The following is a 144,179-nucleotide window of genomic DNA, read 5'->3' on the forward strand; positions in this document are numbered from 1 at the left end:
TTATAATACTCTTTTCCGAAGCGTTTAGGTCCGTTAACTTGAGGGAAATTACCAGAGAAAGCGATTTCGGAAATTTGAATGAAAAGGGGGAGTGTGTAAAAATGTATAAAATCCAGAATAATATAGTGATGATGATATGTATCAAACAAGTAATGAACTTTTGAATAATACGAACATCATATATTTGGGTTTCAAGCCGAAAATATCTAAGAAATGAAAAAAAAAAATGAAAATTGGCACCATTTTTATAAAAAAAAATTCCAAAATTGTTACAAAAAGCTTCTTTTTTTTTTTCGCAAAAATTACTTCTTTTATTTTTGAAAAGTATCTTTTTGTGCATTGACATGTTAAACGTACATAATTTTTGCATTGTGACAACAGAAAATAAATCTACATGTTAATTTTTCACTCTTCAATACTGTGGGTCATTTTTCAATTTGGAAATATTTCTCGATTTCAATTCAATTTTTACAAAAATTGCACTGTACGAATTTTTACGACCGACCAAAAAAGGAAGTTCAGATATTATACTATAACATATAAAAAAATCAGCTGTGTGTTAGGTGGGTGCATTAAAGTCACTAACTAAGCGTCTTTTCTGAAAATGTCACTCGCCTATTGTTTTCATTTGATGAGATGGGATATCACTTTGGTGTCTTTCGCCTCTCACTCATCCTGTTTACCAAAAAACAAAGAAATACAAACCATGTTCTAACATGATTCTAACAGTAAAAATAGTAATAGAGCGGCGATCATTAGCCCAGTCAAAAACTGCATCGGAATGGCGGAGTAGTTTTTGCTTCAGTAATGACAGCCATTTCATTATTAAAATATTAACGTTTCATGACAATTTAATAAGACATTACCAGTTATTGGTACAAGTAAAGCTATGAAAGCCGTACACAAAATCATCTTTCCTGCTTTTTGCATGGACAAGCCCTCTACTGATAAATTAAAACAAAACAGACATAAAATAAAAACTAGAAAAAATTAAACACAGAAAATGACATATCCGGAAGATGATAGAAGATTCAAAAGCCGTCCATCGATGAGCAACGCCTAGAACGAGAAGCGAGCTTTAAAAGGTTTCTCATGGTGTATGAAAAAAACGTGGGTTCGAACCCAATCATAACCCATAAATCAAAATGTACATGTAGAGCGCCTCTATAAGGGTTTGGTCCAGTTGTATATTATTAATCTACAGAAGAACAGATGTCTATAATTAGGAAAAAGGGGGATACACAACAGAAGTTACCAAATTTAGAAAGCAGGTATACGTCTTAAAGATCGATTCATAGATAAAGAAACTGGTGAGACCGATTAAATTTATCCGAAATGTTCACTGTAGATAGCGATCTGTACTAGAGTAACAAAAGATATGAACTGTTTTAACACAATCGAATAAATAATGTCAAACTAAAAAAACACGTCCTTCTACATTGGAACAAATTAGTCTTTTCCGACACCAATCAAAATGCTTGATTTCCTAACAACCTGCGTAGATTAAAGGAATTCACTACGGCCTCAATCCATTTGTCATCTGAGTGGAAGTATTACATTCTTCGCTTGCACCTGCGTACTCTCGGGATAACTTAGTTATCAAAGGTACCAGAATTAAAATTTAGTACGCCGGACGCGCGTTTCGTCTACATAAGAATCATCAGTGACGTTCGTATAAAAAAGTTATAAAGTCAAACAAGCTCAAAGTTGAAAAGCATTGAGAATCCAAAATTCCAAAAAGTTGTGCCAAATACGGCTTAGGTAATATATGCCTGGGATACGAACATCCTTAGTTTTTCGAAAAATTCAAAGTTTTGTAAATAGTGACTACTGGGCTGGTGATACCCTCGGGGACGAAACGTCCACCACGCTCATATAAAAAAAAGCTATAACGCCAAACAAGTACAAAGTTGAAGAGTATTGAGGATCCCAAATTCCAAAAAGTTGTTCCAAATACGGCATTAGGTGATATATGCCACCTTCTCCGTTTTTTTACACCGAAAAGCAGACGAAATATATGTTTGTGATGTTTAAAACCGACGAAAACGTAACATTGATGCTGGATTCTGTGAGGATTAGAATTGATCTTCATCATTTTATGTAACTACGAATAATGTTTCAATAATTATCCCAAAATACATCTGGATAGATTAGGTTGTAATGGAACCATTAGTGGCACTTGAAAGCTTTTAAGCACACATAATATTTAATTGGTCTAGACCAGGAAGAAATGGGAATGAATATCACAACAAACTACAATAATTGAAATCACACTTATGATACTTAAAAGTATTGGGTTGCTAATTCTAACTAAAGACCCAGTATTTGCATCTCCATGCGAACTGATATTTTTCTTGATTAAGTTTATCTGTTAACCCCGGTAGATGTAACTGATCGATTTGAATAAATCTAATTTGTACTTAATTCATAATAACCAACCATAATTTAGTTCATCGATTATAAACCACAATAGAAAAACAAAGAAATTTTAATCCTTACAATTATACATCTATAGCTTAAACTGGAAGTCGTTAAAAATTAAATTGAGCTTTTTTTCTTCTCTTTTTTCTCCGGTGCATTGTTGCAATGTTCATGATATTGTCATTCGGAAAAAAAGCGCAGTCATGGATGTTGTTTTTTGTTTGAACATATATATCTAAGCACCTGGTGATTGCTGTCAGCAATAGTTGGAGAGTTCACAATTGTAAAAATGAAAACAGTACGCTTGTCTCAGACCCTTGTTTGAAGTCGTTCTGTAAATAAAGGCAACAGTAGTATACCGATGTTCAAACTCATGAATCCATGGACAAAAAACAAAATCGGGGTAACAAACTAAAACTGAGGGAAACGCATTAAATATAAGAGGAGAACAACGACACAACACTACAATGTAACACACACAGAAACGGACCAAGCAACAGACAAAATCCCACGAGAATAACAAATATAACATCAAAACCAAATACATGAATTTGGGATAGACAAGTACCGTGACACGTCTTATCGCAATGTGAATTTACACTCAAAAATAAGAGAAAACAAACGACGCAACGTTAAAATGTAACACATACAGAAACGAACAATAATATAACAATGGCCATATTCCTGACTTGGTACAGGACATTTTTAAAGAAAAAAATGGCGGGTTGAACCTGGTTTTGTGGCATGCCAAACCTCCCCTTTTATAGCCATGTGAAATATAACATTAAGATGACAACTCAACACTACAGGACTACAATATAAATAAATTGGAGAATACAATTGACAAAGAAACACACGAACAACAGCCAACAAAAGGCAACAAGTTGAAAATTTTAATACGCCAGAAGTGCATTTTATCCACACAAGATCTACTAGTGATGCCCAGATACAAAAGTTTGAAAGCCGAAACAAGCACAAAGACGAACAGCATCGAGGACCAAAAGATCAAAAAAGTTGTGCCAAAAACGGCCAGGGTTTTCTGTTAGTTACCAGAACATCCTTATCATTTAGAATAATTTATACTTTTGCAAACAGTAAATTTATAAAATTAATAAACAAAAGCTGTACATGATAGAACTGAAATATTAACTAATTACAGGAAACAACTGAAATACATTATATAACCAGACATTTGCAACACAATATGTAGACACATCCGAATATGTTTAAACCTCAACGCCAAGTGATGTCATATTTGAAATTGTAAAGAATGACAAAAAATGATGACGTCATTTGAATTTGTAAAACAGATAATCAAAAAATGAAAAATGACGTCATTTGAATGAATAAGATAGAACTAGGACTGACCCAAGATTACATTTGAACTAAATACTGATATTGCACTTAATAACAATGCACATTTCAATATATATTAATAGCAAAGTAAGGCAGCAATTAACTATATTATAAAGCTATGTCCGGTTTGTTTTGAATCTCACTTCAAACGTATCGCACTGATTACGTTGAACAAAATAAAATCTAATAAATGAATGCGGTGATTAATATTATTTACCATAACACATAAATATAATAGAAAAGAAGTCAACACATTTGACAAAATCCGATAAGAACTACAAATAAAACATTAAACATTTAAACTAAATACATGAATTTGGGATAGACAAGTACCATTGTAAGTGTCATTCTGAATAATTCGTATTTCCAATATGATATGGGGGTTATTCTAAATAGTTTTTATAAAGCGAATGTTTTCTTCGAACACTATTCCACTTGTATCAATGAATCTAGAGGCCTATCATCTTGAATGATGAAATATTTTATCAAGTACATCGAAAGACATTTGATCTAGGTATGATAAACAGGAAAATAAGGAACACATTTGAAATTCGTAATAAGATATCACATACTTGAAACACGGTTCGAAAGCGTCCATCTTGTTTATAATAACTGTTTCACTTTACTTCCTGATTTACAGTTATATAATGTATTTGGATTCAGAGAGGAGGCAAACGTAGCCAGCTAGAGATAGTTTCAACAACGTTAACCCTGCTACGTGATATAAGATATTTGTAAATTTATGTTATGTACCAATAATGGTATTAAGATTATTCATGCATGTATGTGATACATCGTAAACTCAAAATATGAAAATGTTAATACATATTTGTTTAGGGGCCATCTGAAGGATGCCTCCAGGTGCGAGAGTTTCTCGCTGCATTGAAGACCCATAGGTGGCATTCAGCTGTTGTCTGCTCTATGGTCAGATTATTATCTCTTTGACACATTCCTCATCTCTATTCTCAATTTTAAGTATTTAATAATGTTTGAATAAGAGTGTAAAGCACTAGCTTTATAACAATAAGAAGATGGGATATTTTTGTCAATGAGATAACTATCCACCAGAGATCAAATTACGTAGCAACAGGTCACTATGAGGCCTTAATAAATGATTATAATCCCTATTGTGTTATAACTTATAAAAGTGTCTAGGCATGACAAAATGTGACACAATTTGAATAAGAAAATTAATAGCCCGATTTATGCCAAATTAATTAACACTAACAAAACAGATATATAAGCTACTATATACATCCACGACTTCTTGATTTGTACAGGCCCATACAAAATGCGACGAGTATGATTTAAGTCCTTTCTGTTTGGTCAGATTGTTCATCATTGTTGAATTATGGTTACTTTTTTTAATGTTTTTAATGAAGCGGGCGGAGTAGCAATGTTATTTCATTTTGATAGTATTTATTGTTTGTTTTGCATAATTTTTATGTTCATATTGTCCATTCTTTGTTTAAATTTCTTGTTCAAACTTGCTCAGGCTCAAGTTGGGACATATGCATTTGGTTAGTCTTTAAATGTCCGATATCATGCTTATAGTCGTATATTACCTTATGTTTCGAAACATTCACACATCCCTTACTTTCAAATGGTCAGGTTTGCATTCCTTATAATGAAAGTAAATCCTTCATAAGAAACGCAAACTGTATATATTATATTCTTGTCCTTTTTGTTATGTTTGATCAAGTAATAGCATATTATATACATACATACTAAAAACCTTCTTTATTTTTTTTTGTAAAAAAACAACCATATATATGCTTTTTAACTAAATTTTTGATACTCACTACAACTATACTTATCTCTTAGATCTGGTCTTAATGTCATTTTGTTTCAGGGGTGAGGGATAAATATTAGCTTTTTTTCCACGTTCTGCATGTGGTTTTTTTCATGTGTTGTTGGGTTTTTTTTTTTTTGTATCGATCTGATGAGTTTAGTCTTTTTCAACTGCTTTTATAGTGAGTATATAAGTTGTGCTGTAACACTACTGTCCCATGTTATTTGAAGAATTGAGCGCTAACAAACATGTCTAGTCCCATAACATTCTGTAAGTGCCTGTCTAAAGTCAGGAGACTGTAGTTAATTGTATGTTGTTGGTTCATTATTTTGTAAATTGTTGCCAACCATACGGAATGGGTATTATTTACATTACTGGAGGCCGTATGGTTCCCTATTATTGTTTATATCCACTTGAGTTTGAACTTTAGATGAAAGTTATTTCATTGGCAGTCATACCACATCTACATTGAATAATATATCGACTTTCTCTTCAGCTATCGATTATGAACAAGATGGCTTTCCTCAGTTTGGTCTATACCATGCTGCTGATAATACCAGGACCGATTTTAGGAAAAGCTTTGACTAAGAAAAATGTTAGAAAAGAAAGGCAAGCAGAAGCAGCTGCGCGTGCATTACTACCATTAGCCTCCTACGCAGGAATGACAGTGTCAGCACCTGTTTTTCTTACATTGGTAGCGACCTATGGGATCTATGCTGTCATAAGTTATGCCATTAGTACGTACACTTATATAATTTAAAGATTCTTGATGTTTGATACTGTGTTTTTGCAATGTACGAAATGGGCAATATTCTGGATTCCAGAAGACCCGACATGGCACCATAGTTGAACAATATGTTTTAAAAATGAAGATGTGATATGTACATGGTCAACGACACATGATGGCAAAATACTATCACAAATACGAGAGCTTTTTGACAAACAGTGTCAGAGAATTACATTCGCATGTCGTACTATAGTGAATAAAAGTTGACAAAACGCCCGCAAAATATTTGAAACATACAGACGGTACAATAGTCAAAAAAACATAATCGTAAGGAATATTATGAAGTATCAGAGGTTTATGTTGAAGCATGGACGGATGAAGTCATTGCGTTTCTAGCTACTGGAAACTATAAACAAATACGTGTTATAATTGAATCTTTGAGTCACTAAGGGACTTTAATAAAGAACTCTTTCACACGTTACAATGTTTTCAAAGTATAATATTGATATTATTTATTCCTTAGATCGTGCTTTTTTCGCCATTTTTTTTCTTTTTACTACATCTTTTATTTTTGTTTTCATTATTGTTCTTATGTGTTCAAATCATTTGTTATCTTTTGTTTGATTTATTTTTGAAAGAATAAAGAATGTTATAGTATACCACAGATATTATTAGTTACACAGTGTGCAATTGTCCTAATACGAGAATTTATCGGGTTAATAAAATTCATATCGGGTGAGGCGAAGCCAAACCCGATATGAATTTTATTGACCCGATAAATTCTGTATTAGGACAATTGAACACTGTGTAACGAATTGATCCTGATTTTGTTCTATTACATATTATAATATTAAAATTCAATATTAGGACAATATCAACCAAATACAGTCTAGATAATTAAAAAAACTGTGAAAAATTAAAAATATTAGGACTTTATAGCAATTCAAATTTCATTTTTTTTATTAGGTCAATGGTATAAGCAAGGATTTGTATAGTAAGACATAAGACATTATACTACAGTCTATGCAAAAGCTCACGAGATTCCAATCCTTCTTACTATACAAATCCTTGGTATAAGGGAGATAATTCCAATTGACGTAATAAAAAATTGTACTGAAATTTATTAGGACAATATCAGCCAATCAAATTGCGAGAAATTACTCTAAATCAGGATAAATGTTCTTGTTGGTGTGGTTTTCAAAAAGAAAAACAATTATTGACGATCAGCCTAAGGCTCTTTTCATTAAATAGTGTTACAACTTAAAAGTATAAACACAATAGAAATATTCACTGTAATGCTTGACAATAGTGTGATTTATAATGATGTTTTACAGGATCAAGAAGGGACAGGGACAGTCATTCCTGTGCCAATAACAGAGGATGGTGTAGACGAAGATGTCAAAGCCACGAGGTGGTAGACTGGTATCATAGTGACATTTGTGGATCGTACAATTGCTGTCGTCCATATTAATGAGATCAAAATGTATTGACTTGTATCGATCTTCTTTTTCGTCATTTTTTTTTTACGTGCATTTTTTTTTTTTATTGAAAACATGAAATTAAAGACTATTTTTATCAAAAATATTGTTTAAACGTGGCTCAAATACTTGTTCTACATAGCATGCTCATTATTTAGTATGAATACATGCATGAATACATATAGGTTAAAAATCAATTGGTCATCCATTTAACACAGTACACTTTAGCCGATACATAAGGGCCACCCTTAACATCATTGACAAGTTCTAAATAACCATTTTCCATTCTCAATTTTATGAGTCTAGGTCAATCATGGAACTTTTGGTCCTAAGTGATCATCTCCTTTGTACTTGTTTTGGCTTTCGAACTTTTTTCATCTGAGCGTCACAGGTTAGTCTTGTGTGGAAGAGGCACACGTCTGGCGTATTAAATTTTGAATTAGGTACCTTTTGTTAGCTATTATTCGTGTGTATCTCTGTCATATATGTTCTCCCATTTATTTGTATTGTAGTTCTGTCATGTAATGTTGTCATTTTAATGTTATATTTAACATTGCCATAAAAGTGGGAGGTTTGATATGCCTCAGAACCAGATTCAACCCACCATTTTTTTCTTAAAATGACCTGTTCCAAGTTAGGAAAATGGCCATTGTTATATTATAGTTTGTTTCTGTGTATGTTACATTTTAATGTTGTGTTTCTGTTGTGTCGTTGTTATCCTCTTATATTTGATGCGTTTCCCTCAGTTTAGTTTGTAACCCGGATTTGTTTTTTTTCTCTATCGATTTATGAGTTTCGAACAGCGGTATACTACTGTTGCCCTTATCTGACACCAAAATAACAAAAACAATTACTGTTTTCTAACTTTTTCAAAGTAAAAGTGATGTATTTTTGTTTTCAGTGTATAATTATTGAGAACAACTGAGAATAAGAATTGAATTAAGGAACTGATGCATAAATATAACTAGATGTTTATAATTGTCCAGAACATATGCTCCACAAAAAAGAAAAGCATTCTGTTTTGATATTTTGATCAAGCAGAGGTTTGTTATTGTACTGAGTTTGAACATATAGTAATTTTATTCAAAATCCACGGCCTTTTACCCTTGTACTAATCATGTGCTTGATATATTGAGGATTATTACATGCAGCACTAGCAATGATTTCCTTAAAACAAGTTAATGAATTATGATATCTTTTATACAAAATATAAGTATGGACAAATTCAAGTACACCATCCAGGGTTTTGCTCGACTTAAGAGTCTCAGCAAGAGTGTTTTTGTTGTTGCAATGAAAGTGTTAGGATAAACACTACCATATCATGGACAAACCAAATGTTGTAACGAAAATCTCTATATCACACTAAGATATAGATTACTTTATTCGCCACAAAATCCCCCTTTTCTCCCAAAAACAATAATTCGATATATAATATTACTTTGAAAGACGTTTCACTTTGGTATATGTCCAAGAGGAGAGAATTATACAAAAGGGACAATTAAACCCATAAGGATGTGCACCTTTTAGGAGCCGAATATTTCAAGAATTATTATTTTTTCTTTAGCTGGTTTTTTGGGTTTATATGACTGTAAACATGCGGAAATCCAGTTGAAATAGAACTAAAGAATCGAAGCTCTTTGTTAGAGAAGGCGATTAAAGTACTTGACGATAGTCTTTTGAGTTGGATAATGAAAATGCTTATCTTCGAAAAAATATATTGTTTGTGTGTGATAACTAGGGTTTATAGTCTTCAACCACTGAAAATTTTTAGTCTGCCCTTCCACGAAATATTTAATTAGAATTTTTTTAAATGTTTTAAGAATTTTCGAAAATTCCACATGACAACCGATCGATCAGACAATAGTTTTAAGTTGAATCAATGCAGGTTTGACGTAAATTTTACATTGAGGTTCTGAAAAAGGAAATCACCAATTCACCAACATTCCAACTGACTCCATTTTCAGAAAACGAAATCTGTAACAAACATAAACTTTTAGCCACCGCTTTACAAGCAGAGCCAAATACAATGAAAGTCCCAACAATGTATTGGCTTCCGAAGCTACACAAAACCCCTTACAAATATAGATTTATTTCGTCTTCAAGCCATTGTTCAACTACTAAATTGTCTATTCTTCTTACCAGCACACTTGGTACAATTAAAAACCTTATAATAAATTGTTCAAATAAGGCCTTCGAAAATAGTGGAATAAATTACTTTTGGAGTGTCAAGAACTCGTTGGAAGTACTTGATAAATTGCATGCTTATATTGGTGATTTTGAATCTATTCAAAGTTTTGATTTTTCTACCCTGTATACCACATTGCCTCACATTCTCATTAAGAAAAAATTCACACACCTAATTAAATGGGCATTCAAAAAATCAGAATGTGAATATATATGTTCAAACTCTTTTAGGTCATTTTTTAGTAGCAATAAACAAAAAAACTATGTTAATTGGACATGCTTTGATACTATATATGCCCTTGAATTTTTACTAGATAACATTTTTGTTCGCTTTGGGGATTCCGTATATCGTCAGATTATCGGAATTCCAATGGGGACTAACTGTGCACCACTTATTGCGGACCTCTTTTTGTATTGTTATGAGTTACAATTTATGACAAAAATAAGCAAAGACCCATCAAAACAACATCTGATAAACAAATTTAATAATACTTTTAGATATTTGGATGATATTTTGGCTCTCAATAATGACGACTTCAGTATGTATATTAATGAAATTTATCCTGCTGAACTTACTTTAAATAAAGCTAATACTAACAATGACCACTGCCCTTTCCTCGATCTTGATATCTATATCACTAACGGAAAGCTGAATACTAAAATTTATGATAAAAGGGATGATTTTTCATTTCCTATCGTTAATTATCCGTTTTTAGATGGTGACGTTCCCTTGTCACCATCTTACGGTGTTTATATATCTCAACTTGTACGATTCGCTCGTGTATGTAACAATGTTTTAGATTTTAACGAGAGAAATTTATGTATTACTGAAAAATTATTACACCAGGGTTTTCGATATCACAAACTAGTCAAAACATTTACTAAATTTTATCATCGGTATAAAGACATCATTCGTAAATATAGCTCAACATGCAGACTTCTTATACATTCAGGTATTTCACATCCAATTTTTTATGGAAATATTCTTTATAAAGCACAAAGGTGTCAGTATTTACCTCAGAAACTTAAAAAACATTTGAATAGACTTATTAAGAAGGGATATAATTACGATACTGTTGTCAAGTCATTAAAGATTGCATATTTTGGCGTTAATATTGAGTCACTGATAAGGTCTTTGCGTCGGAACTAAACACATTTATTCTAAAAACAGTTGTTGGCATGACACGGGTTATGTTCTTCTCATATATGTTATGATGGTATGATACTAAACCCCTAACGGGAAGGATTGTGCCTGATGTACATATGATGAAATCATAATCTTTCAGTCAGTTTAATTGAAGTCTGGAGCTGGCATGTCAGTTAACTGCTAGTAGTCTGTTGTTATTTATGTATTATTGTCATTTTGTTTATTTTCTTTGGTTACATCTTCTGACATCAGACTCGGACTTCTCTTGAACTGAATTTTAATGTGCGTATTGTTATGCGTTTACTTTTCTACATTGGTTAGAGGTATAGGGGGAGGGTTGAGATCTCACAAACATGTTTAACTCCGCCGCATTTTTGCGCCTGTCCCAAGTCAGGAGCCTCTGGCCTTTGTTAGTCTTGTATTATTTTAATTTTAGTTTCTTGTGTACAATTTGGAAATTAGTATGGCGTTCATTATCACTGAACTAGTATATATATTTGTTTAGGGGCCAGCTGAAGGACGCCTCCGGGTGAGGGAATTTCTCGCTACATTGAAGACCTGTTGGTGACCTTCTGCTGTTGTTTTTTATTTGGTCGGGTTGTTGTCTCTTTGACACATTCCCCATTTCCATTCTCAATTTTAAGATCATTAACTGATGCTCATTAGCTAGTAGATACATTTGTCTTTTAAAATACAACTGACATATAAGGCTATGTGGATAAATATATCGGTTCTAAAGAGCAAAATTGGAAGCGCTTCATCCCTACAATGGCTACCATTTCTACGATTGTGAAAATGAACTGGCTTAATTGGAAGATAAATTTGACGAAGTCGAATCCTGACTGTAAACAAATTATTGGTGAAGAAAAACATATAATGGTCCACTTTTTCTTTCTGTCACAGCTAATTGATGATTTCTCTTTTCTTTATACATTTTTGGGGGATATTGTCTTGAAACAAATTATAGTTTCACAATTTGGCTTTCTTTAAACTTTCACTAAAGATGAAATGGACCAATCTGAATAAATTTAACATTAAAAAACTATAGGTATGTTTTAATATAAGACCTTTTATATATTTTTTTGCTTTTTCGTGTTGAATTTACAGTGTTCCACTTGCAAATTTTGTAAATTTGGGATTTTTCTCGTGTTCAAGAACTAAAACATATTATTTCACCTACTTTGTTATTAATGATTGAAAAATACATATCTAAGAAATCATAACAGAAAAAAATTATATGGGATGTACATTTATCTCGTAAAATCATTTCATGTACCCCTCACCCATTTTCTTTACATTTTGACCAATGAAACTGACTTGATTGGTTATAAAATTTGAAAACTTTATTACTGAAATACGACTTATTGCCAATACACAATTCTTTTCACAGAGTTAAGTTTGATAATAACGTTTTTTTAGCTTCATTGATATTTTTCGCTCGTATCATCTGTTTCGGAAATAATTCAAGACAAAGATTTCGAAGAGACTGAAACATTAGACTGAGACCCCGCTATGTTTAATCACCTCTGGCCTTTGTTAGTCTTGTATGACTTTTTCTTTTAGTTTCTTGTGTATATTTCGGAGTTTAGTATGACGCCCATTATCACTGAAATAGTATACATTTTTGTTTAGGGGCCAACTGAAGCACGTCTCTAGGTGCGGGAGTTTCTCGCTGTATTTACGACCCATTGGTGGCCTTCGACTGTTGTCTGCTCTTTGGTTGTTTTTGTTTTTGTGTCTTTGACACATTCCCCATTTCCATTTTCAATTTTATAGATATATGAAATATATAATATGAACTTTTATCTAGACAGGAGAACCAGTCTCACTGAAACGTCAGAAGAATACATCTTTAAGTCGAAAAAAGATGGCAACTCCATGACTAAAAAGGAAAAGACAAACAAAAATACACAAACCACAGCATAGAAAACTAAAGACTGAACAAAATGAACTATTCAAAAAATGGATGATCGCAGGTGCTCTGGAAAGGAAATCAAATCCTGCTACATATGTGAAATGAAAATATGTTGACAAGTTACATTGGGCGATTATACATCATGTTAACAGTGTATTGGTAATTTGACTCTTTTATCACCATTAATTATATTAGTACAAACCCGCTTAAGCTTATTACTCATTCAAGGATAAGGGGACGGGCGTGTAGTTACGAAATTTAACATTCTCCGTCATCTGTGAAACGGATATACCGTAACGGTTAACCAACTTATGACGGCGTCTGTAACGTTTACTGAGGGATTTGTCAACTTCACCAATTGAAACGCTTGGTTTAATAGCTTACTGCAAAGCACAAAAATGTCACTTCTTTACTATCCATGATCTTGTTTTTTGTGTGTTTTTTTGTTTTTAAATAGTATTGCACTTTGAAATTTTATTATACACATCGCAATAAAAACAAGAAACTACATACATTAAGTACTGTTTGTTTTATTTCCATTTACAAAGCAAAACAAAATTAACTGGTTACGTTAAATCATCACCTGATTATAATTGAAAGTTGTCCACTTTCATTTTGAGGCTCAGTTTCTTTTCGACTCATTCTCTTCTTTACGGCACCAATTGCTTGATTGTTAAATAAGACAGTTGATAAAAATATCAAAATGCCTTGAAAGTTAAGTAAAAGTGCAGAAATCTGACGGAAGATATCGCCAAAGAAATGAACCATAAAGAAAATTATCCAGGCCAAACCACATAGTACTGAGAGTTTTCCGTAGAAAATACATTTGAAGCGGTCGCTTTTTCTTTTCTTAATTCTAGTTGAGGTCAGATATGCCGTTTTCGTCCTGTTCGACTCGATACCATAAAGTATTATACCGAAACAAGTACAGTTAAAAACCGAATTAATCACAAATGGTATGCCAATGGTATAAATGGCTACGAAGAAATTAAGAAAACAGTTTCGAGCTCGACCGTATGCAGACTGATTATCATACAGTTTATCAGTCACAAAATATGTAATAGAGGTAACCAGTATTGGTATTCCCCATCCAGCCAAACAATACAATCCAAATCTTCTTCCATGGTGTAATGTTTTTCTGGTTTTCAGTATATTGTACGCATTGAATGTTCTAGCTATGTCATAAGATAGCACTGATGTCCAGGAAAATACAGCTAACCAAAAATACTGCAATATCACAGCTATGCCAATACATGTTTTATGACCCTTCACACCAAAGTCATGAAACATAAACAATTGACAAATAAACAAAGCTCCTGAAAAACTGGTTAAATTCTTTCCATGCAGATTACGCAATTCTGGTAAAGCAACATGGACAAAAATGGTGAAGAATAAACATAGCAAAGACAAAAACAAGGAAATATCTTCAACCAAATGCCACGCATTCTGTCTTTTCCGATTATGATTATGAATTGTTGTACAGTTTTGGAATCTCAGGCTTATTTCAGAACAATTTACATACTCCTCACAAACTTTTCTTATTTCTGATTGTATATCTTTGGTAACTACACTATCATGGTGTATTTGAAGTTGAGTTATTTTGTTTCCTGTACCATTTTCATATAAAATAACGGAGTGACATGGTCTCGATTCTGTTTGAAGCATGCAACCGTCTAAGCAAAAACGACAATAATTATAATTGGCTTTACCGACAAAAGACTCATTATGTATGTCAAACTCATTAAATTTATTTTGTAAATTTGTATCGTCTTTCTTTCCACACAGGTCAAGTTGCCTAAAACTGACGAAAATGTGATAACCGGCTGTGATAGTTTTAAAGTTGTCAATCAATGATGATAGAATGCTGTGTTTGGCAGAGTTTGTTATCATGACATCACACAAAACCAGCATAAGTAGGCAGTCTGAAATATTTAAGTATAAAGTTAAATATACTACAGCAACTATTTATCTTTTTAAGTACAAAAGTGCAAAATTAATGCAAACTTACTATTCATTTCAAATGAGATCAATGCTCAAGTTAACCCCAACGCACACTCTTTGAAAGTGGTACTATATAAAGTTTCACAGTGCAAACATACTTTGGAGAAAACCGTTGAGGGAGTGATTACAATATAACTGTCACCGCTGATAATCTTTTTTGTTATTTTACCTTAAGTTATTTAAATTAAACCATACATTATTAAACATGTTAAATGAATATTGATATTACGAATTTCTTAGATTTTTTTCAGATTAGCTTAATAAAAACAACAACAATAGTATACCGCAACATAGGAGAGGTCAAATCATCCTTCTTTTTTAAGTGTAATAAAGTATAACTAATCATTCTCTATCTCGATTCAACAAAATAACAATGCTTGAAATAAGTATATACAGAAGATAATTAAGATTACTTCTACATCTTTTAATATTAAAAACAAAACAAATTAAGATTAACTACTAGTGTGTTACTTAAATTAAAAATCTAAACTTACGAAATTTCCTCAGCTCTATCATATTTTTCACTCATCAGGATACAGCATATAGTTATTCAAAATAAACATTTCAGATATCATATTGTTAACACTGTATTTTAAACAAGTATTTGTCCATTATATCCAATTAGCTTTTACAACTATATTAGTGTAAACATTGATATTGAATAAAAACCATGATGTAATATTAAATGCATGTTACCATGGCGCCTACAATGTTTAGATAAGGTATTATTGGTGCAGAAAATGAACTTTTGTTGCTCATGATGCAGTTACTCTTTAATCACAGGATAAGTTTAAGATCATGTTTTCGTATCAGATTTTTTCATCCATTTTCTATATCAGATATCAATACAAACACCTCCTTCTTTAAAACACCAAGAATGTCGAAAAGTATTAATAAAAATATTCATACAATAATTGCACTGATATGTTTTACTCTAATCACCCGTCTAATAATTAAGAAATAATTCATGGCAGCCGTAGGATTGTTCCCCCATGCTAACGGTCACTGTAAAATAATCGAATATAAATACCCAAACCATAGTTAAATGAAACAAATCTACGACTGCATTAATTATTTCGATTCTAATAGGACAAATTCGGTAATTTTGTTAACCGGACATACAATACTTTTTTGGCTGTTCCGTTTACCCAATTTTGATAATAATATTAGTAATCTTATGTAATTCAATGATTATTATTTTTAATCGCATTTTTCACTTATATTTTTCCTTCTAATGTAGTTTTATTCGTTCTGTGGCGTACAAGAAGCTTCAAAATGTCCAGTTTTTACATTTGATTTTTTGTTTACGGAAACATACTGATGACGTCACCTTGTTTCGTTGCCATGCCAAGACAATAACATCATTATCAGAATTTCCGTTTTTTTTTTATGAAATTTAACCTGAAAATAAATTGAAATGGACTGATTTGTTTATTTTGCTGTAGAATAGGGATAAATATATTGTTTCTGAATCTTGACCTTCGTAAATAGTTATCAAAAATACCAGGATTACAATTTAATACGTAAACTGGGAATTTTGATCTCGAAAATTGAGAATATCTGGCAGTATAAATTAGTCGGTCGTAACGCGGAACAGTCGTTTTTTGTGTATTACTGCATTTGCAATAAAGGTAGATATATTGTGATTATACTGGTTGACGATTTAAGGTCGTCGTATTAGAATTAAAGATAACTGTATGGAAAGCACAAAATGTAAGACATTTGATATAGTCTGTTTTACAAATTAAATATGTATAAGACAGGGTTTTATTTTGTTTTGGGCCACAATTTAAGCTTTCTACTTGGGATTTCTCGTATATCAGATTTTTTAAATTGAATTTGGAGACATTGTCAAATATGTTTGCTTAGATATTTATATACCAATAAACTTCCATGTTTGTACCCCGAACGTCAATGAACATTTTTATGGCGCGGAATTATGTTCATATTCATATGCTAAATTGAAAAAAGCATACCCTAAAATGATTTAAGCTACATAATAATTTCAATTTAGCATATGGTAAATTAAAGCTAAGCATATCCGTAATTCGATAATTACGACCCTGATTTTGTGTCATACATTTCAAAATTAACAAATATAAAATAAAGCTCGACGATAAGTAGAAGATGCAAAGAGGGTAATGTAAAACAGACAACACAATGACAAAAAAAAGGAAAACGAAGAAAATACAAACAAACAAAGTAAACAAAATTGACGATTGTGCAAAACCATTCCAATCAAACACCGAGGGTAGATGCCATAAAAGGGTGAGTATATCTTGCCCCACAAAATATTGTATATGCCAATACGAGATATAAAGCAGACGTTTCCGAACAAACAATTCATATTTTTTTAATGCTTTTGTTCAAAGATATTAAGAGGGTTTCAATCACAGTCTCATCCAAGTACGATTTTTTGACTCCTAGTAAATTGTTGATTGGAACCTATAGCTAATTAAACCAACAGCAGAAGAACCTAATTTTAGATGATTACAGACAATCGCTAATTTATTATGAACATAGTATAAAATAGAAGTAGTGTTGACTTTTTATAGTCTGTCACTATATATATATGATTGAAACTCATTCAAATAAGATTGAGATGTTGAATCGTAATCATCTGACGGTGTGTGACTGTTTGCTTCGTGCAAACTTATCAAATAAAGTGTCTATCGCGTCGATTATCTCCGCGATAATTGTTTGGTTCAGAATAATTAAACCATTCTTTTTTGTGTGTAATCTGCTTTCTTGCTGGCTAGTTGGTTTTGACGTTATGACGCAAGATATTATTTGACAAGTTTAAATCGTGTCAAAGTAATCTGTAAATGATACCAGAATCCACATCCAATGGATGGCATCAGCAACTTAAATGAATGTTTTCATCAAAATGTAGTAAATTCCCCAAAATAAAAAAGCAATCATTATTCTAAAGAATTTAATTTCGCAAGACATTCACATAGATTGATCCAGATGAACTCCTTACTTTAAATTTGCCTTCAATGGAATGACTATAACGGTAGGAAAACTGTTGAAATACAAGTATACGATTTCGATGTTAATGTTTAGTGTTGTCATTTTAATGTTATATTTAACATTGTCATAACAGCGGGAGGTTTGGCTAGCCACAAAATCAGGTTCAACCCACTAAAGGCATAATCAGTGATACAACTACATATCATTATGTAAGCATCACAAATGTTTAGAACCAATTTGATCTTTAGCAGAATCTGTTAAAAAAAAAGCATACTAACAAAAAATATCGAATTCAAAGGAAAATTTCAGGCGGAAAGTCACATATCAAATAGCAAAACCAAAAGCTCAAACACATCAAAATATTAATAGATGAAATAAATTGATAGAAATGAGGATAGGTTAGTATTTGTTTAAACTAAAAAAAGAATAAATTTAAAAAAATAGGAATTTTGTAATATAGCCTTAACATTTACCTTGATAATTATGAAATTTCGTAAAAAAAATAACACAAAATGATTAAAAATATGATAAATGGTTCTTTTCAAATTATTGTCGAGAAACAATGACTAATTTTGAAATTAATCTGAACGAAGTTCAAAAATGTGTGTGGTAAACGACGTACGAGAGTGTTGTGATTGTAAAAGTCCTTATCTTTCGGTTATTGGTACCCATTTGCACTAAGGTATCATCTATTACGCAGATTCATATTAAAACCTGTCTTTAGAATGTAAAGTGCTTACGCTTATCTTTAAAACTTATTGATTTACATATGTTAAGTCTCATGGTTTTTCTGATTAATGACCATGGCCTTTATTTTGTTGGTATATAAATTATCCGACCTGAACAATACCAAATAAAATTTCAACTATCGTACATACAACAAGTTGAAGGTAAGTCTGTGCAATTATCATTCAAGGTTTTAACACCAAACCTTGAAAAGAAAACATTGTACAATAATGAATCATTTTGTTTTGTTATTATTTTAATTTTGTTCTTTTTAGTGTCGTGTATCTGCTCGTTTGTTTGGCATTTTCAAATAGTATTATATAGATTAGGCTGTTACTTTTCTTAGGTTAACTATTTCACATTTTTTATGCTAGGGATTTCATGTATAGCAGAATATATTGTATTGGTTTTTACTTTTGTTTAAGAAATATAAACAGTTTTTCGGCCTTACCTTTGATCATAAGACTCTAATGAAACGTTGTCTCATTGGCATTCATAATTCTTTTTGTTTTTTTATTTATATTGGACACAAAGTTGAAATCCGATGAAGACTTTAAGGTACTAGCATTTTAGATTACCCTCCATTTTGCATAGTCCAATTCGTGAAGTAATTGGTGTGTATAACTAAAATCAAGACATGTTTTTTTTTAATTTATCAATCCTCTGTCATCAGTTTTTTTTTTTCCCGAAAGTTACCCTTAACACACATGTCCCCAGGTCATACAGAAAAAAATAATAAAATCAGTTAAGAGAGAAACTAATCAGATTACTACGAAACATAAAACAATTACAAATACGAAAAGAAAAGAAGACACTCCGTACCGATAATGAATACTTACTAGTTCCAAGCGAATGACAACTAATAAGTATACCATGTTTATTACTTACTAATAGCATTGTTCTGATATTTTCTTTTTGAGAAGTCGTCAAACTCATTATAAAATATATGAAATATATTTGTCTATTTTCATTATAGAAATCCAAAATGGACAAGATGACATTTCTTTGTTTGCTTTATACCACGTTACTGATAATCCCAGGACCAATTTTAGGATTAGCCTTAGCTAAAACTAAGGTTGAAGATGAAAAGCGTCAGGCGCAAGTATTACTACCACTAGCTTCATACGCAGGATTGTCGGTTACAGGGCCTTTATTTCTTGCATTAGTAGCGGCTTATGGGGTGTATGCTGTTGTCAAATATGGAATAAGTTAGTATAATTACTTTCGTTTTAGTATATACATTTTGGACCTTGTCGACAAAGCAATGGTGAAGTCCGAAATAAAAAATCGAATGGACTACTTCAATTGTACCACTAGGGAACTATTTTATAATATCGTCGACTTACACACCCCTAAAAGCCTGCTAAATATGTTGGCAATAAAAAAAATAAGGACGCCAGTTAGATTTAAAAAATCATTTAAAGCATGTATGTCCCTTTCTGTAGATAAATATCTTTGTTTACAAATAAAGTTAAAGACGTTTTTTAAAGGAGTGGCATAGTCATATATACAGTGTAATAGTAACAAAAGTATCTGCATTTATATCAGTGCACAATGAAAGAGACTTAACTCACATGTACTCCATTTCATTTTAAGAATGCCTGAGTTCCCATATCTGATTCACACCATCCGATATAGAATTTGTTTCATAGTTACCTTAAAACCCGTTTGTTCGGACTTTTAACAATAGTTCTTGTCTTATCTATTCAAAAGAACGATAACTGCGTTCACCATATTTGGCTGAAATTCCAAAGTTACATATTAACCAAGACTGCTTAGAATTTCTTCTAGTTGTAAAAGTGTCGAAGGACGATATATTTGGTTTTCAGATAAAATATCAAAATAGAATTATCTTTGTATGCAGTTTATATAATGTCATTAACAAATGAAACAGTTTTGTTGCTGAGATTCGTATACGAGGACACACATATCCTTGAAAAAAGTATTGACGCATTATCAACATTTATTTTTTAAACCATATCTAGTTATTGAATCTAATATATCGTAATCTACTTTATACTGCACTCTTTCTATATCTGAGCAGTCAAAATGCGTTGATTGTATATTTCTATGTCATATACAGTCACTGAACCTATATCACTTTTCCTCATGAATATTTAAATAGAAGTTGCAGAAATTAAAACTAATTATTCATACGACCTCTTCAACCTTTTCTTGTTTTCCATGTATACAACGATGCGTGGAACGACTCAAACTTGTTTCATTTACAATTTTTGAAAAAAATATTTCACTTGTTAATATTTTTTGTTTGCAACCTATAAATCATAAATTATGTTTTATGCTAAATGCTGATTTTTAGTCCATCTTTTCGTTCACCATCGATTGCAGGTTTCAACAGGAAATGTTCATTTCATCGTGTTGTATATTTTCCCGCCTGCATGATATGAGGCCTTATTACGGGGGATTTTTCGCAATATTTAAATCAAATAAATAACATTAACACATTAAACAACAATTGAAAATTGTTTCTTTAGATTGAAGTATAAAGAAAATAATAGTGCATTGACTTGACATGTCAACAATATAAGGATTCGAATCGGTTCGGGGAAAGGCCCCATTTTAAAGCCTCATCCTTATATCGTTGATATGTCAAGTCAATGCACTATTATTGTCTATATACAAAATTTATATTGTACATGGTTCTATATTTACTAATCCTTTACAGAGTCAGACCATGACAGTCATTCCTGTGCCAATAACAGAGGATGGTGTAGAGCTATATGTTTCGATCACGAAGTGGTAGATCACTATCATAGTGATATTTGTGGCGCATACAAATGCTGTCGCTAAATATTTTAAGAGAGACCCCTATAACAGTGACTATATTTATGCACATTATTCATCATCTTGATTTTTTTTTTTTTGATTTTTTTTTGTCACTTGATTTGATTTGTATTGCTTACTTTCTACTTTAACGGTTATTAAAGGATTATGAACACCTGTCTTACGTATAAGGTTTTCCAAAATGTTGACTTGTTCAATATTGTTTTTATTAATGACAAGAAATTGCATTATTAAACAAGTTTAAGTCTCGGTTATTAATTTGTAAACCTTATCATAAGTTTGTGCTGAATGAACAACACGAATTTCGAATCCGTGAAGGATAGAATCAATAAAGTAGAGTTTTTGGACAAAAGATGTGGTCACGAGTCAATAATGATGTATTGTACATAAAACACAGTAAAAGTTAATTTCTTAACATACAAGAGTTAATAAAAAAGTTACACAAAGTATATTTTGTCCTTCCTCAAAAGCATTGTTCTTTGAAACAAACCTGTCCAGTATTTCAGTTGTTCAGAACAGGTAATATCTAAATAAATGTTTAGAGATATCTTGAAATCTTGATGAAATTGAATCAACGAAACCTACGCAGCTAAGACAGTAATGCATCTGAAGAAAAAAGCACTTAGCCCGGTTCTTAATATCTGTTTGTTGCAACATCATATCCATGTTGAAATGTCCAGTAACAAAATATTTTGGTTATTCGCATATATTTTTTGAAATGTAAATCCGGATGAATAAATCAAAATTAGGAAGAATGTAAAAACAAATGTTAAAAATGTGTTTATGATACGTTGGTTCATAATTTATCATATAAAACATAAAGTTTATGATGTAAAAGACAAACAGGTATGCACAAAAAAATCAAGTTTCAATGAAAAGATATCGTATATAAAGTAAATACAAAACAATGTTATTTGAAACTGATGTTATTTTAAAATTGGTACTGTTAATGGTGTGTCTCTTACTGACTCTGTTTCTCTGCTAGTGGTCCACGAAAGTATCATGATCCAAGTAGTCATTTTCGTCGGCACTATTATGAAATAGGGATATTCTTTTATTGAAATTTGCTGCTTCGCCATAACTCTGATCCCTTGTTTCACTTTACTTGCGGCCATTGGTTTGTTTTTACTCAACACTTTAAAATGAAATAAAAGGTTTTAAATATTCTTAGAATCTGAAGCGCTTTTCTCTATATACCTTCAAAATTTAAATGAGTTCTCACAATATTTGAGTCACAACCGCTAACCAACAAGCCCTTATTAACTAAAATATATTTGATAGAACGATAAGACAAAACGCAATTTCCAAGTTATACGTCTATTGGTCTTCATCCATATGCATGGTAAATTCCCTGATTATTTTCTCATTAATTCATTACAAAGGATTTTAGAGCTTTAGCAAACTACAATTACCTGTGTTGTACTGATCCTAGCATCCACATTGAACACCATGGCTTATATCTGATGTCACGACAACATTAGTCAAATACAACTTTAAAGACTGAAGATGGCGAAACTGCAAACCTTGACTTAAGACAATCTAGATAGAGAGAAAACAATTATCCTGGCCTGTAAGCCATACCTTTCTCGCTAGTGTTCACAGTCATATTCCGCAATTCAGTTAAATTCATCATTAAAGACAATTTTCGCTAAGTTTACCAGACGCATGTTTTGTCTAGTTAAGGTAGCAACAATATTGATGATGTAGTTATTTTTATAAAGTCCAAAATGAAGTAGAATATTTAAAAATACACCTTAAATAGATTTATTTTTCAACAATTGTGGTATTCCCTTGGCCAATTATAATTGTGATTTACTGTCGCTCTTTTCTTTTGTTGTACTCTGTCAACGATAAACTTGCATTGTCGTTGTAAAAAACCCACAAACGACGAATCTTCGTAAACTATCATGAATTGCACACCAAATAAATGTTTGACAAGCCCAAAATATAAGATGTTTGAGAACATGAATTCCCAAGGATCTTAACTTAGCAAAGACTTACAAGGTTTACTTTTCTAGAAAGAGTTGTCAACACTGGTTTTTATGTAACTGCATGTTTTGTTAAATACAGGATTAACAAACAAAAGCATGCATGTTATATCAAATATATATATATATATATATTTTCACAGGTGTAAATACAATGGGATCAGTTTAATCACTGATAAAATAAATAACAAATGTAGCACCACTTAGTTGTCTATGTAAATAGTTTGATTGGCGTTTGATTGAATGTTCAATTAACCAAAAACAATTCTTTTTCAGTTGTTCTATTGATTGATAATGTTTGACGTTGTCAGTAATTATGGAATCTCCTTTTTTGATGTACCCTAGAGCTCGTTATTTTAGTTATATTCATTCATGAACAATGCAGTTCCCTTTTGGTTTTTTTTGTTGTGTTACTCAATTCTGATTATGACATAATGCATCTGGGCAATTTCAACACTTATTATCTTGGGGTGCCGCTGGGGTTCTATTACCCCACCCTTTTCATATAATTTAGATGATCAAAATGTATACCTTTTCATATATTGAGTAGGAAAATATGTAACCTTTTCTCATAATCGATGCAATATCACCTTAATTTGCTCAAAGCTCAGCTATGAAGCTCAGATTCCTTGTGTAATGTTTACTTACAGAGAGACGTTCGGCTGTGTAAAAAAAAACATGCAGAGCTTTTTATGTAACAGATAATTGCAATTTTCATTTGATCTTATCGATTATTTGTCATAGTTGTCCCCACCTATTCCAATATTTTTAAGCTGGAAATGCGACCTTTTCGTTTGATGTGTTTTGTCTTTAAATTTTGCAATTTGACAAGGGACTTTCCCTTTTGTATTTTCCTTAGAGTTCAGTATCTTTGTTATTTTACTTTTCCAGCGGCACGTTCTATCACCTTGTATAGAAATCGGTTCGCCAGAGCCTAATGTTCATTGTATGGAATAATTGGAAAACCCAAAACTTCATAGTAGGAAGATACTTCGATTTATAATTATTTCTTATATTCATGGTATCAAACCCTATGTTTTCAAAGGAAAATCTCAGTTGATGCTTCATGCACCCGCCATACGAATACTACTCGTTCTAAATGTCAAAAACGAAAGAAAGACCACGGGTAAAATTACAGATCAGACGACTGTTCTAGTATTTAAAAATCCGAAAACGAAAACATGTCGACAGTTAGTTAAAACATAGACATAGACTAGACATATGATATCGGCCACCCATTTCGTTATCAAAACCGTAACGCTTATATATGTGGTGTCGATTCGTTCGTTTTTCCTCATTGCTCTATTAAAGCAGTTAATGCATAAGGATCACATGCCTGTTAATGAAATAGTGTGACATTAAGAGCAGATTTAGAGGTATCAAAGGTTGCCCGGGCCGTTATTCTTGTGCATGTTATAATTATTTGTGTACCATGATTTTAGTTGGGTCAGTTCAATTCGAAATTTGAGTTTAAATTTGACTTCAAATGCAAACTTTGAACCTTTATTTTCACATTTTTGTCAAATCAGAGTGGATTCAGATAGTCTTTATATACACAGGAATTTGTAAGTCTTACAGGTAATCAACTGACGATTTGGTCAAAGAGAAAACTTAAAAATGAAAATAAGTTTTCTTGCTTCATCAATGAAATAACCTCATAATTGATCCAAGGGGATGAAAGTGTGATTAAAACCAAATCCATTTTATAAAAGAATGAAAGTCGATTTGGCTTATTCAGCTCATTGCAGATTCAGACATTATTGTGCGCATTCATCGCTGCAATTTTTACCTATCATGACATCGTACTCGGACTTCTTTTAAACTGAGTTTCACTGTGGGTATTGCTGTGTTTTTGTTTTTCTCCATTTGCCAGAGGTATAGGGGAGGGTTGTGATCTCATCTCATTAAACATGATTAACCCTACCGCATTTTTGCGAATGTATAAAGTCAGGAGCCTTTGTTAGTAGTCTTCTATGATTTTTAATTTTAGTTTATTTAAAATTGAAAATAGAATGTGAAGCACGCTTTCGAGTGCGTGATTTTTTCGCTGTGTTAAAACCCCATTGGTGGCCTCCGGTTGTTTTCTACTCTTTGGTCGGGTTGTTGACTCTGTAATCGACACATTCTCCATTTCCATTGTCAATTTAAAAGATTTATTATTATGATTTCGGATAAATCTGCAAACAGTTATATGAATCAGACATCGGAACTCGAGTTCATATTAATTATTGCTATAGTCATTCAATTGAATTGTTCCCATCAATAGAACCCTTGCAAGAATTTCTGAATTAATCAAAAAGTAATATCACAAAAATACTGAACTCCGAGGAAAATTCCAAAAGGAAAGTCCCTTACCAAATGGCAAAATCAAAAGATCATACATATCAAACGAATGGATAACAACTGTCATATTCCTGACTTGGTACAGGCGTTTTCTTATGTAGAAAATGATAGATTAAACCTGGTTTTAAAGCTAGCTAAACCTCTCACTTGTGTGACAGTTGCATCAAATGCATTATATTTATAACGATGTGTGAACAAATCAAACAGACATATATATAAGGTAAAATGTCAAATTAGGGGTACAATAGTCAACATTATGTTATAAACTTAATCACTATAAAAACAAACAAATATGTAAAGCAAGTTTTAACTGAAGTTAGACGCTTCAAAAAAGCAACAGATAACTTTATTTGCATCTTTAATAAGATTCTGCTGACACAACTATAGTGCTTGTAGTTACAACAAACAACCAATACAAATCATGGTCATATCTGAATGGTTTGGTTAGTTTTTGCTAATAGTTGAAACAGAACCCCTTTCGTCTGGCGGTCCAGATTCCTGTCGACTCATCCTTCTCTTCACGGCAATTATCGCACGGCGATTGAATAAGACGGTTGAAAGAAATATCAAAATGCCTTGGAAATTAAGAAGCATGGCGGTCATGTGACGGAACATATCACCAAAGAAATGTACCATAAAGAAAATTATCCATGCGGAACCACACACTATTGAAAGTTTAGCATAGAAAATACATTTAAAGCGTTCTCCTTTCCTTTTCTTTAATCTTAACGTCGTAGCAAATGCTGCCTTCTTTCTGTGGGATTCTATTCCATAAATAATTATGCCAAAACAAACACAATTGAAAACTGAACTTATAAAAAGGGGGATGCCCATGATATAAATAGCAATGAAAAAATCAGGAAAACACCCCGGAACACGGCCATATGCATATTGGTTATTGAATAGTTTATCAGTAACTAAGTAAGACGTAGATGTCAACAATAATGGTAACCCCCATCCTGCAATACAATATATTCCAAATCGTCTACTGTGTTCTATATGGGGTCTTGTTTTCAGTACTCTGTAAGCATTGAATGTTCTGGCTATATCAAATGCCAGCACAGATGTCCAGGCAAAGACAGCCAGCCAGAAATATTGTAAAATTACTGCTATGGCAATGCAAATATCCCGGTCCTCTATGCCAAAGTCGTGGAACATAAACATTTGACTGATGAACATGGCCCCTACAAAGCTACACAAGTTCTTGCCATGCAAATTCCGCAATTCTGGCAACGCAAGATGGATAAACATAGTGAAACACAAACAGAGCAATGATAAAAGTAAAGCAATGTCTTCGACCAAAGGCCATGTGGTTCCTTTAGGTGGACCATGCTTATATCCTCTCGGGCAGTGTTTATCTGACTGGGTAAGTTGCGAACAGTTAATCTGCGCTTGACAAACATTGCTTATTTTTAAATATATATAATCCGTAAGTTCAGGTTCATGGCGTATTTGGAGTTCCATTATTTCGTGTCCAGTGCCATTGGCAGATCTAGATGTAATTATTGAATGACAGATGTTTTGTGCGAGATTTGCACTCGCCAGAACATACACGGCAAGATTTAAAGCTTAGATTGTTGACTTTAGACTCCTTGTGTATGTCAAATTCATGAAACGTATCATATGGTTTCGTATCATTGTTATCCCTACATAACTGAATGTGTCTAAAAGTAAGGAGCAAGTGCGAACCAACAGTTACATTGTTGATGGTGTCCACTAATGTTTGTAAAATACCCGTGTTGGCAGGTTTTGGCATCGAGCTGATAAAACAAGCTAAACATAATAGCACATCTGAAAAATTAAGATATTGGAAATAATTATTGACCATATAATGCATTATATCTTTTACTTAATAAGGAATAATCACAATCACATACTAAGGATTAAACTTCGGAATTATCTTTAAATATATGCTATTATCAAGTTATGCAAACATACTATTTTCATATGTAATGCACCGAATTGGTTCATATTCCTGGGTTGACAGGTTTTGGCATCGAGCTGAAAAAGCAAGCTAAGCATAATAGCAAATCTGAAAATTTAAGATATTAGAAATAATTAATGACCATGTAATGCATTACCTATAATTCGTAAGTATTATTTTACTTAATAATTTCAAGGAATACTCAAAGAGTTAAAGAATACCAAGGTTTAAACTTCGGAATTATCTTTAGATATATGCTATTTTCAATTAAATGCACACGAATTCTTATGATTTTACTTTTTCATATCATTCGCATCAATAGAAAACCTCGCAAGAATTCCTTGATGATTTATACTTATTAAGTAGCAATATCATCATGCATTAAATTCATCAATATAAATAAGGAAGATTTGGCAAGAGTGCCAATGAATTATCAAGATATTAATTTTGTTCGCTAGAAGCACACTTCGACTACAAAACACTCACCAGTGACGCTCGAATCAAAACTAAGGCCAAATAAATTACGAAGTTGAAAAGCATTGATGACCCAAGACGCCGAAAAGTTTTACCAAATACAGCTATAATACGGCAATCTATTCATTGTGTAGAATATTTTTAGATTTTCGATGGAATCAAAGTTAGTGGCAGTTAATTCACTATGTAAATATCAAAATTGAAAGTTAACTTTAACCAGTGTTGTTGGTGTAAAGTTTAGTACAAAGTTTAGTACTTTTAGCTTGTATAAAAAAAAAAAAAAAAAAAAAAAAAAAAAAAAAAAAAACGTCATAAATTGCATGCGTCCGAGGCGCTTTTCTGGATTTATCCTCTTTAGGAACGCTCAAAGCCGTATATTTGAAATTGTCCGAAACGTTATAAATGTTAGATAGTATTTCAAAATATCACCCGCAAAGGCAGTTGATAAAACAAGTGAACTGCTTTTTCTCTAAAGTAAATCTATATACTTACAATTTTTCCATAGTGTATGCATATTTTTTTATCCAACAATAAACCTTACTTGAAGTAGTCTTGCGTCTGTTGAATAATATTTTAGGTATAACTATTATTGTATGGAAACAGATCAAATCTATAATGTTTGTTCCATTCGTCACAACTCGGCCGATTCCGTATCTTCGAGTTGCGCATTCACCCAAGTTTGGCGATTGATGTTTGTTCATTTAAATTGATTGGCATGAACTGCAAACATTCTACGTCAGTCGAATAATGATGTAAATTCCAGAAACGTTTTGTATTTATTGAAATCTAGCAATCATTGTGTCATTCCTGTAACAAGGTCTGCATGTACAAAAAAATGTAGTTTTTAAAAACAAACTTGTTAGAATCAAACTGATCTACGAAAACATTGACTGATCATAAGTAGAAGATTTTCCTGTAGCATATAAATGTGTGTATTTCTTTTTTCTTTCTTTTTTTTTTAAGTTAAGTTCATTTATATGTTTTGGATATTAGTGCGGCGTCCATTTCGCTGAACTAGATACATTATTGTGTATGGGCCAGCTGAAGTCCGTCTCCGGTTGCGGGATTTTATCGCTCCGTTGAAGACCTATTGGTGGCTTTCGTCTGTTTTCTGTTCCTTGGTCGGTCGTCGTTTTACAACTTTCCTATATCTTGCATATCTTGCAAAATATAGAGTTTCGATGTAATGTCGAAACTTCGAGAACTTGAGAATATAATGTTCTGATTTCCACTAACCGTGGTCAAATTCGGACTCGTTGATTGATACTTTGTTTGCTTTGTTTTTAATTATTTTGTTGGTATGTTTTGTGCTTCATGTGTGCCGTTCTGATTTTTTCAAACCCTTTTCATCTGATTTTTAATTATCATTTTCTTATACTGTGGTGGCACACCACTGTCCAGTATCAGAGGAGGACAGATAAGGAGTCGTGAGTATGTTTATTCCCCATTTCCTTTCTCAATTTTATTACGTGCCTGTCGGAAGTAAAAGCCTGGAATTCAGTGGCTGTCGTTGCTTGCTTTCTGTCATATTTGTTTTTCGTTTCTCTTTTAACGCATAATTCAGGCCGTTGGTTATTTCTTTTCAATTATTCACACCGGGGCCTTAAACAATTACTTTACGGTATGGGGTTTGCTTATTTTTGAAGGCTTGATTGTGGGTAGACATATAGGGTTGTCTGATTGGAAATCATGCAATCATATCTCCTGATTGAGATATAAAATACTCAGCTTTTTAAAGTACTGCCTCTCTCCGCTCCTTCAGGTTGACTACTAAATAAAAATATGGTCGTTTTAGTCGTCTTTCAATCGGCAGTATAACTTATGACAAATTGGGAGTCCGTTTGGATGTGAGGAATGTAAAAGTACGCAGCCACGTCCGGTCAGAATGTGAATGTTAAATAAGCTGCCTCGTGTAAAGTGTAAAGGTGTACTTTTAAGAACCCTAGTTTACAACAACTCGATGAATAAACAGGTGAGAACTGGGTGGCCTGTTGGAAGGTTACATTTCTGTTCCTACTGTTCCTACCATATTATGTTGTTTCTTTTCTTGAAATTCTGGCATGGAAAGAAACCAATGATGTTAATCGATTATAATTTAATGTTTCAATTGTCTCCCTCTTTTTACATAAAATAATTCTCGACTGAACATTTTAACAAATTAATACTGTCCCGATAAAACATACAGTTGCAATATATATCAATCTTAGTCGTAAGTTTTTTTTGTGAAATCGACACTGCACTGGCTCCCAACTTAGGACAGGTGACCAGTGCATACGAAATGCAGTCGGGGTTTAAACGTTTTGTCAGACAACCTCTTTGTGTTAAGGGTATTTCAGTTTAACAAATATATTTACGTCATCACCAATTATAGCTGGGTTATCACTTAAGTGGAAGCATACCATCTATTTATTTTTGTGCGTGTATAATGCATCTTATATCATATCAATTCAGAATGATTGTTTGTCAAACCATTGTCCATTTGTAACGAGTGATAGATTTGTAAACACAAACTTGTTAAACTGAAACCATGTACAACGAATAAAGCATTTAACACGTGAACTCTTAATTGGCATTTCAGATTTCATAACTTAAAGATGTAATAAGACAGATGGACGTATAGTTCAAACATAAAGAAGGGTCTGGATGCGGGTCCTTCATTTCTGTATTGTTTATTTTGTTTTAGATCATTTTTCTCTATTCTTTTTTCTTCTTCTCATTATTCAATCCTTTGTCTAATCAATTTGTCTTCTTTTTTTTTTGTCAATCGTTTTTTTTTATTTGTGCACGGTCAACGCTTTTACAACCCTACCTGTATGAAATATTCCAGGTGGAATGTAAACGGAATATAGTAGGAATATCGCTCTGAATTCCTATACCAGAAAAGAGTGTTATTCCAGTCAGACAGTAGTAGGAATCCACACGGAAAATAGCCGAAAAATTTAAATTACCAGGAATTTCTTAGAAGGAATATTGTATATTCCTACCAGGAATATGCAAATTAACAGGAATAATTTGGTAGGAAAATAAAATGCCTACTAGAAAACCTGGTAGGAATTTTTCAAAATTCCACCCAGAATAATATTTTCTGGTAGGAATCTAAAAATATACAAAATGTAAGTGTATATTCACAAATACACAACTGGGTCAATGATTTAAGTTTGAATCTCAACAACAAAGAACAAAGGAAATTCATTTAAAAAACATGGACTTTTGAAATGTATAATGAAACTGTAATATATGCAAGCTAGAAATTGTGTTATACATAAACATGAAGATAACCAACAATATGCCTAGAGTTAACGTTATGAACAAATAATGAGTAAAATTATGCTTATGTTGAATTAATTGATAACTAGTTATTTTTGGCAGGCAGATAAAAAAAATCATTTTGAATGTATAAGAATTACATGCAGTCTTCATAAGCCATATGTTCTTACATTTCTATATTGTAGTTGTGTGACCCTAGCTTGCAGCATTGTGTTCCAACACAACTTTTCATTCTTTTCCCCGCCAACTTTTGAATTTGTGAACTGGAACTTGCTTGCATTTAACACTGCAAAGTTTTTGTTCTTAGCCAACAGGAATCCAGAACAAGATAAGTAAAAACATTCCAGGTAGAAAGATTTTCTGGTAGGAATTTATAACTTGATTGATTCTGGTAGGAATCTTGTACAAGTAGTAGGAACATTAATAATTAAAGCAGATTTTCAAAACAGACCCTAGATAGTAGGATTTTTTTTTATAAAAAATCCAGTCAGAATTTGTTCATTTTCCATGTCCGCCTACTTTCTATATGGAATCTTTGATTCTACATGTTCTAGGTAGATTCCTACTTCATTCCTACTAGTGTCTAGGTTGAATCCTACTACTTATTTCGTACGGGTATAAAGTTACAAAAAGAAGCATTCAATACTTATAATTACATTCTTTAGCTAGGATCATGAAAACAAGAATTTTATCATTTTTTTTATTTAATTAACCTGTGCACTTTATTGTGGGACCTCGTGTCATCATGAATGATTAATTTTATTGTGTAATATGTCATAATTGCTTAAGGAATAAAGCGAGATGTGCAGTTAGCCAATTAGAATAACGTATTATAATGAAACATACATCTAATGTAATTATTGTAATTTGAATAAATCAAATCGTATATTATATTCAGGTCTTTTCTGTCCAGGTTTTAATAGGTTTTTAGTGTAACCTGTTAATTGAAAAACCGGAAGCACCTGCTTGACAAAACCTGTTTCTTCACTTCCTACTGTATTTTCACGTGGCGTCCCTATCACCCAGGTAAATATACAGAATACACATACAAACAAGTTAGTGATAACGAATTGTACTCTTTCTTTTTCATCTGTATGAAATTAAAAAATAAACAGAGAGAAACCGTCAATTTTAAAATTTACAGTTCTGATTAAAATATAAAATTACTGTGTCCCGGCATGTACTTGGACACACTGACACAGGATCTTTCATTTTAATCTGATTGAGGGATAAGTCGGCAACTCAAGATTTACTGTAAAGCATCCTGTTGAATTGTTTACTTTATCCAATGCATAGATTGAATACTTAAACATAACGTCATTGAAGTGGTTATCCCACCATATTAGAATTCTAAATATTTAATTTATTATTTTGGACTTCATGCACATCTCAGTGTCATAATAATCAGACAGTTGAATGTGACTGAAAGTAGAAGAAGAATCACATTTTGGCTTAGTAAGTCTTAAGGTAAAATCTGCACATACACCACTGTCATACACGTACAAAATATATTTTCTGTCACACTATAGGTGGGGTGACACAAATGACCCAATAACACCATTATTATCCATATAACACTTGTAATGACCGAATAACATTTGAAATTTTAATTTTAGAACATATTGGTGACCTTTAAACTGATTATTAAGTAATATCATATTATAAGTGTATTTGATAACTTAGAAATGATTTACAGCAAGCAGGTAAGTTCATAAAAATCGTTATAAATAAAGTGTCAATAAATGTGTACATCCAACATGGCGACCAGGCCAAATGGTATATTTGCGTTATCCTTGGTCACCATGTTGGACATGTTGGAGTAAAACGCTGGAACTGACCTGCTTTTTATGGCCCATTTATGGGCATTATGTTTTCTGGTCTCTGCGTATGTTCCTCCGTCTGTGCCGTTTCATTTTAAAGTTTTTGGTTCAGGTAGTTTTTGATGAAGTTGAAGTCCAATCAACGTGAAACTTAGTACACATGTGCCCTATGATATGATCTTTCTAATTTTAATGCCAAATTTGAGATTTTCCCCCATTTTCACGGTCCACTGAACATAGAAAATGATAGTGCGACTGGAGCATCCGTGTACTGGGGACACATTCTTGTTACATGTATATATCATATTTAAGGATGTTTGCTTGTCATGTTTTGGAATTTTTTTAAGATTTTTGAAATCCGCCGGTTTTATCCATTTGAATGCCTTAAAAATTTTTGCCCATGAACCCCCATTTTTCTTTTTATAAATCTTTTACATGTATGTATTATTATAATTAAGCCATATGTAATAGTTTTATAGAATTTTATTTATTTTTTCATAGTTTTTGAGAACTTTAAGTGGTCAGACACACTGACACAGGATCTTTCATTTTAATCTGATTGAGGGATAAGTCGGCAACTCAAGATTTACTGTAAAGCATCCTGTTGAATTGTTTACTTTATCCAATGCATAGATTTAATACTTAAACATAACGTCATTGAAGTGGTTATCCCACCATATTAGAATTCTAAATATTTAATTTATTATTTTGGACTTCATGCACATCTCAGTGTCATAATAATCAGACAGTTGAATGTGACTGAAAGTAGAAGAAGAATCACATTTTGGCTTAGTAAGTCTTAAGGTAAAATCTGCACATACACCACTGTCATACACGTACAAAATATATTTTCTGTCACACTATAGGTGGGGTGACACAAATGACCCAATAACACCATTATTATCCATATAACACTTGTAATGACCGAATAACATTTGAAATTTTAATTTTAGAACATATTGGTGACCTTTAAACTGATTATTAAGTAATATCATATTATAAGTGTATTTGATAACTTAGAAATGATTTACAGCAAGCAGGTAAGTTCATAAAAATCGTTATAAATAAAGTGTCAATAAATGTGTACATCCAACATGGCGACCAGGCCAAATGGTATATTTGCGTTATCCTTGGTCACCATGTTGGACATGTTGGAGTAAAACGCTGGAACTGACCTGCTTTTTATGGCCCATTTATGGGCATTATGTTTTCTGGTCTCTGCGTATGTTCCTCCGTCTGTGCCGTTTCATTTTAAAGTTTTTGGTTCAGGTAGTTTTTGATGAAGTTGAAGTCCAATCAACGTGAAACTTAGTACACATGTGCCCTATGATATGATCTTTCTAATTTTAATGCCAAATTTGAGATTTTCCCCCATTTTCACGGTCCACTGAACATAGAAAATGATAGTGCGACTGGAGCATCCGTGTACTGGGGACACATTCTTGTTACATGTATATATCATATTTAAGGATGTTTGCTTGTCATGTTTTGGAATTTTTTTAAGATTTTTGAAATCCGCCGGTTTTATCCATTTGAATGCCTTAAAAATTTTTGCCCATGAACCCCCATTTTTCTTTTTATAAATCTTTTACATGTATGTATTATTATAATTAAGCCATATGTAATAGTTGTATAGAATTTTATTTATTTTTTCATAGTTTTTGAGAACTTTAAGTGGTCAAAGATAAAACAATAAAAAATCAAGAGAGAACATTTTCCCGCTAAAATTCCAATGGCTATTATCTCGTAAACAAGCACATTGACCCCTATATATTTTTTTCTTTTTTTATTCCTCAATTAATCCCCTATCAATTTATACTAGTTTTATGGAAAGTTATTTATTTTGAAACTGAGCAACGAACTTCCTTAAGGGCAAACGATACAGTTGCAGGGGAGGTTATGACGTTGCTAACCAAAATTGTTATTTTCGCGACGTCAAACTATGACTTATGGGGAAAAGATTCAGTTTTCGACTGATTTTTATCATTCAAACTTATTTAACTTGAAAACGAGTTCATGGACCCCTCTTTTTTAAAATGCCATTTGGTTTGATTATGTAAGAAGATTATATGTGTGCCAATTTTCATGAAAATGTAAATAGTGCAATTTTTTTTAATTTGATAACTATACAGCAAAAAATTATGTTTTTGTCTACATTCATGAACATTTGATAAATATGAGTTGATTTCTGAAAAAAAAAATGTATAAATTTTTAGGATACTTATTAAATACAGAAATTACAAATTATTTAACAAAAAACAATTTGTGTTTATCTTTTAAAACCAAAAAGTTACGTCTCTCTTTCGAAAGGGAAAATACGGCCACAGATCCGAATTTTGAGCAAATATACAAAATTTCGACCTAATTTTACTCAAAAAACTAGCACATGAAGGTATATTTTTTATTACATATTTGATTTAATCAGGTATTAAACAATAGTCTATATGGAATTTTTTATCAAATTGTAAATACGGGATCAAAACTGTATCGTATGCCCTTAAGTTATAAAAACCTGTATAATATACTTTTATTTAAAAATCAAATGTCTAAAAGTTTCTAATATGTGCTAATATTAAATTTCAAGTGTTATTTGTTCATTACAAGTGTTAATCAGTTATTCGAGGTAACGCTACAGGTGTGTATCTGCAGAACTTTAGCACGTATCATTTTTGACAAATATCATAAAGGCTATGGTTTTACATCTAGGGTAGTTTTTGACCATTTGCCTCCTTTTTTTGTCCCTGTAAAATTAATATGTTTATAACTTATTGGTAATTACCAATAAATTGCTATATATATATAGTACTGAATATCCTGGGTTCCACCCTGAATCAGGACACATCAAATTATTTTGCTCCAGTCTTAACCACAAGACCACCAGCCGAAGCTGTAAAATTGATCTTGGGTTTGTAAAATTCTTCTCTGCAAGCCAACAGAATCCAACTAAAAAAATTTGATAAAAGAGCTGTTGGCTTTTGAAAGCAAAAGTTTATTGTGAAAACTGCAAAAACCAGGCTATACATTAACTAGTTTGCTCATTCTGATTGATGAAATGCAACCTATATGCCTGAGGTGCAAACATTCATGACAGTTGAAGCTTTACACATTTGAAAACATTTGCGATTGATGAAAAATCCATATTATAGCTCTAATTGTTTTCAAACCTCAAAAAAGGTAGATAACTCATGTTTGTTATAATCCTGACAAAACTTTTACTTTATCACTAATTCAAGTAATTCCTTTGTCTGCTTCAAAACCAGGATTATATTACAACATGTATTATAATCGCCAAAGGAAAATGATCAATGGTTTAATTATTAACAAAATAATTTTTCATCATTTATAACTGTGGAATGTGTATTTTAGTAAAATGTTCTTTAAAAAAAATTCTTTTAGATGCCGAAAAGCATGTTCATACATGGTATATTATATTCATGTACATGTACTTGGACTTATTCATTGTTATTCTGGTTTCAAACAATGATAAAATTGATCAGATAAAATATATAAATGTCCCATCATTTTTCTTTTCCAGAAATTAAAAAATGGCAGAAAAGAAAGTTATTATGGTGACTGGTGGTACAGGTTTGGTTGGAAAAGCCATTGAGTTTATAGCCACTGGTGAAGAGAAAAACCCTAATGAGGAATGGCATTTCCTTTCCTCTAAAGACGGAGATTTGTCGTAAGTTTATTTGACGAGAGAGTCCACTAAATTATACTAAGTCATTTAATATAAGTGCACAATTCCAATATGTGAAGTCTTATTTCAATGGTAGGTGTACACAGTACAAGTCATGGTCCTTTTGTAGGTAGAAAGAAAATGTGGATATCCCAAGTGATCAGCAAAATAAATAAGTCATGCAATGCCTGTACATACATTTGTCAATATCATGAATATTATTAATATTATTAGTTGACTGCATATAGTTCTTTCTCTTGATTATGTTGAATGATGAATGGGGTCCCCCTTTTTTCTGTGAACATTTTTGTTGATTATATAGGGAATCACTGAAGCATGACTGGGGCAGCCCCTCCCTTCTTAGGCATTATGAAAATACACAAATGTACTGGAATGTCTAGAATAGACCATCTTCTATTTGTACTGTTGTGCAAATTTTTAGATACAATTTAGGCCACAATTAAAAATATTTCAGTTTGCCCAAACCCGACCCATGATGACTGGGTGTGGGTAGGTAGGTAGGCAAATTCTTTTTTTTTTTTTAGAATTTGCATGAAAATATTAAAAGATCTTAAAACAGTATATCTTTTTTTTCCGTCAAACTTTTGTAGAGAAAACCAAAAGCCATGAATTTAAAACCTCTATAAATAAATTAGTCTACTCAGGAACATGTATATTAGGATATACTGTTCCCAGGTCTACTATATGATTTGTATCCTGAGATGTATATAACACTGACAATTGCTAGCTTTGTGAAAGGGCTGGTGGATTTATGAAGTGATTTTCAATAGTTCCATCAACACGATGTTTGTGTAAAAAAAATATCAGCTGATTATGTAATGATTAAATTTGTTTGCAGTTTTTAAATCCTATTTCTATTAAAATAGATTAAATGTCCTAAAATATTTATATGAATTATTATCTACCATCCTTAGTTTGTGTCTTTTTTATGTTTTGAAAACAAATTTGTATTTACATTATCACACAGGTAAACTAATTTGGCTATAAATAGATCAAAGCATGTTCTGTAGAATCTCCAAACTAAAAACGTATTTGTTATAATTTTATTTCTTTAAATAATCAAGTTTAAATTTTTGAAAATAATCATTATTGATAAAATATAATTGCACAAAGTTAACGTTTTCTGAAGACTATTTATTTTTAGGTCATGGTTCTAGAGGCTTCCTCACAAATTTGTATAAAAATCCAATATGGCGTCCATAACATGTTTTTACTTTTGCACATGTGAAAAAAATATTTCTGTCAAAAGTCAGATTTCTCTTGTCAAAAGGGATATATATTGCAATAAATTATTCAGAGGGAGTTACATTCAGTTAAGATTATATTTCTGATTCTGTGAACAATTATAGTTTTATCAAATTCTCCCAAACAGCAACGTACTGATCTTGTCTAATGAGACTTGTAAATTTCAACTATTTGAATAAAAGGGCATCTAATTTACATGATAAAGAAAGATTATAATTAAAGACAACAATTTATCAAGAAATAATTCCTTTTTATTCAGTAAAAACAAAATCTTCTTGCAAGATTGTAAATTCGCAACTTCCGGATCCATTTCCTGTCAGAATAACATTGAAAATATTCGATTGCACATGGTTTTGAACAAATCTACCTGAATATTCTTATCAGATATTCGATAACACGATGAAATTAACATTGAGCATATAGGTAAGGGTTTGGTAGTACAGACAACTACAGCATAAAAAAAACTGTGCCACTTCACTTGTTTTACTTCTTTACGTTCGTTAAATAAGAAGATAAAAACAGAGAACATCGAATATCGATTCACTGCGTCTTTTATATGCTTTCTTTAAATCTTATTCACAGTTACTTTCAAACGCAAAGACGACAAACATTAAGTATTGTACGATGACGGAGCGGACCCAAAAAAAATCCGAAAAAAAAAATTCTTCAAAAAAAACGTCAAAAAAAGAATTTGAGTCGGCGAGTTTATTTTGGGTCGGTCGCGTTTTGGCAAACATACAATCTTTTTATTTTGGCCTTATACTTTAAGATACATTGTCATTACATTTAAAAAAACATTATTTTGAATTTTCAGTGATAGGGCAGCCACTGAAGCCATATTTAAGAGAATCAAGCCAACACATGTCATACATTTAGCTGCTATGGTCGGAGGATTGTTCAGAAATCTTAAATACAATCTTGACTTTTATGTAAGTTATTTTTACCGGCATGACAAAAATCACTTCATGTAGTGACATGTTGTTCTATAAGGATTGTGAATGGTATTTTCTATTTTCTAAAGTTTAGTTTTACCCATTTACTACTGTAAATTCAGAAACTATTGCATGCATTTACATGTATGATCACGATCATAACAATTTTTGAAGAATGAAAAAAAAAGATGTATTCTTGCGATTTCAAGAAAAGCTGCACAGAGTGCATATATATACAGATATATTTATCCGATATATCAGAATGCAATCTCTTTTTATTGTGATACTCAACCAGTCACGTTATTGCAAAATTGATAAAAACTTCTCAATCATTTCAGAATTTTCAGTAGTTTAATCAAAATATCTCAAATATCTCAACTTTATAAGGTTAAATAATCTCTAATTATGATTGTTAACTGTTGATTTTACTGGTAAACATGAACCACAAATGTTCAATAAAGTATAATATTTTAATGCTTATGTATGCAGACTGGCAAAACCATAACATCAAATTCCACAAAAATACAAATGTCTCTCAATCAGTGAAAATAGATTAATCCACAGTATAATAATAATTGATATCCTCACTAGTTAACATGGTTATGAAATGTTGAATTAAATTTTACCATTTATTCCTCATTTTATGTGGGTTTTTTTATTTCAGAGAATTAATACCTTAATTAATGATAATGTTCTGAACATCAGCCACACCACTGGAGTTAAGAAAGTAGTATCCTGTCTGTCGACGTGTATATTTCCAGATAAGACAACTTATCCTATAGACGAAACAATGGTAGGTAATCAGTATGTCAGGATAAAAGGGAGATTGTTATAGATGAAACAATGGTAGGTAATCAGTATGTCAGGATAAAAGGGAGATTGCTTTAGATGAAACAATGGTAGGTAATCAGTATGTCAGAATAAAAGGGAGATTATATAAAAATAAGGAGATGTTGTATGAGTGCCAATGAAATTACTATCCACCAAATTTTAATGAAGTGGATGTAAGCAATTATAGACCAGGGTATGGTTTTCAACATCGAGAAAAACCTGTATTGTACAGTTGGCTATTAAAGACCCCAACATGAAAAATATGAAACAATTCTATTGAGAAAACTAATGGCCTACTTCATAACAAAACAATTTAAAAAAACTAATTTGACAGACATAAATCAATGACAACCACTGAACTACAGACTCCTGATTTGGAATAGGTACATAATGATAGTGGCAGGGTTATTAGCATTTCTTTTTTCAAATAGTCAATATCAGTATGGATCTTATTGTTGCATACTGATTGTAAAGATCAGCATATTTTGTTAATAATTATAATAGGGAGACTATGGTATTTATTATTTTATAGTCAATATCAGTAGTATATGGATATAAAATAATAAATAAGTTACAATCTAGAAAATAATCTTGATTTTTTTCAGTTAGTATCTGTTTGGGCTTCACTGAAAGTTAAATTTATTTTGTATTTTTAATTTTTCGTGGTGATAAACAGCCATTTATCATTGTAAAGTAACTTCCACCTTTTTATTTAACTCCAGGTACACAATGGTCCCCCACATGACTCTAACTTTGGATATTCCTATTCCAAAAGAATGATAGATGTACAGAATAGGTATGAATCATATATTTATAAATATTAAATATGAATTTTTTGTATGTTTTATAAAATAACAAGATTTCTCTAAATCATAAATATAAGAAGATGTGATATGAGTGCCTACAAGACAATTCTTCATCCAAGTCACAATTTGTTAAAGCAAACCATTACAGGTCAAAGTGCAGTCTTCAAACAACAGCAAGCTATAAAAAATGACTAGTGAAAAACAATGCATTCAAACAGGAAGTCTAATCTATATGAAAGAGAACAAAAACAATTATAAACCACACCAACAATGACAACCACTGAGAACACTATCTAGTTTGATAAGGACTGTTCCTTTCAAACATACATCATATTAAACAGTCATAGGCAAATTCAAATTACCTCCCCTAGGTCCCATGTATGATTAAATTAAATATACATATACAACAGGCTATTATTTAAACTTGGAATTATTTTTAATTATAGAATTTGCAAAATTTTCTGTGCTGGAAATTTTTAATAAATTCCATGATTATTTGGTATCATAATGTTTTGAGTGGTTCAAAACACTTTCCATATAATGTATTTTGTATAGATAGTGTTGTGTGCTGCACAGTACATTCTATTGAAAATGTAATATCTTCTTTGTAAAAGAAAGTGTTGTGCGCAGCACAGACCATTGAAGTACAGAATAAACATGGAATTTATTAGAAATTTCAAGCACGAGAAATTATGAAAATTCCATAATTGATAATAATTCCAAGTTTAAATAATAGCCTGTTATACATGATATATTTCTCAACGCCCTCAAGATTGTTTATTAGATAGGTTCATCAAAGGGATTACAGATAATCAATCTTAATTAGTCATACATGAATAAATCTTTACTACCATGAAGGTCTAAATGAGGTTTACAGAACAGAGAATAATGGGGGGGAAAAAAGTCAAGGGAAAATGGGCACAAATTGATAAAGATTATTGTGGTTCTAAAATATGAATAAAAGAGAATAATGGGCAAAATTTCTAAGGAAAAAAGAAGAAATTAAAGAATATATAATTGACCTTAACTTTCTTCCATGTTTTGTTTTATTTTCAGAGCTTACAACAAGCAGCATGGTTGTCAGTTTACTTCAGTAGTCCCAACCAATGTCTATGGACCACATGACAATTTCAACTTGGAAGATGGTCATGTGCTACCAGGATTGATTCATAAGATTTATATGGCTAAAAGTACGTCTTAGTTGTTCTATTTAGTCATACTTTGATAAATAAAGTTCTCAATTCTATTGACTGCCCTTTTATTGTTGCTTTTCAACTAAAATTTATAGTGTTCCCTTCAAGAGTATATTTGTATGCCCAATTTATTATGCCCCATTTATGGGCATTATATTTTCTGGTCTGTGCGTCCGTTCGTCCATCTGTCCCGCTTCAGGTTAAAGTTTTTGGTCAAGGTAGTTTTTATGAAGTTGAAGTCCAATCAACTTGAAACTGAGTACACATGTTCCCTATGATATGATCTTTCTGATTTTATTGCCAAATCAGAGATCCCCCCCCCCCACCCCCTGTGTACTGGGGACACCTTCTTGTTTACATGTATTTCATTGATAACAAAACATTAATTGTATCAATTTTAATGTACCAGATGCGCATTTTACAGGTATTGGCATCAGTGATGCTCAATGCCAAAAACCTGATACAAATGTTAAAGTTATGCTTTCCCTGGAATTATATATTTTCCCGTAGGACCATTGCTGATACATGTGATATATTATTTCTACTGTAAATTAATACAAGTTTTATTTTATGGGTTATGATCAACCGGTCAATATAGAAATCTTTTGGACTTTTTAGCTGTTTGTATTTAAGCAGGAGGTCTAGATCTATTTACTGTTACACAAGAATGATTTAATAAAATATGTATTTTCTTAAATATAAAATATTGTTTTTGTCTTTCCAGAGAACAACACACCCTTTACTGTCTGGGGGACAGGATCTCCAAGGAGACAGTTTATTTACTCCAGAGATTTAGCAAGACTGATGATCTGGGTTCTTAGAAATTATCAAGAAATAGATCCAATTATTTTATCAGGTAATTAAAAGAACTGTGATAAAGTATAACATGACATCTTTCATGTCTTTGTTGAATATTTACTAATAATAAGTTTATTCTATTATTGTCCAAATATCAAAAGTGTGGGGCATTCATTTATTTATGTTGGTATCAATTTTTGCTAATTTGTTGTTTTCCCCAACATCTAAAATGCTGAATGCACTAAAATTGGTATCCTACAATACTGAATATGGAGTGACCTATACATAAAATAATTAGGCATATAGTGAATCTGGCTTGATTTGATACTATTGTTATTTAATAATGTAAAACCAGAACTTAATGGTAATAATGCTACTCTGTAAGAATTGCAATAATAAGAACTCATTCTGATATCTAACACATATATCTCAATATTGATCTACCTGACATTGTCCATTCTTCAAAAATAGCAATAATAAATTCAACTCACCATTGCATAATCTAAAGACCAATAATGGGGCATTAATATGTCATTTCAATGTTTGTTTGAAAAAATGAAAATAGCATTCTGTCATTATCTGTACTTTCATTAATAGGACGTTGTTAGCCAACCCCGGCCGTTGTTTTTTGTGTCTGTGCAGTATTTCATGATATATATTCCCGGAATTCAACAGTATTTTGAAATGGCAAACTACATTATGTTCCCTAATGTTAAAACCTCTGTTTGGCTAGTCAGATTAGTTAAAGCTTCTACTCCAACACTCCTGGTTCATTTAAGTACTGTCAATTCAGAAATTATTGTGAGGTTTTAATTATTGTGATTATGCTACTGGGAGAGTATCGCAATAATAAGAACTCACATTCTGATAACTAAAACAAAGACCTGAATGGAGATTTTTTCAAAATCGCAATTATTAAATACATACTTTTGTACATGTCCATTCTTGAAAAGTCACAATAATAAATGCACCCAATAATTTCTAAATTTACAATACATATTTTATATAATAATGAAATACTTGTTTACAGTTGGTGAGGAAGATGAAGTCAGTATAAAGGAGGCAGCAGAGGCAGTAATCAAGGCCATGGATTTCAAGGGAGAGGTTGTTTACGACACATCCAAATCTGATGGACAGTTTAAGAAAACGGCTAGCAATGGCAAGCTGAGGAAATACCGACCTGACTTTAATTTTGTTCCATTCGATCAAGGTAATACATTAAATTTGTTTCACTGAAAGTTACTGCTTGCATTTATTGAAATTTAGTATATATATGGCTAAAAAAAATTTATGAAATTATCCTGTTGTTTTACAACCAATACACAGGTGCTGATTTAGATGGCATGCATCTGGTGCCAACCTTGCCATTAAGGATGTTTGCTCCTCCATTTTTTTTATTTTTTGCCAGATTTTCGGAATCCTCTGGTTTTATCCATGTATTGTCATTAAAATAATTTGCCCACTAACCCCTACTTTTCTTTTCATAATTTTATAACATAAAGTTTAAAAAGCCATATTTCAAAATTTTATTAAATTCTTCTTAATTTTTCATAGTTTGTTAAACAAATTAGGTGCCAATGTTAAATATATGAAAAATCTAGAGAGAATTATTTCCCGCCAAATTTTCAATGGCTTATATCTCAAAAACGAGCACACGAACCCTCCATTTTTTTCTACTTTTTTAGTTTTTGACGAGCCTGCAACTTTTGTTGCAGAAAGCTCGACATAGGGATAGTGATCCGGCGGCGGTGTTAGCTCACTTCTTAAAAGCTTTATATTTCAGAAGATGGAAGACCTGGATGCTTCATACTTTGTATATAGATGCTTCATGTTACGAAGTTTCCGTCAGTCACATGTCCAATGTCCTTGACCTCATTTTCATGGTTCAGTGACCACTTGAAAAAAAAGTTCAAATATTTTGTAATGTTGAATTCTCTCTTATTATAAGTAATAGGATAACTATATTTGGTATGTGCGTACCTTGCAAGGTCCTCGCGTCTGTCAGACAGTTTTCACTTGACCTCGACCTCATTTCATGGATCAGTGATCAAGGTTAAGTTTTGGTGGTCAAGTCCATATCTCAGATACTATAAGCAATAGGGCTAGTATATTCGGTGTATGGAAGGACTGTAAGGTGTACATGTCCAACTGGCAGGTGTCATCTGACCTTGACCTCATTTTCATGGTTCAGTGGTTATAGTTAAATTTTTGTGTTTTGGTCTGTTTTTCTCATACTATATGCAATAGGTCTACTATATTTGTTGTATGGAATGATGGTAAGGTGTACATGTCTAGCGGGCAGATGTCATGTGACCTTGACCTCATTTTCATGGTTCAGTGGTCAAAGTTAAGTTTTTGAGTTTTGGTCTTTTTATCTAATACTGTATGCCATAGGTCAACTATATTTGGTGTATGGAAATATTTTATGATCTTTATGTCAGTCGCGCAGGTTTTATTTGACGGTGACCTCATTTTCACGGTTCATTGCACAGTGTTAAGTTTTTGTGTTTGGTCTATTTTTCTTAAACTATAAGTAATGGGTCAACTATATATGTTGTATATAAGCATTGTTAGCTGCACATGTCTGCCTGGCATGGTTCATCTGACCTTGACCTCATTTTCAAGGTTCATTGGTCTTTGTTTAGTTATCTTGGTTAATGTTAAGTTTATGAGACAGTTGTAATAAAACTAAGCTTTATACTTAGGACTATCAACATAATATCAATGATTAGTATAGAAGGCGAGACATTTCAGCGTGTGCACTCTTGTTTTATTTATATACTATCAATTCATAATAGTCTTTAAAAAAGCTTGTTATTTTTTAACAGAGTAGCGAACATCCTTAAAAAATAATAAAATTGCAATTATAAGGTAAAATTGCAGTCATTTTTTGCCAGAATATGGTCCTAAATCTCCTAAATCTCAGGAGCATCTTGATATTTCATGAATAATAATTATGTAATGAATCCACAATACTTGCCAACTTAGAATATTCCCTTACTGAAAAATACTTACAGCGGATTCCATTGAGTGTGTAGCCAAAGGTAATATATTTGGTTAGCTTGCTTGTTAGCTGAACCATGAAGTCATTGTTAGGTAAGGTAAACAACCCTAATTAAGAATAGACTCATCTGACAGAAAATCAATCGATCTGTCTGTTGGACTATGCTACTTCGAAAGGAGGGTGGTATACCTGACCTTATAACGACTTCACGGTTCAGCTAACAAGCAAGCTAACCAACGATATTACCTTTGGCTACACACTCAGTGGAATCTGCTGTAAATCTATCTGAAGGGGTTTTGAGGATGTTCTTAGATTGCACACATCTATTGAATAAGTTGAGAGATCTCAACCCTTTTCCTCTACCTCTAGCCAATGTAGAATAAAGAAACACATAGCAATAGGCACAGTAAAACTCAGTTTAAAAGAAGTTTGAGTCCGATGTCAGAATAGGTAACAAAAGAAACTAAGGAACATGACAATGATACATAAATGAACAAAGGACTATAATTTAATTTTGGATGTAACGCGTCCTCTGATTGGCTGACGTTATTTTGTTATCAGCCCATAGACATAACTAAGTCATGTGACCGTGACGTCATCAACGTTTTTTCATGGTATTCTACGGTTTAAAATGGAATTTAGAATTAAATTATAAGAAATGACTGTAATATTTTTTCTGTCTATTAGAAATGACTGTAATATTTTTTCTGTCTATTAGAAATAACATAAAAAATGTGGTTCACACTGTTAAATAACCCGCTACGCGCATTATTCAGTGTGCACCAAATTTTTTATGTTATTTCTTCATAGACAGAAAAAATATTAGTCATCCTAAAATATCTACTAGCAGTTACTGACATGCCAGCTATAGACCTCAAATAATCTGATTGAAAGGTTATGTTTTCATCATATGAAAACCAAGGACAATCCCTCCAAGGTCATTACTGTACCGAACCTGACAAATTAAACAATGCTTAACTTTCTTTTCTATTCATGCTTGGTGATAAAAAAGCACACAAAAACGTTTTACCAAGATCTTGTGATTTCATGGAATACGAAAACCTTTACGTTACTATTGCCAAATACTTGTTCAGTAAATTGTAGTTCTTTAGTTACATCATTTGTACATAGTTATAAACCCATTCATTCATTTGTGTTCTTTTATATTTTAGCTGTGAAGGAGTCATGTGATTGGTTTATGGAAAACTTTGAAACATGCAGAAAATGAACTTATTAGGAACAAAGTCTAGATAGGGAAATCCATTATTCATGTGGGACAATCAATAGGTTTTTGTAATATATTGCATCTATTTCTCCATTTGTTTAGTATGACTGGCATTTTTATTTATAGATGTGTTCAATCTGTTATACTGACAATTTTATATTTGACTTTTTGTTAAGGATTCTTGTGTTATATTTTTGTACATGCTGTTATTTATGAGTCCAGCATAAAATAAGTGCTTGTGTGAATTTACTTTTTTATATCAGGGTTTGAAAAACCAAGGGTAAATTTTTTTCTTGGCAGATATTAACATTAGCTGAAGTTTCTTCAATCTTTACTAAAATATAAATTGTATAGGCATGACAAAATGTAGTTTATGTTGATTAATGTGGCCAAAAATTCTCGACACTCATTTATAGTACATTCCACCCTTAGATTTTTTATTTCAACATATTTGAATTGAGCTGCTTTCACAATTCATGGACAGACACCAATTTTGATAAACTTATTTTAGATGAACGCAATATTTTCTAACAGGTTTTCATGTCTAGTAATTGGTAAAAAAACTAACATATATTTAAATGCAATAGAACAAGACATTCATTAGGAATAGTGCTTCAATACTTCATATTGTTATTCTGCTTTGGGGAATGCCATAAGATATTTTTTAACAAATGCATAATATATTTATTTGTTGGATTTTTTATTTTGAGTTATTTGTTTCTATGATAACACATGAAGATAGACAATAGAATAGAAACTCTGTTCATATGTTTCAGGTCTTTGATAGTTTCATGTTCATTTATTTCCAGAAAAAAATAATCATGGTTCTTGTTATTTAGTACAAAAATTACTGTGTTATTAACTTATTCCTTGTTTATATCTAAACAAATTTCTGTTTTTTGTTGTTGTGTAAATTGCCAGTTATAGTGGTATTTTCAAAGTTATTAAAACTATTTTTGTCTGCATTTTAAATTTAAAGAAGATATTATTGTCTTTCAAGATGGGTTTTGTCTATACTGTATTTGTATGGGTCATATAATGGTAAAAATTGTGTAAATTATGTAAGAATGTCAGTTATGTGTCATTTATGTCTTCAGTTGACAGAAAATGTTGTTTTCTACTTATATAAAACTTATGTTTGGATAACTTTTTTTTACACTGTCAAGATCGCTTTTTTATTTCATTTAATAAAGAATTAACACTATGGTTAATAATTTTTACTGGACCAGTTGGAAACCCCACATGAGGTAGGTGCCCTCCAGACATGAATCTGAACTAGCATTGTCAGTTTTTCCACAGTATTTTGATAATTCATGGCATTGTTCAAAACTTGTATTAAGATATATACATATTTATTATACTATAAGACAAATATATTGGTATAAATATTCACATAGAAAATCTACTTCATTTCAATCATATTTCTTAGTCTATTTTTTATGAACTAGATTATTTGCATAGGATGATAAAAATTTTGGAGCCGGTGGTGTTTTACTCAGGTCTCTAATCTGTTGTGTACATTCACTATTAAGTTTAGAATGTCTGTCAGAAAACATCTCAGGCATAGGAGGTGTAATGTTGCTGGTTATATCATGTCCTAATCTCTCTGCTAGTGGCTTGAATTCCTTGGGCATTTCATTATCTGTATCAACAATATTCTATAAAAAAACAATAATATAACACTTAAGGTCAAAGTACTATGTCACAAAAATTACTGGTTCTACATTCATTCTTTTCATGTTATTATTCTATCACACTATGGATTGAAAAACAACTGGTAAGAACTTGAATCGTTGATGTAAAAATATGTATAAAGGAAATGTTGTTTTTTGTCTAGGAGACAGAAACCCAATGGCATTTAAAGATTAACATTTAATCTTCAACAATAGGCAAGTTCTACAATTTATGACTAGGCCTTTTTAGTGGAAAAAAAATTGTGCATGAATTTCAAAAGGACCAACAATTATCTAACATTATACAAAATTTGAAGGATAAAACAAAAGACAATCATAAACAAGAATACACACATTTTTGTTGAAAGCATACACGACTCAAAATTTAAAAATGGCTGAAACTGCCCCTATGTGTGGTGCTCACACATAACTACTCATTACTGCAAACAAATTTTTGAGATCGTATAATGGTATGATGTCGTCTGCATCGTCCGAGGACTCGTTGGTTTCTAGACAATAACTTTAGTTTCTATGAATGGATCTTTTTGAAATTTTATAAGAAGGTTCAATACCACAAAAGGAAAGGAGTAGGTCCGGTTCGGACCGATTTTGGCCTCAAATTTCAGGTTCATCTGACGAAAGATTTTGACCACTTTTAAAACACTTAAGTGTCTATTTCATTTGAATCCAGTAGTTTATGTGAAAGATTTTAACTGATTGAGTCATTAAAAACGATCCGATTCAAGCTCAAATATGAAAAATCTTCCAAATATGCCAAAAAATGTCACTTTTCAGATGGTTTTTGTCAAAAATGAAAGTGGTCGCATCCGTGTTTATTCTCAACCTTTATATTATATGTTATGTATTATCATAAAATACAACTTACATTTCAATATTATGGATGAACACGAATGCGGCCACTTTCTTTTACACGAATACCGTCTTCAATTTAACTAAAATGTGAAGATTTCAGTAATTTAGCATGACTTTGTGGTGCTAGTACCCGATATATGTGCATTGTTATGTCAAAAACAACCCATATTTATGTAGCTTAAGCATTCTACTGTCCAATAAATAACTAAAAGTTTACATTTTATCAACTTTGTAAAACTGCTATATTTTGGGGCCAAAAAGGGGTCTTACTGGACCTACTCCTTTAAGAATTAGGGGCCCAAAACAAGCATTTTTCTACTTTCAGGATAGTTACTTGTGTATTTCAATTGCTCTGAAATTGTTCCACAATGTTTAATACCACAAGTAGAAGGTGTGGATTCATTTGGGGGATTATGGTGCCAACAACAAGCATTTTTGTAGTTTCTGGACAATAACTTGTATGTAAGTATGGATCTATCTGACATTGTACCACAAGGTTCCATATCACAAAAGGAAGGCTGGGATTGAGTTTGGGGGTTATTACCCCAATTCATGCAGGAATTAGGGGCCAAAAACGAGCATACATCTAGTTTCCAGATAATAACTTGTGTTTAAGTGTATGGATCTCTCTGAAATTGTACTACAAGGTTCCATACTACAAAAGGAAAGGCAGGGATCAAGTGTGGGGGTAATTGCTCCAAGGGGGATTCAAAAAGTTTTTTTGGGGGGATCCAATTTTTTTTAAGGAGTTCAATTTTTTTATAAAGTTTCAAGAAGAAATCTTTAATTGCACAGTATTGCCCAATAGATTTGTAAGATCTTGATATTTATTTTTGTGTCAGAAACCTATATCATGTCAAAAATCTGATTACAATCCAAATTCAGACAGTATTAAGCTTGAATATTGTGTCCAAATTTGGCCCAACTGTTCAGGTTTCAACCTCTGCAGTCGTAGCTGCGCTCAGCAAAGCATTTTATTAAAAAATACAGACATTCAGTTTAGAAGTTTTTATACGACCGCAAAAATTGAAAATTTTTTGGTCGTATATTGGTATCACGTTGGCGTCGTCGTCCGAAGACATTTGGTTTTCGCATTCTAACTATAGTAAAAGTAAATAGAAATCTATGAAATTTAAACACAAGGTTTATGACCATAAAAGGAAGGTTGGGATTGATTTTGGGTGTTGTGGTCCCAACAGTTTAGGAATTAGGGGCAAAAAGGGCCCAAATAAGCATTTTTCTTGGTTTTTGCACAATAACTTTAGTATAAGTAAACAGAAATCTATGAAATTTTAACATAAGGTCTATGACCACAAAAGGTGGGCTGGAATTGATTTTGGGAGTTTTAGTCCCAACATTTTAGGAATTAGGGGCCAAAAACAGGTCCCAAATAAGCATTTTTCTTGGTTTTTGCACAATAACTTTAGTATAAGTAAATAGAAATCTATGAAATTTTACACAAGGTTTATGACCACAAAAGGAAGGTTTGGATTGATTTTGGGAGTTTTGGTCCCAACGAATTAGGGGCCAAAAGGGTCCAAAATTAAACTTTGTTTGATTTCATAAAAAAATGAATTATTGGGGTTCTTTGATATGCCAAATCTAACCGTGTATTCAGATTCTTAATTTTTGGTCTTGTTTTCAAATTGGTCTACATTAAGGTCCAAAGGGTACAAAATTAAACTTAGCTTGATTTTAACAAAAATTGAATTCTTGGGGTTCTTTGATATGCTGAATCTAAACATGTACTTAGATTTTTGATTATGGGCCCAGTTTTCAAGTTGGTCCAAATCAGTCAGGGATATAACTCTATAGGGTTATTACAGGAAAATAACATACATTTGTTATTGTAGACTAAAAAATCAAAGAACTGTGATAACATACGTATGTTACATGTTTCAAAGGGACAATATACATCATTAGTTTTGTTAAAATTTGTAAAAGTTCTATTGATATTACTTTTGTCTATATGTATACTTAACTATTGAAAGATATAACAGTTCATAGTTTGCCATTTTGCATAATACACCTATATGTTATCACAGAAAAATATGCCTGTAATAACTAAAGGGTGTTATTACAGCTTCTCTATATCACTTCAAAGGATTTGATCAGACATAGATCATGCTTAATTACAATGTATTTTAATTTATTGTAAGAAATAATGACCAGAGCATGTAATGAGGTTCTGCGTAAGTTTCTCAGTAATTCCCAAGTGTCTTATATAATAAGTTACATTCCTTTAATAACTAAGCCTTGTTATTACAGCTAAGTTTATCCCTTAATAGCCTCATCTCATTGATTTACCATGGTTAATCAAAAATGTATTAATCTAATTAAGAAATTAGTTATCAAGGCTATGCATTTAGTTTCCGCGCAAAGTCTAAAGAGTTCCCTAGAGCCCACTATAAATGAAATAATTTTACAAATAACAAACATATGTTATTACAGATTTAGAAAATTTAAGGAAGAAAATCTGTAACAACACACGCAAGTTATTTTCTGTAATAACCCTATAGAGTTATATCTCTGACTGCAAATCCGGGTCCAAAATTATTATATTAAGTATTGTGCAATAGCAAGAAATTTTCAATTGCACAGTATTCCGCAATAGCAAGAAATCTTCAATTGCACAGTATTGTGCAATAGCAAGAAATCTTCAATTGCACAGTATTGTGCAATAGCAAGAAATATCTAATTGCACAATATTGCCCAATAGCAAGAAATTTTCAATTGCACAGTTTTGCGCAATAGCAAGAAATATTCAATTGCACAGTATTGTCCCTCGTTTTCAAATTGGTCTACTTTAAGGTCCAAAGGGTCAAAAATAAAACTTTGTTTGATTTCAACAAAAATTGAATATATGGGGTTCTTCAATATGCTGAATCTAACCATGTATTTAGATTTTTAATATTTGAGCCCTGTTATCAAATTGGTCCACATTGAGGTCTAAATGGTCTAAAATTGAATATTATTTGATTTCATCAAAAATTGAATTCTTGGGGTTCTTTGATATGCTGAATCTAAACATGTACTTAGATTTTTGATAAGGGCCCAGTTTTCAAGTTGGTCCAAATCAGAGTCCAAAATTATTATATTAAGTATTGTGCAATAGCAAGAAATTTTCAATTGCACAGTATTCCTCAATAGCAAGAAATCTTCAATTGCACAGTATTGTGCAATAGCAAGAAATTTTCAATTGCACAATATTGCACAATAGCAAGAAATCTACAATTGCACAGTATTGTGCAATAGCAAGAAATCTTCAATTGCACAGTATTGCGCAATAGCAAGAAATATCTAATTGCACAATATTGCCCAATAGCAAGAAATTTTCAATTGCACAGTTTTGCGCAATAGCAAGAAATATTCAATTGCACAGTATTGTCCCGTTTTCAAATTGGTCTACTTTAAGGTCCAAAGGGTCAAATATTAAACTTTGTTTGATTTCAACAAAAATTGAATATATGGGGTTCTTCAATATGCTGAATCTAACCATGTATTTAGATTTTTAATATTTGGGCCCTGTTATCAAATTGGTCCACATTGAGGTCTAAATGGTCTAAAATTGAATATTATTTGATTTCATCAAAAATTGAATTCTTGGGGTTCTTTGATATGCTGAATCTAAACATGTACTTAGATTTTTGATTATGGGCCCAGTTTTCAAGTTGGTCCAAATCAGAGTCCAAAATTATTATATTAAGTATTGTGCAATAGCAAGAAATTTTCAATTGCACAGTATTCCTCAATAGCAAGAAATCTTCAATTGCACAGTATTGTGCAATAGCAAGAAATCTACAATTGCACAGTATTGTGCAATAGCAAGAAATCTTCAATTGCACAGTATTGCACAATAGCAAGAAATATCTAATTGCACAATATTGCCCAATAGCAAGAAATTTTCAATTGCACAGTTTTGCGCAATAGCAAGAAATATTCAATTGCACAGTATTGTCCCGTTTTCAAATTGGTCTACTTTAAGGTCCAAAGGGTCAAAAATTAAACTTTGTTTGATTTCAACAAAAATTGAATATATGGGGTTCTTCAATATGCTGAATCTAACCATGTATTTAGATTTTTAATATTTGGGCCCTGTTATCAAATTGGTCCACATTGAGGTCTAAATGGTCTAAAATTGAATATTATTTGATTTCATCAAAAATTGAATTCTTGGGGTTCTATGATATGCTGAATCTAACCATGTATTTAGATTTTGGATATTGGACCATAATAGGTAAATGTCCAATTTAAAATTTTTAAGTTTTTAAGTTTAAGTTCTTAGACCACATTCATTCTGTGTCAGAAACCTATGTTGTGTCAACTATTTAATCACAATCCAAATTTTAGATTTGAATAGAATTACTAACTTTTAGGTTTACTGTAAATTCTGGTGTCTGAGGGAGATCATCATACAGTTTTGCTCTACTAGATTTAATTTTAACATCCATTTGAGGTTTACTACTATTCTCCATCAGCTTTCTTGCACTCTCACTTTGAAACACTGGTAACTGAGGACTATTCATCGGTGCTTTATTTAAGTTGTTTATTGTGGAAATGGCCAGCCCTGTCCTTTCAAAATGGTCCTTTTGTCCAAAATGTTTCATTCCAGGTGTCTGAAATACTGGAGCTTCTGGGCTTGCCATATTCATATTGTTATTTAAATTTAATTTAGGAAAATCTGAATCATAAAGTTGTTCTTGTTTTTGTCTTTTGTCTGCAGGTGTGAAGAAATCATGGAATGATGGACTAGCATCTGAAAAAAAATAGTTATCTATACAATTATTGTTTTTTAACAACAGCTCAATATATACCCATTCACCAAGAAACTACATGTGAGGCTGGGATCTGTAAAAAGTTATAAAGCAGATTTCTGAAAAGTGGTGGTCCTAAGTATTTATGCACCAAAATTTTACAAAGGACCAACATTGTCTCCATTCTTAAATCAAAAGGGTGGGTAAAGATTTCTTTTACATGTGTATAACAATCTAGAAAATATTATTTTTCTCAATTTCTTGAAATTCCAGTTTTTGAGTAACAATAACTTCACCAGAGTTTCTCTATTTGCAAATTGTAAATGTACAAAATTAAAATTATTAATGACAAAAATGTTTTTAATCCATTCTCTGTCACATATTTTGTTTAATCAAAAAAGTGGTTAAAATAACTGAAATGTAATGTTATTGAAAAGCCTCTGAAGAAATTCTATTTCCCTTGCTTTTTGTATGGTTTCTTTTTTGGTTGTTCATGTACTGATATCCCATATCCTTTGTTTTTCTATCACAATACATTAATTTCTAATATTGAACTTTACCTTGGTACTTTCCTGGTGTGTTGAAAGGAACATGCCTCCCAAATACACTGGGAGTCAGAGAAACAAAATCATCTGTGTTGAATAAAGAAGGTATTACAGCTTCAGAATGTGGTACAACCCTGAAATAAAAATAAACAAGAGTGCACACACTGAACTGTCGCCTTCTTTACTAATCATTGATATTATGTTGAAAGTCATAAATATAAAACTTTATTACAACTGTCACATAAACTTAACATTAACCAAGAAAACTAAACATTGACCAAGGAACCATGAAAATGAGGTCAAGGTCAGAGGAACCATGCCAGACACACATGTACAGCTAACAATTTTTCCATACAACAAATAAAGTTGACCTAATGCTTATACTTTAACCTGAAGCAGGTCTGACAGACAGACGGAAGAACGAACAAACAGAAGGACGAATAGACCCACAGACCAGAAAACATAATGACCCTCTACTATCGTAGGTGGGGCATAAAAATAATAGCCTTGCACTACAGATTTTGTTTTCAATGACCTTTTTTAACATTATGAAAAATAAAAAAACACACATTTAAAAAAAAAACTGATATTAAACTTACTGGATTAAGACATTGTCTCCTTTTGCATTTTTTTTTTTACAGTGAATTCCTTTTTTTATAAGCCTGGGATATAGGGCTTGTGGTTTATTGTAAAGATTGCATTTTTTATTATAAATTGGAATGTATGAATATGTATGTTTGATTACATTCAAAAAAAATTAAAAGCTTCTTACATGTATTTTGTTTAATATCATAAACTGAACCAAGTGTTATTGCTTATAATTTGGATGCTATGTTTAATATAAAGAGTTGCACCATGAGGGTATCATATGCCTGTCACTTTTTCAATGAATAAAGTTTCATAACTCCTTTAAGGCAAAGTGTACGTAATTAAACTACACAATGGTTTTTTTTTAAATTTCACATATGAATTCTGCTTGTAAAATTACACTAGAAAATAAAATAAACTAGAGGCTCTCAAGAGCCTGTGTCGCTCACCCGTTACTGTATTTACTGATGTCGGCCATCTTGGTTGGTAGGCATGGTCATTAGACACTTTTTAAAAAAAGATACCCTAGTAAGGATTTTGGCCAAATTTGGTCCATAGTTTTAGAAAAGAAGATTTTTGTACAAGTTACAAAAATGACGAAAAGTTGTTCAATATTGATTATAAAGAACAATAACTCCTTAAGGGGTTCTCTGACAATTTTGGTCATGTTGACTTATTTGTAGATCTTACTTTGCTGAACATTATTGCTGTTTACAGTTTATCTCTATCTATAATAGTATTCAAGATAATAACCAAAAACTGCAAAATTTCCTCAAAATTACCAATTTTAGGGCAGCAACCCAACAACGGGTTGTAGGATTCATCTGAAAATTTGTGAGGGGATAGATCTTATTCTGATGGACATTTAAATCTTGAAAGATGACCAAATGTCTTAGTTTCAAAGATATAAAGCAAAAACTGCATTTTACCACTATGTTCTAATTCTAGCCATGTCCACCATTTTGATTGGTAGATGGGGTCATCGGACACATTTTTTAAACTATATACCACAATTATGATAAGTAAGTTTAAATTTGGCCCAGTAGTTTCAGAGAAGAAGATTTTTGTACAAGTTACAAAAAATAACGAAAAAGTTGTTAAAATTGACTATAAAGGGCAATAACTCCTTAAGGGGTCGACTGACAATTTTGGTCATGTTGACTTATTTGTAGGTCTTATTTTGTTGAACATTATTGCTCTTTACAGTTTATCTCTATCTATAATAGTATTCAAGATAATAGCCAAAAACTGCAAAATTTCCTTAAAATTACCAATTCAGGGGCAGCAACCCAACAACAGGTTGTCCGATTCGTCTGAATGTTTCAGCGCAGATAGATCTTGACCTGATCAACAATTTTACCCCTGTCAGATTTGCTCTAAATGCTTTGGTTTTAAAGATATCAGCCAAAATATACATTTTACCCCTGTGTTCTATTTTTAGCCATGGCGGCCATCTTGGTTTAATGGCCAGGTCATCGGACCCAATTTTTAAACTAGATACCCCAAGGATGATTGTGGCCAAGTTTGGTTAAATTTGGCCCAGCAGTTTCAGAGGAGAAGATTTTTGTAAAAGTTTACGGACGACGGACGCATTGTTTTTGAGATACGAGTCGTTGAAATTAATAGCATGACACTCAAAAAATACAAAGGATATATAGGGAAAATCATCAAAATTAGCAGATCTTTTTACATTATCAAGATTTTCTATTTTGTTGGTCAACAGATTTTCTTTTTAAATTGATATACGATTCAAAAATGAAAGACGAATCCATTGGTGCAAAGAAAGTCCCTAGCAACTGTGCTAGTTTTTACGCTACTCCTTGTTGAAGTTTGTTTTTTTGGCCGGAAAATAAGAATTATACGGCGACGTCATTGTCTACAGTAACGTCGCCACAGCTTCTACATCGTAACTCTATTATACCGTATAATGTCGTGCGTGTGTATTACCCATCTTCCTATTTTTACAAATGATCTAGCATTATAGATTGATAAGGAAATAAACTAAATAATTTCAAAGAATATTTCTGTCGCAAAAGAAAATGCAAGTGAAAGAAAGTTACCGTAGATTTTTTTCTTTTCTATATTAGAATGATTTACAAACCTTTCTTAATGCTTGCATAGATTGTTTAATTCTTTTATGAATCAAATATCGAGTATGAATTTGTCCCGGTTAACACAGTGTTGTCAGAATGAATTGATCAGTTTTAATATTAGGATCGGGTATACACCTCGCTTTCAATCTTACTTCTGCATGTTTGTATTTAAAAAAGTAGACCTATTTCCTGCATATTTTCATGTTCGTCATTTCTGCATGTTGTTAATCTGAGGATTTGCACACAATATAGTCTACATTATAAACTTATCTTATTAGTCTTGTTTACACACATGCTCATGACGCATTTCTGCCAAAACATATTTTGTTTTACAAAATTTCCCGTCTCGATCACTTTCCCTTTTCTTTAACTAAATGACAAAGAATGATGTAATTTTTGCTGAATGAAGTTTCACTAACATAAGAAAATTTTTGTTTGTTCCGTGCATTATTTGTTAAAAATCCACATACAAGGATTTATTTTGATTGATTGATTGTTGGTTGCTTAACGTCCAGTGGCAAATATTTCATGCATGTTCAGGACGAGAACAAGTTAACAATAAATACAATTGGAAGTTTTGTTCATAACAGAGGCCATCGGGGATGATGGTCTGGGAAATTTGGAGTGCCACTAGAAAATGAGGGTATATTGGATATGGACAGAAATTTTGCCGTGCAACAGTCCACCTACGCAACCCTCACATTATAGTTGTTGCAATGGTTCTTAACGGGCATAGAGCGTGGCACTCTCTTTACACGAGGCATCGGATTTAAAGTCCCCATTCTGACTGGACATGACTGCGAGCTTAATACATTCCGCACAGCCAAACGGACGCCCCACTTCGGCAAGTGTTTAACTGCCGGTCGGGAGAAGACCAAGTGACCATATTTCGTTTCCCCAGTCACCCTTGGGGTAACACGGATTTAAACAATAAGCATAATGCATACTATGGTTCTTCAACTATTTTAGTTCTTATACATCCGTGGCTTTAAAATGTTCTGCCTTTAGTGTCCCTTATCTAAGTTAATCTAGAAAAGCGCTTCGGACGCTTGAAATTTAAAACGTGTTGATTTCATTTAATCTTCAGAATTTTTTAGACCGCAATGGGGTTAAAAAGAAGGATTCGCTTATGTATACATTTTAACAAAATAGAAAAGATCAGAGTATTTGGTATAACTTCCCGTCGCAGATATTTCAGACATGTTTATTTTAAATGAAAACCTTCACCTTATATGATCCTTTTGAGATCGACGTACCTAGTGCAATAACGGCCGGAACATACCCAGTGTTATGTAATACAATTTGTATAGGGAAATGCTTTAAATAGCAATGTATATAGTGTAATGCCTTAAATTAACTGGTGTAAAATTAATGATATAAGAATGCGACCTTATGAGAATGTATCATGTTAGATGCTATAAAAATTTACCTAATAAAATGTTTTAAGAATGTACTCAGTGTAATGCACGGAGATTATTCATACTGTATTGCTACACGGGTTTACCTAGCGTAGTACAGTACGAATATAGCCTCTGCATAATGCAAATGCATAGCTTTCCTATTTATATTATATAAAACAATAAGGAGATGTGGTATGACATCCAATGAGACAACTACCCGCCACTGGATAAATGAAGTCGATGTAAGGAATAACTATAAACAACCATACTGTTTTCAACAATTAAAGGGACGAAAGCATAATGTGTAGGCCACAAAATACTTCGACATGAAAAATGCCAAAAATTTCAAACGGGAAAATCAACAGCCTTATTCATAAAAATCAAAGCACCAAAGGGTGCTATAGGCAATTAATCAAAAACCCAAAGGCAAACTTGGCCAAGTTCAGATGAATAGTGTTAAGAATTAGTCAAAATATTTATCTCAGGCATTGTTATCAGCTATTTCTAAAGTATAAAATAACATGAATAATGCTTGTACATGGTACAGTAATGTTTATGTTATGCAATCCTACCACTTTCAAAAGTTATTTCCAATTTATATTTATAAAGATTCAATGTCTGAGATTATACACATACACTGTCCTATGTTAGGGGAGAGTTTTGTGCCAGTTAAGATGTTTAAGCCGCCACATTTTGTATGCACCTGTCCATAGTGAGGACCCACTAATGTGGTGATTGTTGCTGTATATCATATTTATTTTTCATAATTGTTTTGTACATTTTTTTTTAATTTTAATTTCTTGTGTATACTTCTGATTTTAGTGTATGTTCTAGTTATTGTAAATGCTCTTTTGTTTCGACGTTGGAAAGTTCCGGGCGGAAAGAACTCACTAGCCAAAAAGTTCCAGAGGAACTTATTATTATGTGTTACTTTGTTCTTCCTTTGATTTAAAAGTTCGACCGGAACAAAGTGACTAGTTGAAATAGTATACATTTTCGTTATTATGTAAAGGGGCCAGCAAAAGCAATCCTTTGGGTGTAGGAGTTTCTCCCTGCACTAAAGATCCATTGGTAATCTTTGACTGTTGTCTGCTCTTAGATCAGGTTATTGTCTATATGACACATTCCCCATTTTCATTCTCAATTTTATTAGACACTGGCTACGGTTACATGGAAATGTAACAACAATAAAAATATTACTGTTACACTGGAGACTAATTGCCGGAATGCAAAGTTGGGCGAGGAACCGATTTATTACGAATGTAACAATAATTATTGAGGCTACGGTTACATTACGCTGAGATTAATAGTAATCTCAGCATTACGTTATTGTTACACGAAAAACAGCAATGTACGCTAGATTTATTAAACTTAAATCTTCTATAGTTGTATTGCTTAATTCTTTCATACATTTTGTATATACTAAACAATACTTGTATAATACTCATTGGCAGATCCAGGGGGGGGGGGGGGGGGGGGGTCCGGGGTTTGCCAATCAATGCATTTGAATGGGAGCATTCAGTTGGAACCCCCCCCCCCCTTTTATCAAATGGCTGGATCCGCCCCTGATACTGATAAAAAATAAATATAATTATTCGACAAATGGTGTATAACTTGAATAGTTTTACGTATTAATGGTTTTGATGTTCTTAAAGATACTACTCAAGATTAGGAGTGCCAAAGGCGAAAAATATAGTTCAATGGTTTCACTTTTTTAAAGTATTTAACTGCACACCTTCTCTTATTACTGTCATTATACTTTGAACCAATTTGTTTAGGGTGAAAAACATTAAAACTTGGGATACATTTTAAACGAAACTAAAACAATATCAAGACATAAATTTCATACAGCTATACAATTTGACGCAAATTGATACATCAAAAGCAAAGTTTGCTAACTGTCACTTAAATACTAAGACTGATTTCTGTATGTACACGTATCAGTGGAGGACGTTATTTCAACGGTTCATCAAAAAATGTGTCAGACTTTAAAAAACACTTACTGGATTTGTAGAAATTGTCATTGTAAATAAAAAATGACAGTAAATAAATTGTATGTAATAAGTGTATGTATTGTAAATATAAAATAAATGTCTTCAACTTTTATTATTAGTACATATCTCTAGTTCCATCGTACATTACTGTTTTTCATGTAACAATAACGCAATGTATAGCCTCAATAATTCTTGTTACATTCGTAATTAAACAGGTCCTTACCCAACCATGCATTCCGGTATTTAGTCTCCAATGTAACAATAATATGTTTATTATTGTTACGTTTCCATGTAACCGTAGCCAGTGCCATTTTATTAACGTCTCAAATTATAACTGAATTACAATATCTTGATTACGGTTTAACTGTCTTCCATTACTAATACTAGTATCATAATAAAAAAAACCATTTATTTAAACTTTAAATAACTGTAATAGTAGGAATTAAGAAAAACTTGTTTGTAACTTCAACTTGATGAAAACATAAACGTTTCTCGAGCCTCGTTAGTCGTATACCTTTTTATCGTATCATGCGATTTCTTTTCACATTATTTTCATGGGGAAATCGTTTACCAGCATAAAGTTGCTGAAGGAACCGCATAGAATTGATTCAAGAACACTTAACGAGTGTTTAAATGTGAAAAATTATAAAAAGAAACATTATAACAAAAAAGTCGTATTTTTCTGTATCGGAAATCAAAAAGTCCTTGTAAATCAAAAACAATTACGGTGTGATACGCGTCACAGATTCGGACTTAATATGTTACAGAATATGCGACTTTGGAAGTTAAATAATGCCGTCCTTTAGAAAACAGTTGTTAAAGTTTTAATCTCAATATTTATTGAAGCACATTGAGGTAAATCAAAGCACGTGTAGCATTATGTTACATTGTACCACCAAAGCAAAACAATCTTAATGACCTTGACATCGACCAATCAGAAAACTACAATAACAACAACTTTATTTGACAAGCATGAAGGAGGTCATTTGTGAGATAACGGAATAATATTAACAAGAATACAAATGAGCATACATTTGAGATTACTGAATTAAGATGATTTGAATAATCTCAATCAGACAAAAAAACGAATAAAATGATTAATAATAAAGTACATATGTATCATCAGAATCCTCCCAATTTAAAAGGTACGTAAATTTCGTCTTCTATGTAATTTAAAATTGGCGCCAACTTATATCAGCTGATTAATAGACTACTGACGTATGTAATACGTATCGATGACAAACAATATTCCTATGACTTTTGCCATTTGGGAAATGTAAACGACTCATCTTTATAGATTTTCGGCGATCAAATATTTCATACAATTGTTCTTTGACATCTTAATCAACAGCACAGGGAATAATAAACTATAGAAGGATTTCTATCGAGCACTACTTCCTATGTGCAACTTCAAAACTTTTGGGAAAATCGACGACCATTTAACATTTTTATGGTAATATTTTTTATATTCCAGAATAAAAAGTATGAAAAAAGTGTCCAATTAGTTATAAATAACATGATAGCCAGCCAGATAATAAAAGTGGCACATATTTCAGCATTTATTGGGTAGAACATAAATCTAGGGTGCTCGCATAAAGCAGCTCAACTGCTTAAAAATAGTTACTAAAAAACAAATACCATGTGGTGAAGTGACAGACTTGAACCAAAGTCAATAACAACTAGTAAACCATTAGTCCAATAATACAAGACTTTGGAGTTTAAAATAAGTTACATTCAACGATTTTTATCGATATTTTTTTTTTGGGAAAAAGGGGGGGTCAACGTTGATAATAATAAAGAAAAGAAATATCCAATAAAAAACGTTGAATATAAATGATATGAAACTCCAAATTCTTATATTATTGGACTAGTACACCACAGGCTTCTCAATTCTTGTATTATCATGAACTAGGTGAAAGCATAGAGCTGACCGAGTGCAAGATCTTCCTGGATAATCATTGAGGTCGATTAATCATCACTTGCAGTAGACTTCGGTTAAATTTTTTTTTAAATCTTCAAAATGCTATCAAAATGTAAAAGTCTGAACTCATTTCACCTCTTATTCCACTAAACATTAAATTGTAGTTTAAAGTGTCACAAACAGACTTTCCTGACCTCTTTTCTTTAACCGTAATAATATATTCTACTCATTCATAATCTTGAATTGAGACTTGAGAAAAAATGTTACTTCAAAATTACATTCTCTAATTGAAATGATCAGTGCACACAGGCACAATAAAAGAAAACAAATTTTGCTATCTCTTCGAAATTGGAATTTGATACAGAAGAAATAACGTGTTATATTTTTAACTTACATGTATGTGTACTTTCAATTTCAATTTGGTTCTAAATTTAGATTTATAGTTTTCCCATAAATTGCTGACAGAATAGAAGACACCTGTTTATTTTCTGCACATGTAGAAAAAGTTGAAAACTTGGAGTTGAATGACATATTTTTTACTTATTCTAACTTTCTAAGATAAATGTTTAGAGTGATCACTTTTTTAGTTTACTGAGTATTTTTTTGTGGCCTAATTTGTTTATTTTCCGTCTTTGTTCTTGTAAGTGTTGCACTAGTGGTCAAATTATATTTTCTTGGTATCATCTTATTTTTTAAAAGGGATATAAATCATGTCCTAAAATTTTCATTTGCACAAAATACGGACATGTCAACGTTTTTTTAATCTAATAATTAATTTCACATCTAAAACTTTTTGTTGAGTACTGTGTGTTTTCGTTCAAAACTACGGCTTTTAAAATGATATTGTTGGGTCAATTCAGGTTTCATTTTAATTAATTTGATATCAATAGAAGTAGAATTGTCACATTTGTATTTGTTTATAATTCTGTTGTGAGGCGTTTTTACAATCTGTTGTTATATAGTTTTAAACGAGATGCCTTCCATATCCAACGCGTCAAAAACAAAAACAGTCAACTGGTTTTAACGTCAGGCTGCACGAAACAATAGAATACTTTGATTTCTAACTGGAGTAATTCAGATAATTTCTCATGATTAGGTTTTAAGATAGCACAGACGTGCTTGTTAAATTCATGATAGACCGCACGAAGTAGTTCTTTCTTCTGACCTTTCTTGGAGTAAGGGAGATAACTTGCGTAACTAACGTAGAACGTTATTAATCCCGTATTCCGCTAGGGGCGTGCAATTACGTACACTTCGCCTTAATACAAAATGTAATAATGTCATATCAGAAATTTATATTTCAATTGATACATTTATAAACCAGTCACTTTAGTTTCAGGAAAACTACTCAAGCATTTTTGAATTATTGTCTGAAAAACAAAAAAAATCCCCCCTTCATGTTTATGAAAAAAATCCCATTAAACAGAAACTACAAATTTGAAATATTTAAAAGCTGAAAGGGAGCTTAAGTCAAAGGATATTTAATTACCGATGTTTCGTGAACAATTTTGTTAAAGTGTCTTGAGTTATACCCCGACATGTTGGGGACAGACAACAATATACCATTATACATCCAATAAAAGGCCTATTAAAATTTGGTGCTTGCATGTACCTACAGTTATCAATTTATCAATTTTAGTGAACCAACTTTCCATTAGATAAGGTACACATAGCATATATAAATATAATTTTGGAAGTCTTGTTCTAAATAAAGGGAGATAACACTGTCAATATACAAATATTTTGAATAGTTCTATGAGCCTGACACAAAAAATTAACTAGTTCATGTCTGGGGAATATCTAATTTTTTTAAATGTCTTTTTAAAACTTAACTATCTGTGAACATTAAATTTCAGTAGTAACACTGTCTTAATGATGAAAAAATTTCTGTATGATGCTGGTTCCATATCAAAGGTTATTTATTCCATTGTATGTGCGAGGGTAGGAAGGGACTTTCAAAATATTCCTTCAACCAAGATCCACTTTTAAGATAATATTGCAGAATGCTTATTAACGACTATCAACGATGACAAAAAAAAAGCATGGCACACTTTCAATTATTAAACTCACTTCCTACCCTCCCACATACATGTGACATACATTTTAATGGAATAGCCCTTATTGTTGGTGGTTCCTGTTAGTTCTTATGTATTCCAAACATTTTAAATTGTCTGTTATGATTAAGACATAACAAACCTTATTTGTGGTTGCTCCTGTTGTATTGTACTAAATCCTCTCTCCATAGCCCTCAGGGTATAGCTGCTAAATCCAAAATCTTCTGCTTTAGGTGTTCTTGTTCTGTCTGGTTTTGTTTCCTGAGGGGGTGTTAATCTGGAAAAAATTGTTGTACATACACATCAAATATTTACAATTCATATTAAATACATTTTGTAAATGGAGATTTTTTAAAATATTAAAATCACAGATGTGTATCTTGAAGATCACAGACAAGGACAGACGCCAAATGATGAAAAATTTTCACTTAGGTCTGTGGGCCAGGTGAGCTACAAATTACCCTGTGTACAAACAAAATGCAGTTGGAAAAGGTTTAAGTGCCAGGATCCACTAGATATATAAAAGTTAAATGCATTTTCATGGGCATTTTTTGTCTATTCTACTTCTATATTTATAAATTGGTGATAGTATAAATCGATGCAATAGAACTGTTTTGTAGAATGGTCATCTCAAAGATGTGGAACAAACTTGTTTTATTTTTACATCATCTGCAGGAACAAAAAAAAATTCTAATTGAAATCCCTTTTTTTTTGTCTTTAACTAAAAGTCAAGCTCTAAATTAAAACAATTTTTCCAAAAAATTTCGAATAAATAACAACAGAAACTATAAAACATGCTTTGTCCTTTCCATAGGAAACTAGGCAGTGCTATTACAGTATAACTGCATTACATACGGTTTTTGATTTTCTTTCATTTCATCATTTTCATCAATATTTTCCACCTGTTTTTCTGCCTTTGGTTCTACAAAAAAACAAACTATATTTATTGTTTTGTGTTGAACATGTTGAATAATTATCTGAATTTTCTTTAAATTAATGTTATCAGGACAATTAAATTATTTTTCCCACCTAGCTGTCTTCTACAAATTCATAATTTTGATACATTTCAATACTGTCACATGACGTCACTTTGATTTCTTTTTTTAAATTAATTTCTGAAAATTAAAAAAGTAAGGATAGATTAAGAGATTTTACTATTCAAACAGATTGTATTCTGTCAACTGTTTTCTTTGTAATGTTTACTATTTTTACAAGTGGTCCTATCAGTTGCACATATATCGAAATAAGTAAAACATGTGGAAAAAAATTATTACTGAAAGTGAAAGTAGTGATTTGGACAAAATGAAAGTAGGGTAGAAATTAGCCTTTGTTATTTATTCAAGATTCAAATCCAACCACTGGCATGATAATAGGTCTCTAAAAAGAAAAGGTTGGATTGTCCTGGGACAAGCATATTTTATTAGAATAATAATGGTCTATAAGCAGTTTAATTTATTTCACTTTTGATGCGGTGCAAAGTTTTTAATTCAAAAAATGCATTGTAGGCAAGGGGAAGAATAATTGTGTTCTGAGGCCACCTGTGGAAAAAATATAAACTCAAGAGTCGAAAGTCGGTATTATGAAAATAGTCTATTGGAACATATCCACTCCTTAACAGTTAACCAACTTGTGATGGTGACCATACATTTTTTTTGAAGAGATAATTTCAACTTTGCCACTATGAACTGAGCCTTAATTTCATTTAAAGAAAATAAATGTACCTTTTAAAGTGTAATCTTTGTAGCCATATTGATTCATAAAAATTTCAATGTTATGAAGTTTATGATTTTGAATATCTAACAAAGAACGACAGCATTCCATCAATTCATTGAACTCCTTTCCTTCTAAATCTAACGTTTGACATTTCTGTCTTCCTTCAATCTGAAATAAACATGATCATCTTAATACATATTTTTGAATTGTTTTACACAGCCTTAGTTAAAAAAATTATTAACAGACTGTTGAGCAGGATCTACATACCCTTCCATAGCACCCTAGATTACACAGTTGTTTGGCTTAAGCTTTGTGTTGCTGATCAGCCTCAAGTTTTCTATGTGAATTGTATACTGATTTATGTGAGCTGTTGTTTGTCTTTTGGTGATTTTTTGCCATGACAATGTCAGTTTTTCATTGACTTACAATGTATGAGTTGGGATATATTCATTTTATATACTGGGGATTCATTAATATTCGTTGGATACTAATTTTTGGTAGATTTTGTGGTACAGAAGAACCACAAATTTCATGAATTTAAATGCTCAACGAATTGTAAATTTTCTACAGGATGAGTGCAGATTTTGCCAAAACCATGAAATTAAATATCCACGAATATGTGCATGATGTAAGTTTTCCCCAAAACACGAAAATTGGTATCCATGAAAATAAATAAATCCACAGTACATGTATGTAACATCATGAACATCTGTGTTGTTTGGTTGTCTTTTTTCATTCATTTTTAATTTGCTGTTGTTTGTTTTTTTTAAAGTTTACAAATGTACATGACGTAATCTATTTACAATTTTAGCAGGATGATTTAGAGTAAGACAAAAAAACAGAATTTTACATCAACTCCTATCTATTGTTGAAGACTTTCAGTCGGGGGTATCACTTATATAATTCATTGTAACTTAAAAGCTTATTTTCTTGAAGATGTAAGTAATATTTACTTGTAATAGTAAATTAGTTACATTTTAAGTTTCTTTTCATGCTTTGAATTATCTCCCCTTAACCATCTCCAACAATTTACCTAGATATATATATATATTTATGTACAAGTAATTTAATTCAACAACCCCCTCAACATGCTCAAGTTAATCAACTTCTTGTTTTGGTACATTGTAGGTCAAATAATGATATTTTGACAACTTCATGCGTTATGTTTGTTTGTATAGTTGGACTGCTGTCCCACATCTTATTCTGACACTTTAAGTAGTCAGCTACATGTACATGTTGTACATATATACTTTTGTCCAAAATTATAACAACTACAAATGTACATGTAAGTAATACCTTCATATCTTGGATTTCCTGTTTAAGACTGGTCAATTTCATTACAGTTTTTCCAGATGATCTACTGGAAGTTTTTGTTTCTACCTCACTTTGAAGCTGACTGATTCCCTGTTCAATATTTTTACACACGGTTTTCAGTTTACTGAAAAATTTGGTATTACTGTCTGCCATAACTTTTTATGTTCTTGACTTCCTTATACTATAACAAACATGTACAAGCTGAAATAAAAAACATTACTGCAACTCATTATACTAATGGTGAAATTCAAGATTAACATCATCAGTCAGGGGACTTACTTAAATGAGTGATTTTCTAAATCACTGATTCAAGTAACATTATTTCCATAAGGTTGGAAGTAAGAGTTGTCTTTCTTTAATAATCACCTATTTAAGTAGTACAAATTAATCACTAGAAGAAGTGATTTGATTTTATTGTAGCTTTAAATATAGAATACATGTACTAATGATCCAGGGACTAATTATGATGCTAAAATTATCAGAACCAACATCTGTGTTGTCTAGGATGACCAGGTCATTTCAGGTGATGATCACCTTGTACTGAATCTAGGATAATGACATAAAAATCACTTGTTTACAGGGCTCACACTACTTCAGAATTATAGGGAGAAGTGACTTCTCTTTTTGAAACTGATAGGGAGAAGTGGTGAGATTTGAAAAAGAAGTGCTCATTCGTGCAGTGCGCTACAATGTTTGGATTTTACAATAGTATAAAGGGCCATATGTAAATAATGTTCTTTTTATATTGTTCAATTCATATCTGAGTAAAAAAAATACAATTAAAGTAACATTTGAAATTAAAAGTTGTTTAAGTTTTACTAAGGTTCTTGTGAGAAACTTATTCCAACTAAATATCTAGCACTAAAAAAAAAAAAAAATATTTTAAAAAATGTAAAGAAATTATAATATATTTAATTAAAAATTATCTTGTGTATGAAATTCAGTGTTTCTCATAAAAAATATAAAAGTTATTAAGCTGGGCCATAATATATTGAAATTAGTATAATAGTCTCAGAGTTAAGCAACTTTAATCAATAGTTTGAAACAATCCATAAAAATATAGGGAATTATATACACCAATCAATTAGATGTAACCAAAAGTCTCTTAATGTGTGTGGAATGCGTAATTTTTCCCTTTTGGATCAATATTCTTCTGTCAGCTGTTCTGTCCGTGCGTCCGTAGTAATTATTGTAAAAGTACGGATTTCGGTCATAGCTGGTTCGGTTCAGATCCGTAGTTTAGAAATCGGTCAATGGCGGACGAATGCAAGAAAATTTACAAAAATAAACGAGGTTTGAAAAGTTATTTGAAAAGGAACATGACGTTTTTAATGCAATAAATAGATTAAACATTTACTGGAGGCAACTTTTATCACGTTTAAATGAAGTAACAAACTTATTTTGCCGCCGAAATTTAGGTTGATGTACGTTTTCGAGTAACAAGCACCGGAACTTGCGAAAATGCATGAAGTGATAAAAAGTTGTATTTTTATCAAATAACCTGCTACACACTGCGAAGAGAATGCTTCAACCTCTTTTCTAAAGATAATGAATCGTTTATGTCTGAATTTCTTTAATTATCAATAAAAAATTGATGTTTCATCAACTTGGTAAAAATTGAAAATGTCCGATGACTGAAAGCGAGTATCGTCAAGAACAGGGCGACTTGATTTCGCTTTTGGGGGTCGGGGAAAGCGAAGTGACGGTCGGGAAGGCGACTTCTTCGCCCAAGTCGCCTGGTAGCGTGAGCCCTGTGTTTAGGTATCATACCTCAATTTCCTTCCCAAAAATCATTTCTTTAAGTATCATTGTTTTAATAACACCCACTAATTTCAACACCCCCGAACAGTGAAATCTTTATCGCAAAGTTTGAAACAGTAGAATTTTATTACATAATCTGAAAGATGAAACCTTTAACTTTACAGGAAAAGTACTGCCCCTGCTGGGAAAAATCTGTTAAGAAAGTATCAGTTCATTATGTAAAGCCATTATTATGAATTTATCATGATTATAGCAATTTTTCAACTAAAATAGAATTTGCAGATAAACATGATAAATGAAATGCTTACTATTTTAAGGTTAAATGTCATCATGATTATTATGTGAAATATTCACGGAAATTATCTGTATTTTGCGGACTTTTGTGAATTCAGTGAACATTGCCATGGTGAACATAGGTGAAGAGAATGGCAAATAATATTTTTAACTTGTATTTATTAGCTTAAAATACATAATAAATATTGCATATTAAATAGATCACACAAAAGGAATAAAACTGTAGTCCCTGTAAAAGAAACCATGATAAAATAAAAAATGTGGATAGTAAAAAATGGTATTGTAATCGACTAGTAATGGATTGTTGAGCCTTGTTATACGTCTATACATTGTAGAAAATTTCCAACTTCCAAGCAAGGAGTAAAGCTCATAAACTCCGCAATCAATCCTTGCCGTCATCGGTATTTCGTATTTTCTGCGTCACTGATCGTTTATGTGGACTTGCTATTTTGTACTGTGACGTCACGATATTGAAACTGTCAGTTTCTTTTGTAATTGACAAGCGTTCAAAGAGACACTACTCTTTAGTGTCGGAACTACTTTTTGTGGTTTACCCAAAAAGAAAAAAAAGGAATCATATGACGCTGAAAATGTACGATTTGATTTATTCAAATTTCAATAACCTTTTTTTACCTTTTTTTTAAAATATGTTTTCTACAATTTTGCATTTTATTAAACGTAGATTGGAGTTAATTGTTTAGTGTCAGAACTACGCAGGATGTTCGGAGGGCCGACAACCTTGCTTCGGTGGTTGAAGGGGCCCATGCCCCAAAATCCTGTGGGATTGTTTTCCTTTTTTTTTCTCCATTTCTATAATTATATACTATTTTAATCATAAAAACTTTTTGCATTTTCTGTGTTTGAATTTAAATCATATGTTTGTAAAAATGCTTCTGATTTGGAACTTACATATCATAAGTTAACAATTGGCAAGTGTAACTTGAGCTTAAATATTTAACTTTGTTTTCAAAATACAAATTCGCCGCCGACCCGGATATGTTGATGAAAAAATAAATTTAGTATCCTGACGGTTTAGGCACATATTTCCGGGAAGGTATAAAAACAGGACAGTTATTTTCGATAAGTTTTCATCTGTAACTATTTAATACCGACCATTGTTGTTAAATGTTTAATTGTATGATAAAGAACAGACTATTTTCTTATATTATTTGTGAAAAACAAATGAAAATAAAAAAATGATATGTTAAAAAAATTCTAAGAAAAAAATGGCTTTTTTTCTCCAAAACAAGTTAACTGTCTGGCATAATATGTTTTGCGGTTATAAATTTGAGGGAATAATCGTTCTAATCGTCATATGAAAGCTTGTATTATATTGACATTCTATAAACTGTTTGCTTTATATGCATGTCCATTATATTATACTATTATTTAATTTTATATTGTATTATGGAGAAGACTTCATAAGTATGATTTACTTGTGTCCAATCCATTTTGCTTTAATTTAGCAAATAAAATACTAATCGTTCTAAAAACTATATTTTTTTTAAGGGAACAAATCTGCCGAGAGTATAGCCTATTACGTTAGATTTTTGCTGAAATTAGCTCAAATCAAAATAATATAACCGGAAGAAAAGTGACACTGGGAACTTTTACCATAATTCGAAAAGTGCTTTGACGTTACGCACGATGTTCGTACATGAAAGCGTAACATAACGTCACGAATATTTCGTAACGTTCAAACCAAAACTTCGACTGAAACGTTGTTTTTAAGCAAGTGTGACATGTTTTAAGACTCCACAAGATCGACGATGCTTTTTAACTACTTATTGAAAATTGATGTATTTTAGATTTTTGAAAAATTAAGAAAAATAACATTTTAAAAAATCATAAAATTCTATCATTATAAGAGCACTGATAAGCAAACAATTGACGTAAATTTGGGTTGAGTTCGTTTTTATGTCAAAAATGGCGGTGCGACAACCTTGTAAGTCTTTGAAAAATCGTCCATAAATTAATTTACCATATATCATTTTCCAGGATATTTGTCTTTAAATTCATAAAATTAAGCAAATTAACATTGATGTAGTAAATACAAATACTAACCTTTTTCCATTTTAGACAAATGTTTTTTGATTCTCAAATCTGTAATCCCATTTTTTCCCCGTGGGACAGATTTGCCCTTGTAGTATGGAACGCTATTTTTTCTATGATGTCATTATAACGTCATAAAAAAATGCATAAAAGACTGAATGAACCTTTCTGTTAAATAATGGAAAAAACGTTTTTCAAAATATTAAATAGTTTAGACGAAAATCATAGTTTAATGGTTACAATAAATGAAATATGTTACGCGGGACAGCCTAAAAATAGTCGTTTTTTTTTAATGAAGCTTGTCGCATGCAGCATAAAACATAGTTTCAACAATTATTTTTTTCGTTTATATTTTAAAAAAACATTATTTTTTAAAATACGTACAATAGCAATGAATATAAGATCACACAATTATATATTTTGGACTTGCATCTTGCCAACTACGCCGATTTTCCAATGAGGTACGAACATCCATGTAACGTCCCTATATGAACTCCCATTTTAGATTGAATATTTATATGAACTCTCGTTTTGATTTGAATACTTACATGAACTCTCGTTTAAAATTGAATATTTTTCATTTTAGTTTTAAGTTGAATATTTCTTGTTTTCAATGTTTCCTTTTCTTCCGGTTATATTATTTTGATTTTGTGCTAATTTCAGCAAAAAACTAACGTAAATTTTGGTTCAATGAAAAGTTAAGAAAATAGGCTTTATGAAAATATGAAATTATATTAACTTTTAATGCATTAACCAAAAAATCTCAGCCAGGGAAGTAGCCTGCTCCGTTAAATATCTTCATAAATGTTGGAAATTAACAACGCAATTTCTAACTATAATTGAAATTGTTTCTTTATTGCGATTGTCTGGCATACTATTTGGATAGACTGGTTCTCTGTCCTTTAACTGTTTGGCTCTGACAGATATAAGGATCAGGTAATGACCAACCATCTTTACTTAATTTGACATCTTGACCCTTAGATTCCCTGTTTTTGACAATCCAAGGTGGCGAAAGACACCCATACTGAGCAATCATTCAACTTCAACTTGGGGGGGGGGGGTATATTTTTTTGAGTCTTAACTCTTTTTTTCGCGCAACAATTTAGTTTCTCAACGCTATTAATCAAATTATTTTTGTTTAACATTGAACACTATACGATATGGGTAAAATATGAATTCAGAATATTGTTTTTGTCCTCTGCTTGAACAGAATATTTATTTACATCAATTTAGGAATCAGAATATTTTTTTGTATGAAAAAAAACTAACCATCCCACTCTCCCTATTGAAGTTAAATGGTCGTTCTCAAATCTTTAAAGTATGCCATATTCTGTCACCGTCCTTTTTACAGATATCGATTGATTACACCAAATGATATTTAAAAAAGTAAATTTTAAAGTATAATGTCTAGACCTCTGGTCAAACTATTGCTTAGTGTTGTATAAGGAGAAGCTATATATACTCTGCGTTTATCATGCATTTACTTTTGAAAGTTTTTGTTGAAATAATTGTCTGTACAGTGAATAATCGATTTTGTCAAATCATCTATATATATCTAGCAACATTGAAGACGGTCTGATGATTTAATGGGCAATATTTCAGTAAGCATATACGTTGTATACTTTATAGAATTAAATATATGGCCTTCATTTATAAAAGGGTTCTTTCGAAGGCTTCAGAAAGTACTTTCGGATTTTTTTCTTTAAATTTATTTTTACTTTTTTCTTGTAAATAATGGCTGTACAAATCATCACACGATACAAATATGAATGCACCAGATGCACATTTCGGCAATTAATGTATCTGCAGTGATGCTCGAGACCGAAATGTTGAAAAAGCCGAAACCTAATAAAACATTGACAAAGCTGATAAAAACATAAATTAAGAATGTGAAATATAGCCAGGCAGATCCCGACACGGAAAAAGAGCATTTCACAGGGGAGATGTATTCCTTAATTTAAAATGCTTACTGATGGACGCTGCAGATAGTTCTTTTTATTTTTCTATATATTTCTCACTATGTTTTGTAAAGTGGTCCTACAATTTAAAGTGTCAGATTATGTTTTACACCCTGGTATCCTATTTCATCTTTCGTTTTTCAAAGGAACATTTGGTTTGCTGCATTCATCTTACACGGAGTTTAGTCTCCTTTCAGTGATGAGTTGAACACAACCAACATTTTAAAGTGTTCAATAAGTGTGAAATTAAACATTGGTGATGCATAAAACGATAAATGGTGTTAAATACTAAAACACACAGATTTCTGGAATAGTTGTTCTTTTGTATTAGTGGTTTATTTTTGCTGTAACATTTTACCCTATTTTGTACAGTGCAGCCGGAAGGTATATATGACTTTTTGTATAATGTATTTGACCAATATCAAATTAAGAAGATGTACATATAGTATGAGTCAATGAGACAACTCTCCACCAAAGACCAAATGATGAAGAAGTTAATAACTATTGGTCACCATACAGCCTTCAACAATGAGACAACTCCCCACCAAAGACCAAATGATGAAGAAGTTTATAACTATTGGTCACCGTACAGCCTTCAACAATGAGAAACACTCACATAACATATAAAGTGAGCTATAAAAGAGCCCGAAATGAACAATAAACGAAACACAAATATGATATACAACAACAAACGACAACAACTGAATTACGGGCCCCTGAGTTGAGACAGATACATACAAAAGACGGCGAGATTAAAATTGCTTGTTAGCGCTAAACCCTCCACTAATCTAGGACAGTGGTGTAACAGTCCAACTTTTAGAATATATTATAAAAATTAGTTGAAAAGGACTTATTTCATCAGATCGATACAATCCACGCTTAAAAAACTACCAGAAACACAAAAGACACACACAACAAAGATTTGATAGTACTCGCAGTTACAAAAAGCTAGTTCAAAGTCTATAACTACTATTATAAAATCATGTATCTAGGACTTAGATCTATATCAATCAGTACATTTCCAACGGATTTAGTGTAAAGACGTCATAATATTACAGTCATAGAAAAACAAGAACTTGTGCAATGCCGAAGTATATGTATCGACAGATTGTAGGACAGAGAATGTACAATTGTGTTTAACCACAGTGTTCATGTGGGTTTTAAATTATTGATAACAAAAGCAATACTTTATGACGATGAAAAAATTGGTCAAAGATCTCATTACAGTGTTAAGTTGGTAGATTATTAGAAAAAAATCTTTAAATTGATAATTTGCAAGGACAGTGTCCATGAGAAAACCCAGATACATAGTTGGAAATCTTGTGTTTTTGGTGTTTTTTTTTTTTTTATCTACATTGTATATCATATCACATATATATAGCTGTTTAGTATTTAGAAAACGTTCTTGCTACATGTTTTATGCCAGAGTTAACCTTTTATGCTTTTCTGATGCTTCTCTCGTTTGTTAGATAACTCTGGAGTTGTGACAAATGTTGATGGAAGTTTACGGTAAAGCATAACTCAATATTGAGGCTAAAGTCAAGGATATATATGAATAAGATCATACTCGCTCTTTCAGTCTGCATACATATTGACGGTGTTATATTCGTGGAATCGGCAGTCTCTTCAAGAAAGACGTACACTTATCGAGAGCATCATACTATAAGAACACGTGGTATCAGCCACATTTTTTCACAATAAATTTATTTAATTAACTTCATTTTTTATATTGTTTTTATATTGCATAACTTCGGTACACCAATTTTGCAACCAAACCGTGTAAAATCGGACCATAAAAAGCTTTCAGTTCCGAAGGAGAAAGTGAAACTATTATAATTATATACTAGAACACACCCGCGAAATCGCGGGCATTCAGAGCGTAGTTGAAAGTATGTAAAGTGTTGTTGGAAGAATTATGTAAAAAAATTTCAGCAAAAGTATCATAAGTCAAAGGTTATTGGGGACAGGAAAATGTGTTTTTTTTTTATCCCTCCTCCTTTATTTCCAAAATTCCCAATTTTGGTTTTCTATCAATTTCAATATGAACATAATACATTTAGTGGGGAATTTCAGCAAAAGTATCATAAGTCATAGGTCATTGGCGACAGGAAAATGTTTTTTTATATCCCTCCTCCTTTATTTCCAAAATTCCCAATTTTTGGTTTTCTATCAATTTCAATATGAACATAATACATTAAGTATGTTCTGAACATTTAAGTAAGGAGCCTGTAATTCAGTGGTTGTCGTTTGTTTATGTGTTACATATTTGTTTTTCGTTCATTTTTTTGTACATGAATAAGGCCGCTAGTTTTCTGGTTTGGATTGTGTTACCTTGTCAGTTCGGGGCCTTTTAAAGCTGAGTATGCGGTATGGGCTTTGCTCGTTGTTGAAGGTCGTACGTTGACCTATAGTTGTTAATTTCTGTGTCATTTTGGTCTCTTGTGGAGAGTTGTCTCAACATGGCTATCATACCACACCTTCTTTTTTTGTAATCAATGAATTTTGTAAAAGATTTAATAACTGGAGAATTTCAAGAAAAGGTACCAAAAGTTCACTTGAATAATTTTAAGGCTTATCTGTATATTATGAACATTCATTACTATATAAATATAGTGTATTTACTTTCAATTTTAAGTTTACTAATCGATCCATGGTGGTCATTGATGTAGTATACAGACCCTCTCTGTTTAATAAACTATGTGACCGCCGTGGATACCATGGTGGTCATTGATATAGTATACAGACCCTCTCTATTTAATAAACTATGTGACCGCCGTGGATAGTAAACTTGAAAATGATAGCAGATAGAATTCTTAAAATACAGTATACAGAAAAACGCAAACCGGAAGTCTAATCAGACTTAAAATTTCGTCCAATGACGGGACAATATCCGGATGCCTTTTTTCTCGTTTTTCTCCCAAAATAACTCAATCTGAATAATCATATGAATGGATGACAAATGCGACTATGCACTGTACCCATAGGACACAGAGGCGTGTTGATTAATTTGTTGTGGAAAGAAAAGAAGCGACACCAAAAATGAGGTCTTCTCGTTTAATAGTATAGATATTTTTTAATCTAAAAACAATACACCGGTCGACATCATAACGAGTTAAGTTTTTACCTTTGTTTTTCTTTTTTAAACAATAATAAGAGAAATCTTACGAGACTTATGTAGTACATGTACATACAATGTAATACTTATATTAACACAGATCAAGTTCGAATTTTGGTTCCGTCATTTTCATCGTTCTTGAGTTATGTTTCTTTTAACGGTATGTGCAAGCGGACTAGCATCTGTGTCCCATGGACCCATTCTTAATGCATTTTTTAATTCTTAGGTTTACCAATGTGATGTGTTAAAGGCAATTATATACTTCTCTTTTAAAGTGGAAATAGCTGCAGTGAAGTGTGTTTGTTATTATTTTATTTAATTATTTACTCAAGTTTTATTTACATCATGTAATTCATTGCTATATTTTCTTACTATTATTACCTTGCATGGCAGCCAAAATACATGTAGTGATCTTCTTTATTTATAAGGATTCATCTGCACAGCATAGCACCATGCAAAATCAGTTTTACAGTACAGCTTTGGAACGTGAAATACCATGAAATACGGAACATGTTAAAATGCTCATTAATTTTTTTATACATACTATGTTAAGGAAGCTGGCTTGTCATGTTTTAGATTTTTTGTCAGATTTTCGGAATCCTCTGGTTTTATCCATTTGAATGCCTTGAAAAAATGTGCCCGGTGACCCTATTTTTCTTTCTGTAAATCTTTAACATGTATAATGATAAGCCATCTGTAAAAGTCTTATAAAATTTTAGTTACTTTTTAACAGTTTTTGAGAACTTCAACTTGTCAAAGATAAAGCTATGAAAAGTCAAGAGAGAATATTTTCCCGCCAAAATTTCAATGGCTAATATCTCGAAAACAAGCACGGTGACCTATATATTTTTTTTGCTCTTTGGATTCCTTTATTAATCCCCTATCTATATAAACTAGTGTTTTGAAAAGTTAATTACTATGAAACTGAGAAGCCAATTCCCTTAAACAGCATCAGCTTCCTTTCGTTCTCGATATTATCAGAATCCTGGTATCTATGGTGGGTTTATTTAAGTGCAAGTCTCACAGAAAACCACGCAAACAAAAAATCGGATGAAAGTGGACGAAACACAGTTAGGATCATATTAACCTCTAGATGCGTTTTTTTGTGTACTATTTGGTTATACTTTCTCATTGGCACATATTCCATTTTACTTATAAAACAAAATGAATTATCAAAATATGGATAAATGACGAAAACATTATGAATTATTATAGTTTACAAAACACTTAAACAAATTATAACTGCGTAACCGAACCTTCACAATTACAAGGAAAGGTTTGGCCTTCCAATTGTTGGATTCAAGCTTAATAATGAGGTTAGGGTGGTACATAACACTACAGGGAGATAACTCTGTAAAAATCAGCTAAACGTTTCAATCATGCATTGTTGTAAAGAACATGTTAAGCTTCTCAATGATCAAATTTAGTGTTTATCAAACTGCTAAATATTTTAAATGAAATTTTTCAGATAAAGTGTTTGGCTCGATTTTTTAAAATATTTTTGACAAAAGGATCTAAGTTAATATTTTGTCAAAATTTTCTGAAAATTAAACGAGCCAAATTAATTTAAATCAAGGTGTTTAGTACCACCTTATGGTAGATGGAACAGGCATCTGGCATACAAAACTAAAAGCCTGGTATCATTAGATTAGTACTGCCATGTGCAAGTCGTGCATATTTAAATCAATTTCTGGTCGATGGTTACTAACCTCGTCAATCATGATCAACACATTGTAACAAAACGTATTATGAGTTATATTCAAAGGTTTCCCCTTTTCAATCCCCTATTTTTGAGTGGTATTTCATTTTTTTTTTATTGACACTATAAGTGTAAAAGCTTTTCCGGTTTCATGTTTAGTTCACCCATTACCCTTATGTTTACATGGTGCAATGTTGTAATTTACAATTGTATAGTGTTGGTAAAGTACGTTGGGTACACAGTTTCAAAATGTGTCGAATTTTGTCGATAATTTGTATGATTTTAAAGAAAAATGTGTTGTTGGTTGATAATACTATCTCTCAATGCTATGATATTAGTTTATACGTCGTGTTTTTACAACCAAATGTAACAATTTAGTTATCAACATATCATCTTCTGCACCAATATCCAAAGCATTTTAGACACATAGTCTAGGTCATGATTTTGGTATAATTACATCTGGTAATTTTACAACAGAAATAAAACATCAACAATAACAAAACTAACATTACTATTGTCGCTTAGCATTTGACTGAACTTGCAATGGGGAAATAAATTGTAACGTTTTATTGTTAACCGTTAAATGCTTCAATGTTTCGACATTGCCACTGTCTAGTTTGACATTCGTGTATGTGTTTCGTGGCGTAAATCCTGCTGTTTCTGCATCAGAGAGAAATGAATTAAATGGTGGCAGAGGCGAATTCCTCTCATTTGTGGTTATAAGTTGTAATGTAGTAATGTTTAATTTTTGATTGTCTGACACTGTTGATACCGTCTTAGATTTAACAGGATCCGTTGAACTATGCGATTGCGACTGGGAGTTTGATTCCCCGTCTAATTTAACAGGTGGTCTACGTTCAGATTCAATAAATTTTGGCACATTTAAATGCTTGTGGTCAAGCTTAAGTTCCACTACACTACTGATTATTGGTTCCTTGCTTTTCCTTGGTGTAGTAGATGGAATTTGTTTTGGCGGTTCTTCGTCCTCCAACGTTGCATTATTGATAGTTATTACTGGAGCCGGGGACATTCTGGTTTGCAGTTGACGTGATCCTGCACTTAATGTTTGCTGAACACGATTCGATGCGGAATCCATCATTAAACTTGACCTTTCCTCTTGAATTCGATGCATTGTTTTAGAAATTTCTAACGGTATCAATGCTTCTTCGTCATCGTGTGTACTTGATACATATGAAGGCGGAGGATTTGGAACTGCACGCGGAGTGACCGTGCCACTCTCAGCAGACGAACTTCTGTTTGTTATGGCATTGTTTATCATATTTTTCCAATCATCGTTTAACGAACTTTCGGAATCCGTTTCGAAGTAATAGTCACGTACATTACTTCTCGTGTGATGCTTCGGAAAACCTTTATACTTTTCCCTAAATGGTATATCTGCGAACAGTTTTGTAGACTGTCCAATGACATCAATTGGCGCCAATGAACATACTCCTAAGACAGAAGGATCACGACTTTGAAATTTCATGCGGTTTAATTCGTCCCCTTGCTTTGTTCTGAAGTTTGCTTCCTCTTGTGGATACATTTGTTTCAGTATTCGAGTTCTGTTCGATGAGGAACCAAAATTTAAACTTTTCCCTATCCATACAACATTAGCTTTACCTTCTGATTTAGCTGAATTTTGGTCTTTCCATCGATTAGCTTTCTTTCTATCTGAAGTCCAATCATAGGATCTGGACGATTCTATAGATGGTTTAAGATTTGAATCCGATGCTATAGGGTCTAATCTTCTTGGTTTAGTTTTTCTATTACCATTTGGTATCGGTTTCAACCCTCTGGCAACATCGACAGCGTCCTTCTTTGTTTTCATGAACTTTTCCAAGTTTACAATTGGAAGACTATCTAATCCTAAATTATGCATTTGTTTGAACTTTGTACTCTCTTCGATTTGATTCGGAGATTTCCTTTTAGGTAACTTCACTCCGATGGAATAGTTATCTTTCTTATGAGCGACGACTACATTATTTGGTAAATTTGCTCGTAGAACTTTATCTTTCGGAATAAGAAATGACGGTTTTGAAGTCTTACTCAATGAACTGATTCCCTCCGTAAAAATTGGAACTTTTCGTGGAGTCACATCCGGCTTGGGTAATAATGGTGGCTGATGAGGTTGTTTCTTAAATGGCAATTTTACCGATGGTAAATTTTTCACTGTTAAGTTTACCTCATTAGATACTATACTATTATATTGTTTGAGAATCGCAAATGCTTTTTCTTTTCCCACCGGTTTTAGTTTTATACCGCCATTTTTATGTTCAACAGTACTGTTTTGCTTGTCTAGGAAATCCGATAGATTGGGACCTTGTTGAGGCTTTTGTGTTATTTTCACAGAAGGAAGTTTTGGAACCATGTCATAGTTGTTCAGTCGAAGCTTTTCCTCATCCTCAGATGGAGTTATATGCTTCATAATACGACCTTTTGTTGCTACATCAGATCTATTCTTAGTTCCCATACTGTGTCATCTGTACAACTACAATAAATATGACAAACATAATTTAACAAACATAGTTATAATTCGGAAACTCTTTAACAAAATAAGCAATAGAAGCAATTGCTATATAAATACAACTACTGTAAACGTGGAGTATGTTGTTTGGGGATATATGCGCGACCATATACATTTTATTTTGCATTCAAATTGCGCAAAATAAAAACCTGGTATATAAGATACAAACTTTACAAAATTATTTCCAGTATTTTCAATAAAACACTTACATTTGAACAAAACGTTCACATTACATCTGTTGGTAGAACATATTTGCCACCTTGAAACATATTGTTAGAAAACAATCCTGTATTGTCAATGTTTAGAATAAGTGTTTTCTACCACACATGTTATCCCTTTACTACATGTTAGTAAGACGAATTGAGCTCTTATTGTCCATCGGATGTACATTAAAATAGTAGTTGATAGATCGAAGGATAGAGGAAATGTTTTCGTCTGGTGAATTGTTTATTAAACATGTTATGCTTTTAGGGAAACAAAACCTGCATGTTTTTATGATGCCAATACATGTAAATTGGCTGACAAAAGTACGTTGTAAAAGCTTTTAAGTGAATAGGTAGCTGAGAAAATGATATAAAAGATGTAGCTTTTAGTTAAAGAGCATGGCCATTACTGGGAATTTCCTTAAACATGACCACCAAAATATCTGATAATTTGATTGCATGTTGATAAAAATGTAAAGCATGCACTATCACAACAATCCTAAGAGCTTAAATTTTGGATGTATTCTGTTAATAATGGGTGTGTACTTTTAAAACTATTATACATACATATGTGGTTCATGAGTGTTTCTCGTTTCTAGTTTTTTTATATAGATTAGACCGTTGGTTTTCCCGTTTGAATGGTTTACCACTCGTACTTTTTGGGGCCCTTAATAGCTAGCTGTTTGGTGTGAGTCAATGCTCCGTGTTGAAGACCGTATTTTGACCTATAATGGTTTACTTTTATAAATTGGATGGAGAGTTGTCTCATTACCACATCTTTTTATATCTATAGAATTGTTTCAATATATCTTGTATGAACATGTATAGGGTAAAACATGTCTCTGCAATGCAAAAGTAAACATTTATTAAACTTCTGGGATATGACTGAGTTTTCTTTAGTTGGAGACAATGATCAAATAACTGACATTAAAAACGTGTCAGGTAACCTTTCATTTGATATCAAAGCATGGGTAAATTTTATTTTAATATATATAAGAAATTTGTTGATGGGTGTTGTTATCCTTCGTATTCATTTTTTTTTGGTTTGAGAGTTCTGGATGAAGATAAAACTGGAAAACTATTCAGACGCACGAAATTATATACATGTTGTTTCAATATTTTATAGCGAAAATAGAATCCTTAGTTTTAATTACTTAGTACTAGGTTTTTTCTCCCAAAAATATTAAGATAAAAAAATATACCATATTGTTCATTTTGAATATTTCAGTACAATAATGCAAATAGTTATGATACTTCTGTTTAATTATATAAGTATCTTTTTGTTTTCCGGCACTTGTTGTGAATTTTGGCTTCAACTCCTAGCATATCAAGTTTGATGGTCTTGATATGATTAACAGAGAATATAATCATGGACCTTGACTATAGAAAAATCGAAAAAAATACATCTTAAAAACTAGGGAATAGTAAATAAAGGACAGAGAATAATTAGTTGGTTAAATACACAATATATATATATAGAGAGAGAATAGCGGGGAAAATGTCCTAAATTTCTCCCCGCGTATGGAATTCACTGACCCCGTATATACGGGTATCGTATTAGGTCACTAGCACACTAATAAAGCATAATACAAATAGATTAGAAAATATGTGTTTGGCAAATAAGTACAAGTTTATTTAAAAGTTATTAAGTTTGAATTATAAATAAACCAAAATAATAAAAAATCCTGCTATTGTAATATGATCTTACAATGTTTAAACGTACACACTAACTGACATTATTTTCTTTTTCCTGTATGATTTTTTAAAAATCTTTTATAATTTACCGATACTGTGAAAACAGAACTAGGTACAGGACTATTACGTAAATTATTGAACACAAATGAATTGCAGATAATGAACCAAACATTTCTATTAATTAACTAGATATACTGAGATGTCATATGCGTGCCAATTGGACAGCTCACACCGCACAGCAAGCTATAAAGCCCCCCCCCCCCAAAAAAAAAAAAAAAAAAAAACGACTAATGTCCTAAAATTCGAACAGGAAAACCAGAAACACACTTATGAACCACATCAACAAACAACAATCGCTAATTATCATGTTCATGACTTGAACAGGTGCAAACATATGCAGCGGGTTCTAAAGTTTTAATAGGTACCAACCTTCACCCTTACCTGAAATAATGGTGCAACATCACAACATAGAAAGACACGCTATAGGATATCAATTAAAATGACGTACTGTAAATTCAGGAATTATTGCGATGTTTTTATTATTGCGAAAAATGAGACATGGTTATAATCTCAATAATTTAAACTCGCATTTTGAATTTTTTCATATGAATTGAACAGGATTTTTCACAATGTCGCAAAAAATAAAATTGCAATAGTAAATGCACGCAATAATTTCTGAATGTACAGTTACTAAATTAAACATATAAAAATCTGCAAAACCTATAAGTCTCTAATATGTAAATTATTAAAAGTTTGTCCGGTAAATGGTATCAATTTAAATGACCGAATCGAATGTATTATTTGCAAAAGATTTCAATGTTTATTGTTATTTTTATAATAACTTGACACATTTAAAAATAAATATAACTTGTACTTATTTGCCAAACACATATCTAATTTATATGTATCATGCATATTTAAATATCAGACACAATTAGCTGTTTATTTATTAAAATGTTATCAACTCTTTTTCAGGTTATTCAAATACTGTTCTTAAAAGTAAAGGTCTATTTAGTATGGTAAAGTTTCAATAGTTTTACCTTTAACATTACTATCAATGTATTTTCAACAATTACTTAACCTAATATTGTAAATTCAGAAATGTTCACGTGTTTTTAATATTACGACTCTTGAATAATGCACAAATGAATATACAAAAAAATATCGATGTATATAGAGGTATTCGCAGTAACTGCTTGCTGGGTAAGAGGCTGGTATCCTTGATAAGTTTTTATAATTCTTTGCCATAGCAGACGATTCTTGGCCACGGGTGTTTTCTATAAAAATAATCAACTACTCAGTTGTGTTGTTTGTCTGTGATGTATGTTTACACAATTTTGGCTTGTGGGTCCTATTATTTTTTCATTGATCAATTGTATCTTTCTGGGTTACGAATCCAATGTATACAATATAACGGAACTATAATCAACTATCAGACAAGTCGGGAATATGACAATTGATGGGGTTCGTGTTGCTTAATCTTTAGTTTTCTATGTTGTGTCTTGTTTACTATTATTTGTTTGTTTGTCTTTTTCTTTTTTTAGCCGGGGCGTTTTCTGTTTATTTTCGATCTTTTTGAGTTTGAAAATCCCTGTTATCTTTCGCCCCTCTTTTGTTTTACATTGTTTGGTTTGAATTTTTGTCAGCTTTTATAGCCTTTTAAAAAAAAATTCTACTTGGAGTCAATAATTATTTGTCCAACGCAAGTAACTTAATTTCATTTTCCCCTTTTATGAAATGAAAGACTTGAAAGCGGATTACAGCGGATTCTTTTACAAAGTGTTGCTGCTTTTGTACCTATGTTACTAATGAACTTTTACTAGCATCAACAGGAATACTTCATTAAAACCTTAATTATATACTGTATTCTAATACTTACTTACCCTTCCTGGCTTAAATCCCAACCTTAAGTCAACGATACTACATATTCCTCACTGAAATGAATATTAAACTCTAAATAATAAAGCTTACAACACTATCAATTTACAAACCTCAATTGGAACTAGTGATATTTCTTTTGTATTCACACTATTTACTTTTTTACCTTTGTAAAAGAACAGATTTGAATCATAATTATTCCACGTGCAAGGTAAACTATAAAAAAGTTTCTGATAAACACGACTGGTTGATTAAGTTGCCAAAAATGTTGAATTGTTTAAGATGAATTAATTTGACAACGACTTTATCAGTCAATGATGTTTGCGATAATAATAGTATTGTAATGTAACACGAAATATCAATGTTATAAAATTGTCAAATAAAAATCCTTTTAAAATTATCCAATTCTAGAATATGAAACAAAAGGATTTTCCAATGTTCAAAACGTGTAAATCCAACCAAAATCTTTCGATTGAGTAAGTCAGTCAATATAATAATTGTTATATGAATGTAATGTTTATGGGATGGTAGCATCTCTGTGATAGTACTACAAGTTGGAAAACCTATTAATAATTAGAATTTAGAATAACTGATAAATGAATAGATCTACTTGATAACCACTTTATACCTTATAGTGTGTATGTTAATCTGCTTGTGCATTTCTGTGTAATTTATTTTATTGGTTAGTTGACATGAAGAAAACAATTCTGGTGGTTGCAGCTATATTAGGCATGCGCAGTCACGATAGCTACGATAGGGATTGGACAAAATCGGTACATTTTCAGACCGGTTGACTAACCTGATGTCTGACTATCTCCATTGAAACAGTGTGTGCAAAATAAATGCAACAGTACTATACGGCTGTTCAGTAGTCATAAATCAAGGATATAGCCTAAAGGTTTAGCTCTAACACATTTTAACAGAAGAAATACGACAGAATGATATTTAATTATGAGTTACTAGATATGCAGCAAAGAAATTGAGATCACAGATCATCAGTTAATAATAAGCACTTCAACTTCAAATCGCGTAAACCTGTTGCTCGTGGTTTTGCTATCAAATAGGGGCGAACGATAGCAGAGGGACTTTCAATCTCATAATTGACAAAACACGAACCCCTAAAAAAACTGGGGGTGATCTCATATGTCAACTTGTTTTCGTGCGAAAAAAAATGATATTAATTCATTTCGTTCAATAATATACGGAAATTATCATGAGTAAAACAATTTTGTTTGGTTAATGAATTAGAAACTGCTTATTATACCCTTGCAAACTAACAATCGAAAAGCTCAATTAACTAATGTTATAAAGTTCGAGCAAGTATTAAGCCAATAGAAAACTAAAGATTGATCAAGATAAGGAATACATAGCCGTAACAGAACAAAGGTGCATAATTGTGGGGAAAATTAACGAACAAATTAGTCACACTGACATATGAAACCAAGACCTTCTAAAAAGTAACCTTTCTGACGTCATATAAACACAATTTGGAAGGACATTTTAAGTCTGTCTACGTACAAACACTTATTTCATTAATTACTTGTTATCACATTATAATATCGAAATTAGAACAATTGATAGAATTTTCATCAAAGATATTTACGTCAACGTACGTTTGACACAAGTCATGTTCTTGAAAGCTACATCTAACTACTAAAAGGTTTGAAATAGACCCTGTGTTGCATTAAAGATTTAGTTCGATATATAACTTGGCTATTAATCAACAGTTTATGTATTTAATTCTGGACTAACGACCCGGATTAAATAACTTATATGAGATTTTTTTATAGTACGAATTGAATATAGATATCTAACGATATGGGCGTAAAGTTGACAGATATTTATCGCGCAGGAATTGAGATATTGAAAGAAGTTTGGTAACCTGAGATCATATGTAAATATTGAACATTTGCAAATCAAAGATTTATTACTTTTCGAAGTGAACGTGAGAGTCGATTTTGCAATTAATCTTGCAACAGTTTAAATAAATGCACTTCTTGTTAAAACGTCAATATATGCCACACAGAAAGTTTATTTACAATTCGTGTTTCAGAATCGACGGAATGATGTTTCCTAGATATTTTGTAAGCTCTGTCAGAATAGGAAATGACAAATGTTTTAAACTCTACCACAGCATCGGAACTGGAATACCACTGTAGAAAAACTCTGGACGAACCATGTTTAAGTGCATCAAGTCTCCCGATTGTATGACATTCGTTCGAGGGTCCTTTAGTTGAAACATCGAAGACAAAGCTTACGGCAAAGTTATAAAGATCTAAAATCAAATCTACAAATACCCTCGTCAGTGTCAATAATTTTCACAAATACATTATACATAAATATATAATGTGTCTTAAAAGTCTCTCATTGTTTTTTGTAAGATTGGTATGTACCTTGTAAATTTTCTAATTGTTTTTATATTAATCTGTGAATCTTATCATATGCCGAAAGGTGGGTCTCATTAGGGTCTAAATATGATGCGGGTTCGGCAGATTTTATTTAAGCGTGACACATGGAAGTCAAATAATTAAGCGTGAAAACGGGAAACGAAGTCGAGCAGGACACTGGAAATTCTATGAGCTATTATTGCAACGAGAAGCAGGATACAGGATTCTGACAAAAAATAAGCGGGATCCTGGATTAGACATCTTCCCAAATACACCGCGTCAGAAGCTACACTCTAATAGAATATTGAATATGAAAATACAATAAATTTACTTACCATAGACATCAGACGCGCGTTTTGTCGGCAAAAGACCTTTTAGTGACCCTTGACTCAAAAAAGGATAAGTTGTGAAAAAACAAAGTTAAAGAACATTTCCGAAAGATTTACTAAGTACAGCTTAGGTAATCTTTTCCCAAGATAAATAATTCCCATTAAGATAATTGAAAAAGGAAAAGTTTGCACTCAAACTGAATTTCCTCATGAAAAATTCATACATTCTTAATATTTGATTCGACTAAGTTGTTCTTCCTGACATATCTCAGTTTGTCGTCATTCCCATTATTTAATGTTTTATTGGGAAACCAAACCTTGAATCATCATATCTCTAAATAATTGCAAAACACAATTGAATAGGAATTCCGCGTCACTAAATTTTCTTCATATATTTATTCGCATGTAATTCGAATTGAATACAAATCTTCGTTCAAAGAGTATAATTAACTCAGGAAAGAGTTATCGGGATATTATATCCCATAAAATAATGTCATATTAATTTAATATAGGATTAATTGAGCTTAATTCCTGATTCGTTTGAACATTTGAGATTAAATTTCAATTAACTGATTTCGAAGATTCGATTGAACCGAAATTTAATGTTGCAGCTACTTAAAACATGCAATGCTTAGAATTATCATAATTATTTTGTAGAGGAATTGTGCACGTACTACAATTATTTAATGTGATTAGAAAGTTAGAATAATTATTATGGAATAAATTGAACTTTATTGAGTTATCGATAGGAAATGATTATGCATGAACAATGTAGAGATTATCAAGGAAATGCATTTTAATGTGTTTTAACTAAAAGGAGTAATTCAAGATTGCAATTATCTGTAAGCCTGAAACTAGTCTAGTTAATATTCATCAAAACTGAACGTTGAACCGAATAGTTTTCTCTTTAAGGGGAATGTAACTTGATATTTCTGGTATTTAGCGGGAATCGTACAGTGTATGTTTTTCTCTCATTTGGATGTGATGTAAAGTAAAAATAAAGTAAATCCTGAACTCCGATGAAAATTCAAAACGGAAAGTCTTTAATCAAATGGCAAATCAAAAGATAAAACACATCAAACGAATGAATAACAACTGAAATTACAGAAGTTGGAATATATATTTCACTATTTGTCTATTTTTTACTGACATTCTAAGTACAATTGATATGCCAGAAACATTCCAAATAAATCTCAGAACATAAATTGTTTATAGACAACTTTATAGACAAAAGACACACAGCAAAATATTAATTGTGATAAATATGGAAAAAAGTGTCTTTTATTCTACCTCAAACATTTAAATATGACTGATATTCCACTAAATCTGCCTTATATTTTATTTTGTTTTTCATTTTTTTTTTTGGTCTTTCATATTTGGATCCGCCTCAACTATTAAATCATGCTAACACCATCGTTTTAAGCAATATTGTTCCCTATTATATTGTAGAATGCAATAACCAAATAACCAACAAAGCATTTCACAGGTGAAATATATCTAGACATCCATTTACAACAGGAAGGAATTAAACAATCTTCCAAGATTTTACCAATAATTATATATACTTATATTATATTATAAATAATGTTGCCTGTGGTAGTTCGTACAGTTTTTAATTTCGAGTTGAAACGTTTTGAAAACATTTCGACGACATATCACGAAAACCTCTCACCACAAATTTAATTCACGTATTTTTTCATGACAAGTTAACAAAGCTATAAATGAAAAGGTAGTAGTATTGAACTGAATGCAATGCAAACAGATGATGTTAATGTAATAGCAATCATTATCTCGTTTTTTTGCACTTATTGATGCCCTTGACTCAACATGGTTATCATTTTCATTTATTAGGATTGAAATTATGCATTCCTATAATTTTCAATTTTAATGTTGAAAATAAACGAATGAATTCGCATTGAATTTGAGTCATTAGAAAATAATATGGAATATATCTGTTCATGCATGTTTCTATAAGTTCGTCATTATTTGTTTTAGCGTTACTGATAGAAATGTATTGTCGAAATACGCATTTGGTGCTTTAAAATTAGTAGCACTAATGTTATTTACTTCTAAATCTAATATCATTATCCTTGTATTATAAACAGAAGTCAAAATTTCAAATAATAATCATAATGTGCAAGAGAAGTTCATTAGATTTTGAGACACTTTTAGGAAATTGTTCAGTTGATTTTTTTTTAGCAAAAATGAAATTAACAAAAATATCGAAATCCAAGGAAAATTCAAAAGGTATGTCCCTAAGCAAATGGCAAAATCAAAAGCTCAAAAACATCAAACGAATGGATAACAACTGTCACAATACTGAATTGATACATGTAGAAAATGATGGATTAAACCTGTCTTTTTATCAAGCAAAACCTCTCACCTGTATGAAAGTCTCATAAAATTCCATTATATTGACAACTATGTGTGAACAAAACAAACAGATATAAAAAGTAGGGTACAGCAGTCAACATTCTAATATTTCAACTCAAACCGATTAATAATTTCAGCTGTTTGCTGATGTTTGTCAATTTATTCTTAACTTCTTATTTTAAAAGAGAAATTAAAAGTCCAAAAAAAAATTAAAAGGAAGAATCTTTAACATTTCTTCAAAGAGACAAGTTGTGAAAAATTATCAATGTGAAGCTATACTCAAATCGATGCCTTTTCATCAGGTTTAATTTATTTCCTTACTGTGTCAGGTATTTGATGCTAAAATCTCTGAGAATGGAAAATGAAATTTATTTACTTTAGTCAATGATAATAATAAAAAATAGTATGCTGATTATGAATCTGAATTTTTTTATTTAATATTTAAACTAGAAAAACCATTTCTTTAAAGAACCATCATAAAAAGACTTAAACTTTATAACGGTATTTCTTTATTTTTAATTTGAATACTTTGCCCATAAGTTTTAAATGTCATGTTTAAGCTGAAAACAATTACTAGCACTTTTAAAGTCTTAGATATGCAAATCAAAATAAACCAGGTGCATTTCATATTTACCGTTTTACTTTTGATAGCGCTGATAACTTCCATGATTATATATTTTCGCCACTTATATATTTTCCTTCTGGAAAATATTTGTCACTTGGGTGCAAATTGTTTCGCTATAAAAAAAATCATTGTAAGATATGAAAAAGGAAAATTTAAAGCGCATCCGAATAAAAGTTTTATTGATATGTGAATGAAACTAATATTAACATCATTATGTATAACACTGCTTTATGGCAATTTTACGATTTTTCGTTGTTTACTTTTGTATATAAAATTTACTGAGGTTAACCAAAGGTTAAGTTAAGGTGTATGACAGTTTTTGGGTCAATGTGGACAAATTGTAGGGTTCATGTGTTCAAACATGTATGCGAAGTGAGTTGAGGGATTCTGTGTATTTTGTTTGCTTTTTGTAATTGCGGATGTGAGTCTTTCTTTAGTCATCCAACTCTTGTATTTTCTTACATATTATCAACTCAAAGACAGTGAGTATTCTACTAAACTGTTTTCATTATACCTATTTGGCGGGAACTTTTCAAATGACTTTAGTCATTAGATTGGGAAAAAATGAATTATTGTCTTAAGGGTGTACCTAACACTACAGGGAGATAACTCTGTAAAATCAGCTAAACGTTTTAATCACGTTGTATTGTTAAGGAAACATTAAGCCTCTCAATGATCCAAATTAGTGTTTGTCAAACTGCTATATATTCAACCAATTTTTTCCAAGAAAGTGATTGGTTCAAGTTTTTTTGAAATTTGAAATTTTTTTCAAAGGGCAAAAGTAAATATTTGGTCAAATTTTTATGAAAATTAAACGAGCCAAATTAATTTTAGTCAAAGTGTTAGGTACCACCTTAAGATGGCGTCTGATATATTGTTTGTTAAATGCTTTAACGTCTAGTGGCAAATATTTCATACATATTCAGCACGATTATAAATTACAGATATATCAAATAACCAATTTTAATTTTGCTAATTGAAAATTAAGCTGAATAAAATAATTTAAGACAGCAGAGAAGATAATTCTGTTTTAATTGTTTATTACTTAGACTTAAATAAAGAGTGAACTATTTATACTGTAAATTTATGCTGTCTCTAGTCTGGTCAAAGGGTCAGAGTGTCCTACTTAATTAAACGATAAATTGTTGAAATTAGATAACATGTGTTCCCGTGCAGAGAAATTTCACTGAATGATTGGATATCATCTTTTTTATTAGTAAACGATCTTGCGGTGTCACCACGAGTTCAGGTGTAGTGCGGTGTGGTAACTTCCTTTTATCATCAGCATTTGATGTGTTAACTTGTGATCTTAATCAAACAATTTGTTAAAAATTCGCCCCCCCCCCCCACATGCCTCCCTTAATGTTATCTTTTGAAGTAGATATATATAACGTAACGGTACCCAAATTGCACCTATTTAGCAAAAATAGCAGTGGAAGTCTTACAAGATTTCCTAGAGACTAAACAAGTTGTATTTTTATGATCCGATAGTATGCACGTCTTTCAACATAGGTAAATATATTTAGATATACACAAAACGTTTACAGTATTTATCAACAAATGAAGTGTTTACTGAAAAAGCAAAATGTACTGAAACGTCGCCATGCGACGTCATCAAAACGTCATCTTTTTAAAATTAGCAACTACAATATGTTTCAAGTATCCATTTCTTAAAAAAAGAAGAGTAAGCATGGACAAATATCCAATTGTTCAAAATATTTGAAAAAAATAAACAAAAGCTCTGTTATTCGACTTTTGACGATGCAAATTTAAGCATGGATGCAATTTGGGTACTACTCATTACAGAATCATTGATGGTTTGGAGGTTATTCAATTCAGACCAATTTTTCTATGACTCCATATGAATTGAAAATCAAATTGGTGTACCTATATAATAAAGAAGGATACGGCTACAAAATAAACACAAAATGGAAATGTTTGTCTTGATCATAAAAAAACGTAGTTGAAAAAAACTGTCAAAATAGGTGCAATTTGGGTACCGTCACGTTATATATATATATATATATATATATATATATATATATATATATATATATATATGTTTATTTATGGGGCAGATTTTTCTCCCCACCTTTGCTATTCTTTGTCATTTATTCAATTAATATGATATTAGTGGATGTAATTTCGTATTAATTATGTATTATTATTTCATATTAAATATGAACTTTTATGTCAAATGTTTTATTTGCAAAATGTATTTTTTGCATTTTATGTTTTGAATAAATGACCTTTTTTCGTCAGTTTAGTTTTTATATCATATAGTAAATCAAGCTCAGACTCTGGCATGTGTATACATAGAATGTTTATGGAATCTAGCTGTCTGTCTTAAAAGTATGTTCTTAAAATTGGGCGACTGAGAAGAAGGGCGGGAAGTTCTAGTACGGGTTGACTGTGATAAAGGAAGGTAAGTTCTAGTACGGGGCGACTGAGAAGAAGGGCGGGAAGTTCAAATTCGGGTCGACTATGATAAAGGACGGTAAAGTTCTTGTACGGGGCGACTGAGATGAAGAGGAGGGGGGGATTCAAGTACGGGGCGACTGAGATGAAGAGGAAGGGGGGGATTCAAGTACGGGGCGACTGAGATGAAGGACGGTAAGTTCTAGTACTGGCCTACTGAGATGAAGGGCGGGACGTTCTAGTACCACTGAAATAAGCGTATTAATATAAGCAGAATATTTTTTATCAAATAAAATTTCAAGTCGGAAGTCAAAGTTTTACTATGTGACAAAATTAACGATATCGCGAGACTATAAGAATGTTTCAATATTGAGTTCTGTGTTTACGACTAGCGTCCTTCTCAAAATATGCATACCCATTTTATTTTTGTTACAAAGTACACAAACCAATGATAAAACTATGGATTCACTAACTAATGCCTTTTGTTCAAATAAATCTGTTGAAACTGTCTGGGAAATGTAATTGTAAAATGGCAAAAAATAACAAACTCCGACTAAAACTCAAAACAGAAAGTCCCTAATCAAAAGCTCAAACACATCAAACGAATGGACAACAACTGTCATATTCCTGTAAAATTCATTATCAGATTAGTAGAAACCTGCATAACAACCAAAACTTGATAACGTGGAAATTTGGAACTAGAAAGGGCAACCTTCTGATTTGTGTTTGTGTCTATAGATTTACCATAATCAATGGCACCTTTCGGTTACAGTACATTTTAATTCGTATGTTACGGTGCATGTTTTCCTTATGCATTCATTGTTTCTCATTGTCATTCATACCGCATCTTATTTTGTGTTTGGCTATCTGGGATGTATAAATACGCTGCCACGTCCGTTGAGAACATACCGTAACGCTAAATCCATTACATTGACTAGAACTTGAAGTGCCATGGGCTTCAAACTTTTAAGAAACCGTGTAACAACTCGTGGGGTGTTAAAATGTAAAGGTTTTGTCTATGTGTTATTCTACATCACATAATTATTTTAATTAAATAAGCACAGGTTATATGAGGAAATAACAACTTGTCAAGATTACCCAAATCACTACAAAGTCTCAGACTTAAAAATTCAATATGAAATCTTATCATAAACATAAATACCTTTTAAATACAAATAAACATACCTTATATTTTAAAACTCGTATGCAATTTCCATTTTACTTTGACATAACATACGGAAGTGTATCCAATTTGAATAAATTTTACATTGTAACATTAAGTATTAACTTCCAATCCGATATATCTTTCAATATAACAAGTGTATAAAAATCTGTCTTATTTAAATTTTAAATAAATCCTATCAGATTATCGGTATAATTACTTAGTGTATTGGGTTCCGTACGAGGCTAAACGAGGTGAATGATTGTATCAAAACATTTAAATATTTTATATCTTTGTCTGCTTAACACGAAGTATATTTGTTTTGTATTGCATACTTCGACGTCAGTATGATATTTTGAAGGGAGTGTGTGAAATACTTCACCAAAGTGTATACCAAAGAGAGTGCCAGAACCCTATATTAATATTCTTATCGAATACATTTAGTCCTTAGTGTACCCTGAATTAATGATTAAATATTCCCCTTTCTTTTGCAATGTTAAAAAACGTCAACTTGCCTATTTAAAGAAATCATACTTTATAATACATTTCATTTGAATATAAAGGATATATGTTTGGAAAAATAATTGTAAACGTTATATCGTTCATTAATTATTAAGAATATTTAAAAACTAAAATACTATATAATTAAAAAAGTATACTAGACAGTAATTTTAATTTTAAATCCGAGTGATATTAACTATATAATTAGAACAGCGGGTTACATCGATATAAGCAGATGTGGTATGAGAGCCAATGAGACAACTCTCCAACCAAGTCACAATTTGTGAAAGAAAAACTATAATAGGTCAAAGTACGGTATGCAACATGGAGCTTTGGCTCACACCGAACAGCAAGCTATAAAGGGCCCCAAAATGACTAGTGTAAAACCATTCATTTTATAGCAAAAGATTCAAACGACCAGAACATACATCTTCCATATCCGATGGAGATTTTTTATGAAGATGTTAAGCCTTATAACGGCAAAACATGCTACTTTCTGCAAACTCGGAAAAGAAAAAAACTCCAACATTTGAACAATCTGAGATTGCATGATATACCGTCAATATCTATATGAATCTTTTTCATAAAGAAGAATTCGGTGTTGGTAGCAGATGTTTGATTGCTGCTGTTCAATTTATTCGTAACTTTTCTCGACATGGGGTAATTCAGGAATTTACATGTTGTATCGGCACCTGCCCATTGTTGACTGCATGCTTCGCTATGCACGTTTCTTTAATTGTTTTTCCGTCGGGTTGCTTTTTCATTGGCACATTCCCACATCTGCTTTTTAAATACAAGTACGTTACAAATCTTACTTACGGAGGTCACACTGAGTGTTACAAGTAACTGTAATCTCCCATATACAAAAGTATCATTAAACGCCTACAGCAACACTAACCTCCGGGTATTTTGGGTCTGTCCTCAAATTATTGAAACACAATATTTGTTGTAATCAATGACATTATAACACTATATTTTCAAAATAAATTGTCTGTTTATGACATTCCGTTGCATTTAGAAACAAATTAAAAGAAATTAAAAGATAGTCTTTTGAAATAAATTTTACCTTTGTAGAATTTTTCTTTTATCAATACATACATTACAAGTTCCACTTTCAACATCTTAAGAACTAACAAGGGACATCACATGCAGTATTTTAATCGGCGTGTTTAATCTACTTTTTCTTCAAATGAAAATTACAAGAGAAGACGGAAGTTGGCATCGTGTGTTAAATGCTGATATATCCCTACATATTGTTCATAATCGATTGTAGCCGGAAAGCTGAAAATGCTCATTTAGCCAATGCATATTCGCCAAGCTGATCTACGTTGCCATAGGCAGGATTCGGGAGGGTCTAATGTTGTATTTCAAGACAATCATTTAGTCAAATCACATGACTTGAACAGGAACGATACGGATCGGAGAATTATAAATGTCAATAAAGAAAAGACGAAACCCCGACGATTTGGGTTCCAAAAACTTTATGATGATTTATACAAAAAGATGCCACCTGAACACTTCTTCGAAAAACAGTAAAATTGTAATATGCTCTGAACCACAAGAGAAGAGCTAGCAAATTAGAACACACACAGATTAAAAACGAAACAATCGAATAAATGACACCCATTCCCAAATTCCAAAGTTCTAAAGCTTGTTGATGCCACTGCTGTTGGAGTTTTAATTCACCGAGGGTATCACCAGCCCAGTAGTCAGCACTGTGCTGACATGGCACTGTGCTGACATGAATTATTATTGATATGGTCATATTTATAAATCTACTGTTTACAAAATTTTTGAATTTTTGAAATTACAAAACTTTTGAATTATTGAAATACTCAGGCTTTTCTAACTCCGGAATAGATAACCTAAGCTGTATTTGGCAACTCTTTTTAGAATTTGGTCCTCAATGCTCTTCAACTTCGTTCTTTATTTGGACTTCGAGCGTCACTGATGAGTCTTTTGTAGACGAAACGCGCGTCTGGCGTAAATACAAAATTCAATCCTGATATCTATGATGAGTTTATTTTTCTAGAAATTGGATAACTTCTAAATTCCCATGCAATTGATAAGTCGTTCAAATACGTTTTGGAGGTTTGCCCAAGATCTCATTTAAAAGATATATATTTTTTTTTAGGTTGGGATCCCTTTTTCACGAGGATTACTATAAATATATAATAGAAATACAAGTATTGAAATTTAGTAATTTCATGTTTGAATGCAATTATGTCATTGTCTCCAAAACAATATATTTGTATATAAGAATGATTATGAAATCATAAAGCGATAAATAAATAGTAAAAAGGTTTGTTGAAACGAAAATAAAGAAATCATATTCTATATAAATTTTAATAACCTTTTGCAGACGTATGCATATTATATTACTTACGTTAGTTACTTCCGCCTGAGCGGGCGTGGTAAACACGGTCACCTGATTAAAGAGTACTCTATCAGTTTTCAATTAAATTTGTAATTGATAATTAAGAAATGCTTTATTTTGAAATTTTATTGGGATGTAATGCGTTAACCGAAGCACATTTTTTTTATGAAGAACTTCCATTTAAAAAAATGAATCGACACATCAAAATTAATTCTTATAACTACATTATTATGCTACAAGCATGAAATTACGAGTTATATCAAGTATTTTATGTTTCTTTGTGCATTATTGTGCGTTGTCATGGAATGCACGCGCTGTCATGACTGTTGCGTTTTATTGGGAATAAAAATCTTGTTTTGGAATGCCTCGCGATTCTTGTTAGCTAATTAAGTATAAGTTCTTATTTACAGGCAATGTAATCATTTATTCTGATCTGAAGCACATGGTCCTTCTAATTGTATATTGATTGATTTGTTGCTCATTAACGTCCAGTGGCAAATATTTCATGCATGTTAAGGACGGTAACACATTTTAGCAATAAATTCAATAGATAGGTCCTTCAAAGGGGCTGCCCAGGATAAAGAAAGAAGAATTTCCGACTACCACTGGAAAATGAGGGTATATTAGAAAGGGTAAGATATTAAGCCTTGAAACAGGCCACCTAAGGATCCCTGAAAGATTTGTTGTAAGGTTTCTTACTATGCAGAGAGCATGACACTCTCTTAACATTAAGCACCGGATTGTACGTCCGAATTCTGACTTGACGTGGCTGCGTACTTGTATATCCAGCACAACCAAACGGACACCCAACATTGGCAAATGGTTCTACTGCCGGTCGGAAGAAGACCAAGAGTGATATTATCTATACTCTCTATTCATCCTTGTTCGTTTAAATTTGTATGATAATAACTATTAAATTGGCAAAAAAGAGTGCCTTTACTAAAATATCATAGATGGATGACATCCATAATCTAATCAAATTATTAATATTAAGAATTTGAGAGATGTATATTGACGTTCGATACATTTTTTCTTTCTTAATAAAAACTAAAAATTTGCATCAAGCTTTTCAAATAGCAAATTGGACCATTGTTAAGTGTTAGAGCATTTATAATTTTTGTTACATATTCATAAAAAAAAGCGTTATAAGGAAACCACCACAAGTATAGTATGTATACACTTGAACTTATATATCCTGTAAATCTTAATATAAATGATCAATTTTATCATTATTTTAGGTAGAAATATACAGAACTTGGATGTGCAAAGTGTGTTGGTCAATACATATGATAAAATTGAGAATGGAAATGGGGAATGTGCCAAAGAGACAACAACCCGACCATAGAAAAAAACAACAGCAGAAGGTCACCAACAGGTCTTCAATGTAGCGAGAAATTCCCGCACCCGGAGGCGTCCTTCAACTGGCCCCTAAACAAATATAATTTTTTGTATACTAGTTCAGTGATAATGAACGCCATACTAATTTCGGATTTAACATAAAAGGGACGCGAGAAAGGATGTTTTATGTTTATCGGGAAGTCCGGACAACACCCTTTCTTATATACAGTGATTAAGTTGTCAATACCACAAATGCATGCTGGCTATTTTAAATCTACAGATCTACAATTGTTTATGAGACGTAGATTTTTAGAGAAAAATTTCATAGGAATCCTTAAATTTCTTTCGAATCACATTATACTTATATTTTGTTACACTGTCAGAAAAATGAATAATAAAAAAAATATTTTCCATCAAAGTGGCGAATCAGAATATTAATTAATAAAATATAACATACCCGTAAAGCGGCTTTAAAAAGGACAGATTAGAGTCTCTGACAAGCATCTGATAAGTTTCTCCAGTTAAAACATATAGCATGGTAATCAATCTTATACAGTTCTTTTATTAAAAGCAGTTGCATATAAGTAAGTGTTGCTCATCTCGTTTCAATCTGATTTATATAGTAGTTTTTGTATTTCGAACAACTATGTAGTGTTATTCACACCAAATTAGTACTGGTTTTAATGGAAAAATAACCCTTTGCATGTATCGTCCATAGTGGTCACTTTCTGGTTTATTTTTGTCTAATCGTTTAACAGACTAACAACAACTTAGGTGAAGACTGGAAATGATATGACTAGGTAGCATGACAGTTTTAAATAATATGCCTCGTGAAGTTGGAAGACTATATGTATCTACCTTTATTTAAATTTCGGCCTCGGTATAGTATAAAATGTTGATTTCTTAGCAGGCATATGCATATATCAAAGACAAAAATGTCGAAGGACCACGAAGGATAATATTGAACAGATATATCATGTTAAGGAGGGGTATTTGCGAAAAATACCAGTCGAGAGAATGTTAAATTTCACGAGCCGTAAGGCGAGGGAAATTCATTCTCAAGACTGGTATTTTTCGCAAATACCCCTCAATAACATGATATATCTGTTTAATTACACCGAATGTTAATGTACTAAAACGCATTGATGATCGTGACGTTACAAGCGTCCAGTCGGATAGAGTATTTTTTGGCAAATACCACGGCAGAGAGGGTAAAAAAGGCATATCCTTTTAGCAAATACCCCGGCGGCGTTAAAAATGAACGATATTCATTTGATAACAGTAAATTGGTGAAAAATACACTGGCTATTAACCAATCAAAAACCCGGATTCTTACATAAGGTGTAATTATATACAATAATCACTTTGAATGAGGAATATGATGATATTTATGAAATGCCAAAGAACGAATATAATATATAGACCAGCATACGTTTGAATCAGTTAAAGTAAACTAGAGACTCTAAAGAGCCTGTGTCGCTCACCTTGGTCTATGTGAGTATTAAACAAAGGACGCAGATGGATTCATGACAAATTGTGTTTTGGTGATGGTGATGTGTTTGTACTGAACATTCTTGCTGCTCACAATTATCTCTGTCTATAATGAACTTGGCATAGTAGTTTTAATGGAAAATGTTAGTAAAAATTTACAAATTTTATGAAAATTGTTAAAAAATGACTATAAAGGACAATAACTCCTTAGGGGTCTATTGACCATTTTGGTCATGTTGACTTATTTTTAGGTCTTACTTTGCTGTACATTATTGCTGTTTACAGTTTATCTTTATCTATAATAATATTCAAGATAATATAAAAAAAACGGCAAAATTTCCTTAAATTACCAATTCAGGGGCAGCAACCTAACAACGGGTTGTCTGATTCATCTGAAATTTTCAGAGCAGATAGATTTTGACCTGATAAACAATTTAATCCAGTCAGATTTGCTATAAATGCCAATATCAATGACTAGATGTACAACTTGGTGTTTACCTAACGAATAGTGTCTAGTATCGTATTTAGAGGGGCGGAAGGATTTTTTAGTCGGCGTGTCTGGGTAAACCTTTATTTATGCGGGAATTTCGGATTTAACCTTATCGGAAAACTGGAAAGAATGTTAAAAATGTTTATCGGGAAATTCGGACGACATCCCTCCTATCGCCTCTCTATATACAGTGATTAAGTGGTCAATACCAGAAATTTGATAGTGACCGGTCGGTTCATACATGCCGTAAAAGCCGAGTTTCGGTAAAGGTTTACAAGTACCATGAGCCTACTTTGAAACCAATCAGGGGGAAAACTATTAAGAAATTGATCTATAATAGTTTTCTCAATAATATTTAGAATAATTCAAAGACAGGTTTAACACTAACATTGTATAAACATTTTGAAAAATTATAAAGTTAAAATAAATAATCTCTTCACAGGATATTGAAATGTTTATTACTTCAGAACGGAATGTGGAAATTCTGTACAACATTATTAAAAATGCAAACTACATAAAGATCAGTATAGGTTCATTCAATATCAATTTTACTTACCACTAAAATCAATAAAATAGTAAATTGTTAATATCCTGCTTGTCTAATATAAATATGATTCCTGTGTAATGAAATAAACACCATAGAATCGTGTCAACGTATTGATATGTACTAGATTTCTGTTATTCGAGTTCAAAGTTGTCAGTTGTCGATTTCAGAAAACATGTCAATTTCTTCAGATCGCGTTATCAGCTGTTTTGTTCTAAGAGCCGAGCAGAAACACTACGATTTTTTCTATTGCATTGATAACTTTTGTTATTCTTGTGAAAAATACATATCGATTTTGTTAACGTTGAATTTTCGATATAAAAATATACCAAATCATTTCTTAAACTTGTTGGCCGACCACCGGTACGCTCTATTAGAGTGGGTTTTTTTTAATCTAAAAATTCTAAAATACGTATGTAAAGAAAATAAATAGCTTATCCTTAATCTTTGCATAATATAATATTTATGATAATTTTATATGCAGAAAACTTGTTATGGCGTTAACCCAACGTTTAGCCTTCCAGTTAACTACGTAACAATTTCGTGAGTTGCAAATATAAGTTATATAGAGTTGTTATTTTCTAGTGGCTATCATTATTTTGGGGATGAAACACAGTAAAAGTAACACTTCATGAGACTTTATTAAAAAAATCATTCTTATAATCTACTTTACAAAAGTATATTTCACGAATAATTAAACATGCTGAAAATAAATACTCGATTCGAAGCAATTCTGAGTTTATTTTCTAAAATAGGATATACAGAAAGATGGTCGTGTGAAAGAACCTCATAAAATATTCGAAAACATGTTATATTTATTCTGTTAACAACTGATTCAATCAAGAAGGTTGAATTAATTGAGTATTCTTTTGTTATTTATGGAACAGATATTACGAAAATGTACGTTTGTCTACTTAAGGTTTTAATTTTCGAATTATATTAAAAGAAACGAGAGTCGGCAGCCAAAAGGTGCACTCAAAATAAGACGAAGAGAAACGACAACATCATGCCAAAATACCCCTTCCAAAAAACAATCATGCCAAAATACTCCTCCCCAAAAACAGACATAAAAAACAATCAAAAGACAACCAACAGTCTACCAAAAATAAGCAAAACGAAATCCATCTAAAAACGGGAATGATTATATGTGCTCCGGAAGGGTATTAAGAGATTCTACTTAGATGTGACACCCAACATGGTATTTATACGAAAATTGTACAGATCCGTGGTATTAAAATTAAAAAACTCAAAGACCATGCACTGTCAGTGGAATTTGACATATAGCTAACTATTTCTATGATACAAAAGGAGATCCATACTGATATATTTATTTTTGAATTTTGTGTCAAACACAACTTAACCTTTTGTCTGTATTAAGACGGTTTGAATTGCTTTGCAGCATCATAGATGAACGCGATGTGTATGTGTGTGTTTTTCGATTTTAAAGAGAACGATAGTTTCCATATTTTCACAAGCATTATAGTACTTTCATTTGTTTATACCTCTTTAAGAATTCTGTTTCATTATTGGTGAGAAAAAAAATGTCGAAATAGCAAATAAAAAATTGCTTCATTTTCAATTCAAACTTTGCATTTAAACAAAAATTTCCTCCTTGGGGGATAAATATACTATTTACTGCTGTCGGACGTGTTTTCGTAATGTCTCTGATATATTATTACGTTAAGTAATAATGGATATTAGGGCTGTAATAACCCTCGGTGTTGCCCCGGACCATTCATTACAGAATTCCTCAGACTATTATTACGGACATTGGACATATAACAGTCATTACGGAACACTCATTATTCAATACTTTGGTAAATATAGATTAAATTAAAACACTAAATTAAGCGAAAGTGCATTTTAAAAGTAATATGCCATGCATCTAGAAATGAATAGTTGAAATCAACGGTTGGTTTGAGAACTATGCATGTTCAAAAATAATATTGCGTATATTAATTGAAAGCAAATGACATCTTGATGAACCTAAATCGTTCTTGCCTTAAGTAAGAGTTTCTTTGATCGTGATTTTATAGTGTTTTAAGACATTATTAAACTTCGATCAAAATATCAAATGTCTAAAGATGTTTTTCGTGACCATGTTATTGGGTGTTGACACGAATGTTAAACACTACCTGTACATTGAAATTGCATTACATTAACAACAAGGGAGACAACTCCAGACAATCGTATAAACAGAGAGAGAGAGAGAGATTCCTATTCCAACATTTCTAAATCAGAAAAGATATAATTTCTTTGAGGTTTTGAAAAGGTAAAACGATCACATAACATGATAATTCAAAGGTATTTTGAATTAGTTTGGCTCAATTTCACACGTTTCAATAAATTTGAATAATATAACGTAAAACTGTGTTTTATGGTATGCGTCATTTCATCTTCCGTCATATTTTCGTCATGTCTACATTCAGTTTCGTTAATTCTAGTCAATCGCTAGATACTTGCAAATTGTGTTGTATAATTATTTTATTTAAAATTACACCATCTACATGTACTTAACACCAAACCAAACATGTATAGTTTATCAATAGGTTAATTTGTGAATCTATAATTGTTTGGATTTTTTATAAGTCTTTATAAGGGTATAGTTGAGGGTTGTTTTTTGTTTTCGTTTTTTTTTTCCATTATTATTTTTAATGCATTTTTCTGTTTTCCTAATGAATGTTGACTGCATATGTTTTTATCTTTTTATTAGTTTTTAGCACCCCATTATTTTTATTTTCTGGACCTAATTTTCTCCATTCTGTATTTTTAGTCCTTTATTCTACACCTTTCCATTATTATTCTCTTTTCTGTAAACCCCACCAAGAACCTCCGTTATGCTTATGTTGGTATAATGTACCTTAGTAAAAATGGAGTTACTTTTAAAAACCTCATCAAAACTGGGTTGAAAATATTTACGCAAAATCTCAACTTTAACGTTAAAATATTCTAAAGCATTTGAAACGTTAGTGCGACCGTTTCTCGAATTTAGTTCATGTATTCGGAGAAAAAGTCTGTAAAATGACTGTGTGAACACAAAATGTCATGGCAAAAGACTATAATTGTGCTTTTCTTGTAGTTATTTATATGTCAAATGACTGATGCGCACCTGTATGTGTGTTGTGTCTGCTTGACATTCTGGCTTTCAGCATTCATCACTGGCTAGCTGCTTGCTGTGAAAAGGAGAGCCAAGTGCGTAAGTCTTTCCTGCCAGTTACAGCCTCTCATGCAGTAAGACCTATGTGGCCCAGATATGGAGGAGGAGGTTTGGCCCCTAGATGCAAGGCATGCTAGGCCCACCGGTGAGTGGATACGCCCTGGTGCCTACAAACCGAACCCCCAGCTATGGATACATAGCCCAACTGCCTTGTGGGTTACTGTGGAAAGTCGGAGGCTATAGGAGACAACCCTGAAAGAAATCCGGACAGGTGCAATCCGTTAGCATGGCGATCATCTACGGGAATAATACCAAGAGAGAAAACCCGGTCCACTAGAGCGGAGGTTGGACGTTGGGCTAACAACCCAACTCTGTAAAAAAAGAGCTTGTTACAGAAACCAGAGAAGCCTTATGCCACTTCTGGCGCGGAGAGAATTAAGGGTTAAGGGATTCGAAGAAATTTAATATTTAAACTGCATGGTAACGATTGACTCTATTACAAAGGTTGATGTAGTTAAGTATGATCTCTGTAATTAAGGGATTGTTATAAAGATAAAATTCAGAAAGAAAATGTGGAATGTGTCAAAGCGACAACAACCCGACCATAGATCAGACAACAGCCGAAGGCCACCAATGGGTCTTCCATGTAGCGAGAAACTCCCACCCCGGAGGTGTCCTTCGGCTGGCCTTGTTGACCACAGGTTTAAATTTTCAAGCAAAATTGAGGCGGGAGATCCTAAACAGGACTGTTTCGTAATAGCAAGTCTAAGAGAACCCGACAGCACAATTACAAAAAAGGAAATAAAAAAAAAAACGAACCGAAAAAAGACGTTACTAAAATTACTTCACGACTTAACGATTTCACAGGGTCAAGAAAATACGTCTATGAAATGCCATAAGTCCAAACAATTCTTTTTAATGCAGAACAAAACCAAACATGTTATGATCAGCCATGCCTCAAAAACGTAGACTTTGGATAGTACACTGATACTCAGACCAACAAGAAATGAATACGAAGTTATGCATGAACTTTTCTCTACTTTTCTTAACACAAATCATATACTGGTTAATATAATTACAAACAAAAAGAGAAATATTTACAAATTGTAAGAAATAATATGTACTCACGTAAACCGGTACAAAGGTTCACGAAATCAACATTATTAAAATAGTTATTGATACCGTCAAAAGATGACAAATACTAGAGGTTGTAAACAATAAGTCTTTTAAAAACCTCCAGTCAATACACAAAGATCAGATTTGTTTACACAACAATTTTACAAAACACGTAATCACCTTTGATCGGAAATTGAAAAAAAGAACATTCACAAGACACTTTAAATTGGTGGTATTAACCTCTTCCGTTGTTATCAGTCTGCGTCTTGTGGACGTTTAACTTTGTAAGGGATATTGATCTTTGGTTTGTTTTCTTTTAAAATTATCAACAATTAAGATATGTATTGACTTTTTTAAACAATCAATAATATTAGTCTACGGAATGTTTTAAATCAAGCAGCGTATGTGTCACCGTGTTTTGATTAAAATATGTTATAAATCTTATTCGTCTACTTACTATGACTAAAGTAGAAGTATTGCGTCATACTATTAATTTCTCAATTGCAATGTCAATTCGATTCAATAAAAATACATTATAGTTGCTCGAAAAAAAAATGTACATCTTATACCAAAAATTCACGTGTCTATATCTATATATTCAAATGAATTTTAGGATATACATTTGTAGATAAACTCATCATTGATACCAGGATTAAAATTAGTGACGCTCGAATCAAAAAAGTTTGAAAAGGCCAAATAAAGTACGAAGTTGAAGAGATTTGAGGGCCAAAATTCCTAAAAGTTTTGCCAAATAAAGCTAAGGTTATCTATTCCTGATGTAGAAATGCCTTAGTTTTTCCAAAATTCAAATTTATATTAACAGTTAATTTATAATTATGACCATATCAATGATAACTCACACGTTATGAATGTCGTGCTTACAAAGCGCGTTTATGGATTAACCTTTCTGCGTATATGCTCAAACCTAAGCAATCGAAAGCCAGGGATGTAAAAATACGTAGTCACGTGAGAATCTAGTATACACTATTAAAGGACATCAACAGAATTTACAGCATTGTTTATTGCGTTCAAAATTTAATGAAAATTTTTTGCTAAAATCATCTTGTAGTCCTCTCGTGACCAAAGGAGCAAACTCCTACATATCCTCTAAGGGAGCAACCTTTTAACTTCAAGGGGGTATTGTTTTTATTTTTTCGACGCTAACAATCAAATTTATTATTTCAAAATTTAACACTTTAAGGTATTGGGAAAATCTGGATTCAGAATTTGTTTTTGTTATCTGCTTGACCACAAGATTTTTTCATCAAAATGGGGATCAGAATATTTTTTATGGAAAAAGCCCCCCCCCCCCCTCCTTAAAATTAAATGGTTGTTCCCTAATTCTGTTCACTTGATGATTTATATCGCATGGACTGGTGCTTAGATTAACTAACATACGAAGTTTAACCACGCTATAAACAAATAGTCGAATACATGCGAGGTTCGGTATGGACAGGGACATGACCACTGACTCTTCATAACTAGCTATCCTTATTAATAATTAATAGATTAATGTTTGCTTGTACAGTTGCAAATATTCCATGAATTTTTCAATGATAATTATAATAAAAAATTTTACTTAAAGAGGTCAATAAAGTTATCTTTAAAACTGATCTTCCCTGAGGTTTTCACTAAATACATTAAAATATAACAGGCAAATTAAAGTTTATCAAACATAGAACAAAATATTCTAGCAAACACACAAGAATAATTCAGATGTCCTTAAAACACGGGATGTGATTATCTTAAATCTGTGATAAAGACAACCTGCACATTTTGACAAACATCTATATAATCGAATTTGATGGGATAGTGAAAAGATCATGATTATGTTGACACAGAAAATCAAGATTTATCCCGAACTACTAATATTTTCTGAACTATCTATTTTCTGTAGGTCAAGTATACCGATGAAGTAATTGTTATGCCATTATTTCTAAACTACCTGTTTGTGTCTGAGCAATTAAGGTAACACAAATAACATATGTTCTTCTTGTTGTGTGTTTGCCTTTGTGAAATAAGAAGTTGCTGGCATTTAGATATATATAGTTTGTCAAATAAAAATTAGATGTAATATTGTATAGCCTATAATATATTTTTTTAATGAGGATTATCTCCTTTTGAACATTTCTCTTGTTGACTTAGTGGGGTGTCATTCGGCAATCCTCGGTAGAATCCGCTACTCCCCTGTTGTAAGATGAGGGAACGAAAGAGTGGGATGTTAAAAATTTCTAAACTGTAGACTAGTGAGATGAAATCTCCCTATTTCTTCTCCTTAAAAAAAGCATGACCGCAAAAGTCTTTCGTAGTTTGTACACTGGGCTGAAGTTACCTGATGTTTTTGTTAGCCAACTTACTTATTAGTGGTTGTGTATTCATATTAGAATTGAAAATAGGTTATCATTTATCATTGATTCAACTAATAAGAATGTGCCCCCAGTACACGGATGCCCCACCCGCACTATCATTTTCTATGTTCAGTGGACCGTGAAAATGGGGTAAAGTCTCTAATTTAGCATTAAAATTGGAAAGATCATATCATAAAGAACATGTGTACTAAGTTTAAACTTGATTGGACTTCAACTTCATCAAAAACTACTTTGGTCAAAAACTTTAATCTGAAGCGGGACGAACGAACGAACGGACGCACAAACCAGAAAACACAATGCCCATAAATGGGTCCTAAAACAAAAGGCGAATAAGGTTCTACTATAAATCTCCCTCTCTAAAAAAAGGAAATATCACTACAACCTTATTGTTTTTTTAATCAAAAGTTGACACACTTCATTACAGATAAATAGGGCGAAAAATATAAAGAATATGGAAAAATGGTCTAAAAAATAAAAATGAAGGTCACCTCCCTATTCAGACCCTCTTATTTGCTCCTTACATGGTACGAATATAATAATAATTTTATTCATTGTCACTAAACATTTACAATGTTTGTGGCAATACAAATTAAAAATAAAAAAAATTAAAAAAAAACATAATATACGAAAGTTAATCCAAAGGACACAAAACCATTAGTGATAAATTTATAATATTACAATATTCAATATCTATGTAACAATAAGACCTCTGTCCTCAGTTCTAATGACCTTTTTTTTTTAAAGAAGCCAATAATTCTAATATGTCTAAAGGAAGTGGGGTTTAATGAATAAAAGTTCCTCATCTAATAACGTTATATCAAACATATTGAAGATATAAAGATGTACAAAAAAATAGTTATATATAACCAATATGATACAAAATGTTTTTTCGGTTTGAAAATTTAAAATAAACTTATGAAATGTATACAAGATTGGTGGATAGTTGTCTCATTGTTAACGATACAAAATATCCTTAATAGTAGTTTTATATTCTTGGTATACATATGCTAAAAATGTCTTACCAGACAATAGCCTCCAAGAAAAAGCGGCCAATTGTAAGAATATTACAGATGAAAGTAATTTAAAATCAGAAAATAAAAATGACTATTACATTTGTATAGAGATTTATGTAAAAGTAAAATAGACAAAAATTGACAAAAGTAGCAAACTTTTTATGTATAAAATCTTTTAAAACCTTCACTTGAAGCAAATTTTTACTCATTGCATGTTCAATGATTTTTCTATCAGGAATATATTTTACTAAACTTCGTATAAGTGACCATGGTCTTTAAATATAAAATGGTCGTTACATTTAAATTCCTCGAGAACAAAGCTGTGTTAAACCTGCAAAGTCATCGAAGATGAATTTCATTTTATTCTCCATTGCAAGGTAAACGAAAATATCAGACACAATTTTTATAATGATATACAATTAGATGATGGAACATTTTATTCATTTACCTGATGATCAAAAATTATTTTATATATTAAACCCCGCTTCCTATAGACATGTTATAATTATTGACTTCTTTATTAAAATGTCATTAGAATTGAGGACAGAGGTCTTATTGTAGCAGGATATTGAATATTGTAATATTATAAATTTATCACTTATGTTTTTGTGTCTATTTGATTAACTTTCGTAGATTATTTTGCTTTTTATTTTGTTGTTTATTGTTTGACTAAACTTGTATTGCTACAAATATTGTAAATGTTTAATCACAATTAATAAAATTATGTAATAAAATACAATAACGGAAATTCATAAAATACGACAAATGACTACTGACAAGTTTTCAACCTTGACAAAGGCACTATAACATGTGGAGAGATTATAAATAACTGTGACACTACTTTCCTGATAACAGGTCAGTTATAGATAATTATAGATATGTTACAAATCATAATGGAAGTTTTACAATTACTATGTCTCATATATACTATAGCTGTGAGTAGCGGCACCGTTTCTCATCAACCAGCCGTTGTATCAACAGATTGTGGTCCTGTTTTAGGAATAAATTCCCCCGCCTTTGTGTTCAAGGGAATACCATATGCAGTTCCTCCTTTACGTGATCTAAGATGGGCTCCTCCAGAGGCCCTGAGCAAAATTGACGGGACTTGTTGGAAAGGAACATTCAATGCATCAACATTTGGAAACACGTGCATACAACGAAATCCAGACAATTCAAGCGAAATAATAGGTAGTGAGGACTGTCTCTATCTTAATGTGTGGACGCCGACGCTAAACTCAAGCGCTGATCTACCAGTTATGGTGTGGATTCATGGTGGAAGTTTGCAGTTATCAAATGGAAACTGGCCGACCTATAGCCCAACTGCACAACTTGCAAACTCGACAAACGTCGTTTATGTCAGCATGAACTATCGTCTTCATGCCTTTGGTTTTATGGCTTTAGATATTTTGACAGCGCGGTCGGCACATAGATCGTCTGGAAATTATGGATTCATGGATCAGCAACTTGCACTTAAATGGGTGCAACGGAACATCAAAAGTTTCGGCGGTAACCCTGATTTGGTAAGTTGACTGCACTTCAATGGGTGAAACAGAACGTTAAATGTTAAAAGGTTAAGCTTGATTATTTATTTTTAGTGCAATGTGCAGTTGCCAATATTACAACAAAATATCAATGAGGAAGACAAAGTTTTTAAAACACAACATAAACATGTTTAATCAGAAAAAAAAACTGGTGAATATGTAGTTTTTGAGTCTCGTCTTAGTTCACTTTAAAGAAAACTTATATAAATAGGTCACTCAAGAGACTGGGAAAACTGTCATTATTAGAGAGAAAGACCTTTGAAATAGAGTTCAAAATACATAGTTATTATAAAAAGGCAAGTACAAGACAGGTTTTCGATAAATACATGTGACATAGCTGAAGTTTTATTTAACTAACGTTTAACTGCTATTCTTATTTTATACATATACATATTATGTTCATGAAAATCCTTTTTACACTTTTTTATTCAATAATTGCGCATAAAACGATTAATTACCTCTTTATTTTTATTTGAGGTTACCGTATTCGGTCAGAGTTCAGGGGGAACTAGCATTATCGGTCTTCTCGCATCTCCATTGTCAAATGGACTATTTCATCGTGCATGGATGATGAGTGCGTCACCTGTTTACAATAAAACCTTAGAGGACGCATCTAAAGATAATTTAGTGTTTCTCAACAACACAGGCTGTTCAGACATAAATTGTCTGTTGAATGTACCAGCAGATGACATTATTCATGCAATTCCATGGACTGTCTATCCTTATTGGGCTATGAAGGATCAAATGGACTTGCCAGTACGAAACTACTTTGATGGGGCTATTTGTATTGTGGATGGTGAGTTAAAATTTTATTGTATATAGATATTAGAAGCTTTAATATGAGTGCAATCTCTCAATCCAAGTCACAATTTGTAAAAGTAAATTATTATTGATCATATTACAGTCTTCCACACGGAGCCCTGGATCATAACGAGCCAGAAAACCAACGGTCTAGTCCATATATGAAAACGAGAAACGCGAAACACTTAAGAACCACATCAACAAACGACAACCATTGATCATCCGGTTCCTGGCTATATATCTCATATCTTTTATCTTATTTATTTCAATAATATAACCAGAACAGTATATAGATATTTGAATGATTCTTTTATTTTGTTGTTGGCTCAATGTCCTGTGGCGTTTTCATCGCCAGTAATTTGCAAAAAAAGCTATCGAACAAATTGAATGTAGAAGGATTTTAGAAGGTAGCATTCGAAGAAGATTTTTGCCTATCAAAATAAAAGTGTATTAGATAGCCATAAGGGAAATATATTCTTACAATGATAATCCAGTGTTATTTTGTTCTCATTCTGATAAAAAAAAAACCAAGAATTAACTAGTGAAAATACACTAACACGCACACACACATTAACTGACAAATAAATATTGTCTTTCTTTAAATAGTATCACATGCTTTACAGTTCATGTTTGTAACCAACTGATTTAAGATGGTGTGATATATTGCGTTACATGAAACGTATTTTTTTTTGTTGCAAATAAAATCATGTTATTTTATTTCAGGATACGTTGTACCCGAACCACCATTTGATATGTGGAAGCAGGGAAAAGGGATAGACGTCCCCGTTATTGTTGGTACGTCACTTTACATTTTAGATTATTATCGTAAATTTAATATGATGAGACATTTTCGGCGGTTTAAGATAAGTACATATCATGCATATCTGAACTTAATTTTCTAATTGTGACCTTTAACCAATTTTGACATTTTAACTGAATTTTGAATCGAATTGCAACAGATTCATGCAAAGAAGGGGAAGTTAACACTGTAAACACCCCGGTTTCGCTCCGGTTTCGGTTTGAGTTATTCCATCAGTCATTTTACCTTGATGTATGTCTTTCTAATGACATTTTAATGACATTCTATGTTGTAATGTTACAATACTATTTCAGCTTAGGGGTAAAGTTAGCGCTCTTAAAAGGTTTAACCCACTGAATTTTTCGGCACCAGTTCTAAGTCAGAAACCTGTTGTTCTGTGGTTGTCGTTTTTTTATGTTATTCACAAGTGTTTCTGGTTTCTCGATTTGTATAAAGATAAAACAGTTTGTTTTCTTGATTGAATTGGTTTACACATCTCCAATGAACAATAATTTGAAAATCAATCGACAAATGATAAATTAACAAGATGAAATTGGAACACAGCAAACAATTATATCTTCACTTCCAAGTTCTTCAAAATTTCATGATGCGTTTAGGATTACCTGAATAGTTATATGTTAAGCAAACACAAAATAAGGTTCACAAAAGCAAAGAATTCAGATTATGAGACCGGTTAGAAAAAATGTAATTAGCACTGTTTGAGAGGTGTTTGGACTCGAAATAAGTTCACTTCGAGTAATATGCATTGGCAAAGTAAATAACTTGGTAAGGGAAACCCAAAAAGTTTCCCCGTTCAAAACTAAATAAGATGAGCACAATATCATTATATATATAGTTACGATTGTGAAAATGACATTAACGGTTACATTTTTTACTGCCAATGATGCTCATTTCGACAATTATGCGAATACCAAATGAGTTCTATCTAAATTTCGCTAGCTGAATAGACTTTCGAAACATTTTACGACATCATTTAATCAATTCGATCGCGAAAGGAATAGACTCCACCAGTTTATTTAAACGTTTCATGCATTAATGTTTTAAAGGTACTACTAGTCAGGAGGTCGACTTTGAGCCATCACACTTAGATTTAAACAGCTGGACATGGGATACCTATCACAAATATGTTCACAAGTATCTCGACACATTTCCCGGAAATTTGTCAGCAAAAGCTTTAGAATTGTATCCAGATGGTGTAGAAAGTGGAGCTTACCAATACACAACAATGACGTCAGATTTAAGAGTCACATGTCCGAATAATATCATGTCAGATATACTCAGCAAATACTTCAAATCTCCAGTTTATCGATACGTTTTAACTTTTTGGCCATACCAGCCAGTCAACATAGTTGGTATTCCATTCCAGGCTCATTACGCATGTCATATGTGGGACGCCATTGCATTTTTCGGGTCCATAAGCGGCTATTATAAACCTACAAAAGGGGATCAAATCTTTGAAAAATCGATTCAGAAGGAAATGGTTCATTTTGCCACTACAGGAAAACCATATACACAAAGCTGGAAGACTTATCCAACAAGCATTGGTCTTCTGACTACAAATGTGACAGTTGTGTCGTCTTATCATGCTGAAATGTGTCATTTTTGGAATGAGAACAATTTTTTCAACTACGCCTGGATAAATTAATAAATTTAAACATGCTAAATTAATTACAAAAAATGTATTCACTTTCCATGTTTGAGCTTAACTAAAAAACTTATAAGACCAGTTTTTTAGTAATATTAATTTTTAATTATGAAAAATAAGTAGATACGAAAAGCAATAAAAAACATACTATGGCAACAATAATACAATTCAGAAATAAAATGCTGTTTCTCACGGGTGCGTGGTGATTTTGTCCCATGAATTCGATAATACAGTTATTTTCAAAACAATAAAAAGTTAATAAAAACTTATTTTATGCACTACAGAATGGTTAATGATGAATCAAGAATGAGCTCCATAGAAACCGGAGTGACCCCTAATACCATTCGAATTTCCAACTGTTATGATTTAAAAGTTATTTGTGATCACCTGGTTATAGGTAAAAAGAATGTTTTGTAGAAGAAGCAAATGTTAAAACGACAAAAGCATAACGTATTGAAACGTAAATAACAAAATACCGTAATCTGAGGAAAATTCAAAACGGAAAGTCCGTAATTAAATGGCAAAATCAAAAGCTCAAATCATCAAACGAATGGGCAACAACTGTCATATTCCTGACTTGAATTTTCTTATTTTTAGAAAAAGGTGGATTTATCTTGGTTTCATAGCTAGCTAAATGACGGCGTGTCTCTGAAAATTGTCGTGTTCCCTGTTGTATCTCAAATGGCAATTTTCAGTGATAAATGTATTTTCGCCCCATGTACGTAAATTCCGTCCATTTATAGATCTTAAATTTATATAAAAAAAAACAATTACCAGTAATTGTTTTCTGGACGTTTACCTGCTGTACTGTTCTTTTCCTGATTTTAAGATTCATTTTAATGTGTAACAAATGGTAACTAAATTAAAAAGAATCCAAAATACCGCCATGTAATGTATACTTTACATTGTATGTCCTCAGAGTGAATGTTAAATACTACAAGAATACCAAGAAATGCAAATATGGGTTTCTATCAAGGCGACCGAAACCTCACAACACATGCCAAACTACAAAAGAGTTTAAAAGAGTGTATTTCAAACGAATAGGTGCCAGTCAATATGCCGAGCTATCAGACTATACGAAGACAATTGCACAAGTTTGACAAAGACCAATCAAAATTCTAGATTTCCCAGGAACACCAGATTACATAAAGAGAAATATCAACAAGAGTTGATCACTGTCGAATTCCATGTTTCCTGTCTTAAAACGGGCACAACAGATTAAACGATGCATGTTTATGTATTTACCTAGATTATAACATATCAATATCTGATTTGATTAAAACTAAATTTTGTGTTAAAATGTTTTTTGTGTTTATGTTAAAATAAATTGTTTTTATACGCGAGGAAATAAAAATGGACTTTTCATCATTGATATATTATTTATATAGTTATCTAATGGGCAGAGGAGTCTCAAAAAATTTTAATCGTCCTTAGTTACAACAGATTGCGGCCCTGCTATAGGATTCCAAGTCTTTGTTTTAAAATGAATACCGTATGCAGTTCCTCCTTTACGGGATCTAAGATGGAATCCTCCAGTAACCTTAAGCCAAACTGGTGGAACATGCTGGAAAGGAACGTTCAAAGCCTTAAATTTTGGAAATGTTTGCATTCAAAGAAATCCTCACAATTATAGTGAAATAGTTGGAAGTGAAGATTGTCTCGACGTCAAGATATGGACACTTAACACCAATGCTACTCTACCAGTAGTGGTTTGGATTCATGGCTGAAATTTAGAGTTTTCTGGATGAAACTGGCCAACTTGCATCCCGAATGCATTAATTTCAAACTCTACAAATGTCGTTGATGTCTGCATTACCGTCTTAATGCTTTCGGCTTTATGGATTTATCTATTTTAACAGCTCGGTCAGCAAATCAAACCTCTGAAAATATTGCAATTGGATTTATAAATCAGCAACTGGCACTCAAATGGGTTAAACGGAACATACAAACCTTCGGAGGAAACCCTTATATTGTAAGTGACCATTAAATATCTTAACAATAAGGCACACACTTTACCTATAGGACGTCCAATGGCGTTGGAAAAGAGTGATGGTAAAATTAAACGAAATACAATATAATGTATTTTATCTTTAGGAATCTGTGGTACTAAACTGTGCCTTTAATTCTTCATATGCTATTCCTTATGATATCTGCTCACTGAATATACAAACTATCACATTGAGCAATAAGTAACATTATAATCTTATATTTTTTTTTACAATTTGTTTCACTGTTAAAAGATATTATGATAGTTTTGAATGGATAATAATTAAAACAGTATGCAACATTGAGCATTTCAAAAGAAACATTGAAAATCCTTCTAACACAAATTTGTTTTTATTATTTACATACTCAAAAAGCTGTATCAGTGCTCTTCAACTTCAAACTTTATTTTGCCTTTTTAACATTTTTTTATCGAGCGTCATTGATGAGTCTTTTGTAGACGAAATGCATGTATGGCGCATATACAAAAATTCAATCCTGGTATCTATGATGAATATATTTTTGTATCTCTTTATTGAAGGTTACCGTATTTGGTCTTCTCGAATCTTCATTGTCAGAGGGCCTTGAGAATAATATTTTTCATGTAAACACTTTTATGGTATGTTTTTTTTCTCATTGTTGAAAGCCCTTCAGTTGCCTATATTTACGAACAACTACTTCTTTAGAACTCATTAAAAATCATACCACATCTTCTTTAGTTTTCATATCCAATCATAAAACAAAATCAATTAAACAAATGCATAGAAATTAAATACAAATAATATATCAATGTCATGCATTGTATCAATATACAAATTTTGTTTTAAGAATCTATATGTATTACTCCTAACTAAGCGGACAATGATTAAATCTCCATTTTTTATCACGTTGTTAGCCAATCATAACGCTTAAGTTGATGCCTTTAAAATATTACCGAATATGCATAATTTTTTAAAATGGTGAATTGAGTGCATGTTCATGTAACATAGTGGGGACAGTGCATTTTAAGCTCTGATTCCTTTCACGGATTTGGCTATACTTTTTGGAACCTTTGGATTATTGCTCTTCATCTTTTATATAAGCTTTGGATTTTACATATTTTGGCCACGAGCATCGCTGAAGAGACATGTATTGTCGAAATGCGAATCTGGTGCAGAAAAATTGGTACCGTTAATGTTATTACTATGATTTGCATTTAAAAATATAGATTTTGTATAACCCCTAACGAACATGTTGTGCCGAGTAAGAACATACACTAGCACACAGCCGACAAAACACACAAGAACATACTCTATATCGATAATAATGTAGCCGGCTCTAATCAAATTAAACAAACTAATCTGATCATAATAATGATGATATAATGCTTGATATTAAACTTATTCATTATCTTTTCTTTTTTTTTTTGTCAATTTCTTCGGCAAAACAAACATCTTTTTCATTGGTTTCAGAATATGTTGTTCCAGAACCTCCGTTTGATATGTGGAAGCAGGGTAAAGGGATAGACTTTACCGTAATTGTTGGCAAGTACTACGTTATTTTAAAATATTATATTGATGGCTGATCAGATATAGATACCGTTATGGAATATATGTGTCTCAAATTACTTCAAATATGTTCCAATTGTCGAGGCCTTAATTTTATCAACACTTACTTGATTTTGATATCACATAATAGTAATAGACACCGATATCAATGAAAAGAACACAACGTTTGCCACATGTTGAACGCGATTTGCTCACCCTTCCCGAGCAACTGACATCATCCTCGGGTTTTATATAAATTCTTGTTGCTCAGTTTTTAGATTTTTTTATTTAGTATTTTGTGAACTTTAGTTTGTCATGGTATTGTAGGTGTATTCGGAGACTTTTGATTTTGATTTTCTGCTTCTTCTTTTAAGTCAGAAATATGGTTTCCCGAATGATTTCCTAACATGAAAAAAAGAATTGGATACGAATATTTTGCTTCTGTTTAACATTTGTTTTGTTCTAACATGGCAATTGTTTTAGAGTTGCTGACTATGCCTTTAAAGATTTTTTTTATAATACTAGTAAAATCTCTTTACAATGTAATTTCTTATTTTTTTTTGTCTTGTTAGCGCTCTTAAGAGTACATTTTTTTCCAGATTTTTATGAAAAGTATATTATTGCTTTATAGCAGGATTTTCTTGGACGAGTTTGAACATCAGCACCGATGCAATGTATAGGACGAGTTCGAAAATCAGTGCCGATCATTTATTTTAAAAGAGAAATGGCCCTTGGAAGTATTGATGAGATGAATATCAAATTACATTTGCTCTGAAGCCTTCATTTCTCTAAGATATAAAGAAAATAAAATTGAAATCTAAAAAGGGTGTCAGTACACAGCTTAAAAACATAAATCTTAAATATGCTTGCATGATGAAGCGCACAGATGAGGACAAATCAAATTTAAGTCATATCAAATAAAGGAAAAAGAAGAAAAATAACAAAATATAACTAAAAGGAGGCAAGACATACATTTGATTTGATATCATTGCAGGAACTTATCATATGTAAAATCTAAACTCATAAAAAATACTGAACTACAAGGAAAATTCTAAAAGGAAAGTTCCTTATCAAATAGCAAAAATCAAAACCTCACATAAATCAAATTTTACAGCGTTTCGTGTAGCAGACAAGAACCTTATTCAAAAGTAAAATTGTGCAGAAAGATATTAAAGTTTCAGGTACAACTGGTAAAGAAGTAGATTTTAATCCGTCATATTTAGATTTAAACAGTTGGACATAGGATAACTATCACAAATACGTCCAGGTGCATCTGGATACATTTTCCGGAAATAATACTCAAAAGCGTTAACCCTGTACCCAGATGGTGTAGAAAGCGGGGCTTACCATTACACTACGATGTCGTCAGATGTAAGAATAACTTGTCCAACTAACATTGTGACAGACGTACTCAGCAAATACTTCAAATCTCCAGCATATCGATACGTTTTAACAATGTGACCATCCTGGCCGGTTAATATAGTTATTATTCCTTCCAATGCTAAGTACGCATGTCACATGTGGGACACCATTGCATTTTTCGGTTCCATAAGCAGTTACTACAAGGCTTCAAGTTTTGATCATTGTTTCGAGAATTCGATTTAGAAGGAAATTGTACAAAGAACAGGAAAACCCTATACACAAAGTTGGGAGACGTACCAAACACGTATTGTACTCCTGAATACAGATCTGATGGTTGTTGCGTCATATCATTGAGAAAAGTTTTGGAATGACAATATTTTTTTAGTTACGGCTGGATAAATTAAATATACTCTATTACAGTATTACTTGTAAATTGCTTCATTCATACAGCTACACAAAGAAAAAACAATGATAGGTAAAACTACTATTGTTGGTTACTCACATGCAGCATGTTCAAGATTTATGTTTTTATAGTGTTAAAAACTCATTAAAATCTCCTTCATGCTAAAAATGCATTTTGTATATTTTGGCATAATAATTTTTGGCAGACCAGATAGCAAGATCAAAATCAGGAATAATTGCAATTACGTTAAAGAGCATCATCTATTTGTCTAAAGCTCTTTGGATACTAAATCAGCATTTTGATCTACTATTATATATCTATCAGCAAGTCGTCTGTTTTTAAGACATGACATACATTTATTGAAAATAAACCATTTTATATAATTTACATTGTACAAATGTAATAACCAGGGAAGTATGCACAAGATTACAATGTTCGATCTTTCAGGGATAAAAGATGAACTCTAATTTTGTATGAAAACACTATATATATATATAGCACATACGTTTCATCTAATTCATTACACAGAAAGAAATGCGATGAAATAGCATAACATTCTAAATCATGTAAAATATCACAAAATACACTATAGTCTTATACACTTTAGATTCACTTATATTTGACATTTATAATTTTGTACTCTGAACACCTACATTATATTGTTGTGTGTCGTTCGGTGTGATTATAAAATGTTACATATACGACATGTATTAAACTAAAATTTGTCAAAGATGAACAGAATTAGAGGTAAAAAATCAAAAGGAAGAAATATATTATGATAATAACAATAAGGTGAAAATTGGAAAAAGGAAGTATAAGAGATCAAATACTGATAATAAAAAAAACCACTTGTTTCGTAAAAGACTTCTAAAAGGAGATTAAAGTAAAATATCTAATATGCGATTTCATAGTCATGAAAGAGAAATATTTAACGTCTCAACATTAACTGAAGAGTAAAGAAAACTAATTACCTTTATCACTGGGTAAAAATGTTAATTTGGACAAAAAAATAACTGAGTCAGTTGTCAATAAGTTGAACCGTTTGTTTTTATAAGGCATTATTGTTGGTATTTTGTTACAATCTGTTAAAAGTAGCAGTTATATGTACAATTGAAACATTTATATATGTTGCTTTTAAATTATATTTGTTTTTACCTTTTCGTTTTTAAAAAATAATTTGAGTTATGTTTCTTAGGTTGATTCCTTATAAAATATTCAACTATATATGAACAAGGAAACTTTTCCTCATAAATGAATTCCAACATCTGAAAAAAAAGAATAAATATAATTTAAAGCAAAGCAGATCTAGACGTAAATGATTTTGTCCGAAATTAAATAATAACTAATTAGTGAAATATACGTAGCTAAATATGAGGCAAGTCATACATTAGACTTGGTAACCTTGCAGGAACTTATCATATTTAAAATGGTGTAACATTTAATGAACATAACAAACAAAATATAACTATAGACGAACACAAATCGATCTGTACACTAAATCAACACAATATACTGTAAATAATATGCTATGCAGATCGTTTGGTTCGTAGACGTTACTTTGGTCATCTCGGACCATACTATCGGACTTATATATTACTACAAAACATTGCCCATAGTAGCGCCGAAGAAATGTCCGTGAAACAGTACTAAGTCTACTAAGTATGATTAAGATACTAACAAAACAGGTTTTGCATGAATTCTTAAAATTGAAGGAAAAGATCAAATTAAAAATAACAGAAAAGACATAGATAAATTATGCTTGAACACAATCAAAATTGATATAAAGGTTTTATCTTTGATAGGTTATACAGGTGAGGCGTATAGGGATCCTAATGTAGTAATATACAGGATTTAAACAAGATCTAAACATTAATCCGAACCTGGTTTGTCTCAACTCTAGACCACCTTTCCTCGATCATTTTTTGGATTCGCTGCTGTATTTTAACTTCGGGATGTCCTTGAAGGTCGAATTAAAAATATCTGTTCTTATTTCATGCGCTCATGACAGTTCAAAATGTGTTATACAAGTTGAGACTAAGTGCCATTCGATACGTCTGTCATTTCGTATAATTTTCGGAAGTTTGTTTTAGACGTTGATTACCTTTCCATTCGTTTATATTCCGAAGGGACATTTTTTCTGAGAAATCCATTTATTTTCTGAAATACGAGGTCAAAATCAATTTACATTCTTGTGAAAAAAAATGTACAAGGAGTCTCCATGCAAATCAATTTATAGATCAAGGTAAATTGATATTAGCTATTTCTTATCAGAAAACACTGCTTTCATTCCTCTCCGAGATGTTATAGAGACAGCATACTTGATTGCTTCTGACAGAACTATTGTCCGGTATATATACGACAAGGGACTAAATGTCACAAACAGTTTGTTTTTTTTAACAGACATCGAACTGATCTCTCCGGTGTGCATGTATATAGTGTTTATGGTCATGTTCTGTTACCAGTGACAGCTGTGTAGGTTTATAGTTCGATGAAAAGGGTCTATAGATACTGTTAATTCTTTTTGCGCGCATTTATTCTTGCGATTTATTAAGACTGGACAAGTATGCATACATATCGCTTTTTAATTATAAGATTCATAGTTTTTAATTGCAATTTTCTCCTCACTCGCCTTTATAAAATTTTGGCAATAAATTGTTAATTTACAAAGTTTTGTATCTGTTTATCCATGTACAACGCTTATTGATATAAGGAAAATTTAGAAGCTGTGTTGTATGACGCTCAAAAACGTGGAAAGGCAGTTACATTGAGCCATTCAGCAGTGTTGTGACGAAAACAAAATAGGTTCTGTTTTCCTTATTGATCTAATATGATTTTTTATACTGCAGATAAGTTAGGCTACACTAGTTTCATTTAAAATTGCAACACAAAAATATAACTACTTGATATGAGCGTCACTGAAGAGTCTTATATAGACGAAACGCGCGTCTGGCGTACTAAATTATAATCCTGGTACCTTTGATAACTATTTACACACATGATCAAATTTGTAAACACATCTTGTAACACACTGTATTTACGAGCTACGCTCAGACACCTGTATTGAAATATGCACGAACTATATCCAAATGGGTTAGTTTGATAGTGTGTGCAGATTTGCACTTCACATAAAAGGTTCGGGAACAAAATGTAAATATGCAAGACAAAATTCAAAAATATAACTTTTGATGTCTGATACGATTAACTGCGAGCATTTGGAGGATGGCATATGGTACATTTGTAACGTGTTTGGCTTATGAACTATATGTTCGTATCCGTTTTCACAGAATCTGAGATACTCCAATATCAATCTTTTAATTAACTCGGAAACCTAACTACAACTTGGATCGAGGCCTTTCTTAAAAACTACAAAACCAGTTTCTAAACTTTGAAACTTAATAAAGAAATAACACTATTTACACAAATAACTTTATATCAAAAAGTAGTCTGAAAACTATATAACCTCAATTTATCCTTGATCCTTTCACTGACTCCGAGGTCCCAACTGATTTAGAACAAGCTTCAAAAATCCTAGGTTCCTGAAACACCTAGTCCTGAGACACCCAGTCTCTAAAACACCTAGTCCTGAAATGACTAGTCTCTGAAGCACCTAGTTCCTGAGACAACTAGTTTTGAAGCACCTAATCTCCGGAGCACCTAAGTCACCAGATTATTACAAGCTATCTGTTCGAGGGACTGTGACCATTCCCGAGGGAAACTACAGTTTCGGAACAACGCGGTAGCTTGCAATAATTGTAAAACTTAGTCTCCGAAGCACAAAAGTCACCAGACCATTACCAACCACCTATTCGAGGGACTGCGACCATTCCCGAGAGAAATTACAGTGTCGGAACAACCCGGTAGCTTGCAACAATCGTAAAGACTTTAAAAACCGCTTGCTTCAAAACCACAACGCTTTCAACTCAACTAGGTCTACAAACTTCTGAATTCTAACTTCTTTCTTTGCTGGTATTTTCTTCCCGATGTTTAACCCTCAACGGCCAAATAACAAATGAGCCACTTGCACTATGAACCGGTGTCTTTATATACCAAGAGCGCGGACCTCGAAGAGAGCACCCTAGCAACAATTAACGCGTCTCATAACAACCAAGGATAAAAGACTGATTTTATATGTATTTTTCGTTAACGCATTGATCAAACGGGTAATTAATTATAGATTATAATTATGATCATAAATTACAAATGTTGTTTTATGCCTAAACTGCATTTTTGTCACACATTTATAAAAATAGAAATTTTATACAAACGACCAAAAAGTAACCTTAAAGATATCTTCCTTTGAAGATCAAGGTCTTCATACAATATTATTACAATAGTTTGGAATTACAACAACAAAAGAGCACTGATCAGTGGGGATACCGGCGTCGCCAATAATTAATATAATTTTCATTTTCTTGTCCATTAATGTCTGTCTGTAGTTGTAAACATTTTTCATTGACAAATGTACAACAGGGACTTAAACATTATCTTACAAATCCCAAAATGTGTTTTAGGGAAGTAGTTTGTCATAGAAAATGGACATCTAAGTGACAGCCTTTCTAATATCGGCAGTTTAATTTGTTAAATATTAGAGTAACTTAATGTAAATGGCTTCTAGATCTTAAACTGCACCGAGTATTATATTGGACTTTTAGACACAACAGACAATGAAGAATAACCTTGATTGTTTCAGAAATAGCCATTATATATATATTGTCTTGGAGTTTATTTACATATCTTACCTGTTTCCGAATCAACAATTTCCTAAATGAAGGGGTTTTTTTTACAAATCTGACGACTCTTCTAGAAATGAATTTCCAAACTCGTTCATACTTGCAAAGCCTTTAAAGCTGTTTAAAGAAATCTTTTTGTGTTTTCGAAGAGTCTTCATTATGTCGTTCGTCTGTTTTAGAATGACCCAAACCACTAGATCTTTCAAATTAATCTTCTAGTATACTGACTCCTGGTCCAGCTACCATCCATTTGTCTAAATGGGATCTTCGGTTAATCCTATGGTACCAATATCTCCCTTCACAATTGCATTATACTGTTTTGTGCCTGATCAATTGTATTACAAGAATGAAATTAACTGGTCTTACGTACAGTGAAATTGTCATTTTCAAATTCCATTGCCACCTGTGGGTGATGTTCGGGAAGGGAAGTCATATCTCGGAGATGAGTCGGTAACGATCGAGCATAATTTACACGATCAAGACCTAAAACAATACGCTATCATGCTTTATATGGACTGTCTAACTCATGAAATGAGCATAATACCAAAATCAGAAGAAGTTCTTAATTTATAATTGAACGCCAGGAATTAAACTGTGGTCGAGATGACTCTATTTCCTTACACCAGTCTTTTAAATCATTGAACGTCACAGAGTCATGACATAATTATATATTCTGAGTTTAGCTTTCATAATCTGAAATTAACAATTTTTAAGCAAAATACATGCAGTTGTCTGATGCGCCTGTCTAGTCCTAAGTACATTTGAACATACATAAAAATAATCTGCCGTTCTTGGTGTTGCAATATTGGCTTCAGTAAGACAACATGTCTATCCCTTATCACGCAATATATATTCAATGTGCAATTCACCAAACATGACGATACACTTATATTTTCCTTACAAATCAGGCCATTCCCACTGAATTTGCTTAGGCATTTCCAAAAGTGGCTGATCTGCAGTTACATTTAATGTTTCTCCAGATTAACTACATTTTCGAATACCTGAGAATTGCCTGGTAGTGCATACAAATCGCTCTTGAGTCTATAAATAGTTTGCACATGCGCAAAAGTGTGAAACACATGTGTATCATAACCTTGAAAAATGTTATTAAACCAATCCATAATATCATTCGAAATCCAAAAACACTAAATATATAGTAAATAGTTCAAATGTTTTTGAAAGAATTTTGTTATATTTTCGCGCATGCGCAAATACTGGATACGTCAAATATTCATTTTTAATAAACATGTGATGTAAGGAAGGTAGCCACCAAACCTGGTAATTGGTTTTTACTTAAAGAAGTGCAAAGAAAAGTTTTACAGAAAAATCAGTATTTTCAAACTAAAGAAAACAGCCATTTTAGAAAATGGCCGTGGCCATCTTGAAAATTTTTTTTTTTTTAATGGCCAGCAGTTATTTCTTACAAAGTATATAATAATGATGCTTTGTGGTAATTTTCATGCTTGCATTATGACCGGACTATTTGGACTGTGCAATGAAGTTAGTTTTAAACAACATTTTAGTAATTCTATTGTTTTAATGTATATTTAGGTTTTGCATTTATTTTATTATTCTAGACTTTGTCGTAAATTTAGGCATAAGTGTTTTACACGGATTATGTGTCATAATCTTGGACAAAGGTCTTGAATGCATTTACTCTATTTATCTCATTATTTATTCTCTGTGACAGTTTGGACTATAATTTACAAATTTCGTTATAAGTGCTATTGACAAAATTTTGGCGAGAAATGAAACGACGGAAGAAGAGAAAAATGTGTTTTTCGTTTACATTGGACATATTCCTATCATAACTATGCTTAACTTTTAATTATATAACTTCTAGATCTGTACAACTACTTTCAAAATGGACCCTACGAAAATATTAGCTAAATTCAAAGGTGACTTTACCGAAAACCCAAGTCGTTGGTGGAAATTATTTGAAAACTTCGTTTCGTTATATTACGAGGAATCTAAATTTTGTAATGCATTTCCACTTTTTCTGGAAGAAAATGCACAGATATGGTATAACAAATTGTCAGAGGATGTAACAAAAAGTCAAAACAATTTAAAGTGCGAGTTTTTAAAGAAATACGAATTTTCTTCAGGACAAAATTTTCAAACTAGTACTGAACTAATAAACCTATCTCAACGCGAAGATGAAAAAGTGTCAGACTATATTAACCGGCTTCATGTTTTATCTGAAAACCACGATTATGGAGAACAATTTACTTTATGGAAGCTCCGGAATGAATGTAAACCTGAGCTTATGCGACAAATGGCCTTCGGTAAATGGCCAGAGACAGTAGCGGAAGCTGAAAATCGACTGCGTTCAGTAGAAGCGACATCGAAATGTCTATTAGAGGAAGACCAGAAGAGAATGCAGGAAAATATCGTCACAAAACTGCAACCGGAAATGGAGAAGATGCTACAACAAATTAGTGCCGTAAACAGCAAAGCGCTACAACAACCTACTACAAGTCCGACAATGGTGGAACCACTTCTTGATGATCGCAAAGTTCAACATCGTACCAGACCGCAAAGACGACAACGCAGACGTAACCCATGCTACAGATGCGGTGAGTGTGACCATATACCATCTCAATGTCGCTTTATTAGAATAAAATGTAATAAATGCAAATCCATAGGCCACAAAGCAAAAATGTGTAGATCAAAACCAAAACATTTTTCGGCGCAACCATCAAAATTCATTTCGGCAACAGGTTTAAATAACACAAAAGCATCAAATTTAATTAAAATTCGGGTTGCAAATCATTCTGGTATGGCTATGGTTGATTCTGGAGCTACTATTAGCGCAATTTCGGTAGATTTTTATTATGCAAATTTGCATAAGAAGGTTACACTTAAAAAGCCATCGACCAGCAATATCTGGTGTTGGGACATCCGGGCAACGCATCTATCGGATACCTTGTTCTACCTGTGAAGCTGACCCCCAGCAAACAGAAAAATGGATACGCGGAGAAACATAAATTTTGGCCGAGACTGGAAATACCAGATGCCTGATCATGGAACTACCTGTCAGACAAGAAACTTTCAACATATGGACAACTGCCTATGTACGTTTTGTGGAAAGACTGTGAACAATCAATTTCATTTTAGACAATGTACAGCAAAAACGTCATTTTGCTATAAGTGCAGAAATTTTGGACATTTTGCCAAAATGTGTCATTTTCATGGACAACCGGACGTGAAAGCTGTTAAAGTGAAATCGAAATCGAAGTTACGTCGTGACGCAGAAAGAATGAGACTATTCAAAGAACAAAAAGCTATGTCCATTTTTCCTTGTGCGGAACTTAACACTATTGAACTGCTGGATTTCTTTCCAGCCTTAGATTATAATAGAGAATTTATCGATAACGTTAGACTCAGGTACGACCGAGTGCATTCAGAGAGAGTAAAATTTGAAATCAAAAGTGTTCATTATGAAAAGAAGTTCAAAGAGCTGAAACAAGAGCATAACAGTGTGGTTCGCAATTTAGAAAAACTTCAAAAACAAGGTGCAGATGATAAAACAGAATTGGAAAAATTACAGGAAAGCATTACTGATCTTAAAGAGGCTAATCTTCGTATTTACGATCAAAGATGTGAAGCAATTGACCAGCAATACCAATTACAGCGCGACAAAGAACGTATGTGGAATCGAATCACAACACTAGAAGACGAACTGGACAATATTCGGAAAAATACAAGAAAAGATAATTATTCAAATCAAAACTATCGATACCGAGGACGTCACAACCATAGAAGAAACTTTCGGAACAATTTCAGTTGAATAGTAAGACCCGGGACGTGTCTTCAGGGCCGCGGGAATATATGACCGGACTATTTGGACTGTGCAATGAAGTTAGTTTTAAACAACATTTTAGTAATTCTATTGTTTTAATGTATATTTAGGTTTTGCATTTATTTTATTATTCTAGACTTTGTCGTAAATTTAGGCATAAGTGTTTTACACGGATTATGTGTCATAATCTTGGACAAAGGTCTTGAATGCATTTACTCTATTTATCTCATTATTTATTCTCTGTGACAGTTTGGACTATAATTTACAAATACGTGTCGGACACTAATTACTCTTTTAATCTATTGTTATTTCTAATTTGTCATCTGTTAATCTGCTTAATCCTTTAATTGCTTGTGCTTATATATATATTGTTATTGTTTGTATGTTACATTACATTTAGTTTGGAGTTTGTTGTTCGGTCTTGCCGGACTGCTGAAATAAAAGTTTAAGGAGCGAAATCTTCCTTCTTGATTCTCATTTAGCCGGAACGCCATTTCACCCGGCTATATTGTATCATCATTTGCACAATTCCCTCGATTTTTTTTGCTAATATCTTCCACTATTATTGTACATTAACGTTTTTCTTTTGCTTTTCACATTTTGAAAAAAAATCCCCTCTGTCATTGTCTGACTAATCTATTATCTATATCTTTATCTTGTTTACTCAATAATTAAACAAATAGTTAGATTTCAACCATTGACTTATTCAATTAATTCAAAAAGTACCAAACCACAAAATAATTCTTACTACTAGTAAAAGTCTTAGTTAACAGTTATCAACTGGTGGTCAGATGTTGTCTTTGTTTCATTTAATATGGAAATTAAAAAAATGATTCATATTCTTGAGTACAAGAGATTGTTGGTACAGTTCAAATCAAAACTATAGAATTCAGTATTATGTATCACAAAATATAACACAGAAAATCCTTTATACATCATACTTATCAGACTATTTTTGCATCCCTACATTTTCTGTTCTATCAATTTTTAAATACAGATCAAGCAACTTACTGATCAGACCAGTCTCCCTTCCATTCTGATCTACCCCATGGATTTCTAAGACGTACATTGTTGCCTCTGTATGGGACCTGTGTGAAAATACAAAAATATCAAAATAATTTCTCATCTGTAAAACAGTCAATAAGTCAATAAGTAATTTTCTTACTAAATGATTGTTTGTCATAAATGTTTTCTGAATGACACTTGCATGTTTATATAATAATTTCCTTATATTGTGAGATAGCTTTATTAACATCGACCACATGCATGTAGCCTTGTATTGCAAGACAGAATTTCTGCCCCTATCCAAAATATCCTCATTTTCCAGTGGCAGTATGCATTTCCTGTATTTATTTTTTCCCCTTAATTATGCATGAAATATTTGCCACTGGACCTGAAAGGAGTAGCAACCAACCAATTACATCAAAGATCTACTATTAAATGTATAAGTTTTATCCATTTATACAAAAGAAATGGTCATGTTAATTAATATTATGGCAAAAGTCCAACAAAAATGTACTTCTCTTATACTTCTCTAGCATGGTATATCTAGCATGTTATTAAAGGGCAATTGGTCCAGTAATTTGGAATACAGTGTTGCAAGATTTTTAAATTAGAAAATAATTCACCAACAAATATATTATGCATTTTCTAATGAAAATTAAACTTTTATTGTATCTATTTTCAAATTCAAATCTAATTCATATCATTATTTTTCACGATCACATTTTATGTTGAAATGAAGATAGTAAGCATATTAGAACAGAAATAACTATAAAATAATCTCTATAAACATACCGAAGCAATTCCTGTTATGCTCTAGGCATGTCCCACGAACAAACCATTGGTCATCTCAACTTCTGGTGTATTGGCATTTTCTGGCAACTACAAAACATCACAGATATCATTTTATATGTCTTTTGTACAGTCCTCTTTCACTTTATGCGAACCAGTAGATTATGGTCCAGGTTTAAGTTACATGTTACATCTGAGTATTGAGTATATAACTATACGTAAATGAAAGCCAGGATTTGGACATGATGGTTTATAGTGATAGTATCACCAGATAACTGCATTTAATAAACATATAAATAAATATTTGTTCAAATAATCTGTACTCTTAAAATAAGGTCGACAAACCCTTAAAATAATGTAGACAATGTAAATTAAAAATGTATGTACATAAGCATCTGTCACCCAACTCTTTAAAGTTATCTATAAAGCATATTAAAATATATCTGTTTCATAATTGACAAAGAAACTATCATTGGCATGACACGGGTTATGTTCTTCTCATATATGTTATGATGGTATGATACTAAACACCGAACGGGAAGGATTTGCCTGATTGAAGTCTGGAGCTGGCATGTCAGTTAACTGCTAGTAGTCTGTTGTTATTTACCGGTATGTATCATTGTCATTTTGTTTATTTTCTTCAATAATGGTTACATCTTCTGACATCAGACTCGGACTTCTATTGAACTGAATTTTAAATGTGCGTATTGTTATGCGTTTACTTTTCTACAATGGCTAGAGGTATAGGGGGAGGGTTGAGATCTCATAAACATGTTTAACTCCGCCGCATTTTTGCACCTGTCCCAAGTCAGGAGCCTCTGGCCTTTGTTAGTCATGTATTATTTTAATTTTAGTTTCTTGTGTACAATTTAGAAATTAGTATGGCGTTCATTATCACTGAACTAGTATATATTTGTTTAGGGGCCAGCTGAGGGACGCCTCCGGGTGCGGGAATTTCTCGCTACATTGAAGACCTGTTGGTGACCTTCTGCTGTTGTTTTTTCTATGGTCGGGTTGTTATCTCTTTGACACATTCCCCATTTCCATTCTCAATTTTATAATGAACATTTAGTCCATTCAACAAAATTTTCTGCTTTTCAGTCTAAACTCATTGATTATCTTTAAAACACACAATGCTAGCTATTAGGCCAAAAAATCATTTCTTCAATTCATAAATTTATGAATCAGCAATAAAAGTGCTGAATAAAATATCTTTTTGACTTAAATTCTTCCAATAACTTACATGAATACTAGCGACCATTAAGGAATTCATCTGATAACTTTTCCATATTAGATCATATAAATTATTTTGTATCATGGACTTGTCTTTTAGATCAATATATTCTGATATTGAACCTGTCATATCTACGATGGCATCTTGTAATTTACCGCCATCTAATGCTTCATAATTACCTCGCAATCTGCAAAATCAAAAAAAATAATACACCCCTGGTACATGCAAGAGGATTCCAATCTCCATTTTAAAAACAATACAAGCAAAATTACTTTTTTTTAAAGAACATTGTCACAATTATTATAAAATCCATAACTTGATTTAAAAGGCATTATTTTGATGGGAGAAATTTCTTTTTTTACCATTTTTTAAAGTAATTTACGAGTCATATGTTCCTTCATATTTCACTTAAAAGATGAAAATGTTTTATATAGTTGAACGTCAACCAACTCATGATACCGTCCGTAAAATTTACAAAGGGATGATTTCAACTTCATCATTTGGACTCTTGGTTTAATAGCTACCTTGTGAGCAACAGCACTCTATCAAAGAAATTATGATAGGAAATACAAGCCTGGGAATATCTTATCAATGGGAAGATATATACTCTGTATGCAGGGGCTGCTGGGATGTTGCTTCATAGAAATTGAAAGTTCACAATTGGGAAGCTGAAATCATCTCTTTTGTCATAAAAATTCGTTTCATCCAACCCTCATGGTCAATTTCTAGATGTGAGTCAAGCTAAGATATGAGGCAGACTTAACTTTATCTCTAGTATCCTTTATCTCTAGTTCGATGGGATAGATTCTTTCAACATAGTCACCAAATTTTGTATTTTTTAGTGAGAGAACATCATCTTTATAGCTGATTGATTGATTGATTGTTGGTTGCTTAACGTCCAGTGGCAAATATTTCACGCATATTCAGGACGAGAACAAGTTCACAATAAATACAATAGGTAGGTTGATACAATAGAGGCCATCTGGGATGATGGTCGGGGAAATTTGGACTGCCACTGGAAAATGAGGATATATTGGATAAGAACAGAAATTTTGCCTTGCAACAGGCCACCTACGGACCCCTCAAAGAGTTGTTGCAAGCGTTCTTAACGTGCAAAGAGCGTGACACTCTCTTTACGCGAGGAGACGGATTTAACGTCCCCCTTCTGACCGGACGTGACTGCGAACTTGATACATCCCGCACAGCCAAACGGACGCCCCACTTCGGCAAGCATTTACTGCCGGTCGGGAGAAGACCAAGTGACCATATACGAAACGTGAATCAGACTTACAAACTTTTAAGTCTGGTATCATGATGTCTTGAATTAGACTTATCTTACTTGGTTAAACGAAGCATGTTGTTTTTCGTTAACTTAAACTGGTCTATACTAAATGAATTGTTTACGGGGTTGCTTTGGTGGAATGTTCACCGTAATCACACCGTCAGGTCAACATGCACGTACTATTCATAAAATAGCTATCTAATCAATTAGCATGATTAAGTATATATATATACGATCGAAAGATTTGATTTGATTTGATTTGTAATGTTTTAACGGCACATTTAAGCACCACTTTTATGCTATTTCGTGGTGGTCAGTTTTTATTGGTGGAGGAAGCCGGAGTGCCCTGGAGAAAACCACCGACCTTCTATAGGAAAACTTACAATGCTAGTAAATTAAGATTGTAGTCGAGTGCACCCGCAGAAGCGGGATTGAATTCACAGCATAATTTTGAATAGCTAGTGAATACAGTAGTAACTACTTAGACCACTCGGCCACCAGGCCCCTACTATCGTAAAAAGTTGTTGGAAAGGTACAATATATTTCAGTATAACATGTTGTAATATCATTCAAAAAATCAAAAACTTACGAAATAGATTTAATTTGTATAAAACCTAATAATATTTCCTCATTTAATCCCGAAATCGTAATAAAGGGAGCCTAAGGGCTCACTGTAGAGATTTTTGTCACTATTTTGTTTTACAAATATTTGGTAAAAAAACTTACTCATACTGTCATAATCGTCTTTTGAAACAGAGAGAAAACTTCTACAAATGGAGGAGAAACTTCTGAAGCAGGAAGTCATATTAGATGCAACAGGTAAATATTGATTGATAGTTCACTTGTATTAAGGACTCCTGTGTAGTAAAATTAAAATTGGTCACCATTCGTTTGTTTCCCGTTTAATTCTATGACATTTTTAGTTCGTTTTCGAGTTTAATTTTTGATTATTCCTGTGATTCTTTATAGTCTTTGTTTTATAGATTAGATAATCTTAGCTTTGTTCAGTAAATCTTGGAATTTTTGATCTTCAATGACCTTCAACTTCGAACTTTATTTTACCTTTAATTTCTTTTTTGATTTGAGATTTGGAAAGCTGTTTGTAGTCGAAGCATACGTCTGGCGTACAAGCTATTGAGTCTGGTATGTCTGATGAGTTTATGTAGATTTGAGTCAGTTTGTTAAACTAAGCTTCTTTCTTTATCTATCTATGAATTGTTGATGAATTTATTTCAATGAGATAGTCACCTAATTCACACCTTTAGATTCGCATATACGTACTACAGAATGAAATGGCTATCTAATCAGATACTTTGATTACAGTCTATTTCAAGATACAAGTCGTTTGTCGACATTGTTGAACCTGTTGACAGTTTCATATTTTCAGATGATACTCTTTCAAGAACTGATTATGTTGAGCACATGCGATACTGATCTCCAACTGAAGTCATACCAGTTCGAAACATTTTATGATGGTATCGAATTATTATTGTGCGAGTCGCTCCAGTGAATAGTCTTTGTTATGTACAAAAATGAAAGTCATTCAGCTTAATATTTTCACTAATGTGTTATTTCAAATGTTTGGAAAAAACTTGTCTTAAATTATATTTTCTAAATCTTCTTTACAAACAGACATAAAACTTTTGAACATGGAGAAGAAAATTAACAAAGAAGAAGTTATACCTAATATAGTAGGTAATTATTGAATTATAGATTTACAAACTTTAAGTAGCTAGCATTTGTTTCAGGCGCCATTTGTTCGTTTTCGTTTCATGCAATGATATTGTCAGTTCGTTTTCGACTTAACAGTTTAATTTTCCACGTGATTTTTTCGTCTAATTCAAATATGCTTGTGCATGATCAAACTATAAGGACTTCAAATACAGGAGTGCGCTCCTTACACAGAAACAGCTTCACCAGAGTTATGAGGAGGAAAGATTAAAAATTACACTTTGTAAATATCATAGACACCATCACGAATTAGTTGATCTATACGGTCTGTGTCGAAAGTACCTTTTTTATGAACAGATTAGACCGTTGTTTTTCCTGTCTGAATGGTTTAATACTAATCATTTTTGGGCATTTGATAGCTTGTTGTTCGGTGTGATCAAAGGCTCCGTGTTGAATGTTGTTCTTTGACCTTTTATTGCTCACCTTTACAAATTGTGCCTTGGATGGGGAGTTGTCTCATTGGCACATCTTTTTATATTTATTAACGACATTCATCACGGCTTAGATTGTAATTTACCATCTAAGTCGTTCTGTCTGCTAAGTGCCAAACCGTGACCTATTTCCGAATATGACTCTTTTGACGCATGTGAATTATTATTGCTATAGGACTCGTTAATATATCCAACATACATGTATTTACGGGAGGTTTATTTCGTACGTTGTGTTTGATATTGTGTTTTGTCTTATCATTTGTGATTTGAATTTTGTATTTATTTGGTGCATTTCACGCATGTCTAATTTGTCAGTATAGACGAGTCAATTGCCAGTTTCCTCGGAAATAAGTGCGTCACACACTTGATCATTATTTGGAATAATATTGTGAAAAGAATTGTAAGTTTTTGGATTTCTTTCCATATAATATATCAATTTCAAGATTATATATACGTAACAAAAATTCGCCACTGTCTGTGGTGTCCTGTGCTGTCGTAAATGGGAGATATTCGTTGTTTGTTTTGTTGTTCACATGTTGTAATGTACTATTACGTTATTTATTTATGCATTTCTCTGTGTTGAGTTTTCATTTGTTTCTGTGTAATGCATGCCTCTCATTTTATGAATAAATTTAAACGTTGCCATATAAGTGGGAAGTGTGGCTGACCATTTAACCAGGTTCACAAAAAAAAATTTTCTTTCTATAAATGTCCTGTACTTATTTCGGAATATAGCAATTGTTATCAAATAGTCCATTTATATTGTACGTTAGCGTTTGTTTTTGTTGGAGTTCAGTGTTTATGTTGTTCCGTTGTCTTCCTCTTATATTTGGTGTGTTTCTCTTGGTTTAAGTTTGTAATCCGGATTTGTTTTCTTTTAATGGATAGATGACTTGTTAACAGCTGTTTACTACTATTGTTTTTTATATACATTATCAGCTGTATTCGGTAAAATATTTCTGAACTTTTTGGGCATCAATGCTTTTAAACTTTTCTCAGTCATTTAAACTTTTAGAATTTAAGCGTCACTGATGAGTCTTTTGTGGATGAAACTTGCATCTCATACAATTTTATGGTAATGATAAAATTCAATTTCCAATGTCAAGTCGTTTAGAATACAATAACAATCAAAACCAAGGGGTAAACAAAGACTCACAAAACCAAAAGACATTTAAATCAACAGTTATAAATAATTAATAAGAAACAACACGAACTCCACTAAAAACCGGGAGAGAATCAGGTGGTTCGGAGGGGTAAGCATGTCCTGCACCGTATACTGCACCCGTCGTGTTATTTCTTTGTTCAGTTTGGTAATGATGGAAGGTTATTATGACTGAGGGAGAATATCCGATATGATTTCTTACACACTTTTGTCAAAATGGTCAATCAGCTTATGATGGCGACCGTAAAATTTCTTGAGTGATGACCTTGATTTGATTGATTCATAGCCCTGTCTTAGCATCTTTTGAGAAAGCAGTATTCCTCGTTCAACAAAATCAACGTACTTTGAGCTAACTCTCGAGTAACGTATCAGTTGAGACACATATACTCCATATGCTAGTGCCGCTGTGATGTTGCATCACAGAAATGGAAGTTTGACTATAGGAAAATTAAAATCATCGCGCTAGTCTAAATTTGGGTATTTAACCTACCATCAGTAGTCATTTCGAGAAAAGGGTCTAAATATGAAGCAAATCTATCTGTGTCGGTAGTCTCATTAATTTCAAGTTCACTTGGATATATTAAATGTAAGTGATCGCTGAATCTATTATTATTAAGAGACATTACACCATCAATATACAGAAAGGTGAAATTAAAAGACTTGGCTAATTTCTTTTCTCCTTTCTGTACAAGCCCTTGGATAAATTCTGCTTCATATATCATATTATGTATGAATAAAACAAGATGCGCTACCATTTAACAACAAAACAACGAAGTTCAAATTTTGCATCGTTTAATGAAAAACATAGAGAAGCAGGAAATGTTTTAATGGTATGAAACCAAATATTAATCATGTGTGATATCCTCAGGTTTTAATTAAATGTTCATGTTGTCGATTAAAAAAAAAATTAGGTATGATAAAAGGCATTATGTGCTCAACGAAATTCCAAAAAAAAAAATGTAGTGTTCTTCAATCATTCAAATGCATGTTGAGTATTCTTAGCAGTTTAATTATTTATCTCGTTTTTAAGGTTCGTCCATATATTTTCCTATGTTTAGTCAAGAAACTGTTATTGTTATGTAAATCATCATTTATTTTGTATCTGAGCAATTCTATTGGCCTAATTCCGCCTTAACATAGTTTATCCCACTTGTATTTTCATCTTTTCAGATCATATTCAATTACTTTTTGGCGAGTCAAATCAGCGGAAAATTATTAAAAAAATGTTTAGAGCGAATCTTTTTCACTATTGTATTAATGCAAATGTTTAGTTAAAATATTGCTTTAACATTATACTGTCAACATTGTCTTTTGAAACAGAACGACTACGCATGGTGGAGAAACTGGTAGAAGAGGCCCTTATATTAAATACAGCAGGTAAATTTTGAATGATAGACACACCAACTTTAGACAGTTATCTGTTTTTGTCGCTCGAACAGTTAGCTTAGTCCTAGTCTTTACTATGCAATTGCTAGCTCGTTTTCAACTAAAGATTTTGGTTAAACCTGTGATTGTGTGTGTCTCAGTTTAAAAATTCACCTTAGCTGTATTTATGTTTTATTTATTATGAGTGCTTAATGGTCCTTAACTGCGAACTTTATTAGACCTTTTTAACTTGTTTGTTTTGAACAACTAAAGAGTCTTACGTACGCAAGTTTAAGCCTTGTATCCATGCTTAGTTTAATTAAACTTGTTTACGTTTCTTAACCAAATTCTGCTGTTTTCCGGTCTACTTTATGGTTTCAAATTGAAGACCATGTTAGTAGGTTAAATTCAATGAGGATTCACCAAATTGACACTTACAGGTCAATATACAAGTAATAGCTATCTAATCTATTATTATGGTTATTTTCAACTTTTAAGATTCAAGTCTTTGTAAATAAAGATTAGATATTATAGTCACATACTTATACATGTATTCATGTTACGCAATCAATAATCGACAAAAACAATTAAACTTAAATTTTATACCGTTTATTACGAAAGTATTAAAGAATACAAAAACAGGAAAGGTTTTATCTATATTACTCCTAATATTACTCCCAGATATAAACTCAAAGACATCCGCCATAATAGTGTGAGGGTTTTTCAAAATTATTCAGTTGATGACAGCCGATTGCATTTAGTGTGTAGGCATCGGTAATATCTTTGGTTAGCTTGCTTGCTAGCTGAACCGTGCAGTCATAATAACTAAGGTAAGGTAAACTACTCTCCTTTAATAAAAGACTTGTCCGACAGATAACCAATCTATCTGTATGTAACACTAGACTACTTCGAAAAGAGGGTAGTTTGTCTTACCTAATAATGACTTCATGGGTCAGCTAGTTAACAAGCTAACCAAAGATATTACCTTTGCCTACACAGTCAATGCAATGAGCTGTAAAGGTTCTTCATTCTTTCAAATGTATTTTGATATAATTCTGAACATGTTGTTTAATGCAGGGTTATGGATATTCTGCGTTTTCAAGCCTTGTCAAGATGTTTTATTTATGTCAATACACTATGATTGTTATGTAAATTATCATTTCACCTTTTTATGATGGCCTTTTATGGTCTTGAAACTGACGAAGAAACTCATTTATATTCCTGGCAGATTCACCTTTCAGCTGACATTTTTTTACGACTGAAAATGTTAAGCACACCATTACTTCTTGTTGGCTTTGATCATTGCATGATCTTCAATTGGAACGACGGTTCATTATTATAAGTGCGAAATAATTGAAAGTGGGGAACCAGTTTAACATGTTTAGGGTAAGGGTTTGTAAGACGTTATTCTATTGAGTAAAAAAGACATTACACAAAGAGGAAAACAGACTCGAAAAAGTAAACTAACAAAACTCAACACGGAAAATCGATTATCAAATGGCAAAATCGAAAATTCAAACGCATCAAACGAATAGAAAACAAAAATCATATTCCTGACCCAGTACAAACATACACTAGAGAAGTTGGACATATTCAATTCAGGTATTTACGAAAGCTAACATTTATTTCCTTTGCTGCGACGATAAACCCCATCAGCCGAATTTCTACCAAGTGTTTTAATTCGGTTCATCTGTAGTGCGCGTAATAGAAATGTTCTTTTCCAGGTAGTGTGGCATTTACAGCATCATTATCAAATAATTACCAAGTTTATGCAGATGAAATAATAAAGTTTGATAAAGTTTGGGTGAATATTGGTGACGGATATGATCCAGAATCGGGAGTTTTTACAGCACCGAAATCTGGACTATATTTAGTTTCTAATACGATACGCTCTTATGGTAAAGACTTTCAACAATGTTCTTTGTGGTTAAACGACAAATCTACTGTATTCTCCGCTGGATCAAGCTCTTCATCTGGGACATTAAACATATTGATGATGATAATAAAAGGAGACAGAATTTGCATTAAATCGTTTGAAGATTTTAAAAAAGTAATATATGGTCATAGTTTCTCCATGTTTTCTGCATTTTTAATAAATAATTAAAAGAAAAAATAGGCCTGTTTAAATGTGTATAAGGTTCTTTATATTATGTTTTTAATTTTGATTGTAAGCAAATCAAAACGACGTATGCATTTAAAAAAACAAATGTGGATCGAGAAAAAAATGGTTTTTGTTCGATCAACGAATTACGATGGATTCAATGAAACAATAAGTCATGTAAAGATGCAATTGTGATCATGAAATAAAAATTCTTGTTTTAACGCAATAACGATCAATAAACAGAATTTGATGATATCTAAATTTACATAATATTGTTTCATTCATTGTTTTTTTACATTCAAAAGTATATAAAAAAAATCAAGTATGCATCATTTCATTCCGACAGTAGTCACGCATGGCATGACTTTTTAGTCATCCAAAGGATAAGAAGGTTTGTATTCGCTAAAAAATGCAATTTATGGGTATAATATATATTTTTTTGTTTTATACTGTGGATTCATTATTATTCATTGAATACCAATTTTCGTAAATTTCGTTGGTAAAGGGGACCATGAATTTAAATGTTCAACGAAATACAAATTTATGAAAGAAATTTATACCGAGTTTGCCAAAAAAAACGAAATCAAATATTTATGAAAATGCTAGTTTTACTAAATTCACGAAAATATCTACCCACGAAAATAAATGAATCCACAGTAATAAAGTCCTGATATGAATACAATGAACTGTTCTCAAAACATTCTGGGTGTTTCTTTGACAATTCATGTTGTTTTGTCAAAACACTAAATTAAATGTGCAATCTTACCTCCATAAATGTCTTTTGAGCGTTCCTTATAAAGGTTTAAACAACAAAAATGCAACCGAACGCTGCAAAAAGTTATATCGAGGATCTTTTTAAAACTAATTGTAGATTTGACGTTATATTGATGGGAATTAGTTGATAAAACTCATGTTAGTTAATTTTGTGCAAAAGTTGGCGTTCTTTTTACATCAGTCCTTTCAGAGTTTTCATCCTATCGTTTCAAGATGTTTATAAATGTGTATTTTATTATATTTAAAAATGGCATTATGCTCTTCTTAAAACAAGTGAAGACAAAAAAGTAGTGATGAAAATTTGTTAAAACGAGTAACAATTTTTTTGCTTGATTTTAAACTATTAAGAATGACACTCATGCTACCTGCAACTAATTGATTTATTCAAAACAACTTACCTTTATCTTGATGATAGTTTTACTTAATATACCGCCGAAATTTGCCCAAAAGGAACATTCATATAATAAATTCAATATAAACAGACGAGTGCCACATTTGGAGCAGGATCTGTCTGCATACCCTTCCGGAGCACCTGAGATGACCCCCAGTTTTAGGTTGGGTTCGTGTTGCTCAGTCTTTAATTTTCCATGTTGTTTCTTGTGTACTATTATTTGTCTGTTTGTCTTTTTCATTTGTAGCCATGGCGTTGTCAGTTTATTTTCGATTTATGAGTTTGACTGGTCCTCTGGTATCTTTCGCCCCTCTGTTATAACTGTCCTGCCCTAGATTAGCCGTATTTGGCTCTTTGGAATTTTGGGTCCTCAATGCTCTTCAACATTGTAATTGTTTGGCTTTATAACTTTTTTTATCTGAGCGTTACTGATGAGTCTTATGTAGACGAAACACGCGTCTAGCGTATTAAGTTATTAGCCTTGTAACTAATTCAGTTCTACCTAGGATAGTCTACACCTAAATCTACGACAAAAGGGACAATTTTTCGTTCCCTATTGTTGATTTACCTTTTTTGACATTTATGTTCCATTGGCACTATCTAATGGTGTTTACATGCATCAACTTGTTTGCTTTGACTGTGTTTATCGTGACGTTTTAAAATTCAATGAACGTCATCTATGTATGACTGGCAATACCTGTAATTCAGTGGTTGTCGTGTGTTACTGTATGTCAAAGTGTTTAGTTCCGTATATCATATGAACAACAAGAGTTCAACAAATTTCACAAAAAATAAACCATTTTGCGTAAATTTAGATATATGATTAGCATATTGATGAAGAAAAAAAACAGACATGTCTTCTTTCCCTCCATACTCTGCTCATAATCAATATAATGCATACTCTGGAAAATTGCGCATGATGAAAAACTGTTTAAAAGAATAAAATTGAATTTATTAATTATTGGTTTTGGTCACTTTAGACATGAATACCAAAAGTGCACTACATGCAGTGATATCTAGAGGTATAGGTTATTTCAGTCTTTGATTATATAAACGAAGGAGGACCGTACCTTTCAATCTTTCGTAGCTGATTGTGAAAAGGTACATATAATTTCCAGGTTCTTGATGGTTTTGCGGATATGTTGTATTTATTTTTCTTGTATAAGACTTATTTTGTAATATAAGATAAGTCGTGATGCTTTGTGCATTGTTTGTAAGTCATATAAGAGAAAAGAACGCATGTAACAAAGGAAATGAATAATTTAATGAAATGCAATTTGGAAATATTGCTGTTTTTTATATTCCTTATAGATAAGACCATGTCTATTTTCTAAATTCAGAAAATGCATAAAGACATAATAATGTATACTATTTACATACAATAGCCAGTGTATTGATATTGACACGATTTATATCATGATATATTCTTTTTCAAATTTCACAATTTATGACAACGTTGTTAACCAGTCAAAATTATGATAATATTCATATGATAACTATATTGTGTTTTAGTTTGGCACATTAAACTAGTCACAAATAGCCTAGCATTGTCACTCTCATGGTTTTCACTAATTAGCCTTTTCATTATATGATATAATAACATTTAAAATTTAGTTCTTGATTCCTTGTTATTCTCTAAAGTAGTTTTAAAGTCTGTACCAATCATTTCTTATACCTATACCAAACCTATTGCAACTAAAATTTTCAATTACAAACACGTTTTGCAGGATCTCGATATTGACGACTTCAAGTCTAAACCTCCTGATTGCACTTGTGCTAGTTCCCAATTCACATTTAATCCTGCTGGCCACGTTATTACCGGTGACCTCAACATTGTTAATAACACTTCTCTACGAAATGTGTTATCGGAAGGTCCGAAATATCGTGAGCCTAAATCCATCAATTGGAAATACAACTTTAAAATTTTGATGGATTCAGTTGAGGATTATGCCAGGCAATGGGCTAAGCGCGAGATGGAAGACGTAGACACTCTTTCCGAATGGATTAAGGCAGTGAGGTCGTTGATACAAATCAGAATTAAGAAACTGAATGGGTCTATCAATGCCCATGCTACGTCAATCTTTAAAGACCCAAATGTTGCAAAACACCTATCCTACCTCCATGACAAATATGTTGTTGTCCCCGCAGATAAAGCCCAAACAACATCGTTTTTGTGTGTAAAACTCATTACATTAACTGCTTGATAAACGAATTAGGTATTGACAATTCACTTGGAAACTCAACATATACCCTCACGACACTTACCAAGTAGGAAATCCTGGATAATCATAGGTCTGTTCTGTGTTTCTTTGGAATTTCAACCAAAGATGAAGAACTGGATCTGCCGTCACTGTATTGGATACCTAAACTACATAAGTGTCCTTACAAACAACGGTATATTGCTGGGTCTTCCAAGTGCTCCACGAAACCTCTTTCTAAATTATTAACATCTATTTTATCAGCAATCAAAGACGGGCTTCAAAGTTATTGTGAAACTGCCTATTATAGAGGGGGCGTGAATCAGCTGTGGATACTTAAAAATTCCAAAGATCTTTTAGAGTACATACAATCTAACTCTCTTTCATCTTGTAACAGTATTTAAACATTTGACTTTTCTACTCTGTACACTAGTATTCCACATTCCAAACTAAAAGACAAATTGAAAGAGTTGGTATTGCTTTGCTTCGTAAAAAAGAATGGCCAACGTAGAAACAAGTATCTTGTCTTAGGGAGGGATAAATCCTACTTTTTAAAGGATCTCTCTGATTCGAACAAAAAATTTTCTGAAACTGATATTATCAAGATGCTTGATTTCTTGATTGACAACATATTTGTTACGTTCGGAGGACGTGTATTTCAACAGACTGTCGGCATTCCAATGGGAACAAACTGTGCCCCTCTACTTGCCGACTTGTTTCTTTATTATTATGAGGCTGACTTCATGCAGGAACTTCTTAGGAAGAAAGATAAGAAGTTAGCAATATCCTTTAACTCTACTTTTCGCTATATAGATGATGTTCTTTCACTAAATAATTCAAAATTTGGTGACTATGTGGAACGCATCTATCCAATCGAGTTAGAGATAAAGGATACTACAGATACAGTTAAGTCGGCCTCATATCTTGACTTACATCTAGAAATTGACAATGAGGGTCGGTTGAAAACAAAACTTTACGACAAAAGAGTTGATTTCAGCTTTCCAATTGTGAACTTTCCATTTCTAAGTAGTAACATTCCAGCAGCACCTGTATACAAGGTATATATCTCCCAATTGATACGATATTCCCGTGCTTGCATTTCCTTTCATGATTTTCTTGATAGAGGGTTGCTGCTCAGAAGGAAGCTATTACACCAAGAGTTCCAAATTGTGAAGTTGAAATCATCCCTTCGTAAATTTTACGGACGCCATCACGAGTTGGTTGACCGTTATGGAATAACCGTTTCACAAATGTTATCGGATATGTTCCTTACGTCGTATCTACAATCCCCCTACCTTTCATGAATGTGACCTACCGAATTAGACTATTTACCGGATTTGTTATCACATAAGCAACACGACGGGTGCCGCATGTGGAGCAGGATCTGCTTACCCTGCCGGAGCACCTGAGATCACCCCTAGTTTTTTGGTGTGGTTCGTGTTGTTTATTCTTTAGTTTTCTATGTTGTGTCGTGTGTGCTGTTGTTTGTTTGTCTTTTTCATTTTTAGCCATGGCGTTGTCAGTTCGTTTTAGATTTATGAGTTTGACTGTCCCTTTGGTATCTTTCGTACCTCTTTTAAAGATAAGAGATCTGTAATATGTTGGCCTAATTTATTGTATCAGTGTAACTTTTAGCATGTTATATTTACATTTTGCAAGCTGAATTAATACAAAGAGAATATCAATAACGTGAAAAGCAAAGAATGCTTTGATTGACTTTGTCCTGATGAGTTCATTAGCCGTTTTAGCTCGTTCCATTTAAATATAAGTTCTTCTTGTTCATTTGACTGTATAACTTCTTTGTGTAATGAATGAATAATATCAACGGCGTTGCTAATAGCAGTTCATGCGACAACTGTGCTAGCTTTAAACATTAAATTAAATGTATTATGGGATGGTTTTGGTATTATTCTTGCTAAGAGAAACTGCGTCTTCTGAAATTAAGAAATATTAAGAACACGTGTTTCAAATCCTCCACTGTTAACATACTGTTACACACTTTTGAATAAATATTAGTCCGCTGGCCTGCCCGAGGTCAGAACTATTCAGGATAATTTTGAATAAAGTAATAGAAGAGGGGCAAAAGATATGTTGAATATAGTAATAGAATTCGTTTAATCAAATCTTCACAAAAAATTCTGTAATGAAGCTTACCAAGTAGGCAGTAAGATAAACGTTCATAAATTAAATAATCGAGCATATATGTTGATATTCTACGACTATTTTAATAGTATTTT

General features: G+C 32.1%; 8 protein-coding genes and 1 long non-coding RNA gene across 19 annotated transcripts; 5 read left to right on the forward strand and 4 right to left on the reverse strand.

Moving 5' to 3' along the window:
* The first annotated feature begins 4,389 nt into the window (after nt 1–4,389).
* On the forward strand, nt 4,390–7,878 carry LOC143047723 (big defensin-like). Its single transcript, XM_076220933.1, has 3 exons — nt 4,390–4,503; nt 6,064–6,306; nt 7,631–7,878. The coding sequence occupies exons 2-3, from the start codon at nt 6,075–6,077 to the stop codon at nt 7,765–7,767; spliced, it is 369 nt and encodes a 122-aa protein (XP_076077048.1). The 5' UTR covers nt 4,390–4,503; nt 6,064–6,074; the 3' UTR covers nt 7,768–7,878.
* Nucleotides 7,879–13,534: 5,656 nt separating this feature from the next.
* Nucleotides 13,535–15,722, reverse strand: LOC143047725 (uncharacterized). Its single transcript, XR_012969649.1, has 2 exons — nt 15,516–15,722; nt 13,535–14,942 (listed from the first exon to the last, which is right to left on the reverse strand). It is a non-coding gene; the product is annotated as an uncharacterized LOC143047725 (long non-coding RNA).
* Nucleotides 15,723–18,760: 3,038 nt separating this feature from the next.
* LOC143047724 (big defensin-like) lies at nt 18,761–21,684 on the forward strand. Its single transcript, XM_076220934.1, has 3 exons — nt 18,761–18,884; nt 19,697–19,928; nt 21,407–21,684. The coding sequence occupies exons 2-3, from the start codon at nt 19,706–19,708 to the stop codon at nt 21,529–21,531; spliced, it is 348 nt and encodes a 115-aa protein (XP_076077049.1). The 5' UTR covers nt 18,761–18,884; nt 19,697–19,705; the 3' UTR covers nt 21,532–21,684.
* Nucleotides 21,685–26,207: 4,523 nt separating this feature from the next.
* Nucleotides 26,208–27,365, reverse strand: LOC143047726 (putative G-protein coupled receptor Mth-like 3). Its single transcript, XM_076220935.1, has one exon. The coding sequence runs from the start codon at nt 27,318–27,320 to the stop codon at nt 26,301–26,303; it is 1,020 nt and encodes a 339-aa protein (XP_076077050.1). The 5' UTR covers nt 27,321–27,365; the 3' UTR covers nt 26,208–26,300.
* A 5,030-nt stretch (nt 27,366–32,395) lies between these two features.
* LOC143047728 (GDP-L-fucose synthase-like) lies at nt 32,396–48,279 on the forward strand. 4 transcript variants are annotated; one of them, XM_076220937.1, is made up of 9 exons: nt 32,396–32,547; nt 36,877–37,023; nt 39,101–39,215; nt 39,883–40,011; nt 40,772–40,845; nt 41,912–42,045; nt 42,773–42,904; nt 43,877–44,056; nt 47,023–48,279. In XM_076220937.1, exons 2-9 carry the CDS (start codon nt 36,887–36,889, stop codon nt 47,076–47,078), a joined length of 957 nt encoding a protein of 318 aa, XP_076077052.1. In that variant the 5' UTR covers nt 32,396–32,547; nt 36,877–36,886; the 3' UTR covers nt 47,079–48,279. The 4 variants fall into 4 exon arrangements, with proteins under 4 accessions (XP_076077052.1, XP_076077055.1, XP_076077053.1 ...); XM_076220940.1 differs by lacking the exon at nt 32,396–32,547 and adding an exon at nt 32,555–32,576; XM_076220938.1 differs by lacking the exon at nt 32,396–32,547 and adding an exon at nt 34,002–34,133.
* Nucleotides 47,253–68,201, reverse strand: LOC143047727 (uncharacterized). Its single transcript, XM_076220936.1, has 7 exons — nt 67,980–68,201; nt 66,692–66,851; nt 65,826–65,892; nt 65,113–65,247; nt 54,936–55,054; nt 53,992–54,377; nt 47,253–48,733 (listed from the first exon to the last, which is right to left on the reverse strand). The coding sequence occupies exons 1-7, from the start codon at nt 68,148–68,150 to the stop codon at nt 48,506–48,508; spliced, it is 1,266 nt and encodes a 421-aa protein (XP_076077051.1). The 5' UTR covers nt 68,151–68,201; the 3' UTR covers nt 47,253–48,505.
* A 9,709-nt stretch (nt 68,202–77,910) lies between these two features.
* Nucleotides 77,911–105,745, reverse strand: LOC143047729 (uncharacterized). Of its 8 annotated transcripts, none has more exons than XM_076220942.1 (4): nt 94,494–94,695; nt 90,900–91,003; nt 85,182–85,232; nt 77,911–81,364 (listed from the first exon to the last, which is right to left on the reverse strand). In XM_076220942.1, exon 4 carries the CDS (start codon nt 81,344–81,346, stop codon nt 79,388–79,390), a length of 1,959 nt encoding a protein of 652 aa, XP_076077057.1. In that variant the 5' UTR covers nt 81,347–81,364; nt 85,182–85,232; nt 90,900–91,003; nt 94,494–94,695; the 3' UTR covers nt 77,911–79,387. The 8 variants fall into 8 exon arrangements, with proteins under 8 accessions (XP_076077057.1, XP_076077056.1, XP_076077064.1 ...); XM_076220941.1 differs by having other exon boundaries at nt 85,178–85,232; XM_076220949.1 differs by lacking the exons at nt 90,900–91,003; nt 94,494–94,695 and adding an exon at nt 105,665–105,745.
* Nucleotides 105,746–109,728: 3,983 nt separating this feature from the next.
* LOC143047730 (para-nitrobenzyl esterase-like) lies at nt 109,729–113,865 on the forward strand. Its single transcript, XM_076220950.1, has 4 exons — nt 109,729–110,386; nt 110,885–111,203; nt 111,932–112,003; nt 113,075–113,865. Exons 1-4 carry the CDS (start codon nt 109,745–109,747, stop codon nt 113,671–113,673), a joined length of 1,632 nt encoding a protein of 543 aa, XP_076077065.1. The 5' UTR covers nt 109,729–109,744; the 3' UTR covers nt 113,674–113,865.
* Nucleotides 113,866–132,548: 18,683 nt separating this feature from the next.
* On the forward strand, nt 132,549–138,585 carry LOC143049211 (heavy metal-binding protein HIP-like). The gene is made up of 4 exons (XM_076222926.1): nt 132,549–132,608; nt 133,422–133,484; nt 136,434–136,490; nt 138,203–138,585. The coding sequence occupies exons 1-4, from the start codon at nt 132,563–132,565 to the stop codon at nt 138,580–138,582; spliced, it is 546 nt and encodes a 181-aa protein (XP_076079041.1). The 5' UTR covers nt 132,549–132,562; the 3' UTR covers nt 138,583–138,585.
* The last annotated feature ends 5,594 nt before the right edge of the window (nt 138,586–144,179 follow it).

The sequence above is a fragment of the Mytilus galloprovincialis genome, chromosome 10, assembly GCF_965363235.1.
Source record: "Mytilus galloprovincialis chromosome 10, xbMytGall1.hap1.1, whole genome shotgun sequence".
Taxonomy (NCBI): Eukaryota; Metazoa; Mollusca; class Bivalvia; order Mytilida; family Mytilidae; genus Mytilus; species Mytilus galloprovincialis.

Excerpts from the sequence above, each read along its gene's own strand:
- LOC143047727 (XM_076220936.1), bottom strand. The coding sequence starts at position 68,150 with ATGGCAGACAGTAATACCAAATTTTTCAGTAAACTGAAAACCGTGTGT. Across the intron at positions 66,852-67,979 it reads AGGAAATCCAAGATATGAAG|ATTGAAGGAAGACAGAAATG; the intron begins GTATTACTTACA and ends TGTTTATTTCAG. Across the intron at positions 65,248-65,825 it reads ATGAAAGAAAATCAAAAACC|ATTAACACCCCCTCAGGAAA; the intron begins GTATGTAATGCA and ends AATTTTTTCCAG.
- LOC143047729 (XM_076220949.1), bottom strand. The coding sequence starts at position 81,346 with ATGGGAACTAAGAATAGATCTGATGTAGCAACAAAAGGTCGTATTATG.
- LOC143047730 (XM_076220950.1), top strand. The coding sequence starts at position 109,745 with ATGTTACAAATCATAATGGAAGTTTTACAATTACTATGTCTCATATAT. Across the intron at positions 111,204-111,931 it reads GGCTATTTGTATTGTGGATG|GATACGTTGTACCCGAACCA; the intron begins GTGAGTTAAAAT and ends ATTTTATTTCAG. Across the intron at positions 112,004-113,074 it reads AGACGTCCCCGTTATTGTTG|GTACTACTAGTCAGGAGGTC; the intron begins GTACGTCACTTT and ends AATGTTTTAAAG.
- LOC143047726 (XM_076220935.1), bottom strand. The coding sequence starts at position 27,320 with ATGGAACTCCAAATACGCCATGAACCTGAACTTACGGATTATATATAT.
- LOC143047728 (XM_076220937.1), top strand. The coding sequence starts at position 36,887 with ATGGCAGAAAAGAAAGTTATTATGGTGACTGGTGGTACAGGTTTGGTT. Across the intron at positions 40,846-41,911 it reads ATGATAGATGTACAGAATAG|AGCTTACAACAAGCAGCATG; the intron begins GTATGAATCATA and ends TTTTATTTTCAG. Across the intron at positions 44,057-47,022 it reads TTTTGTTCCATTCGATCAAG|CTGTGAAGGAGTCATGTGAT; the intron begins GTAATACATTAA and ends TTTATATTTTAG.
- LOC143047724 (XM_076220934.1), top strand. The coding sequence starts at position 19,706 with ATGGACAAGATGACATTTCTTTGTTTGCTTTATACCACGTTACTGATA. Across the intron at positions 19,929-21,406 it reads TGTTGTCAAATATGGAATAA|AGTCAGACCATGACAGTCAT; the intron begins GTTAGTATAATT and ends AATCCTTTACAG.
- LOC143049211 (XM_076222926.1), top strand. The coding sequence starts at position 132,563 with ATGGAGGAGAAACTTCTGAAGCAGGAAGTCATATTAGATGCAACAG. Across the intron at positions 132,609-133,421 it reads AGTCATATTAGATGCAACAG|ACATAAAACTTTTGAACATG; the intron begins GTAAATATTGAT and ends CTTTACAAACAG. Across the intron at positions 136,491-138,202 it reads CCTTATATTAAATACAGCAG|GTAGTGTGGCATTTACAGCA; the intron begins GTAAATTTTGAA and ends GTTCTTTTCCAG.
- LOC143047723 (XM_076220933.1), top strand. The coding sequence starts at position 6,075 with ATGAACAAGATGGCTTTCCTCAGTTTGGTCTATACCATGCTGCTGATA. Across the intron at positions 6,307-7,630 it reads TGTCATAAGTTATGCCATTA|GATCAAGAAGGGACAGGGAC; the intron begins GTACGTACACTT and ends GATGTTTTACAG.